At 39.1% G+C, this 144179-nt stretch overlaps 5 protein-coding genes and 1 long non-coding RNA gene across 6 annotated transcripts; 3 read left to right on the top strand and 3 right to left on the bottom strand.

The window, feature by feature from the left end:
* The first annotated feature begins 65621 nt into the window (after positions 1-65621).
* Positions 65622-67938, top strand: LOC122032596 (E3 ubiquitin-protein ligase RMA3-like). The gene is made up of 2 exons (XM_042591905.1): positions 65622-65857; positions 67150-67938. The coding sequence occupies exon 2, from the start codon at positions 67165-67167 to the stop codon at positions 67813-67815; it is 651 nt and encodes a 216-aa protein (XP_042447839.1). The 5' UTR covers positions 65622-65857; positions 67150-67164; the 3' UTR covers positions 67816-67938.
* A 14748-nt stretch (positions 67939-82686) lies between these two features.
* Positions 82687-83767, bottom strand: LOC122032711. Its single transcript, XR_006126201.1, has 2 exons — positions 83628-83767; positions 82687-83552 (listed from the first exon to the last, which is right to left on the bottom strand). It is a non-coding gene; the product is annotated as an uncharacterized LOC122032711 (long non-coding RNA).
* LOC122032710 (putative GEM-like protein 8) lies at positions 83550-85098 on the top strand. Its single transcript, XM_042592025.1, has 4 exons — positions 83550-83763; positions 83845-83922; positions 84431-84705; positions 84782-85098. The coding sequence occupies exons 1-4, from the start codon at positions 83613-83615 to the stop codon at positions 84971-84973; spliced, it is 696 nt and encodes a 231-aa protein (XP_042447959.1). The 5' UTR covers positions 83550-83612; the 3' UTR covers positions 84974-85098.
* An 853-nt stretch (positions 85099-85951) lies between these two features.
* On the bottom strand, positions 85952-122463 carry LOC122031266. Its single transcript, XM_042590401.1, has 4 exons — positions 122331-122463; positions 120616-120695; positions 113763-114596; positions 85952-86301 (listed from the first exon to the last, which is right to left on the bottom strand). Exons 1-3 carry the CDS (start codon positions 122461-122463, stop codon positions 113820-113822), a joined length of 990 nt encoding a protein of 329 aa, XP_042446335.1. The 3' UTR covers positions 85952-86301; positions 113763-113819.
* On the bottom strand, positions 86183-87434 carry LOC122032023. Its single transcript, XM_042591266.1, has 2 exons — positions 86490-87434; positions 86183-86319 (listed from the first exon to the last, which is right to left on the bottom strand). The coding sequence occupies exon 1, from the start codon at positions 87356-87358 to the stop codon at positions 86579-86581; it is 780 nt and encodes a 259-aa protein (XP_042447200.1). The 5' UTR covers positions 87359-87434; the 3' UTR covers positions 86183-86319; positions 86490-86578.
* On the top strand, positions 106417-107736 carry LOC122031267 (putative GEM-like protein 8). Its single transcript, XM_042590402.1, has 4 exons — positions 106417-106564; positions 106646-106723; positions 107010-107284; positions 107356-107736. The coding sequence occupies exons 1-4, from the start codon at positions 106417-106419 to the stop codon at positions 107545-107547; spliced, it is 693 nt and encodes a 230-aa protein (XP_042446336.1). The 3' UTR covers positions 107548-107736.
* Positions 122464-144179: the final 21716 nt, after the last annotated feature.

The raw sequence follows: 144179 nt of genomic DNA, 5'->3' as shown, positions 1-144179 counted from the left end.
CACTAATGCACGAAATGTTATCATCATGAGTTTTAAAATTCAAATTTTGATAAAATCTAACTAAATATCTCAGGTCGATATAGTAACTAGTATATAAGATATTATCACTTAACATTTGGGGTTCGAATTTTGATAAAGTCGAAGTAATATCTTCTTTATGTGTTAGTCATTATTTCAAACGCTAGTAGTTGTCCGTGATTTACCTCTTCTATGTTGATCCTAGGACGGATTGGCGGGAGAATTGAGGGTGAGCGTATTCTCCTTTTTGCCACCCGGAATAACAATCATTGATTTATTTCGTCATGGAGCCGACCGTATGGGGTCGCTGAGGTGGCGGATTCCACCTATGTTATCATGAATAGCAATCATCGACGCCCCCTCGAGATAGTCTAGTGGCTAGTGTATGAGGTGCTACCACCATAAAGTCTGGGATTCGAATCTCGGCATAGCCGAGGTAAATGTCTCTCTCATGCGTTAGTCACTATTCCAAAGGCTAGTAGTCGCCTGTGATTTACCTCTTCTGTGTTGGCCCTGGGACGAGTTAGTGGGGGCAATGGGGGCGAGCGAATCGCCTTTTTTGCCACATGAATAGCAATCATCGGTGCCCCCTCGGGGCGGTGCAGTGGTTAAGGCATGAAGTATTACCACATGAGATCTTGGGGTCAAAATTCAGCGTGTCCGAGCATGTCTCCCCCTATGCCTTGCCACCTGCACTAATGGCTAGTAGTCACCCATGATTTACCTCCTCCGTATTGACCTAGGGACGGGTTGGCAGGGGCGATGGGGGCGAACGAATCACCTTTTGCCACATAAATACCAATCATCGGTCCCCTCGAGACGGTCTAGTGGCTAACACATGAGGTGTTGCTACCATGAGGTCTAGGGTTTGAATCTCGACATAGCTGAGGTAAATGTCTCCCTCATGCGTTAGTCACTATTCCAAAGGCTAGTAGTCACCCGTGATTGACCTCCTCCGTGTTAGCATTGACACGTGTAGGCGGGGGCGCTGGGGGTGAGCGAATCACCTTTTGCCACCATGAATAGCAATCATCCTTTTCTATGTTGGCCTAGGGACCAGCTGGCGAGGGCGCTGGGAGAGAGTGAATCGTCTTTTGCCACGTGAATAGCAATCATCCAATTTTTTTTCCACATGAATACTTATCATCCAGTCCCCTCAGGGCAGTTTGGTGGTTAAGACATGAGGTATTGTCACATGAGGTCTTAAGGTCAAAACTCGGCATGCGCGAGCATGCCTCCTCCCCATGCCTTGCCACCTGCACTAATGATTAGTAGCCACCCGTGATTTACCTCCTCCATGTTGGCCTAGGGACGGGTTAGCGGGGGTGCTGGGGGTGAGTGAATCATCTTTTGCCACATGAATAGCAATCATCTGGTCCTCTGGAGGTGGTGCGGTAGTTAAGGCATGGGGTGTTGCTACATGAGGTCTTGGGGTCAAAACTCGGCGTATCCGAGCATGCCTGCCTCCCATGCCTTGCCACCTACACTAATGGCTAGTAGCCACCCGTGATTTACCTCCTCCATGTTGGCCTATGGACAGGTTGGCGGAGGTGCTAGGGGCGAGCGAATCACCTTGCAATATGAATAGCAATCATCCGGTCCTAGGATGGTGCAGTGGTTGAGACATGCGGTATTATCACATGAGATCTTGGAATTCAAACTTGATGCATCCAAGCATATCCTCCTTCATGCCTTGGCCACTTGCACTAATGGCTAGTAGTCATCCGTGATTTACCTCCTCCGTGTTGGCCTAGAGATAAGTTGGCGGGGGCGCTGGGGGCGAGCGAATCGCCTTTTACCACATAAATAGCAATCATTCATCCCCTCGGGGTGGTGCGGTGGTTGAGACATGGGGTGTTGTCATATGATGTCTTAGGGTCGAAACTCGGTGTGTTCGAGTATGCTCTCCCCCATGCTTGGCCACATGCAGTAATGGCTAGTAGCCACCCATGTTTACCTCCTCCGTGTTGGCTCAGGGATGAGTTAGCGGAGGAGTTGGGGGCGAGCAAATCGTCATTAGCCACATGAAGAGCAATCATCCTTGGTCCCCTTAGGGCAGCGCGGTGGTTAAGACATAGAGTGTTGACACAAGAGGTCTTGGGGTCAAAACTCAACAAGCCCGAGCATGTCCTCCCCCATGCCTTGGCCCCTTGTACTAATAGCTCGTAGCCGCCCATGATTTACCACCTCTGTGTTGGCCTAAGGACGAATTGGTGGGGGCACTAGGGGTGAGCAAATCACTTTTTTTCCACATGAATAGCAATCATCCTCGGGTTGTTGCAGTGATTGGGACATGGAGTGTTGTTATATGAGGTCTTGCGGTTGAAACTCGGCGCATCGGAGCATGTCCTCCCCCATGCCTTGGTCACTTGCGCTAATGACTAGTAGTCACCCGTGATTTATATCCTCTGTGTTGTCCTAAGGATGAGTTGGCAAGGGCGCTGGGGCGAGTGAATAGTCTTTTGTCATATGAATAATATATGAATGTTAGGGACGGGTTGATGAGAGTGCTGGGGGCAAGCGAATCACCTTTTGCTACATGAATAGTGTATGAACGTCTCCTCGGGATGGTCTAATGGCTAGCACATGAGGTGATACCAACTTGAGGTCTAGGATTCAAATATTGGCATAACCAAGGTAAATGCCTCCCTCATACACTAGTCACTATTTCAAAGGTTAATAGCTACCCGTAATTTACCTCCTCCGTGTTGGCCCTGGGACGAGTTGATAGTGTTGGTGCAATCGACCTCTGAGGTTTCGATGTTTGACAATATGACCAAGGGTTAACCCAAACATGACTTGCTGTTTGGGAGAGAGAAGTCTAGTCAGGATAAGTCCTAACCAAAGGTTAGGCAAAGTGGAAGTCCTGGTGAGTGAAGTTGGACCCTAGTGAGTGAAGCTAGGTGGAGGAAGTCCTGGTGAGTAAAGCTAGACAATGGAAATCCTAGTGAGTGAAGGTAAGCAACCCTTGGAGGTAACCTTAGGTTATACTTGATATCTGTTAATACTGTTCAAACTCAGTGTTGCAGGGAAGCTCAGCTAGGTCGACGGGCTGACCAGGTAGCTGACATGAAGTCCAGACGGGTCAAAGGGCTGACCGGACATCTGGCAAGTAAGTACAGGTAAGTCACTGGAGGAGAGTGATTGTGAGGACGCGTTCCCAGAAAAAGAACATTAGGCGTCGATCCGACTTAGATCCATTTCGGACACCTAAGTCGAGATCGTGACTAGATTCCAGTCTCAAGGAAATAGAATATAATTAATATTTTATTTATCATAAACTATGCTAACACTCTGTTTTACAGGATATATAATTGCCTCAGACTAACATTTTCGTGTAGGTAGAAAGCTATCGGAAAACATGGGTCCGGGCGCCCGGAAGGGATCCGGGCTCCCAGAGGCAAGATTTATCCACAAACGTCGCCTCGCCACATGGAAATCCCTGGTTGGCTCAGCTACGTCATATTCAGGGCGCCCGAAGGAATCCAGGCACCCCGAACCTCCTATATAAGGAGGGTAAAGGCTGAAGCACAACACAACAACGAAACTGTTGGCGCGGTTAGCACTAACGGTCTAACTCAAGTTTTGATTAATAACAAAATAAGTTAAGTTAGTCTTGTTATTATCTAACACTTTGATCGAGTGTGCATGAGAAGCCCAGACAGGTCGACAGGCTGACATGATGTCTGGCACGAAGTCCAGCTAGGTCGACGGGCCGATCGGATAGCTGGCACAAAGTCCAAACGGGTCAACAGACTGATCAGACATTTGGCACGAAATCCAGCTAGGTCGACGGGCTGACCGGATAGCTGGTACGAAGCCTAGATGGGTCGAAGGGTTGACCGGACGTCTGGAAGATAAGTGAAGGTAAGTCATTGGACGGGAGTGACTATGAGGGTGTGTTCCCAGAAAGGGAACTTAGGCGCCGATCCGACTTAGAACCTTTTCGGAACTCTAAGTCGAGATCTTGACTAGATTCCGGTCTCGGAAAGACGGAATCTAATTAATACTCTAATTGTTTAACTTAAATTGTGCTAACACCTTATTTTGCAAGATATATATTTGACTCCGGACTAACGTTTTCTTGCAGGAAGGAAGTTGCTAGAAAACTGGGGTCCGGTCGCTCGGGATGGATCCGAGCGCCCGGAGGTCCGGGCGCCCGGGAGGGATCCGAGCGCCCGAAGGTGAAAAATTATCCTCAACGTCATTTCGCCGCCTAGAGCTCCCTGGTTGGCTCGGCTACGTCATAATCAGGGTACCCTGAAGGTTCTAGGTGCCCCGAACCTCCTATATAAGGAGGGTCATGGCTGAAGCTCCAACAACTTACAATCAGCTCTTCTGTGCTCCTACGACGCTGCGAAGATATTCTGACAAAGCGCTAGTTCTTTAATTCTTTTTTTATCTATATTATTTCTTTATATTAGCATTCTTGTACTTCATTTGTAAACGACTATTTCGAATTGCTAGTAAATTGCCCATCGAAAGCACCATGCATGCGGGCATTGGAGTAGGAGTCGCAAAAGGTTCCGAACCAAGTAAATCCTTTTGTTCTCTTTGGCTTGTTTACTTTTCCGTTGTGCTTACTCTTTCAAAATTTTTAATCGATATTCACCCCCCCCCCTCTATCGAACACTTACGATCCAACAAGTGGTATCAGAGCAGGTACCGCTCTAATTTGGTGCAACCACCAATCAGACAGGGGGTGAAACTAATTATTTTTTCTTCTTTTTCCGATTTTCAGATTTTTGAAACTTTCCAAAGTGGTACTATTACCTTTTTGGAAACTTTTCTTACATCACAATCAATCTAAATCAGTGCAACACCAATTCAGTTATTAAATTATTTTTTCCCGTGCTACTAATCCAAGACCTAGTCTTGAGACCTTCGTTTGTCTATTTTTTCATGTGTGTAGGATGTCTCAAATCGAAGGCTTTATCACAGTACGACCTCCCTTGTTCAACGAGGATGATTTTCCGTACTGGAAGAAGTGGATGGAAGTGTATCTGAAGACGGACTTCGACCAATGGTTCAACGGCACCAGAGGCTACAAGGCGCCGGTCGACAACTCTAGAATTTAACTAGAGCCGGAACAGTGGACTCCAGATATGAAGAAGAAAGATTTAATAAATTTTAAGGCCCTCAACATGCTACAATGTGGGTTGATGAAGGAAGATCTGAACCGGGTAAGACCTCATCAAAATGCGAAAGAACTTTGGGACAAGTTGATCGAGCTACACGAAGGAACGAGCGATGCCAAGGTAACGAAACGCGACTTGCTTTTAAATAGATTATTTAACATTAAAATGCAGGAAGGAGAAACGGCAAGTCACGCAAGGATCAAAGGCATCCTCAACGGACTCCATGCAATAGGACATCAAATGGAGAACCGGAACTTAATAAGGTATACCTTGAACGCTTTTCCATGCAATAATTTGTGGGCATCTATCGTGGATTCCTACAAAATTTCTAAAAATTTATCCAAACTAAAATTAGACGAGTTTTTTTGTGAATTAGAATTGCATGAGAAAACTAACGCCGGGACTGAGAAAGGTGTAGCTTTAGTTGCAGGTTCCTCCAAGGAGAGATCCAGAAACAAGCCTGAACCCGAAGAAGAGTCTGATCAAGAGACTGAAGATGAAGAGTACCTGGTGAACTTGGTAAGGAAGATGTTCGCCAGGAGAAAGAACAGCTTCAACAAGAAGGACCTGTAGAAGATCAACTCTCCAAACGAACCAAGGAACGTGACATGCTTTAGATGCAACAAAAAGGGCCACTACAAGAACGAGTGTAACGTCCGCCCTCCCTGCTAACCCTAAGGGACGGGGCTACGATACTTCATGTACAAATTTTTCTTTTTAAAACAGCGGAAGACTTAAAATAATTTTCTTAGTTTAATAAAAACTTTTCTTTTTTTTTCTTTTCATCAAATCCGAACTACACTATCATGACATCAATAACATGATATCAAAATTAGTAGAAACATAACATCAAATCACACATACGGTACTACAATTCATGATACCAAAGCATAGTTCTTTAAAAGTTTTTAAAGCAGGTTCTTATTTGGTTGCCTAGCCATTGCCACACACATCTCCTTGCCTCTCCTGCTGCTCCTTTAGCTCATCCAGCTTTTTCCTTTATCTGTGGTACAAGGAAAGTAAGCTATGAGCACTCATGGCCCAGTAAGTTCCTTTCCTACTCACTAAAACCAAAAATCATCACATGATCAAAGAATGTCTCAACATAACATGATCTCAACTAGTCATGGCATAACATATCATACTCTTTAAGCATATCATGCAACATAACAAAATCATAACTAGTCATGGCATATCATCTCTTAAAGCATAGCATGAAACATAACATAATCATATCTAATCATGGCATATCATAGTATCATCATAAGGTGGCATGGCATATCAAGCTCTTAAAGCATAGCATGAAACATAACATAATCATATTTAATCATGACATATCATAAATCATAGCATCACCACAACATGATCATAAGGTATATGCAATATGATTTTGAAAACATGTATCCGAAAAACATGTGTATGTCTCATGATCTTTAAAACCATTTCTTCTTACATATATACTTGAACATAATATCAACATAATCAGGGCCCCGGCTTGTACCACACATAGATAAATCACGTAGATATGCGCGCTTCCTAAGTATATCCAAGGTAGCAAGTCTTGAATCATACTAGGAACTAGGTCAGGATCACACAGCCATAGACCTAGGGGCGTACTAAGGAGCCCATCCCTTTATTTTTACTAGCCTGGATCACACAGCCAAAGGCCTAGGGGCTTATTAGGAGCACACCCTTGGTACAAGCCTTACAAAGTAAAGTAGCATGTATAAAAATGCATCATTTAGTCACTTAGCATATCATAGAAGTATGCATCACTTAGGCATACATTATGTCATAAAAGTATGCATCACTTAGGCATACATTATGTCATAAAAAGTATGCATCACTTAGGCATACATCATGTCATAAAAAGTATGCATCACTTAGGCATACATCATGTCATAAAAGCATGCATCTTTTCACCACATAGCATATCATGATAGCATGAATATTTTAGGCACATAGCATATCATCAAAGCATGCATATTTCTATCCACATAGCATATCATGAAAGCATGAATATTTTAAGCACATAGCATATCATCAAAGCATGCATATTTTATATCCACATAGCATATCATGAAAGCATGCATATTTTAAGCACATAGCATATCATCAAAGCATGCATATTTCTAAGCACATATCATATCATGGAAAGTATAAATCACAAGCATACATGTTTAAGCATAAGGGTGTATCATGTGATTATACTATCATAAGAAACATGGTAACATAGTTAGCTTGGGTTCTAAGCTTCCTAATCCCTTGGGTTCTTATCATGGCCGAACCCCCCTTAGATCTCAATTTAGGTAAAAACAACCTCCAAGCATGTGGAACCTAGATTATCATCACATCAATTTCATAGGAAGCATTATAAGCATGATTAACTTGGTTTCTAAGTTCTCCAAGTCCCTAAACTTCATGTGGCCGAACCCTATCAGGTGTGAAACAAGGTCCCAAATGTCATGAAAGCATGAAAACCTTAAACCATATTTATAGCATTTTTTTTCCAAGTAACATAGTAAGCATATTTGAGCTAGTTCCTAAGTTCTTCAAGCCCTTAACATATGTAATGGCCGAAATTTAACAAGTATTCATTAGGGCTAAAAGCAAGCATACAAGCATGTGAACTTGAATTAACATCATGTATAAATTCATAATAAGGCATCATACAATGGGTATGGCCGAAACTTACCCTAGCCTTGTTTTAGGTCATTAAACAACATATAGCATGAGAACTTTGGCTTTCTACTTATCATATTTCATGTAGAGTGACATGAGCATATTTAATTTTTGTTCTAGGCTTTCTAGGGCATCTATCCCTTCATGGCCAAAATATACAATGGTCCATTTAGGTCATGGAAAAATTATACAAGCATGTGACACAATCAACATATTATCATATTTCCATAAGAAGCATTTTTAACACGATTGGTTTCAATTCTAAGGCCTCTAGGTCATTTAAACCCTACTTGGCCGAGACTCATCAGTGTTTAAATTTGCTTCAAATAGCCTAAAAGCATAGGAAGTCATACAAGTGTCATAGCATGTATAAAGACAAGCATAATAAACATACATGTGAATTGTGTCTTAGGCTTCCTAGGTTTCTTTCCTTTTTCTTTTATTTTTCCTCATGGCCGAAACCTACCAATCTCTAAACTAGGTTTTAAGTGGCCTAAAGCATGGAAAACCTAAGTAAGTTTCATGGCAAAAATTACTAAGAACATCATATACAAAATTGGGTTCATAAACAAGTTAGGACCCTTGTGATCTTATATGTCATATATCATGTAACTAAATTCTCTATACCCTAATTAAGCATGAGAGCATTAAACAACTTTCATATCTTAATATCACAGAGGTCTTGAGCATGTTAAAATTTTGTTTAAGCTTTTCTAAGCTATCCATCTTATCATGGCTGAAAATCTTAATGAAAAGTTCATGAATTTCTAGCAATATTCAACATGCAATTCTTTAAGAGAACTCTATATTCTATCATATAAACATGGTTACTTAAATTTAAAGGCCTTCCTAACCCTAAGCTCTTTTCTTGGCCGAAACATATGAGTGGATTTCTTTTGGTTCCAAGTAACTTTTAAGCAAGAAAAACCAACAAAAGACCCTTAGTAATTCATGGAGGGAATCTTGTACTAGTTTGGTTAAACAATGATTTCCCTAACCTCTTTAAAATATTTTTGGCCGAAATTCTAGGGTTAGGTACTCCTCTGACCAAGCATCATATAGGTATAAAAACATGAAGGAAAACCTTCCTACATAGCATAGAAAAATATCATGAAATGAGGACTCGTTTAAACCTTCCTAGATTTGAAAGCTCTTCTTTGGCCGAATTTTTCTTAAATTCTATTCTAGGTTTTCTAATCCTCATAAAATCCGAAAAGCACATAAAACGCCTTGTACCATAGGTGAGGGGAAGCTTACATCCTTTTCGCTTGTGGATCTAAGGTGTGGTGATGGAAGAAGTAGCCTCTTCTTCTAGTTCCCTTCCCTTGATTCCCTTTCTAAGTCCTCCTTGTATCTTAGGCTTTCTTAGGAGAAAACCTTGGCTTGGGGCCAAAGATGGAGGAGAGGGGACTGAGGGTTCAGTGATGGAGAGGGAGGATGAGAGAAAATGAGAGAAAAATAAAATCTCCTCTTTACATACTCTCTTTTATGTTAAGGGGGAAGAGGTAGCAAAATTGGTTTTTGCTTTCCTTCTCCCTTAGCCCTTTTTTTTTCTATTTTCTTTTATTTTATTTTCTAATTTATTCTCATCATTCATGATGAAACAAGGGGAATGAATCCCCTTAATTCTCCTCTTTAAGTCACGGCAAGAGAGGGAAAAGAGAGAGAAAGGGAGGAAGGCAAATTGCCTTTCTCTTGCTCTTTTCTTGCTTTCTCTTCTTAGATCTTTACTCCTATCTTTATCATGCATTCCCTTTCCTTGCTATCAATATCTTCTCTCTATCCCAATTGGTTTCTACTAATTAATTCTATAAATTATAATATAAGAGGTTCAAGGTTCAATCCTTGACCTCCTCTTCTTTTTATTTCATTTTATTTCTTTTTGCTTCAACTCACTTCTTATTATTTTTCTAAGGCAAAATTCATCATTCTCTTATTTATCTTAAAAGTTTAGTGGGTGTTACAGTACCCCGTACCTCATAAAAAGTTCATCCTCGAACTTTAAAATAACTCCGGGTACTTTTGTTTCATATCGTCCTCGCGTTCCCAGGTGGCTTCTTCAAATCGTTGATTCCGCCATAGAACCTTTACTAAGGGTATTTCTTTGTTCCTTAACCTCTTAACTTCTCGATCCAAGATCTGAATAGGTCTACTTTCGTAACTTAGGTCCTCTTGAACCTGTACCGACTGTGGCTCAATCACTTGATCTGTGCTGGGAGTACACTTCTTGAGCATCGATACATGGAACACATTGTGAATGGCTGCCATGTCTGGAGGTAGTTCTAGTCTGTATGCGACTTGGCCCACTCTTTCTACAATCTGGTACGGTCCTACGTATCGTGGGCTTAACTTGCTCCTCTTTCCGAACCTCATTATCCCTTTCATAGGGGATACCTTAAGGAATACCAAATCTCCGATGCTGAATTCTAGCGGCCTGCGCCGTTTATCGGCATAATTCTTCTGCCGACTCTGAGTCGTTTCTATTCGTTGGCGGATCTTCTGTATAGCTCGGGTGGTGTCATCAATAAGTTCCGTTCGGAACCCCATTTCCTTCTTTTCACCATTTTCATACCAGCATATAGGGGATCTACACTTCCTCCCATACAGAGCTTCGTAAGGTGCCATTTTAATAGTAGCTTGGTAGCTATTATTGTAGGCGAATTCTGTCAGGTATAAATATCTGCACCAGCTCCCCTTGAAGTCCAGGGCACAAGCTCTTAACATATCCTCCAATATTTGATTTACTCTTTCAGTCTGCCCATCAGTCTGTGCTAAACAACATCTTCGTGCCGAGGGCCTTCTGTACGCACTCCCAAAAGTGCGAGACAAAACGTCCGTCTCTATCAGAAATAATGGTCTTAGGGATACCATGTAATCTGACGATTTCCTTAACATATATCTGAGCTAGTTGTTCAGTTGAATAAGTCATCTTGATCGCCAAAAAGTGTGCAGACTTCGTCAATCTGTCCACGATCACCCATATAGCATCATATCCGTTTGTCGTCCTGGGTAGACTTGAAATGAAATCCATGGAGATTTCTTCCCATTTCCATTCTGGAATTTGGACAGGTTGTAGTAATCCGCCGGGTCTCTGGTGTTCAGCTTTTACCCTTTGGCAGGTCAGACAAGTACTGACGTACTGAGCCACTTCTCTTTTCATACCGGACCACCAAAATTTCTTTTTCAGGTCCTGGTACATCTTAGTGGAACCCGGGTGCATTGCATAAGGCGTTATATGGGCTTCTTCCAGTATCTTCTTTCGCAACTCTGGATCCTCTGGAATACATAATCTATCCCTGAGGTATAATATTCCATCGTCTGCGATACGGAACCCGTCATTCTTTCCTTCTGCGGTCTCTTGTTTAATTCTTTGAAGGCTCGGGTCCCTGGTTTGCTTCTCTAACATGTTCTCAAATAACGTTGGTGTTATGGTGACGGTAGAGAGTCGTCCGGACATGGTTTCCACTAACGGATACGAAACATGTCTCAGTTTCTCGATGGATTCCCTTATCAGTTCGCTTTTAGCATTGAATAAAGTTCTAGCATACTGACTGAAATTAGATAGCTGACCTGTGACGACAGTAGAGGCGTTCGCCACGTCTTCCTGGGTAAGGGAGTAGACTCTGGCATTTGTCACAAGGGGAGGGGCTTCCAATCTTCCTTGGCTGATTGAAGTCCCTTCTATGGCAGCTTGCATCTGGTGAAGCTGTGCGGGGGAACTCCTGTTCTGAAAGTTCTACGGAGGTGGTGCCTGAGGCTGAGTTGGGCAATTTCTCGCTAGATGACCTTCCTTTCCACAGCTATAGCACTTCCTGGTGCTTAGGAGGCATACTCCGGAATGCATTTTTCCACAAGTGGTACACTGAGGGTATTTAGTTTGCTTATTGGTCGGACCACCTTTGGTGTTGTTCCACTGTTTCCTCTTTCCACCTGAGTTTCCTTTCCAGTCAGTTCTGGTATTGTGCGATTTTTGCCCTCCGGTCAGTGCTTGGTTCTTGCCCTTGTTCATTGCTTTCTGGTAGTGCTCGGTAATCAGGGCACTGCTGACTAATTCTTCTGCAGTCTACGGTCTATTAACTCCGCCGGCTACGTTCAGAGCTATCTCAGGTCGGAGCATCTTTAGTATTAACCGGACCCTTTCTTTTTCGGTACGGATCAGTTCTGGGCACAGACGTGCTAGGCGGTTGAATTTCTTGACGGCTTCGTTAACTGACATATCACCTTGCCGGAACTCAGTGAACTCGTCATAGTGCTTGTTGGTCACTTGCATATGGAAGAATTCTTCTAAGAACTCTGTATCAAAATCTGTCCACTGCATCTGGTTTATTTGTCTTTTCGCCTTTACTCGGTCCCACCACATCCGGGCATCTCCGGTAAGGCAGAATGACGCGCATTTGACCTTCTCGTGTTCAGGCCAGTCCAGTAGTTCTATTATGCTCTCCACGGTCTTGAGCCAGGCTTGTGCATCCCATGGTTCGCAGTTTCCCGAGAATGCTTCCGGCTTAAGCCTTTGCCACTGAATCAGATAGGCCTCTTGTCGGACCATCGGAATAGGGGCTGCCGGGGGTACTGGCGCGGCTGTAGGTATAACCGGTAGTGTATTCTGATTTGCCGGTGGGGTAACCGGGTTGCCTTGCTGACCCATTAAGGTAGTGATCAGCTGCTGTTGTTCTGTGATCTGATGCTGGAGGTCTGCGACTACCTGTGTCAGGTCTGGTGGAGTCACTGTCCCCTCGGTTCGGGCATTGCGTGTCCTAACCATGTTGATCTAAATAATGACAAATAGACTAGTGTAAGTGGTTATCGTTTTTAGCCAATCTAACGTACTGTTTTGTTTCTATCTATTTGTTCTGGTATTATTCCTAACCTACCGATATGTAATCCTAATCTAAATTATAACTAAAAGCATAGAATAAAGCATCTAACATAAACATGCAAAACATGAAACTAAAGCATAAACAACATAAGGAAAAATAAGGAATAGAGTGACAAACAATATAACGTAAGGAAATAAAGCATAAGCAATATAGCAAAGCAAATAAAGCATAGGCAATATAACAAGGAAGAAAAATAAAGCATAAGTCATATAACAAGAAAATTAAGCATAAGCATATAACAATAAAATTAAGCATAAACATTCTTACTTGGAGCGGCAGGTCGGAGGCTTGATGTGTGTGTAGTGAGCTGGCAAAAACTTTGGCTCTGATACCAACCTGTAACGCCCGCCCTCCCTGCTAACCCTAAGGGACGGGGCTACGATACTCCATGTACAAATTTTTCTTTTTAAAACAGCGGAAGACTTAAAATAATTTTCTTAGTTTAATAAAAACTTTTCTTTTGTTTTTCTTTTCATCAAATCCGAACTACACTATCATGGCATCAATAACATGATATCAAAATTAGTAGAAACATAACATCAAGTCACACATACGGTACTACAATTCATGATACCAAAGCATAGTTCTTTAAAAGTTTTTAAAGCAGGTTCTTATTTGGTTGCCTAGCCACTGCCACACACATCTCCTTGCCTCTCCTGCTGCTCCTTTAGCTCATCCAGCTTTTTCCTTTATCTGTGGTACAAGGAAAGTAAGTTATGAGCACTCATGGCCCAGTAAGTTCCTTTCCTACTCACTAAAACCAAAAATCATCACATGATCAAAGAATGTCTCAACATAACATGATCTCAACTAGTCATGGCATAACATATCATACTCTTTAAGCATATCATGCAACATAACAAAATCATAACTAGTCATGGCATATCATCTCTTAAAGCATAGCATGAAACATAACATAATCATATCTAATCATAGCATATCATAGTATCATCATAAGGTGGCATGGCATATCAAGCTCTTAAAGCATAGCATGAAACATAACATAATCATATTTAATCATGGCATATCATAAATCATAGCATCACCACAACATGATCATAAGGTATATGCAATATGATTTTGAAAACATGTATCCGAAAAACATGTGTATGTCTCATGATCTTTAAAATCATTTCTTCTTACATATATACTTGAACATAATATCAACATAATCAGGGCCCCGGCTTGTACCACACATAGATAAATCACGTAGATATGCGCGCTTCCTAAGTATATCCAAGGTAGCAAGTCTTGAATCATACTAGGAACTAGGTCAGGATCACACAGCCATAGACCTAGGGGCGTACTAAGGAGCCCATCCCTTTATTTTTACTAGCCTGGATCACACAGCCAAAGGCCTAGGGGCTGATTAGGAGCCCACCCTTGGTACAAGCCTTACAAAGTAAAGTAGCATGTATAAAAATGCATCATTTAGTCACTTAGCATATCATAGAAGTATGCATCACTTAGGCATACATTATGTCATAAAAGTATGCATCACTTAGGCATACATCATATCATAAATAGTATGCATCACTTAGGCATACATCATGTCATAAAAAGTATGCATCACTTAGGCATACACTTAGGCATACATCATGTCATAAAAAGTATGCATCACTTAGGCATACATCATGTCATAAAAGCATGCATATTTTCACCACATAGCATATCATGAGAGCATGCAGATTTTAGGCACATAGAATATCATCAAAGCATGCATATTTCTATCCACATAGCATATCATGAAAGCATGCATATTTTAAGCACATAGCATATCATCAAAGCATGCATATTTTATATCCACATAGCATATCATGAAAGCATGCATATTTTAAGCACATAGCATATCATCAAAGCATGCATATTTCTAAGCACATATCATATCATGGAAAGTATAAATCACAAGCATACATGTTTAAGCATAAGGGTGTATCATGTGATTATACTATCATAAGAAACATGGTAACATAGTTAGCTTGGGTTCTAAGCTTCCTAATCCTTTGGGTTCTTATCATGGCCGAACCCCCCCTTAGATCTCAATTTAGGTAAAAATAACCTCCAAGCATGTGGAACCTAAATTATCATCACATCAATTTCATAGGAAGCATTATAAGCATGATTAACTTGGTTTCTAATTTCTCCAAGTCCCTAAACTTCATGTGGCCGAACCCTATCAGGTGTGAAACAAGGTTCCAAATGTCATGAAAGCATGGAAACCTTAAACCATATTTATAGCATTTTTTTCCAAGTAACATAGTAAGCATATTTGAGCTAGTTCCTAAGTTCTTCAAGCCCTTAACATATGTCATGGCCGAAATTTAACAAGTATTCATTAGGGCTAAAAGCAAGCATACAAGCATGTGAACTTGAATTAACATCATGTATAAATTCATAATAAGGCATCATACAATGGGTATGGCCGAAACTTACCCTAGCCTCATTTTAGGTCATTAAACAACATATAGCATGAGAACTTTGGCTTTCTACTTATCATATTTCATGTAGAGTGACATGAGCATATTTAATTTTTGCTCTAGGGTTTCTAGGGCATCTATCCCTTCATGGCCGAAACATACAATGGTCCATTTAGGTCATGGAAAAATTATACAAGCATGTGACACAATCAACATATTATCATATTTCCATAAGAAGCATTTTTAACACAATTGGTTTCAATTCTAAGGCCTCTAGGTCATTTAAACCCTACTTGGCCGAGACTCATCAGTGTTTAAATTTGCTTCAAATAGCCTAAAAGCATAGGAAGTCATACAAGTTTCATAGCATGTATAAAGACAAGCATAATAAACATACATGTGAATTGTGTCTTAGGCTTCCTAGGTTTCTTTCCTTTTTCTTTTATTTTTCCTCATGGCCGAAACCTACCAATCTCTAAACTAGGTTTTAAGTGGCCTAAAGCATGGAAAACCTAAGTAAGTTTCATGGCAAAAATTACTAAGAACATCATATACAAAATTGGGTTCATAAACAAGCTAGGACCCTTGTGATCTTACATGTCATATATCATGTAACTAAATTCTCTATACCCTAATTAAGCATGAGAGAATTAAACAACTTTCATATCTTAATATCACAGAGGTCTTGAGCATGTTAAAATTTTGTTTAAGCTTTTCTAAGCTACCCATCTTATCATGGCCGAAAATCTTAATGAAGAGTTCATGAATTTCTAGCAATATTCAACATGCAATTCTTTAAGAGAACTCTATATTCTATCATATAAACATGGTTACTTAAATTTAAAGGCCTTCCTAACCCTAAGCTCTTTTCTTGGCCGAAACATATGAGTGGATTTCTTTTGGTTCCAAGTAACTTTTAAGCAAGAAAAACCAACAAAAGACCCTTAGTAATTCATGGAGGGAATCTTGTACTAGTTTGGTTAAACAATGATTTCCCTAACCTCTTTAAAATATTTTTGGCCGAAATTATAGGGTTAGGTACTCCTCTGACCAAGCATCATATAGGTATAAAAACATGAAGGAAAACCTTCCTACATAGCATAGAAAAATATCATGAAATGAGGACTCGTTTAAACCTTCCTAGATTTGAAAGCTCTTCTTTGGCCGAATTTTTCTTAAATTCTATTCTAGGTTTTCTAATCCTCATAAAATCCGAAAAGCACATAAAACGCCTTGTACCATAGGTGAGGGGAAGCTTACATCCTTTTCGCTTGTGGATCTAAGGTGTGGTGATGGAAGAAGTATCCTCTTCTTCTAGTTCTCTTCCCTTGATTCCCTTGCTAAGTCCTCCTTGTATCTTAGGCTTTCTTAGGAGAAAACCTTGGCTTGGGGCCGAAGATGGAGGAAAGGGGACTGAGGGTTCGGTGATGGAGAGGGAGGATGAGAGAAAATGAGAGAAAAATAAAATCTCCTCTTTACATACTCTCTTTTATGTTAAGGGGGAAGAGGTAGCAAAATTGGTTTTTGCTTTCCTTCTCCCTTAGCCCTTTTTTTTCTATTTTCTTTTATTTTATTTTCTAATTTATTCTCATCATTCATGATGAAACATGGGGAATGAATCCCCTTAATTCTCCTCTTTAGGTCACGGCAAGAGAGGGAAAAGAGAGAGAAAGGGAGGAAGGCAAATTGCCTTTCTCTTGCTCTTTTCTTGCTTTCTCTTCTTAGATCTTTACTCCTATCTTTATCATGCATTCTCTTTCCTTGCTATCAATATCTTCTCTCTATCCCAATTGGTTTCTACTAATTAATTCTATAAATTATAATATAAGAGGTTTAAGGTTCAATCCTTGACCTCCTCTTCTTTTTATTTCATTTTATTTCTTTTTGCTTCAACTCACTTCTTATTATTTTTCTAAGGCAAAATTCATCATTCTCTTATTTATCTTAAAAGCTTAGTGGGTGTTACAACGAGTGCCCTAAACTGAAAAGCGATAAGACAAAGGCATCCAAGAAGAAGGCTCTCAAAGTGAATTGGGACCACTCCTCCTCAGACGAATCGGAGGCCGAAGACCGAAGCACCAGAGCCACCTCGCGTTGATGGCCCTCGAAAAAGAATCGGATGAAGAATCGGAAGACGGGTCCGAACCTGAATAGAGCCACGAGCCCGTGCTCGTTTCTGAAGGCCCCGACGATGTAAATTTTTATTTCATTTTATTTCTTTTTGCTTCAACTCACTTCTTATTATTTTTCTAAGGCAAAATTCATCATTCTCTTATTTATCTTAAAAGCTTAGTGGTTGTTACAACGAGTGCCCTAAACTGAAAAGCGATAAGACAAAGGCATCCAAGAAGAAGGCTCTCAAAGTGAATTGGGACCACTCCTCCTCAGACGAATCGGAGGCCGAAGACCGAAGCACCAGAGCCACCTCGCGTTGATGGCCCTCGAAAAAGAATCGGATGAAGAATCGGAAGACGGGTCCGAACCTGAATCGAGCCACGAGCCCGTGCTCGTTTCTGAAGGCCCCGACGATGTAAATTTTATTTTAAATAAAAAATTCTTTAAAATTATTGCATGTCTGAATAATAAATTAGTTAAATTGGAAATTAAAAATAAAACACTCCTTGAGGAAAATCAAAACCTCAAGGAACAAAGCACAAAATCAAATCCAACTCAAGATCTAACACTTGAGGAGGAGAATTTATCACTAAAAATAGAAATTAACAAATTAAAAAAAATGTTAGAAAAATTTACAACTAGATCTAAGAATTTAGATCTAATATTAAATAATCAAAAAGCAATTTACAACAAAACTGGACTTGGCTACAAGTCAGGTTCGAATAAAACATTTAAATCGTTAATAACCCAACACAAACAATCAAATAAAGCTTGGGTTCCGAAAGCGTGCTTAACCACGCAAGTAGGACTTAACCAATACTACATACCCAATGTCACGCCCCGGAGGAGTCCCTGTCCGAAGAAATTTCGGCAGCATCTCCCCTGTACGGCGGACAATCTGAAACTTTCTACATATCCATATACCTCAGGCACATGCGGTTGGAATAACAACGATAATAAAATACAACACACAGGCATTCCATGCAATTTAATAAGAAATAAACAAATCAGTAATATCATGACTCGAAAACAACCCTACTCCACTACACTCATAAAACTTAAATCCGATTTTTTCCTACTCCACTACACTCATAAAACACAAATCCGACGAACTCACCTCTTCTGCCGTCCAGGCAGGCATGTAGTAGAACAAAACCAAATCATACCAAAATCCATTTACGATAAGAATCCATACAAGATTCATAAGTAAAACCAATACAAGACTAAGACATAGTCTGATAGAGATAAAAAAAAATAATAACTCGAGATCAGCAGAGGACTAGCACTACGTGCAATGAGGACTAGCAACTGGAACTGCTCCGGACAGCCTCAACCTGAAAATATCAACGGAGGAGGGTGTGAGTCCAACACTCAGCAGGTACAACTGATATGCATAATAAAGTAAATAACAGACAACATTAATCATGCGTACAGTCTCCTGAATACGAGAAGAATAAATGCAACTGAAACAAAAACGGGAGAAAACTGTACTAACCAGGACCAAGGTATAAAGGTAACAGGGTCGTCAAACCGAGGGTGTCATAATCCTGTATGCATATCAATCATATGCATCCATATAAATGCAGCAAGTAAATGCAGCAAACACAAACAACAAATGCATCATGCATATGATGCCAATGACATGGTCACCCCTGACGCTAGTCAGCCACCTCACACACAATGGTGAGTCCGAGTGGGTAGGGCTGTGACAACCGTGCACTCTGACATCACTGCCCCTGATGAGTGACCGAGTGGGCGGGATGCTGTCGGAGTACACACATACTCCTACCCCGAAATAATAAATGGGGGAGCGCAATGCTCTCATCTCCCGGTACACGATGACAGGGAGGAATCTCTGTCGGCTACCACGCTGAGTCACACTACCCATGAGCGGACCAACGGAGCCAAACAAAGTCCAACTGCCTGCCGGCTATAACGCTGCTACACTAAACCAACGGAGCCAAACAGAGCGAAACTGTCTGCCGGCTACCACGCTGAGTCACCAGACCAACAGAGCCAAACAGCAGAACTGCCACACACCTGTCTGATATACCACTAACCCATGAGTGGTGGTGTGTACAGATACATGTAACTGGCGATGTGCTCAACAATAATGGAGCAGACAATCGCACAGCATGCAATCATGCAAGATGATGCATGACACTAAACATGGCAATATCACGAATAGCATAGCATGCTCCATACATAAATATAAAATGTGTACCACAAGACAATGAATCAAATGGAAGGTACACAAACAGATAGGGTATCAAATAAACCCTAGGTCCTGAACATAATGTCTCATATGATTGTGTCACTACCTAAAAGCATGAATGATCAGGTAAATAATAACATGCAGTGCATAATAAGTAAACAAACAAACAGGTAATAGATCATGTAGTGACCAACCAAACAAATGGAAGAAACACAATCATTGCTATATGTTAAACACATTATTATGCATATCAAAAGACATAAGTCAAAGTACCCGCCTCCAATCGAAATGGTCCAATCCGACAATCAAGATACTCGTCTCGAATCAAAGTCCTATAATAAACCGTATAGTTTAGCTAAATTTAATTATAAGCAAAATAGCTAAACCAAATTATTTTTCTCCAGAAACCCTAATTAAATAGTTAATCACAGTTAACTATCCCTAATCCAAAGCTTAGGGTTCCATTCCTAACTTAACCACAAGTCGACCTAACTACACATGAACCACCAACTATATAATGAATCAAACCTATCCAAACAAACTCAATTAAGTATCTTACCCAATTTAAATCTGCACAACTCTAAAGCTTCTGTCAACAGCACAACTGGAGATCGACTTGTTGCCGCTAGCAACAAAATAAATTGCTGGATCAAGGAAACCACAACAAATCCCATTAGAAATTCTTTCCCACTGTCCAATTAAGATGAGGACATCATAAAATCAGCAATACCTAATTTTCCTTACCCAACTCGTAGCTGTGCTTGTTGATCCACACCAGAACTATGGCTACCAGCACAAATTGATTGCTGCTGGAACAAAAATGAACAAACCAAAACAGCAAATAATCAAAATCCTTGAACCTATAGAATTTCCAACCAAACTAAACCTCACCGTGGATTTGATCAAGGCAGAGGGCACTAGGGCATCGGCGTCGGCACCGTGCAGAGGTGCGGCAACGAACAAGATGATTGGGAACCCAATCTAGGGCACGGGGTGGCTCGGGAAGAAGGTGAAGAAGATAACCGGCGCCGGTGCTCGGGTGCGGCTGATGGAGAGGCTAGGGCAGAGAAAGGTCTCTGCTCGACTGTGCTCGAGCGTCGCCGGCGCTTAGACAGGGAGGAAGAAGGGAGGCGCGTCGGTCGGCTGTGGCTCGTCGAACCAGAGGAGGGGGAAAGGAAATCAGGAGGCGGCGGCGTAGATGCTAGGGCACAAAGGAAGGAAAGCGAAAAAGAGATAGAAAAAGGAGGAAACTGCCGTAGCCGGCGGTTAGGGAAAAGAGGAGAAGAGGGAAGGGCGGCGTCGGGGATGGCTCGGGCGCGCGGGTTCAACGAGAGAGAAAGGAAGAAAATAAAGAAAAGAAAAATAGAAAAGGAATTAAGAAAATAACATTTATTCGCTTAAATGGGTAGCCTAAACAGGCTTTTCCGGGCCCCGTTTTTATCCCCGTTAACTCGTCCGTACGAGCTCCAAAAAATTCTCGAAAAATTCCTAAAAATTCCGGAAAATTCCCTTATTAATATTCTCCTATTTTCGGTATTTTACATTCTCCCCCACTAATAAAAATTTGGTCCCCAAAGTTCGTTATCTATCATCAGCAAGTACTAATAACAGGTAAAGAGTATAAATGTTGAACGTTAAACTAAATCACATACCTCAAGTAAAAAGATGGGGATATCGAGCTCGGATAGTATCCTCGAGCTCCCAAGTAGCCTCCTCGTCTGAATGATGCTGCCATCCGATTTTAACTAGCCGGATAGTTTTGTTCCGCAACTGACGCTCTTTTCGGTAGAGAATCCGTACCGGAACCTCTTCATATGTAATGTCAGGCTGAACTGGAACTGGAATATTTGTCAGCACATGCGTCGGGTCGGGCATGTATCTCCGCAGCATAGATACGTGGAATACATCGTGGACGCCTGCCAGGGATGGTGGTAGTGTTAGCCGATAAGCTACCGCTCCAATCCTCTCCAAGATCTCAAAAGGGCCAATATACCGCGGAGCCAACTTACCTCTGAGGCCAAATCTCTTCACCCCTTTCATGGGTGAAACTCACAGAAATACATGGTCGCCAACAGAGAACTCTAGTGGTATGCGTCTCCGATCAGCATAACTCTTCTGGCGGTCCTGCGCCTCTGACATCTCCCGTCTGATAGTACGGACCAACTCTGCATCCTGCTGAGCTCTATGAGATCCCAACATCTGGGCCTCTCCAATCTCATCCCAGAGGACGGGTGTCCGACAAGGTCTACCATACAACGCTTCAAACGGTGCCATCTGGATAGCCGAATGAAAGCTGTTGTTGTAAGCAAACTCTACCAACAGCAGATGGTCCTCCCAACTGCCTCCAAAATCCATAACACATGACCTCAGCAGGTCCTCTAAAGTTTGAATGGTCCGCTCTGACTATCCATCTATCTGTGGATGGAAAGATGTACTGAAATGGAGCTGTGTGCCCAAGGCCTGCTGCAGACTCTGCCAGAAACATGACGTAAACCGTGGATCTCTATCCGAAATGATACTCAACGGAACACCATGTAATCTGATGATCTCTCGGCAATACAGATCTGCCAATCGGTCCAGGGAATCAGTCCTCCGGATCGCTAAGAAGTGCGTGGATTTGGTTAATCGATCAACGATTACCTAAATCGCGTCATGACCTCGTCATGTCCTAGGCAAACCCACCACAAAGTCCATGGTAATGTGATCCCACTTCCACTCAGGAATAGGAATCCGCTGAAGTAACCCGACAGGTCTCTGATGCTCAGCCTTCACCTGCTGACAGACAAGACATCTAGCTACAAAATCCGCGATGTCTTTCTTCATACCGTTCCATCAATAGGAATGCCTCAAATCTCGATACATACCGGTCCCGCCTGGATGGATCGTAAATCGAGAGCGATGAGCCTCCTGAAGTAGCTCCTGTAAGACCGGATGAGACTGAGGTACGCATAATCTGCCTCGGAAGTACATAATACCCTCCTCGTCTCGTGTAAACTCGGTCTGCTGCCCGGAAGCTATCTGACTACTAATGAACTGCAAATGCTGATCACCAGCCTGTGCCTCTCGGATCCTCGTCCTGATCGATGACTGAGCAACCATGGTAACCAGAATACCCTGCTCTGTAGATCCCTGCTCCTCAAGGTCTAACTCGGAGAAACCCTGAACCAAGTCTGTAATTGAAACTTGGTGGCAAGCCAAAGTCCCTCTGGACTTCCTGCTGAGTGCATCGGCAACCACATTAGCTTTCCCCGGGTGGTAGCTAATGGTACAATCGCAATCCTTCAGGAACTCCATCCATCTCCTCTGTCGGAGATTAAACTCCTTCTGAGTGAAAATGTATTTGAGACTCTTATGATCAGTGAGAATCTCAAATGTATTTGACTTCAGATTTCCGACCGAAAACCCTAGGTCAACCCGACGCCTACTGTTCCCTCTGCGGGGAACGCGTCCTCACCGACTCCACTCAAGAGATTTACCTGTTGTTAGTACGATCCTCCAGATCGACTGGACTTTTGCTCGGCGCTCGATGCTTCCGGACTTTCTGCTGGACTCCCGCTTCCCGGTTCGTCCAATCTTCCACCTGGTTCGCGACACCAGGACTTTCCACCTAGAGTTACCACCCCTAGGACTTTTGCCTGAAGCCCTCGACCCGCCAAGACTTTCCGCATAGGGTTACCACCCCCTATGACCTAGGGTTACCACCCCTTAGGGTTTTCCACCTGCTAACCGCAGCTAGGACTTTTGCCTAAGTATCACTTAGGACTTTCCTGCAAGCTCCCTGAACCTTGTTAGATAACAACATAACCTTAACTTTGAATTCCTTTGTCATTATCAAAACAACGGTTCAATCGTCGAATGCTTCCCGCACCAACATAATTGTCTTTCTTCTTCTAGCTTCTCTCCTTTATTCTTCTGCTGCATACTTCGATTTAATTAGCTCTCAATTTTTGAAAAATACTATTCACCCCCCCTCTAGCATATTTACGGTCCTATAAGTGGTATTAGAGTAAGGCCCTTTAAATTGATGAAACCACCAATCGAGCAAGGAGTTCCTTTTTGAAAGAAAAATTATATATTATTTTTTATTTTACACCTTTCGTTTTGTCCCTCTAAATTTTTTTTTAAAAAAAATCTGCTTTCATTTTCTTACTATTAATTAGAATTGATGAAATAACACTTTTCACAAAATTTATCATAATGTTTTTTTTATTATTTTATTATTCTATTATTTTTTTTCTCGAAATTAGTGAAACACTCTTATTTTCTCCCACACTACTTACCCCAAGACCTAGTCTTGGAATATCTTATTAAAATTGTGTTGTGTAAGAGAATCAATGCACAAAGAGATGTTGGGATGAAACATTCACGAACCTCCACCGTACGACAGAATATGAAAGCGTCGGATGGAGAGCTTCGTTATGATGCATGACTTCGACTGTGGCATTACATTGAAGAAATCTACCTAAACTTCTGAGTCAAATAAAAAAGTAATCAAGTTAATTTTAAATTTATTACCTAACAATATTACATGCAGAATTGGAGAACATAGAGACGCCTACAAGTTCTAGGCCAATCTAACCAAGCTTCATGAGGAGCCTTTGAAGCTGGATGAACAAGACAAAAAATGAATCCAGACTTGAGTCCAATCCAACGGAGAAGTTGACAGAATTAGGGGTTGCGCTTGAGGTTAGTATAATTTAACAAAATACCCCTATTGGTAGAGAATTAAATAATGTGTATGATAATCTAGATAATTATGAAATTATCCCTAGTATGATGCATGACAATTTAGATTTTGATCAAGTTAATCAAGAATTCGATCAAATCGACATTAGTCTTGACTTGGTTAAATAGAACATTGACCAAATCATTAATTAATTCAAAAAAAATTAATATTAAAGAAAAATTTAGAAATAATTAATTCAAATATTAAAATAATTTAAATTTAAAAGTTAAAAAAAAAAGAGAGAAAACAGATTTAGATAAAATTAATAAATACCTTAATAAATTATTTCATAATTTAGATAGTATCAATCTAGAAAATTTTATACAAAACTAAAATAATTTAATTAATAAAAATTAAATCTTAAAGATAAGAATATAGATAAAACTAATCTAATAAATTCAACTAATAATATAAACTTAAAAGAAAGAAAATATAAGTATACAATCAAACACTTTGATAAAATCAAAATCAAATTTAATAAATTCAAAATTAAATATTAAAGATAACATCTTAAAAAAAAAAGATAATCTAGCAAATTCAAAATTAATAATTAAAAATTAACAATTAATAAAAAGGTAAACATTATAGATAAACCTTTAAAGAAACATAATTCAGATAATTTAACCAATTCAAAATTAAAAAATAATAAAAACTTAAGCATTAAAAATAATCTTTTAAAGAAAAATAATTCAATTAACTTAATAAAATTAAAATTGAAAGAAAATTTAAATATTAAGTATACCAAGATAATTTAATTAATTTAAAATTAAAAACTTAAATTGAACATAAATTATAAGTAATTAAACCTTGACTAATATTTAATTAAACTTAATTTAACATAACCCAAGTTTAATAATTCAGGAGGATACATCAAATTAGTTGGGATCTTCAAAATAATAGTTTACTTTGCTGAGCAATTAAGAACTAGTGTAATTAGGGATAAAAGTTTAATTTGACAAATAGCACTAGAGAATTTTTGGATAATAGTAGGTTAGGGAAGCTCTGTCTATGCATGTATAAGAAGATATGGTTACGACCGGCTGCATTTGACTTAGTGGAACTAACTGAAACTACTCCTTACCAATCATAGATGGTTAGACCAAAGTTTTGTTATTAAGTTCAGTGGATAAGATTATTTAGAAAATTTTGAAGGCGTGGTTACTCTAATGATGTCCAGGTGACTTACTATGCCTTAAAAATTTATCCAAAGCATATCTGTTTGTTGAACTCAAAGTTAAAACTTGAATCTAACACAAGTTAAATCAAATCATAAAATTTAACTTAACTCATCTCACAAAATCATTGGATCTCTTTGTCTTAAAACTTAGTCTAGGTGAGATGAATAAGGGCTCAATTAAAATTAAAATAAATTAAATTAAATTAAATACCAATATTAATTTAATTAAACCCTAAAATTAAAATTAAATTAAATATATGTTACTTAACGTATTACATGTAAATTATTTTGAAAATTCTTCTAAAAATTCATTTAAAAATTCTTTTAAGAATTATTTTAAAAATTATTTAAAATTCATTTAAAAATCCTTTTAAAATTTATTTAAAATATTCATTTAAAATTAGTTTTAAAATTCATTTAAAAATCCTTTCAAAAAGTCTTTTAAAAATTCTTTAAAAAATTCTTTTAAAAATTATTTTTAAAATCTTATAAAAATTCTCTTAAAAATACTTTTAAAAATTCTTCTAAAGATTCTTTTAAAAATCATTTCAAAAAATTCTCTTAAAAATCTTTTAAAAATTATTTTAAAAATTCTTCTAAAAATTCTTTCAAAAATCATTTTCAAAAGTTATTTTAAAATCTTTTTAAAAATTATATTAAAAATCTTTTAAAAATAATTTTAAAAATTATCTTAAAAACTTTTTAAAAAATTATTTTAAAAATCTTTAAAATTATTTTTAAAAATTTTAAAATTCTTTTATTGTTTTAAAAATCATTTAAAAGTTAATTAAAACCTAACCTTAATTTAACTTAATCAATTTTAATTTTATTATTAATCAAAATTGTAACTTTATTTTAGTTAAATTGTAATTTATCTTAATTAAAGATTAACTAAAATTGAACCCTAACTTTACTTAACTTTATTTAATAATTTTAAAAAATTTAACTTTAAATTAATACTGACTCTAAACTTAGTTAATCCTAATTTAACGTAATTTAAGTCAAATCTAAAAAAAAAAACTTAAAGATCAAGTAAATGGAAATTAAATTATAACAAATACTTTCAATACAAAAGTTAAGTTATTTTAATCAAATAAGTATTAAATTATTAAATTTAGTTAAGTAAAAGTTATCAATAAACTATTTATAATGATTAACTATTATTGAGTTAGTAATAAATTATTTCTTAACTTAATCCAAGGTTAATAATTGATTAAATGATTAATTTAAATAATTAATAGTTAATCAAACTTAATAGGGGATTAATATGCATTTTTTAATATTCCCAACACTATTTCCCCTAAGCACTTAAGTGAAACTTCTCATAGCTAACAAAGACAATCAAAATGTCCTAGATTAAGGAAGGACCTTGAACATATGTTGTACATTTTAATATACCCAAATCCTAGTATAAATTAAGGGGGAGTGTTAATTTAAGGGGGAGAGTATTTGAAAACTCCTTTCAAAAGAGTTCTATTTCATTTTTTTTACAAAGTGTTTATGAAAAATTCTTTTGAAACCTTACCTACTCTGTAAATAAAAACAATAATATCTATTTTGAATAATAAAATTAAAATATTTTACAAATTGCATCAAAAACTACTTTAAAAAATTTTGAAAGATATTTTTTTTAAAAAAAAACTTTAACAAGTTTTGAAAAGCTTTATCAAATTCTTGTAAAAATCTATCTTTGCAAAATGCTTTGTTTTTGTTTTATTTCAAACATTGGAAAATCATTTGCAAAATACTTTGTTTTTGAAAATTCCTTTGAAAATTTTGTTGATTATTTTGAAAATCACTTTGAAAGGTCTTGCAACGTCTTTATGTAAACTATTTTGAAAACTATTGTTTTAACAAACTTGCTTTTAAAAAAAGACACTTTTGAAAACTATTTTTTGAAAATTATGCGGAAATCCTTTGCAAAATGTTTTTACAAATTTTAGAATTTTTGAAAATCTTTTATAAATTTTGAAAAAAAAATCCTTCCAAAGTTACTTTGAAATTTTTTTTTTCATTTACTCCTCCCTAACATGAACCTAAGATTTTGCCTTTGTAAATTTTTTATTTGAAAACATTACTTGCAAATTTATTTTCAAAAGATAACACTTTCTATTTGAAGTAGTTGGTTTTTCAAAAACTTACTTGTAAAATTATTTGAAGTACTTGAAGTAATTATTTGAAAAACTAAATTTGCAAAGTCCTTTTTACTAAACTTTTGTTTAATTATTTTTGCTTCATGCATTTTTTTTTAATGTATGTCAACGGGGGAGAATATAGTGCGTTAGGTTAGAAAAAGTAAATCAAATTAACTCACTTTACTCAATTTAACTTAATGCTCGCTTAATTATATATTTTTGTAACTTTAACCCGTATTATCATTACATCAAAAAGTGAAAAATTGTTGGTACATGTTACACTAATAATCAGGTTTTGATGTATGAAAAATAGGTTAAAATTAGATGTGTTGTTTGTCTAACTTTTTTACTAAGTGTGCAAGAGTTGACTAATCTGAAGGACCTGACACCAGGTTGAAATCCAGCTAGGCCCGCGGGACTCGATAGCTAGTGTGAAGTCCATATAGGTTTGCGGGATCCAATATCTAGCAGAAAGTTCAGTTGGGTTGGCAGGAGCTGATAACTGGTGGAAAGACCTAGTGGATTAAAGGTAAGTCAAGTGACTGTAGTTGGTAAGTGGAGGTAAGCAACTAGAGGAGAGATCTAGTGAAGATTCATTCCCAGTTGAGAGAACTGTAGGTGTCGGTCCAACTTAGGTCTATTTGGGAAATCTAAGTTGAGACCTTGACTAGATCCTGATCTCAAGAAGATAGGATCTAATTACTACTCTTATTTTATTAATGTTGTGCTAACTCTGTTTTGCAGGATAAACATATTTTCTGTTTCCTGGACTAACCCTTTTTGCAAGGAATAAGCTGTTGAAAAAAGGGAGTCTGGGCACCCAGAAGGGATCTAGGCGGTCCCGACACCCAGAGTTAGTCCAGGCACCCGGACTAGAAAACTTATCCAGGAGCTGAGTTGGAGCGCGTCAACTGGTCGATCCATGTCAGCATTATCTAGGCGCCCGGAGGGGTTCTAGGCACCCGAAATGGGCCTATATAAGGGTCTGCGACCAACAGCTTCAGAACATCAACTGCTATGACTTTCACTCTTGTACAGTGCTCTAAAAAAGCTCCTATGATGATGTGAAGCTCCTCCGACAACCACCGATGAAGATCTTCTTATTTTCTCTGTTGTCGGTAACATTGTTTTTAGTTCTTGTACTTAACTTTTGTAATCATTTGAGCTATTAGTGGATTACTCAACGAAAGCACTCGATAAGTGCGGGCCTTGAAGTAAGAGTCGTCGAAAGCTCCGAACCAAGTAAAACTACTTGTATTAGCATGTGATTGTCTTTTTTATTCTAGCTCCTCTCTTTTATTCTTCCATTGTGTACTTCGATTTAATTTGCTCTTGATTTTTAAAAAATGCTATTCACCTCCTTTAGCGTATTTACGATCCTACAAGTTCAAGTGGGTCAAGAAAGACTAGACACTTGGTAAAAAAAAGTCTTGGCAAGTCAAGGTTGATCAGATGCTAGACAACAGGAAGTCCCAATAAGTCATGGGTGACTGAATGTTGGGTTACGAAATTCCTGATGGGTTGAGGTCAACTAAATATTAGTAAAACATGATTTCAATCTTGAAAAGGCTAAAATTTGGGTTATCAATAAATTAGTAGGATTTGCCAATTGATTGGCAAACCCTAAACCCAAAAGTTTGAGATTTGTTGCTCTAATTGATTGACTTAATCGATTGAGCAGAGCCAATTGATTAGCAAGGATAACCAATTGATTGGGAGAAGGTTTTTATGAAAACAAAGTTCGAAATCGATGGTCAATTGATTGGAGCAATCGATTGAAGGGTGTTTTCGCAGAACATGGTAAGGTTCATAATCAATTGGTAAATCGATTAAGCCTTGTGTTAATCGATTAGGTTAATCAGTTAAGAGTATTTTCGTGTGAGAATAGAAAGTCTTAGAATTGATTGAGGCTATATCAATCGTTTGGGGTAATCAATTAGACAGTGTTTTCGTGAGAACAAAAAGCTTTTGAATCGATTAGGACAATCGATTAGAAGCTACCGAATTGATTAGTATGACTTACTAGCTAATTGATTAGATTGGTAAACAAGAGCCATTCTGTAGATTTTGAACAGTCGAGTAGACATGGTAATAGATTGGGAATGAGGCCAATCGATTAGGAGGCATCAAAGGAACCCTAAAAAAGGGGTTTTCATGGATATTTGAAGATGTCACTTCTTGAGGGTTTAGAGGAGAAGTATTGCTGCATTCCAACAAACAAGAGGCAATCTAAAGTGACAAACAAGGATCAAAAGCAAATAATTCATTGTAAAGTGTTGTGCATTTATTTTCCATTCATTTTTATTGTTGCTTGTATTTTGTTCTTGTGAGAATAGTTTGTACGATGTTTCTTCACCTTTGGAAAATTTCCAAGAAGAAAGGATTTCATAATGGATAAGATTGTGAGAGTTAGGCCCTTGGATTAGTCATCTCAAGGAGGTAGAGACCAAATAAATCGAATGTGTTAGCATTGTGGTGTGCTCAACTTCAAATATCCATTGTAAAATTAAGAAAAATTGAAGCGAGCTATTCACTCTCTCCTCTAGCCCTTTACATGTCCTAACAAATAGAACGGTCAAGCCCCAAAGCATGATTGAGTTGGCTAGAATGTGGTAGTATTGTTGTAATGGGAATGGGTTGAATCTTAGTAAAAATCATGTATAACACCTTCCCACATGCTGGCCAACTATAATTTTCTGAATTACCTCTCTACATATGACTGTGGGGTCAACTGTGTGGGGTGTTCAAGGTTAGTGTATGACCTTTTACTGCAATGAATAGAGCCGTCAATTTGGGTTGCCCGTTCCGCCAAACAAGTTAAGTGGGTTGGGTTGAAGTTTTGTTAACTCATTTTAAGGTGGATCTAGATGGGTCAATTTGCTTAGGCCCATGACCCTCACAGGTCAATCCGCGGAGGACTTGGTTTATATCAATTTATTATATTACCATCTTAAAATAAAAGTAGTATTTTTTATCGAACATGAGTATTCATTTTGTTCATGTCCATTTATATTTAAAATATATATTTTATAATACATTTGATTAAAATATACTTACAGGGAAATTGATATTATCCTTCAGTAAACATGATTCAGTAAACTTGTGCAAGGACCTAATTTTATTAGGATCAAGAGCATATAGAAATCCCGGTGTCAACACTAATATTGGGAGCCAGGACCAAAGGGTGCAACTGGCTTATCTAGCTAGTTATCACATAAGTTTGATGATGACCTCATACATTAAATGCAAAAATTATAGTAGAATGCATTGCAGCTCATCTGACAATAAGAGGGGTGGCAGTTAGTGTTAGTATTTTACATGTAAACTTCAGAGGAATTTATTAAACGATCAACTGTACAAGTATCAATGCAAAATAAGCAAATTAAGCAACGGAAATGATCTTGTGTATCCTTTGTAAATTTGCTTTGTTATTTGAAAAGACCATAAAATGCATATTTTGACTGTGTGATGTCTACTTATGTTATGCTATTCATTATTATTATGGTTGTGAATATTTTCTACTGCATTCACCAGGTAGGATAGCTCCTGGTACATGAAAGATCACCCTCGTGAAATTTGTCCATGAACATATTGAGTCATTGACCCTACTTCAGCCTGCCATCATCTTAAGAGTTTGGCATAAATGGAATGTTGGAGACAATAGTATTGATTGAAAATTTCATTACCTCTTCCCTTCTTTCTCCTCCTCTAAGATTAAGATATGAAACCATTTTTTATTTTTTTTTTTAAATTTTTGATTGGCTCATAGGTTGATCCGCCTAACTCACAGCTCACCTTGTGTTAGATTGAGGATTTCCCAATCCGCCAAGATGATGGATTAACCTGTCTCGCGTAGCCAAATGGATGGCCTGCCACCATGGATCGGCCCATCTAACAATTCTATGCATGAACTCTAATATATATATCAACCCCACAAGTTGATATAGTTGGTACTTGTATGAGTATTTGCTTCAATAAGTTTGGGGTCAATTCCCAACGGTATAAAATGACTTGTTGGATGTCAACCCTCCTCATGCAAAGGGCTATTGCACTAGGGTAAAATGTCTGTGTGACTAGCAATATTAGACTGCTTGAGTTGAGAGATATCACTTTTTACTCCAATGAACTCCAATATATCATTGTGAGAGGTATCAAAGATTACCTCCAACTTAAGGCATGACGCGGTGATAAGAATTGTACGATGAGCTTCATACAAGGCATTTCATATGCTCACGTTGTTCAAATCGTGATTTTGAACGGTCCATCATAACCCATCTGTACTTTTTGAATTTAATATGATGATTAATGAGAAATTTTTATAGAATCTGATCAATCACATCTAAAATTAATCAATTTGAAGAGTTGAATATAATTTAAAAAAAAAAAACTCTAACCTAAAACTTTTTCTTACTCTTTGTGATAACAAGGGCTAAAGTTGAAATCGCTAGCAACTTAGTTCAACATGACAAACAAAGTCCATGAAAATTGATTGACACTCCCTTAAAAAACCGTTCAATAAAGAATCAATTATTGGAAATATTTTATTTTAATTACAAATATTTTTTTATTAAGTGACACATATTTGTTAAAAGTTTATTTATGTACAATTTTTTATCTTGATAAAGAGATCATATATTATAAGATTTAAATATATATAATTAATTGAAATCTTACCTTAATATGAATATCATATCTTTTAATATGATATATGATCTTGTCCGAAAATGAAAATATAGAAAGTTGGGGTTGTGGTTGTTGCGCTGATTGGCTGTAAACCATGTTCCGCTCTGCAAAAAAAATAATATCAGTGCCGAGCTAGGGAAGCGGTCCCCGACATTAGTCCTCCAACGCTCAAGTCAGTCATCGAAATTATAGAAGAAAGTGGAACAATAGTAACACTAGCACAAACAGTAAATAATGCATATCTCCGCCAGTGCTTAGACCCCCCCTTTATATAGAGCCTTGTTGGGTGGCGTGCATGCTTCTCGAGGTGAGGGCACGTTCTCCAATGTGTTATATGAAAGGACCTGTCAAGAAAGTGCCTCTAACACCATACCTTAACAGGGCATGCATATCCCTTACAAAACAGTAGAAGCTTCCGTCGTACGATCCGTTTGTTGACCATGGCTCGTGTCAGCAGCACTATCTCTCAAAAGGATATCGAGAGATATGACAATGGTCCCGCTGCTTGGCCGAGCGGGGTAGCTGCTCGGCCGGGACTCCTCGCTCTGTCAGTCTCAGTTGCTCTTCCTTGCGATGGTTGGGTGTAGTAGCAAGCCCCTCATGATCAGACAAGTTTTCAGTCTCTTTAGTGTTCTATCATTCAGCACTAAGCATCTGGCTATCTTACCGCATTATCCCGAACTGGACAAATGGTCAGTTCGAACAAGTCTCTTGCCGATCGGACACTAATTGTCCCGGTCGACCACCGTAATGGCCCTCCGCTCAGCCACCATAGGCGAGCCTTTTGACACTCTGGCTTTGAACACCTTGACTTTAACCTCCACTTCTGTAATTGACCTGTGTTGGGTGGACCCCCCTTTATCACTGCATCACAAGCCTCCCGTTCAAGTCTAGTTGAAGGAAGCTGCAAGTCCGATTGACTAGACAAGTAGCGTCTTCGGTGGCTCCCACGTCCTATCAGACCTTACATATGCTCCAAGGTTTTTGATCGGACCGAATGTCTGTGTCGTTAGGCTTCATTTCACCAGGATGAGTTTGTAACTATCGCTCAGATCATACATCCTGAGACAGATGGTGCATCGGTCGCTCAGCTATGTGATAATCCACTCACTGTACCGATCAGGACGATAGGCAACAACACTTTGTGTAATTTCTCCCTTCACTATGCTCCCTTGGATGAGCGTCCTTTCATAGTAGCTGACATCATCCAAATTTCTTGAAAATCGTGCAAATCTCTAATCATTATGACTGAACGCACGGCCATAACTTTTAGTTAAGCCTCATTAATGTCTTCCGATAGCTAAACACCACGTGTCTCACTTTCTGCCGCCACACATTTGATGCGACAGGCGAATATCCGCTGGTGATGTGATAGGCACCTTTTCAAATTCTACAGTCAGATCTTCTCCTAGTTTTTCACAACCCTAGATCAAATGGCTCAGGGCGATCGACCGCGAGGGTTATAAACCTCACTTCGCCTCGCCGTCATCTTCATTTTTTGTGCCTTTATCTTCGAGCCTTCTTTGCGATGATTCACCTTTTCTTCTTCTCCAGCGATCGTTTTCTGTAAGCTTCTTCACTTTTTCCTTATCTGAATTCATTCGTTGCTCCTTCTCGAATCTTTCATCTTCGATGACCAGTTCTTCGCACCCCCCCCCCCCCCCCCCCCGTCCCTGGGCTCTGGTATACTTCCACCAAGTCCAGGTTTGATGGGGACGACATAGAAAATCTGAAATCCACCTACCATTTCTCCTCTGATTACCAAGTTTCCATTCCATCTGCGTACGACCGGCCACACGAACTACCAGCGGGTTTTTTTTTGTGTTTCTTTAAGGATCAGTTTACCACCATCTTTCGGTTCCCCATTCATCCTTTTTTCCCCACTGTTTGTAAATATTTCCATATTTTCCTTATTCAGCTGGTGTCGAACTCCTTTAGACTGTTGTGTAGGGTCGTAGTTTTATTCCGCCTGCACGACATTTCCTTGACTCTTCAACTCTTTAATTATTTTTATTATCCTAAATTTTCTAAGCCAGAGACCTTATTCTAAGCCCGAGTGGGCTTGGTCTTTTTTTATAAAATGGCATCCTCTAATAAGCATTGGAGGGACAACTATTTCTTTCTTCATTTTCCTGAGCGGCCAGATTTCCCAACCGACTAGCAGATATAAGTGACAAATCCCCCATCGCTCGGGAAGTATAGAAGTCGATCGGACTTTCTCAAGGCAGCTTCCAATTTGATCGGTCAGAAATACCACATTGTTGTTGGAAGGTGTCCTTTACGTGTTCGGCTTGAGCCCGATCTGCATGTGGCTTCTGTCCAACTTAGGTATACTCTTTCTTCTCTTCATCTTTGAATCTAATTGATTTTGCTTTTTTTTTTTTACAACTCGCATCATGTTAAGGGTGTGTTTGGGCAGCAAGAGCAAATTCACGAATGCGGAAATTAATGCTGCGGCTGTGGCCGAACTGGAGAGCCGAGGCCTATAGCCGGTCGGCTCCCACGAGGATCCGCTCGGTGATGGCAAAGGAGTGGAAGCGCTAGCCAACGAGGGTGGAAGAAGTCAAACTGCTACTAGTGGAGTGGTCGGTACAGCGGACCTTCCTCCCAAACGACCCTCAATGATGTCGATCACGATGGCTTCTGAGTTGGCCACTTTCGGTGAACCTCTGGTACAACGCAAGAGGCACCGTGCAGAAGGGTCCTCCCGCTCTACTAATTTCACCCTACAAACCCTAGCCCAAGCCTTCTCATGACCATCCTCTAAGCGGGGTGAGACATCCATGTCTGGTCTTCCCGAGCAAGGAGCTAAAGTACTCCACACTTCCCTGTCATCCGATGGGACACCGTCGTTATCTGGGATGCCGCTGGGGATAATTTGTGCATCGCCGGTCGTCTTCATGTCACCTCAATCCTTGTCGGCGGCACAAGTGTCCCACATCCGACCAGTCCCAACACCCCAATCTATAGGCAGAGCTACCTCAGAACCCTCTGGTCTGAGCGACCAGAGACAAATAACGACAATTATCCATTTGTCGACCGATGAGTGGCGCAGTCCGAACGACGTTGCATCCCACACCCTCGAGCACTAGATATGGATCCAAGGGTCGATCGCACAAATATGGGTTGATACCCGGGCCCGTACAACGGTCATCTCTCCAGGGGAGCTCGTGATCAGTCATACCCAGATGTCCACTGGGGTATGTACGTTGCCTTTGTACTTACTTCTTTTTATCCACTTATCCCTTACAATTTCCCTGTTGCTGCAGTACTGGGTCGAGGGCCTAGGCATGTGCCAGAGGCTTGTATTTTTGGAACATGAAGCCCAACAACTACGTGCTTTGAGCGGCGAGTCAGCGGCTTCTGAGGTGCACTTGGGGCAGCTGACTACCGAGGCATCCCAACTAAAGGTCGATCTACAAAAGAGCTTTGAGTTGATGAAGACTGGGGTTTAAGGTCATCGCTTGACCGTTGGTGTAGACCAGGGTTTAAGGTCGCCACTCGACCATTGGTGTAGACCATTTAACATCGCCACTCGGTGGTTGGTGAAGACCAGGGTTTAACGTCGCCGCTCAATGGTTGGTGAAGACTAGGGTTTATAGTCGGTGCTCAACTTTTAAGTTGGCCAATGAGCACAAGATTCTAGAACACTTGGAATTTTTATTCATTCTCTTCCTGCATCCACAAGGCATACACTTACACAAGTACATATATATATGAATTTACTCACGCACCTTTCACTTAGCCCTATAAAGTTGGAGATGGTTCGCGCTCTAAGGACGCTTGAGTTGTCTTTCATCTTCATCTTGCAGGTAGTAGGTGTTGGACTTCGTGGTAGTTTTGATGTGATCAACCAAGTTTAGGTTAGGTCCTGTTTGTCTGATCCCTGTGTCTAAGTGTACAGGAACTTAGGAGCGCAGGAAGTCGAGCGGAAGACGCAGCTAGTGAGAAGGACGGCACGGGAAGGGAGCCGACGGGCTCGGTGCGTCCGAAGGATGAGAGAGCTACAGAAGAGTACACCGGTGGGCGTGAAGAATGTGCGCGGCATTCGAGGGACATAAAGCCGGGACGGAAGACTGCTCGAGAAGAAGGCCGGGAACTGAGTTCGGGTGAGCCCTATTCCGGTTGGCCGAAATCACCCAAAGAAGCCGAACCAGAGCAAGTCAACAGGAAGTTGACTTGTCAATGGTTCGGTTGACCGAACCCCATGATCGGTCGACCGAACCCCTTTTCATCAGAACCGTTGGTGACACATCAGAAGACATGTCAACAGCCAGCCGGACTGATCGGTCGACTGAACACTCTGATCAGTCGACCGAATCGAAGATAATCCACAGACTCAATCGAGCATTTTGTTCGGGCCAACTCAGCTGGAAGACCGTTGGCCGATCGGTCGATTGAACGCAAGGATCGATCGACCGAACCTAAGCTCGATCCAGCGAGACTGCACCTGGACGGGAAAATTGGGCAGGTTCAGCAGGTTCGGTCGACCGAACCTGGGGATCGGTCGACCGATCCCTCTCGAGTCAAAACCTGATCCCGAAGATCAAGTTAGCTGATAAGCTTTAGAACCCCTATATAAAGGGGGTCTCGGGTAGCTATTAAAGACAACGAAATCGAACTACAACTCCTGTACTTACATTCTAGCAATAGTTCTGTGCTTCTAAGTGTGTAAAATGCTTCTCCGCCTTCAGAGAAGGAGATCATTCATAGCGCTTTCTTACTACCTTGGATTAACAACCTCCTTGGTTGTAACCAAGTAAATAGCTGAGTCTTTCTTTTCTGTTCATAGTTTAGTTTTGTTTAAATTTATAAATATTGCATCTATTTGAGTTTAAATTGGTTGAGGAGGGTATAGTTTCTATTTGTAGGCAATTCACCCCCCTCTTGCCAGTCCCCGCTGCACCAAAAAGTGGTATCAGAGCCCAACAGCCTCAGAGGGACTAACCGCCATCTGAAGCACAAAGATCAGGACAATGGCCGGCGCGAACATTCATCCCCCGAAGTTCGACGGAGATTTCTCTACATGGAAGCGAAAAATGGAGGTATTCTTTAAAACGGATTTTGACATTCTTATTACAATGAAATATGGTTTTGCAGCTCCAAAAGACAAAGAAGAAAACCAATGGACGAAGAAGGAGCAGGCTGATTTCGTCGCTAATGGAAAGGCTGAGTTCCACTTGCTCAGCGTTCTTCCGCCCCAGGAGGTAAATCGGATCGAAAGCTACAACTCCGCAAAAGACCTCTGGGATAAATTCCTGGAGCTCCACGAGGGTACCTCAGAAGCAAAGCTAGCGAGGCGCGACATCCTTGGGACACAACTAACGAACCTCCGGATGAACAATGGCGAGAAGGTAGTGCAACTCCAAGCAAGGATTAAGGAGCTAATAACTCAACTAATCAATCTTGGAGAAGAAGTAACGAATCGGGATTCCATCCGATACGCGCTCAACGCCTTCCCTAAAACTCCAGACTAGGCGTCCTTAGTAGATGCATATTACATCTCTAACGACTTTGAGGTAAGTAGTTTAGAAAACTTATTTTCTACTTTCGAACTTCACGAGTCTTGACTTTCAGAGAAACCAGTAGAGAAGTCGAACCTCAACATTTCCCTACAAGCCGAAAAGGACGATCTCGACTCCGAAGCATCGATCGACGAAACCGAAGCAGCACTATTGGTAAGACGTTTCAATAAATTTCTTAAAACTAATAAATTTAAATCGCAGTCGAGGAAGCATCAATACAATAGAAGGACAGTCTGATACTATAATTGCAATGAGGAAGGGCACATCAAGGATGACTGTCCCAAACTGAAGAAAAAGAACAAGGAGAAGCCTCAAAAATCGACGTCCTCTACACGCAAGAACATGAAGGCTACATGGGACGATTCTTCATCCTCCAAGTCAGAAGCCGAAGCTTTCTCGGAACTAGCACTGGTGGCCAACCATCTCCTTGAAGATGACTCGGACTCAGAGATGAGCATAGATGAAGGGGGAGGATCATCAGAAGAAGAAAGCTACAATGAAGGGGGAGCCTCACCAAGTAAGGTAAGTGAGGTACGTGCACTAAAACCTAAATAGTCATTTCAATTTATTATAGCTCTCTCTAAAGACTTAGCTAAATTAGAAAAAGAAAATACTGAATTGAAATTAAACTTAGCAAAAGCATGCCTACTAGAAATGTATGATAGTTTAAAATTAGAAAATTAAAAATTAAAAGTTGAAATTGCGAAATTGATAAATCATGATGCATGCTTAAATAAATTTTCAAAATCAAAATTAAGAATTTATGGAAAATTAAACTGGTATATTAGAAAACATCAGGGACAACTTAGGAAAGTTCCCAGAAATTATGTTCCCTCTAAATTTTTGAGTAATCCAGTAGGAAGGAACCTATACTGGATTCCAAAATCTTTACTAAATTAAAACTATATAAGTTAGAGCTTAACAGCGAGTAAATTAAACAATGAATTTCTTTATGAAGCTTTGTCTAAGGAAGTGGTTGTTGCTCCAATAACCAAGAAGGCCTAGTGCCTCGCCACGACCTAGAAGCCGAAATATCGAAATAAAATGTTTAATTAACTTTCTGATAAAAGCATTAAAATTAGAATTAAATAATGCTTTGAAAAGTTTTTTAACATTTCCTTAGAAATTCTCCAAAAATTATTTTCTTTTACTTAGAAAAATTCTCAGTCTTTGCTAAGTTAAAATCTCTTTTTTTTCAAAAGATTTTGACAATATTTTTATACCCCGTTTTTGCTGTGATCAAAGGGGGAGGATAAGTGTAAGTTCAGTTAAGGGGGAGTTTAAAAAAAAAAATTCAAACAATTAACTAACTAAATTTTGATGTTGTAATTACTTTAAATTGCAAATTTATTTCTAAAATGTTAGTTTAGTAATTTCGTTAAATTACTATGTGTTTGTTTTTACCCTAACCTGAACTTGGGTTGATGCACATCAAAAAGGAGAAGATTGTTGGACCCCGTGGTAGTTTTGATGTGATCAACCAAGTTTAGGTTAAGTCCTGTTTGTCTGATCCCTGTGTCTAAGTGTGCAGGAACTTAGGAGCGCAGAAAGTCGAGTGGAAGACGCAACTAGTGAGAAGAACGGCATGGGAAGGGAGCTGACGGGCTCGGTGCGTCTGAAGGACGAGAGAGCTGCGGAAGAGTACATCAGTGGGCGTGAAGAACGTGCGCGGTGTTCGAGGGACATAAAGTTGGGACGGAAGACTGCTCGAGGAGAAGGCCGGGAATTGGGTTCGGGTGAGCCCTATTCCGGTTGGCCGAAATCACCCAAAGAAGCCGAACCAGAGCAAGTCAACAGGATGTTGACTTGTCAACGGTTCGGTCGACCGAACCCCATGATCGGTCGACCGAACACCTTTTCATCAGAACCATTAGTGACACATCAGAAGAAACGTCAGCAGCCAGCAGGACTGATCAGTCGACCGAATCGAAGATAATCCACAGACTCAGTCGAGCATTTTGTTCGGGCCAACTCAGCTGGAAGACCGTTGGCCGATCGGTCGATTGAACGCAAGGATCGATCGACCGAACCTAAGCTCGATCCAGCGAAACTGCACCTGGACGGGAAGACTGGGCAGGTTCAGTAGGTTCGGTCGATCAAACCTGGGGATCGGTCGACCAATCCCTCTCGAGTCAAAACTTGATCTCGAAGATCAGGTTAGCTGATAAGCTTTAGAACCCCTATATAAAGGGGGTCTCAGGTAGCTATTAAAGACAACGAAATCGAACTACAACTCCTGTACTTACATTCTAGCAATAGTTCTGTGCTTCCAAGTGTGTAAAAGGCTTCTCCGCCTTCAAAGAAGGAGATCGTTCATAACGCTTTCTTACTGTTTTGGATTAACAACCTCCTTGGTTGTAACCAAGTAAATAACTAAGTCTTTCTTTTCTGTTCATAGTTTAGTTTTGTTTAAATTTATAACTATTGCATCTATTTGAGTTTAAATTGGTTGAGGAGGGTATAGTTTCTATTTGCAGGCAATTCACCTGCCTCTTGTCGATCCCCACTGCACCAACAGTAGGCTCCTGAGCGGAGCTTCTGCACGATCCTATAAGGTCCCACCCATAGGGCTTCAAGTTTGGCGATGTCGCTGACTGACTTTATTCTTTTCCACACCAGATCGCCGGCCTGGAAGGACCTCGGGATCACCCTCCGATTGTAGTTCTACTTCATCCGTTGCTGCTACACCATCAGCCGAACGACAGCCTTATCCCGAGCATTGTCCACCAAATCGAGCTCGATAAGTCTTCTCTAGACGTTTCCCTCATCGTAGAGCTGCACTTGATCGGATTCTACTCCGACTTCCATCAGGACCAACGCTTCACCGTCATATACTAGATGAAATGGAGTTACATTGGTCACCTCTTTTGAAGTCGTGCAAAGGGATCATAGGACGCTGGGGAGCTCGCCGACCCAGCTACCTCCTGCGTGATCAAGCCGAGCTCATAGACCTCTAAGGATCTCCCGGTTGGTGACTTCTGCTTGGCCATTACTCTGGGGGTAAGCCACTGAGGTAAAGGCTTGCTAAACGTCATAGCCTTCACACCACTCCCTAAGCCTCCAACCTATGAACTTCCTCCCGTTGTCTGAGATGAGCCAGCGGGGGATACCGAACTGGCACAAGATGTTCTGCCAGACGAATTTGATAAATATCTGTTTAGTTATCTTTATTAATGGCTCGACTTCCACCCATTTTGAAATATAATCTACCGCAACGAGCAAGAATCTTCGTTGAGCAGTCGCCATTGGAAACGGTCCAACGATGTCCATGCCCCATTGGTCGAACGGGCAAGACACTATGGATGCCTTCATCCCCTCGGTTGGTCGGTGTGGGATATTGTGATATTTTTGGTAGGACAAGCAAGTGGCTACTGTCCGAGCAGCATCTTCTTATAGTGTGGGCCAAAAATATTCGGCCAGAAGGATCTTTCAGGCTAGTGATCGACCACCCAGATGACTTCCACAGGAGCCTTGATGTACTTCTTGGAGAATGTACTTTATGTCTTCTGATCCAACACACTTGAGAAACGACCTCGAGAAATCTCGATTATAAAACTGGTCCCCGATCAGTGTAAATCGTTCGACCCTCTTTTTCAATAGACGAGATACTTCCTGATCGGATGGGGTGTCGCTTGATTGGAGGAATTCAATCAATGGTGTCCTCCAGTTGCTTGGAAAGGAGACTCCCTCCATCCAATCGATGTGCGCCATCAGTAAGACTTGCTTGATCGGGTGGTTTATCACGATCTGGGATAATGAACTAGCTAACTTAGCCAGTTCGTCTGTTGCTTGGTTATTTACTCGGGGGATCTTCTGTATAATGACTTCTTAGAAATTTGCCTTCAACTTCTTGAAGGCTTCTTCATATAGCTTGAGTTAAGAGCTACTTATTTCGAACGTCCCTGATAGTTACTGAGTGGCTAACTAAGAGTTCGAATGGATGAGGATTTTTGTAGCTCCGACGTGCCGAGGTGCCTGTAAGCTGGCTATCAAGGCTTCATACTCGGCTTCATTATTGATAGTCAAATAATCCAAACGAATGGACAACTGCATCCAGTCCTCCCACGGTGAAATCAACAAAATGTCGATCCCATTGCGTTGCCAAGTGGACGAGCCATCGACGTATATTTTCCAAGTCGCATCTGGCTCGGTGTTTTGGACCTCTGTTACAAAATCATTTAAGGCATGGGCTTTAATCGCCGTTCGGGGCTAATATTGAATGTCGAATTCACTGAGCTCAGTCGTCCACTTGATCAGCCGTCCGGACGCCTTTGGGTTTAGAAGGACCCTTCCCAAGGTGTTGTTAGTCATCACGATGATCGGGTTCACTAGGAAGTACGAACGGAGTCTCCGAGCGACTAGCACCAATATGTATGCTAATTTTTCAAGACATGTGTAGCGGGATTCTGTATCTTTCAATATATGACTCAAAAAATATACGGGTTATTGTTCCTAGCTGTTCTGCTTTACCAATGTCGAGCCAACCACATAGTCGGTGGATGATAGGTAGATCCAGAGCGGCTCGCGAGTTCTCGGCTTGGCCAATACAGGCAAGGAGTTGAGGTACATCTATTCATGTTGTGGAAGTCGATGTCGACCTTCCACTTGTTGCCCGATTTGGAGACCAGCACGACATTAGCGAGCCAGCTAAGGAATTGGACTTCCCAGATGTAACTAGCCTCCAGCAATTTTTCTATCTCATCCCGGATAATCAGATTTTGCTTTGTGCTAAAGTCCATCTTCTTCTGCTTCACGGGTCGAGCGTTCGGTCGGGCATGAAGCTCGTGTTAAGCCATGCTCGTTGAAATCCCAGGGAGCTCGTGAGTCAACCAAGTGAACCCGACATGGTTCCGCCATATGTAGGCGACCAACTCTATCTTCTTCTCGGTCTCCAGGTAAGTGGTGACAAGTGTGGTTGCCTCCGACCAACTTGGGTGGATATGAACCTCCTCCTTTTCTTCATAGACCAGTGTAGGAGGTTTCTCTGTGATAGTGTTCACTTCCAAACGCGGGTTCTTCCGAGCGGCCCTTGCTTCGGATTTGACCATCTCGACATAACATCGTCGAGCAGCCAACTGGCCTCCTTTGACTTCGCCCATTTTGTCATCTACCGAAAACTTAATCTTCTGACGGAAGGTGGACACCACCGCTCGGAACTCATTGAGGGTCGGTCGACCCAATATGACATTGTAGGTCGATGCACGTCCACCACAATGAAATGTGTGGTCCTTGTCCTCTTCGGCGGCTCCTACCAAGTGAAATGGCCAGGTGGCCTTGGTCGATCAGCAACACTTCGTTGCATGTGAATCCATAGAGCGGGGTCGTCATGGGCAACAACTCGCTCCGATCAATTTGTAACTTATTGAAAGCTTTCTTGAATATGATATTCACCGGCTTCCTTGTATCAACAAAGGTTTGGTGAATAGTATAATTAGCTATTACTGTTCGAATGATCAGAGTGTCGTCGTGAGCAATCTTCATTCCCTCTAAGTCTCTCGGGTTGAAACATATCTTGAGTCCTTCGGCCCTCTCCATGTTGTAGCCAACGGCGTGGATCTCGAGTCATCGAGCGTACGACTTCCTCACTCAGTTGGAATCACCGTTGGTCAGCTCACTGGTGATCATTCCTATTTTTCCCCGAGCGGTGTTTCTCATGTTCTCCTCCTCTCAAGACGAAGGCTTACTCTGCTCGGCAGAGGCTCGGGCAGGACTTGGGTTATTCCTTCGCTGGAGTTGATGATGGAGTGGCTCGGCCGTCGTCCTTTCTTCCTCCCTTCGCTCGGCTGATCGACACATGTGTCACCAATCAGGATATGGTGATCGACGGCAATATCCCCTCAGGGTTGGCCTGCTCGACACATGTGTCACCGATCAGGTCGTAGCAGTCTTGGGAATTGTGTGTCACCGACTGGTGGAAGAAGCAGAACAATGGTGTCCACATTTTGCCTTTTGTAGCTGTTGGAATGTATACTAAAAGCCTAGTTTTTGTAAACATTTATTTTGAAATAAAAGAATCACATTGGTCAATATCTGCATTTATTTGTTAAATGTAATTGTTCAATTAATTTATATAGTAGATAACATGGAGTGTGGTGTCACTCTCAGAAGATCATGTTGTCGGTTCTTTATAAATTATAAACAGTTGTTCACGACTAAGATGGAAAGGAACAAACCATCGGAATAGTCGTAGTGTAATTAAGTATTAGTTTATCTTGATTAATAAATTACACTGATACACTCTAAGTGTATTGAGTAGGACCATTTTAGGTAAGTTCTTTTTGTACTGACTTAATAAAAGAACTAGACCTTAGTTATTATGGAAGTGTATGCTCTTAATCCTAATATAATAACAAGCACATATATTTAATATTTATTTCTTTGACTTATCAAAGGGTGAGATTTAGCTCGATAAATCAATATGCCCGATAAGTTGGGAAATTATATTACTTATAGTGTGTGTTGTTGATTAAAGAAGGAATCTGTGTCCTAGTTATCTAAGTTGAGAATGTCCCCAAGAGGAGCTCATAAGGATTGACATGTTAAACCCTACAGGTGGACTTAGTCCGACATGACAATAAAGTTGAGTGGTACTACTCTTGGAGCTAGATATTAATTAAGTGAGTTGTCAGTAACTTACTTAATTAGTGGACATTCGTAATCTTAAACACAGGGAGACTAACACACTCATGATAAGAAGGAGCTCATAATGTAATTTGGGATTGGTACGGTAGTGCGATAATAACTCTCTAGTGGAATGAGTTATTATCGATGAACTTGAGTTGTGTGTTCGGGGCGAACATGGGACACTCAAGCTCATCGGAAGGCCAAAACCAATTTCTCCTCTAGGTCCCTGTCGTAGCCTCATTAAAGCCTCAAGTCCATCTAAAGAAAGGCCCATCTTGGCGTCCAAGAAGGGGGTCGGACCATTGCTTGGTGACCAAGCAATGGCTGGCCACATCTCCTCTTAAAGGGCCGGCCCTATTGCTTGGTGACCAAGCATGTAGGGGCCGGCCACAATAATTCAAACAAGGAGGGGTGTTTTGAATTTTTAAAATCTTCTCTTTATAGAAAACTATAAGTTTTAAAAGAGAGATTTTAATTTCAAAAACTTTCCTTATTTGAATTAGGCCACATGTTTTAATAGAGAGTTTTAAAAGTTTTAAAACTTTCCTTTTTTAACCATCCTCATGGTTTAGAAAAAAAAGAAAGATAAGTTTTAAAATTAAAATTTTCTATCATCATGTTAAAAAAAGAAATTTTATAAGAGAAGTTTTAAATTTTAAAACATGGTTTTAATTTTTAGAACTTTCCTTTTTTAACTCCTACTTTAGGAAAGAGAGCTTGTGAAATTTTATAAGAGTTTTTCTTCTTATAAAATTTTATAAAAAAATTAAAATTCCTTTTCCTCTTATGGGGGTTGGCCACCCTTACTTGGTGCCCAAGTAAGGTGGCCTGCCATGTTTAAAATTATAAAATTATCAAATTTATTTTTGGTGATTGATTCAATCAAGAGGAAAGAAAAGAAAAATTAAAAGGGAAAAGGAAAAGCTAGAGGAAGATTTTAATTTTTGTAAAAAAAATTTCCTTATTTGCCTTGGGCAACTAATATAAAAGAAGAGGTGAGGAGGCTTCATGAGACACAATTCTTATTCTCTTGCTTGGAGAACCTCAAGTGGCCGGCCCTCCCTCTCCCTTCTCTTTTCCCTTTTGCTCTCTTCTCCTTGGTGGTGGTGGTGACCGGATTTTAGAAGAAGAGGAAGAAGCTTTTGGGTGGTGTTCATCTTGGAGGATCGTCGCCCACACGACGTCCAAGGCGAGGCGAGGAATACGACAGAAGATCTTGAGGTCATTAGCTTACAAAGAGAAGGTATAACTAGTAGTTTTCTTCCGCATTATACTAGTTATTTTCTTTGTAAGAATTCTAAATACAAGAGGCAATTAGATCTAGTTTATCGAATTTATTTTTCGAGTTTGTGTTTTTTTCTTTTTCGAATTTGTGATTCGATTGTTCTTTTTGGTTAACTTAGAGTTATTTAAGGAAATTAAATATTAGTTTTCCTTAAAAGGCTTTGTCTAGGCGGTGGTGGTTGCTCCCATATCCAAGAAGGCCATGTGCCTCGCCATGCAGTCCTGGAAGCCAATTTTGAAAATTAATATTTAATGGAATTAATAACATAGGTGGATTTGAATCAATAGTGTTAAGTTCCGCTTGCGATTCAAATCTAAACTATTAAGAACAGATAAGTTAAATTTGGAATCAATGATGTTAAGTTCCGTCTGCGATTCCTAATTTAATTTCTAAAGAACACAATAAGTTATTTAAGGAAAGGTTCGACACTTATACAAAAATTTTTGTACAGTGGAACCGGTACGTTTTCCTAAGACTAACCAACAGTAGCCTTTGGGTGATCGGCTACCACATGCTGCATGGCATGCATCCTGGACTCGTGGTGTGGCTGGCCTCCCCCCGATCGAGGTCCTTTGGGAGGTTAATGGCTGCTTAGCGAGCGCCGCTCGGGCGCTGCTACGGGTTCAGCTGAACCTCCCTTCTTCTGGCCGCATGAACTTCTTCAACGTTTATGTACTCTATGGCCTTCCTTTACAAGTGGTCGAAGTCCCTCAGCGGCTTCCGAATGAGCGATCAGAAGAACTCCCTTTTGGTGATCCCCTGGGTGAAGACATTCACCAATATATCTGAGGAGACCGCTGGGATATCCATGGCTACCTAATTGAAGCGTTGGATGTATGCCCTTAATGCTTCCCTGGGCCCTTGCTTTAGTAAGAACAAATTTACGCTAGTCTTCTGGTGACGACTGCTAGCAAAGTGGTGTAGGAACGCCGCTCAGAAGTCCTTAAAGCTGCGGATTGACCCATGCAGCAACCTCTTGAACCACCGTTGTGCTGACCTGGAAAGAGTAGTGAGAAAGACCCGACACTTCATCCCGTCGGTGTATTGATGAAGTGTGGCCGCGTTGTTGAACTTGGCCAAGTGGTCATCCGGATCGATAGTTCCATTGTATTCTCCAATTACCAATGGGGTGTAGTGCCTCGGCAGAGGGTCGTCCAAAATCCCCTACGAGAATTTTTTATTAATCAGCTCAAGCGAATCATCGTCCCTTGGAGCCTTCCCTTTCCTTGCGTCCCGAATGAGCGCATCATCTGAGGAAGACCCCCGATCCTTATCCGTTCGGCCCCGTTCCTCCGATGGGGTCCTGAATAGCGCCCAATGGAAGGGGATCGGCACATTAGGCACTTCCCCATACATGTCGGTCGGCTTCTTGTTCTTTCCTAGAGCGGATATTTGGTCTGGTCGGTCTCCGGGTTCAGCCTGACGACCCGCGGCTGATGCTGCTAGCTCCTACGCTTAACGCTCGGTCAGTGCCTGTTGTTGCTGTTGCTCCACTATTTTTGCCGCTCAGGCTTATATCAGTATGTCGAACTCCTCTTGCGTCAGGGTCACCGTGGTAATTCGTCCAGCATCCTCCATCTTCTTGTTCGAATGCAAGCTAAATTCCCACTGACCGACATCAAAATGATCTTGTCCGAAAGCGGGAAGGTAGAAAGCTGGGAATGTGGCAGCTTTACTGGCCGGCTATAGACTTCGCTCCGCTCTGCAAAACAAGTAACGTCAGTGCCAATCCTGGGAAGGGGTCCCCAGCGTTAGCCCTCCGACGCTCAAGTTAGTCACCGGAACATTGGAAGAAAGCGGAGCAACAGTTACTCTAACGCAAACAATGAATCTCGCGTACCTCCGCCAGTGACGGACCCCCCTTTATATAGAGCCCTGGTGGGTGACATGTGCACGCCTCGAGACGTGAGCATGTTCTCCAGTATATCCTATGCAGCTACCTGTCAGGAAAGTAACTCTGACACCATACTTTAACAGGGCATGCATATCCTTGACAGGACAGTAGAAGTTTCCGCCATACGATCCGCCTTTTGACCATGTCTTGTGTCAGTGACATTATCTCTCAGAAGGATATCGAGGGATACGACAATGGTCCAGCTGCTTGGCCAAGTGGGGTTGTCGCTCGGCCAAGACTCTGCTTTGTTGATGGTCAGGTTTTGTTGCTTGGCCGAGCGGGGTAGCCGCTCGGCCAAAACTCCGCTCCGTTGATGGTCAGGTCCCGTTGCTTGCCCGAGCGGGGTAGCCGCTCAGCCAGGACTCCGCTCCGTTGATGGTCAGGTCTTGTTGCTTGGTCGAGCGGGGTAGCCGCTCGGCTAGGACTCCCCTGCTCTATCGACCTTAGTTGCTCTTTCCTACGGTGACTATGTAGTAGCGTGATCCCCCGTTAAGACAAGCTCTCCAGTCTCCTTAACGTCTTGTTGCTCCACATTGAGCGTTAGATTATCTTATCATATTATCCCGAGCCGGACAGGTGGTCCGCTCGGACATGTCTTCTGTAGGTCAGGCACTGAATGTATGGACTGGTTGTTACCTTCGTCCTCCGTTCGGCCCTTTGACAACCTGGTATTTACCACCTTGACTTTGACCCTCACTTTGATAGTTGACTCCGTACCATATGGACCTCCTTATATCACCATATCAATATTCATGGTGGCTGAAAGGCGAATACGCTCGCCCCCAGCGCCCCCGCCAACCCGTAACAGGGCTAACACAGAAGAGGTAAATCACGGGCAGCTACTAGCCTTTGGAATAATGACTAGCACATAAGGGAGACATTACCTCGGCTTTGTCGAAATTCGAATCCTAAACTTCATGATGGCAATATCTCATGACCGTATTAATATTCATGATGGTAAAAGGCGAATACGCTCATCCAACTGTATTAATATTCATGCACTATCGTGAGGAGAAATGATGTTAATGGACTTAGTTTGAGTTGAAGGGTTCACGTATAATGTGGCAAACATAATTCCTAATAAAAACTTTATCTCTAATCCATCAATTGATTTCAATTCAACCCATAGATATAATCACAAATGAACTAATCTAATATTTTTAGGCAGAAATTAAAAGGAAATCCTTTATCATCGTTTTTATCAAAATAACATTTTTTAAAAGCATTAAAATAGCATTCCAACATATTTTCATTTCAAAATATCGCTGGAACAAAATTACTCCAATTTGATTATACTTATTATACACAGAATATTATCTAATTAAAATACTATTATCAAATAGGTCAAAATTATTTAAATTTGATCAAAATCATTTCATTTTAAATTAGTTAAAACCATTTTAAAACTATTAAAAAACAATTATCATTGTTACCATAAGTGTTGTAATAATTTTGAAGTGATTTTCATCAAATTAAAATAATTTGGATTAATTAATATTTGAATATAAAAATGTTATGTAAGTAATTTTGATTAAATTGAGACAATTTACCCAGTTATGATAGTAGTCACTCCACATTATATTAATTATATTATAGCTCTTATAAAAATGTGGAACCGTCACATCAGCCCCTAGAGCCGGTCCTATAGATATGGAGGGAGGTAAATGCAGGTACACAGGTGGAAAGTGTATGGCGGAGACGTTAACCCCAGACAGTGACATCCCAAGGATCGACCCCTGGATCTTTCAGCCACAGAACCATGCACTCCCCATCTGTGCTACGCCCTGGGGACATATTATAGCTCTTATAACAATACTAATGAGAGACCAGATTTTCTGGTCAATAAATAAAATAGATCACTTATAATTGTTGTGGAATCATGGTTATAATCCGGCTATAATTAATTATAATTTTTTTTTATATTCATCGTCCTTCATATTATAGTTTAGATCGAAACGGATGATCGGAAGTCACTTGAAATCCATCAATAATGGACAAGTGGTCAGATAACCTATCGCTGAGTAGGAGATGACCTCTAGGTGGTATATAGTTATCAATGCTGATTTAAATTATAATATAAAGAATGATTAATCTAAGAAAAAATTATAATTAATTATGATAAAATTACGGTTACGATTTGATTGTAATGATAAATGGTCCATTCTCTATTTGTTTTCTTTTTCAATCAGATGATCTGTCTTCCACTAAATAAGGGTGTCTTCAAAATTTAAAAAAAATACGTTGGGAGCAATATTTTAACTTTTTAAAAATACTTTTAATAAAATTAATAATAAAGACATTCTTTTGATTATTATTATTTTTTTTATTGATTGTTGATAAGCTAACACACAATAGCATGTCAAAATAAATATCTAAGAGTCAATATCAAATTATTTTAGATTCCTTTTTTAGAAAATAAATTCTCCTATTCATGTGGTCAACATGTCAACTTTTACGGAAAGTGAGTTGAAAGTCCCTTTTCAATTCAATATATTAATGTAAAAAATGAATATTTTTGCATGTTTAAAAAATTGCAATTTATGTCGTCACTAATGATCCCTGCAAGCAACAATATTTAATTTAAGTCATACACTAACCATGAAGCTTTGCTTTTCTAAACTTCCAACTCACATAAAAAAAATATTTATGTGAACTTTTAGTATTTTTTTAAAAAATAATATTTAGAGGAGATTTGGTGCACATCTCATTCATGTGACCTATTTTTTTAAAAGAAAAAATGGATTAGTTTAACAAATTGATTAATAATTTATTAGTCATGCAAACCTCATTGCAAGTCATGCATATTTTATGTTCATATAGTATTCTTGATTTATTTAGTTAATGAATATACAATTTAGAGTATTATGGCTTGAATTTTATTATATAGAATAGATCTTGTTCATTCCGTTTCCTTCGAGGTGTGGATGGAAGAAGGAAAATAATCCATGAGAAATGAATCTGCGTAGCCGCCGAGGAATAGAAAAACAAAGAGAGAGAGAGAGAGAAAATTCTATGGAAAGCCCACAGAAAAGAAGAAAAATGATGGAAAAAAATAAATAAAAATGACCCGAACGAAGTTGCTTGCGACTTGCGTTCGCACGAGGCGGTCTTGTGGGGCCGCACAAGGAAGCCGTGTAGGGCCGCTTGCAACTCACGGCCGCCTGAGGTGGGCAGTCGACCAGGGCCATCCTTGTGGTGTCACCCTAAGCCAGGCTTGACCGTATGGTCCTGTGCACTCGGTCGGTTGCACAAAAACATCCGCTCCTCGTGAGGAGACCTTATTGTACTATAATGTGTTCGATATATGTGGATAGAAAAATAGGTGAAGAGGGAAGAAGTTTCATTATAAATGGAATTTTGTTAGAAAAAAAATTATTGGAGAAGAAAATATGGAAAAAAATAATATGGAAGAGGAGAATCCCTATGTGGAAAAGAAGGAGAATAAAACAAAACTCAACTTGCTTCATTCATGAAAAAGAGTGCATATTTATAGGTTTATTGGATAAGCATCAAACTTAGATAATCATGACATTTTTATTTTTATTATTATTATTTTATCTTCACGAAATTCTTGTTCCTATCATGATTATCACCTCATCTATTCTATCTCCACAAAACTTTATCAAGAACTTTTATATCTGAAAAAATAAGTTTAATTTCCAACACCCCCTCTTAAACTTGATTTTCAGTTACCTCATAAATGTCTCGTAAGCTTCTAAAGCGTAGTACTCTCTCACTTAAATTTTCACTTGAAGTTGATGCAGATGAATTTCCTTGAGTACTTGGTGTTGATGTTAGTAGTGGAGTAGTAGGTTCCTCTCTTATTTGCTCCACCCTTAGTTGCTCCACATCTTCTTCTTCAAAGTACGGGAAGAAGTTGTAATCTTCATTTCGAGATTCCTAATTCCATTCTTCTTCTTCATTAAATATGACATCTCGGCTGATGATTGTCTTCCCGGTATCTGGATTATATAGCTTATACCCTTTTGAGTTAGTATCATAACCAATAAAAATAAACTTCTTACTTTTATCATCAAATTTGCTTCTTACTTTATCAGGCACATGAACGTGGGTATTTCCAAAAACTTTTAGATGAGAAACCCATGCTTCCTTCCGCTCCACGCTTCTTGTGGTGTCTTGCCCCACACACTCCTTGTTGGTGATCGGTTGGATAAGTATACTGTACATGCAACCGCTTCTGTCCAAAGTTCCTTTGGTAGCCTCTTGCTTTTGAGAATGCTCCTTGCCATGTCAAGGATGATTCGATTCTTTCTTTCTGCCACTCCATTTTGTTGAAGGGATCTTGGAACTATCAAGGATCGTCATATTCCGTTGGTTTCACAAAATTCTTGAAATTCCTTTGAGATAAATTCTCCTCCTCGATCAGAACGCATAGCTTTGACCTCGAGACCGCTCTCCTTTTCTATGGTAGCTTTAAATTTCTTGAATATGCCGAAGACCTCCAATTTTTGCTTCAAGAAGTATACCCAAGTTTTTCGAGAAAAGTCATCTATGAAAAGAATGAAATAATTATTCTTACCAAGTGAACTTGGCTTTATCGAACCGCAAACATCTGTATATAAAAGTTCAAGAGGCTTTTGAACTCTTGAACTTGACTTCTTTGGAAAACCTCTTCTAAATTGCTTGCCACGTAGATATGCTTCACATACTTAATCAGGATGTTTGATGCAAGGTAGTCCTCTCACCATCTCTTTCTTTGAAAGCAGTTCTAGTCCTCCCAAATTGAGATGTCCAAATCGAAGATGTCATAGCCAAGTGATGTCTTTGTAACAAGCTTTGAGACAGTTGACAACATCATTTTGAATATTAAGTAAGAACATTCTATTTTTGACATAGGCACCTTAGCAATTAAGCAACCAATATGATCTTTCAAGATGAGCATACCATCTTTTAGATGAATATCATATCCTTTTGCCAAAAGTTGTCCTAAGCTTAGGATGTTGCTCTTCATATTTAGCACAAAGAAAATATTTGAGATAAATTCATGTTTTCTATTCTTCAAAAGGATGAGAATGTTACCTTTGTCTTATACCTCAATCTTTGATTCATCTCCGAAGGATACATTACCACCAAGTGATTCATCAAGCTCTACAAACATGTTTCTTTTCCCACACATATGATTGCTTACACCAGTGTCGAGATACCAAATTGTATCTTCTTCTCTTTCATTATCTTTATACGCTAGCAGTAGGGTGTCATCTTCTTCTTTTCTTTCTTCCATATAATTTGTGTTGGACCCCGTGGTAATTTTGATGTGATCAACCAAGTTGGTTAGGTCCTGCTGTGTTTGATCCCTGTGTCTGAGTGTGCAGGAGCTTAGGAACACAGGAAGTCGAGCGGAAGACGCAGCTAGCGAGAAGGACGGCACGGGAAGGGAGCCGACGGGCTCGGTGCGTCCGAAAGACGAGAGAGCTGCGGAAGAGTATGTTAGGACCAAAAGTAGCTAGAGGGGGGGTGAATAGCTCGTCGCGTTCGCTCGGTGCTCGGCGTTGCTTGTTCCTTCAAAGATGTGCAGCGAAAAATACAGAAACAAACACACAACGCTAACACGGTTGGTTTTACTTGGTATCCACCTCACAAGAGGTGACTAATCCAAGGATCCACACCAACACACACACCCTCCACTAAATAAAACTCTCCTTTATGGTAACTACCAAGGGCGGAGAAGCCCTACAAGACTCAATACAAGAAGAGAGGGAAAGGATACAAGAAATACAAGCTTACAAGCTTACAATGAGTACAAAACCCTAACCCTAGCTTCTCTTCTTGGCTTTGATCCGCCTCTTGACTTGGAGAGCTTCCAAGATCCTTCAAGAACTGGCGATCTGAGCTTTGTGAGCGCTGTGGAGGAGTTGGCGAGAGCTCTGGAGTGAATCGGAGAAGTTCTGCTGAAGGAATCGCACGCCAACAGCTATAAACGACGCCAACGGTCGGATCCCGATCGATTCGAATGTTCCCAATCGATCGGGGAGGCTTTGGATCGATCCATGGATCGATCCAGAGCGCCTCTGTGCTCTGGAAACACGCCTGGATCGATCCACGGATCGATCCAGCGCTTATCGCGCGAAGCAGCCGCGTCCCAATCGATCCACTGATCGATTGGGACCTCTGGATCGATCCACGGATCGATCCAGAAGCTCTCTGTTCGCTGGGACAGGTCTGGATCGATCCACTGATCGATCCAGAGCCTGGATCGATCCACTGATCGATCCAGCACTTGGTTTTTGTCCAAAACCAAGTCCTAAACCTCCAAACCAACATCCGGTCAACCTTGACCTGTTGGTATGTCATGCCTAGCATCTAGTCACTCCCTTGACTTGCTAGGACTCCCTTACCAAGTGTCCGGTCAATCCCTTTGACCCACTTGGACTTTTCTCTGTGCCAAGTATCCGGTCAATCCCTTTGACCTACTTGGATTTCTTTCATGCCAAGTATCCAATCAATCCTTTGACCTACTTGGACTTCCCAACACCAGATGTCCGATCATCCTCGATCCATCCGGATTTTCCCTGGCTTCACTCACCGGGACTTTCACCTAGCTTCACTCACTAGGGTTTTCCATCCGCCTAGCTTCACTCACTAGGACTTTCACCGGCTTCACTCACCAGGATTTCCAGCCTAGCTTCACTCACTAGGACTTCCTTCTGCCTTCACTCACTAGGACTTTCACCTGGCTTCACTCACCAGGACTTTCATTTTGCCTAACATCCCAGTTAGGACTTCCCAGTCAAGTATCCAGTCAACTTTGACCTACTTGACTCTTCTTCAATCAATATCTTATTGTCAAACATCTAAACCCAAACCAAGACTCAGCTTGGTTACCCGGGTCAACCTTGACCTGAGGGATATTGCACCAACAATCTCCCCCTTTTTGATGTTTGACAATACCACAATAACACTTACAATCCCATATGTAAGTTAGGCTAATCCCATAGCCTCCTTCTTCATGCCACTAGGTAATGAAAGCATAAATTAAGCTCTTCATTCTCCCCCTAAGAGGGCAAACTCCCTCTAGGTAATGAAAGCCTAACTTACTCCCTTTCATGAGTCCTTTCATTCTCCCCCTATGACCTTCTCATAGGTAATGAAGGACTAAGCTTAACCATACATTCTCCCCCTATTGGCACACATCAACCATCGTTGGACACACATCAACCTATGCTCCAATTCTGGGCACACTTCAACAAATCCATTTGTTGAAGACTCTCCCCCTGAAGAGTTGCTCATCGTTGTTCACAACATCACTCGTTGTGATCAACACGATAATGAAGGTCTCATACCCTTCATTTATCCTTAACTTCTCCCTCAATGTAGACAACTACCCAACCTTGAGCATTATCTACCACTCGAGTGTCCACTTGAAATAATGAGGATATCCACTCCCCATTTTTCCCCATTTCAAGTTTAAATGCTCAACCTTGAGCAAGTCCACAATAGAAGGTTAACCACCTTCCAAGGTTCATGAAAAATAATTTTCATGTCTTTAAAGAGTCCCTCCCCCTAAAGACATGGTGGTAACTTCTGTCATTGCACCAACAATGACTTGGAATCCCTAAAACATTAGGAAACCCAAATTTAGAAGTTTTGAGGTTCAAATATTCAAAATTTGAAACAACCTCAACCTAAACTTCTACTTAGTCGTCGTTAACCAATCCATCCTTGTTTTCAACATGAAAACACCCTTTGTATGTATACAAATGTATTTAAGGGGTTTGGAATGGTTACCTAGACTAAAATAGATTCAAAGATGCTGAAATCAGGCCTTCCCAGCCAAAATCAGCAACTTGGATCGATTGGAGTTGGGTTCCAATCGATTGAACCTTTCTGAATCGATCCACTGATCGATTCAGACTCCCTGGATCGATCGGCTGATCGATCCAGCAAGCTTCTGCTCGCGGGAATTGCCGTTTGAATCGATCCATGGATCGATTCATGGAACTCCAATCGATCCATGGATCGATCGGAGCTCTGATAGTTGCTGAAATTCCATTTCAGTCAACTTCAGAAACCCCTAGAAAATTCTACAAAAATCTAAAAATTATGAAATTTCGTGTAGACATAATTTAGGGCATACTTAATCATGGAAAAATAGCTTTCTATGAAAATACATCATATTTTCAAAGATTGACACAAACTTGAAAACCTGTAAAAACTTTAGTGTTTTTCTTCAAGTTTGTGTCTAACTATTCAATGGTGATTACTATCAAAAGATAGCCTTCACCAAGGTTTTCCAAAAACATTTTAAAAACATTTTCAAAACCAATATCCCATCATGTTCCTTGGGCATAATGCACATGACTTGTACATTAGCTTTCCCAATGATGAGAAAACACATAACTATGTGTTTTGATGAATTTAAAACTCAAAGGAATGCACTAAGTCAACATCTTGAGCTTTGTTCATCATCCTAACATCTCACTTGTATATAATATGCACTAAAACACATACAAGTCACCTTAGAGGTCTTTGTGAGATGTAAATTTTGGTTTTTGCCCTAATCTAGGGATCATGCATATCTATCTAGGCATTTTAGAGATATTAGACATCCACCCAGGATGTCACTTGTTAATAAGTGTCGTTAAATGCCATTTGTCCTTAATTACAATGAATTAAACTTAATGCATGATTATGTTATGGCATACGTCAAAAGAAAATAATTTTCAAAAGAAAATATCCTATTGCTACATGATGTATGAATGTCATGACATGGTATGTTTTGGATTTTTCATAATAAAACATGAATGCAAAAATAGACATGATGTCATGGCATATGATGGGCAAACAATCATGGCAAGATTTAGCATAAATAAAATATACCTAGATTAACTATCTAAGTATCCTTAAAGTCTTAGCTAAACTTACACCTTAAACCTAGATTGCCCTAAAGTACTTCAAGAAAATGCCAAAGCCTAAGTTTGCATTTCTTATTCCCTTGATTAATTTATGCCAATTAAAATAAACATGTCCTCAAATGTTGGCATATTCCATTTTTCCTCAAGAGTAGCACTTTTAAATTTAAGGCCCGGATTGCCTTAAATTGCCTAAGAACATACCAAAAACCCAACTTGATAGTTCTTACGAATTTTCCAATATGTGTCATTTAAGATTAAAATCAATTCTTCCACCATTAGGCACATTTTACTCTTTCAAGGAGTAATCAATAATTCCATTTCATTTTCAAAGGTTAACAAAAACCTTGAAAATGCTCCTTGAGTGTCAATTTCCTCAAAGTTGGGTTAACTACCCTTCTAATCGGAGTTGACACTCTCTAACCCATCTATGGGGTAGAGAAGATGCTCCTAGGAACCCAACACCTATTGGTGCTCCTTGGATGCTCTAGGTACTCACTAGGGATAACTTCCCTAGATACCTTCCTAGTGACCTTGTTGGGCTTCTTAGAAGCCTTGGTCACATTTTCTAGGTCAACTCTAGGGATAACCTCCCTTGTGACCTTGTTTGTGACTTTCTTAGACTTCTTAGAAGTCTTAGTCACATTTATTGCAAAAATACTCTTAGGGAAGACTTCACTAGCATTTTTGGCTTGACCACTAGACCTAGGGTTTGTTCCATAACTATATGGAACTCTATGGTAAGAGGGCACATCCTTCTTAGCCTTTGGTTTGTATCCCAAACCTCTATGGCCATTAGATGACCTTTGTGCTCCTAGACCTAGGCTATGCTCATTTTGCCCTAATAGGATATTTTCCATCCTTTTTAGGGTCTTTTCCATTTTATCAAGTCTTGACCTCAAGACTTGATTTTCTATCACTAAGTCCTTAGTTTTAGATTTTTCATTTGATTCATGAGCATATTTATTTTTGGGCTTGTATCTAAAATCTTTAGAGTTATTGCCCAAGTGTCTATCTACCTTCCTAACCTTAGGTTGGGTAGTTTTGGCATGTAGGGCCACATGTTTTTCCTTAAGGCCCTCATGCTTCCTATTCTTATGGTAAATCGCATTAAAATGATAAAAATTTGACCTAGCATGCTGTTTACCATTTTGCAAGGGAATAGGCTCAATGAAAGTTACCTTCCTTTTTACCTTGGAGGCTCCCCCTTGACTAGTGCCTCCTTGAGCCTTGACCATCTTCTTCCCCTTGGGGCATTGACTTCGGTAATGCCCCTTTTGTTGACACAAGAAACACACAATGTGCTCCTTGCTCTTCTTTGTCCCGGGGGTGGTCACCTTGGGCTTCTCCTTGCCCTTTTGTGCCACTTGGCCCTTCTTCTTGGCCAAGTTGGGACACTTGCTCTTATAGTGCCCATGTTCCCTACACTCAAAACATATTATATGATTTTTATTATTAATTGAAATATTTATACCTTTGCTTGTAGGGGTGGCATCTTTTTCTTTGGATCCGGAGGTAGAAGCTTCCTCTTGATCGGACCTTGATTCTCCTCCATTTGATTTTTCTTGACTTGTGGAGGTAGAAGCTTCTTCCTCCTCTTCTTCTCTTGACCCGGATGTAGAAGCTTCTCCTTCTTCTTGATCCGGTGTCACCAAGGATTGCTCCCCCTCAATCCTAGAGGTGGAGGCTTCATCATCTTGAATATGAAACAAGGAGTATGCTCCCTCCTTGTTCCCTTCGTTGCATTCCCTTGAGGATGAAGCTTCTTGGATTTCCTCTTCTTCGGAGGTTGAGTATCTCTCAACCTCGGAGTCCTCCTCTTGGTCTTGCTCCAAAGAGTCACCCTCTCTGGATTCTTCATGATCTTGTACAGTGGAGGGGATCTCTTCATGAAGCTTAGCCAATTTGCTCCAAAGTTCATTTGCATCTTCAACTTCTCCAATTTTGCAAAGAATGGTGCTTGGCAATAAATTGACCAAAAGCTTGGTCACTTTGTCATTTGCCTCGCACCTTTGGACTTGTTCCGGGCTCCATTTGCTTTTCTTTAGAACTTTGCCCTTTGAATTTCTTGGAGCCTTGAAGCCTTCCATTAGAGCAAACCATTGCTCTATCTCCATCATAAGAAAATTTTCGATTCTTGATTTCCAAGAATCGAAACTCGTAGAAGTGTATGGTGGAGCCACCCTTGTGTCAAATCCAAGCCCATCTTGGAATTGCATCTTGAAGTTGAGCTTGATAAAATCTTGAACTTGAAGAATTTGCTCCAACTTCTTCACCCTCTAGCTTTTCTTGTTATGCTTGACCCTTCCGGCGATGATTCCGGTGAAGAGCGGCCTTGCTCTGATACCACTTGTTAGGACCAAAAGTAGCTAGAGGGGGGGTGAATAGCTCGTCGCGTTCGCTCGGTGCTCGGCGTTGCTTGTTCCTTCAAAGATGTGCAGCGGAAAATACAGAAACAAACACACAACGCTAACACGGTTGGTTTTACTTGGTATCCACCTCACAAGAGGTGACTAATCCAAGGATCCACACCAACACACACACCCTCCACTAAATAAAACTCTCCTTTATGGTAACTACCAAGGGCGGAGAAGCCCTACAAGACTCAATACAAGAAGAGAGGGAAAGGATACAAGAAATACAAGCTTACAAGCTTACAATGAGTACAAAACCCTAACCCTAGCTTCTCTTCTTGGCTTTGATCCGCCTCTTGACTTGGAGAGCTTCCAAGATCCTTCAAGAACTGGCGATCTGAGCTTTGTGAGCGCTGTGGAGGAGTTGGCGAGAGCTCTGGAGTGAATCGGAGAAGTTCTTCTGAAGGAATCGCACGCCAACAGCTATAAACGACGCCAACGGTCGGATCCCGATCGATTCGAATGTTCCCAATCGATCGGGGAGGCTTTGGATCGATCCATGGATCGATCCATAGCACCTCTCGCAGACCTGCCGATCGATCCACGGATCGATCCAGCGCTTATCGCAGGCGCGTCCCAATCGATCCACCGATCGATTGGGACCTCGATCGATCCACGGATCGATCCGAGCTCGCGGGGACAGGTCCGGATCGATCCACTGATCGATCCAGAGCCTGGATCGATCCACTGATCGATCCAGCACTTGGTTTTTGTCCAAAACCAAGTCCTAAACCTCCAAACCAACATCCGGTCAACCTTGACCTGTTGGTATGTCATGCCTAGCATCTAGTCACTCCCTTGACCTGCTAGGACTCCCTTACCAAGTGTCCGGTCAATCCCTTTGACCCACTTGGACTTTTCTCTGTGCCAAGTATCCGGTCAATCCCTTTGACCTACTTGGACTTTTCTTTCATGCCAAGTATCCAGTCAATCCTTTGACCTACTTGGACTTCCCAGCACCAGATGTCCGATCATCCTTGATCCATCTGGATTTTCCCTTGCCTGGCTTCACTCACCAGGACTTTCACCTAGCTTCACTCACTAGGGTTTTCCATCTGCCTAGCTTCACTCACTAGGACTTTCACCTGGCTTCACTCACCAGGATTTCCATCTGCCTAGCTTCACTCACTAGGACTTCCTTCTGCCTGGCTTCACTCACCAGGACTTTTCTTCTGCCTGGCTTCACTCACCAGGACTTTTATTTTGCCTAACATCCCAGTTAGGACTTCCCAGTCAAGTATCCAGTCAACCTTGACCTACTTGACTCTTCTTCAATCAATATCTTATTGTCAAACATCTAAACCCAAACCAAGACTCAGCTTGGTTACCCAGGTCAACCTTGACCTGAGGGATATTGCACCAACAGAGTACTCCGGTGGGCGTGAAGAGCGTGCACGGCGTTCGAGGGGCGTTAAGCCGGGACGGAAGGCTGCTCGAGGAAGGCCGGAAATTGGGTTCGGGTGAGCCCTATTTCGGTTGGCCGAAATTATCCAAACAAACGGAGCTTCGGAAAACAAAGTGAAGAAGAAAAGGAGTCAAAAGAGGCTGGAAGTTACTGTAGCAGAAATTACTGTAGCAGAAATTATTGTAGCAGGAACCTTGAAGGCGCCTTAAACACATTGAAGGCGCCTTAAACACACTGAAGGCGCCTTAAGCAGACCAGTTTGACTGTTTGCGCTGCGGATAAAGTTTTATCCGCAGATCGAGTTGGAGGCGCCTTGAACCCTGTTGGAGGCACCTTGGACTCTCGGGATAAGATTTCCAGGGCCTATATAAAGGCCCCTGGAGCTAGGAATTCAATAACAACTCAAGCAATCAACTGTATACTCATTCCTAGCAATAGTTCTACGCTTCCAAAGTGTAAAAGACTTCTCTGCTTTCAGCAAAGGAGATTTTTCTACTGAGCTTTTTCTTACTGCCCTGGATTAACAACCTCCTTGGTTGTAACCAGGTTAAATCCTGTCTTCTACTTAATTTCTATTTCCTTGCTTGGTTTAATTTTATTTCTGCCTTTACTTTATTTACTATTGCATTAATTGAGTTGAAATCCGAGGAGGGTAGTTTTATTTTTGTTTACAGCAATTCACCCCCCTCTTGCCAGCCTCCGCTGCACCTACACTTGGTATCAGAGCCGGACCGCCTCAGAAGGACTAACCGCCGACTGAAGCACGAAGATCTAGACGATGGCCGGAGCCAGTGACTACCCACCTGCATTCGAGGGGGAGTTTGCTTCATGGAAGCAAAAAATGGAGGTATACCTTAAGTCTGATTTTGGTATTTATTTAATAATGAAATCTGGTTATGAAGCACCAAAGAAAGTAAACGGAGAAGAGCTCGAGAAATATATCTGGAACGAGAAGCAACGTGATGAGTCGATGGCAAATGCGCGGGCTGAATTTCATCTTCTAACCACAATACCAAATGAAGATCTCGACAAAGTCGGAGAGTACAATAGCGCAAAAGAACTTTGGGAAAAGTTCTTAAAGATCTATGAAGAGTCCGAATCCAAGGTAAATGCCGCAACAGCCCTAACAGCCGAATTCCATCCTGAAGCCACAGAAAACTCATCCCAGATGAGCATCGATGAAGGGGAAGAGACTTCGGAAGAAAGCAACTCAACAGGGGGAGAATCAACAGCTGACAATGTAAGTCAGGTATGGTGTCCACCTTCTGAACAATTAATTACATTAATCGAGAAGGTACCTGAAAATTTTTGCGAATTAAAAATTAAATCTTCGAAAGAATTTTCTGGATTGGAAAAAATTTTGTCGAACGAATCTTTCCAATTAAAAACACCGTCGAAATATTTTTTACCAACTATTTTGTTGAAAGAATTTCTGAAACTAAAAATATTGCCAAAAGATTCTTGTGAGTTACAAAATAATTTGTCGAACGAATTATCAAAAGATCTTTTATCAATTATTTTGTCAAAACAATTTTTCGCATACTTAATATTGTTTTCCTTAAATCTAAAAAATTATGATAAACTAAAGTGGAAATTTAGATATCATAATAAGGTTAGAGAAATGGCAATAACTTGAGAATGAATTTTGTTTTAATAATAATAAAAAAAAATTTATTTTCGCCTAAGTTAAAAGCCTTTTCTATAATTCTAAAAAGTAATTTAACTTAGAATTTTTTTAAAATATTCTTCTGAAAAATTCAAAAATTCATTTTACTAACATTTTTTTGGAAAATTTTTTAACTTGAAAATTTTTTTGTGGAAACTTTTTGACTTGCAAAATTTTACCTAGAAAATTTTTCAAAATTTCATTCTTACTTGGAATATTTTTGAACCATTTATTTTACCTAACATATTGTTAGATAATTCTCTCTATTTTTATTAATCCCGTTTTTGCTGTGATCAAAGGGGGAGAGAAAAGTACAAGTTTAGGGGGAGTTAGAAAAATTTTAAAATTTAAATTTCTTTTTCTATTTTTTGTTGCAATTTTACTAATTGCAAAAATTATACTTAACTTGTTAGTTTAGTAATTTTTCTTTAAAATTACTTTTTATGTCTATTTTAACCCTAACTTGAACTTGGGTTGATGCACATCAAAAAGGGGGAGATTGTTGGACCCCGTGGTAGTTTTGATGTGATCAATCAAGTTGGTTAGGTCCTGCTGTGTTTGATCCCTGTGTCTGAGTGTGCAGGAGCTTAGGAACACAGGAAGTCGAGCGGAAGACTCAGCTAGCGAGAAGGACGGCACGGGAAGGGAGCCGACGGGCTCGGTGCGTCCGAAGGACGAGAGAGCTATGGAAGAGTACTCCGGTGGGCGTGAAGAGCGTGCACGACGTTCGAGGGATGTTAAGCCGGGACGGAAGGCTGCTCGAGGAAGGCCGGAAATTGGGTTCGGGTGAGTCCTATTTCGGTTGGCCGAAATTACCCAAACAAACGGAGCTTCGGAAGACAAAGTGAAGAAGAAAAGGAGTCAAAAGAAGCTGGAAGTTACTGTAGCAGAAATTACTGTAGCAGGAACCTTGAAGGCGCCTTAAACACATTGAAGGCGCCTTAAACACATTGAAGGCACCTTGAATGGATTGTTTAAGGCGCCTTGAGCATGCCAGTTTGACCGTTTGCGCTGCGGATAAAGTTTTATCCGCAGATCGAGTTGGAGGCGCCTTGAACCCTGTTGGAGGCACCTTGGACTCTCGGGATAAGATTTCCAGGGCCTATATAAAGGCCCCTGGAGCTAGGAATTCAATAACAACTCAAGCAATCAACTGTATACTCATTCCTAGCAATAGTTCTACGCTTCCAAAGTGTAAAAGGTTTCTCCGCCTTCAGCAAAGGAGATTTTTCTACTGAGCTTTTTCTTACTGCCCTGGATTAACAACCTCCTTGGTTGTAACCAGGTTAAATCCTGTCTTCTACTTAATTTCTATTTCCTTGCTTGGTTTAATTTTATTTCTGCCTTTACTTTATTTACTATTGCATTAATTGAGTTGAAATCCGAGGAGGGTAGTTTTATTTTTGTTTACAGCAATTCACCCCCGTCTTGCCGGCCTCCGCTGCACCTACAATTTGCTCTTTCATATACTTTATTCTTGGGAAATCTACATTCTTTTGCATAATGCCCAAATTTGTCACAATTGTAGCACCTAACTTGATATTTATCGTACCTCGAGTTTCTGTACCCTCTTCCACGTCCTCTTGTTGAATGTTCTCCTCTTTCATTGTTGTTGTTGGAAACTCATCCTTGCTGATTAGGACGGCCTCGTCCATATCCACAACCTCTTCCACGTTGACTTTTATTGTTACTGAAGCTTTCATCTTTCTTTGTCGGTTGAAGAGTTGTCTTTAGTAGTTGTTGAGTAATTTCTTCATTTATCTTCTTCTTTTCTTCATGGGCTTGTAATGAACCCAGGAGTTGCTCAATCGTCATGACTTGTAGATTCTTGGTCTCTTCGATGATGGTTGTAATGCTATCAAATTTAGAATCCAATGATCGAAGAATTTTCTCAATAATAGTTATTTCTTCTAGTTTCTCACCATTTCTCTTTAGTTGATTGGAAATGGTAGAGGCTCTAGAAAAGTAATCGGATACTAAGTCACCTTCTTTCATACGAAGAGCATCAAATTGACTTCTTAATGTCTGAAGTCGTACCTTGTTTACTTTTTCTTCTCCTTGATATGAGATTTGGAGCTTTTCTCATGCTTGCTTGGCCGAAGTTGCACTTGAGATTTTCTCAAAATCATCCTCATCTAAAGCTTGATAAGTGAGAAAAAGAGTCTTCTTGTATCTCTTTCTTAAATCTTTTAGACTGTCTTTTTCAGTCAGAGTTAGCGTCGAGTCGTCATGTGGCTCAACGTAGCATTTTTCTACAACCTCCCAAACATCATGAGCTCCAAGAAGCACCTTCATCTTGATACTCCAATTGTTATAATTACTCGCTTTGAGTATTGGAACTTGGAAGGGAACCATACCTCCATTAGTCATGGCTCTGATACCACTTTGTTAGAAAAGGAATTATTGGAGAAGAAAAATATGAGAGAAAATAATATGGAAGAGGAGGAGAATCTCTACATGGAAGAGAAGGAGAATAAAACAAAACTCAACTTGCTTCATTCATGAAAAAGAGTACATATTTATAGACTTATTGGATAAGCATCAAATTTAGATAATCATGACATTTTTATTTTTATTATTATTATTTTATCTTCACGAAATTCTTGTTCCTATCATGATTGCCACCTCATCTATTTTATCTTCACAAAACTTTATCAACAACTTTTATATCTAAAAAATAAGTTTAATTTCCAACCGCTTTAGTTTCATATTGAGAATTTCAAGGTATTTTGATTGATTTATATTAATTCACATGCTTTAATAAATGCATGGACTCACGTGTGGGTCTGCAGGGGAGTGTAAATCTAGGATCTGAATTGCACTGAACCAATTTGATTCGTGTATAAGCACGACCTGTGCGCACCGAATGCCGAACCGGTTCGAACAAAATTTGCTCAAGTGGAGCAATCAACATTTTGATACATAGAAAAACAATAGCAAAAGAAGCTCTCCATCTACGATCCCCTTCTTCTCTATCGCCCGTGATCTCCTCTGTCGTCCATGATAATAATCGAGTATCTCTCAGTTCATCGTGACCATTAATTAATTAACCTAAACGTTTAGATGTGAAACGCACAAAGCGATAGCGTGTTTGGTTGTGCAAGGCAACAAAAATAATTTTAAGAAAGAAAAAACGTATGTATATTCCTTTCGTGTAATTTCTTCTTCAATATTGAATCGAAAGAAAAATAAAGAAAGAAATATTCTACTTATCAAAGATTGATACTTTGTGTTTTTTGTTTTTCCAAAACTTGGTTTTTTATTTTTACAACAACAAACAAATAAAGATAAATTGAGAACAAGTAAATTATAAACTACATTAATTTAAAAACGTGTTCAAATATTTTATCTCCAAGACGCTGCTACATTATCCAATTTTATAGCAACTACAATTATATAGTTCTAAATTTAAAATTGGCCTGCAGAAATGACAAAATTGATGGAATATTTAAGAGTACTTATCTAATTTAATAAGGAGACTAATAGGATGAGGCCTTTTTTAGATTAAAAAATTATTAAAAAAGGGGCCTTCTAATTTTGTCCAATAAAATATTCTACTAAAATTTAATGAATGTTTCTAGAAAACTTAAAAAGGAAATTTTAAGATATCCTCGGTGGATACGGAGAGTAATTAAAAAAAAAATATTGATCGCCAATAGGAAATAAAATAATAAATCAAGGGGCGTCCGCTGGAATGCAGTAAATCCAGGGCGTCCTTCGTAAAATGTTGCCTTTACTCGACCCGTCCGATAGGAGCAAGTGCGGACTGGAGCTGCTATATCTATCGCGCTCCTCAGGACTTCGTCGCCCAACTCCGCCGCTGGCTCTCTTCCTCCTCTCGACGGCGCCGCCTCCCACCGGCTTCTACGCCCGCTTCGCTGGCGCACGGTGATCCTTTCTTGCAGTTGGCGATTTCGATTTAGTGCTGCGTTCGAGGCGTTATCGTCTGGAATCCGTAGATCTGTCCGCTTTGTTGCTTGTGTTGAAATAGGTATGCCGATTTCTCTTCCTTACTTCTCTAGTTCTTTGTTTCATGTTGTTTTTTTTAGGTTTTCGCTTTCCTTCTTTATTCGCTTCAACCTGTTTCATCGACCTCTATCGCCCCCTTTTTTTTTTATACTGATCATAATCGAAGGGGGAAAATGAGTTTTTGTTTTTGGTGCTTCTGATAGTGATCAGGGCGATTAGCATGTACCATCATGATCTCTTCCCCTGAAAAGCTCACTCTGGCAAAAATTTTTTGTCCTGGATCCATATTAGTTATGTGCTATAGATTTTCTTCTTCGGAAAGAGATTATCCTGAAATATTGATACCCATATCAGATTTCCTTTCCTTTCTGAGGCATCACCTCCATGAAAATATTAGATTTTTTTTTTCCTTTTGATTTGGTTGATATGTTTTAGAAATTCCATCTTTCTTTGTCCAATTTTTATCATAATTTTATCTTTTTGATAAATAGTTTGTCTGGTTCTACCATTTGACCCATCAAAAATTAAAACAAAAACTTTGTCAGTTCATTCTCTGATGTGATCCTGTGTCAAAATTTCATTTCGAATGTCTTCTTCCCAGTATATTAACTCCAGAAAAATAGTTTAGAAATTCAACCAATCACATCCACTGATTGTTTAATTCCTGTATTGATTTACTACATTAGAATTTTGTATTAAAAAAGAGGGAAGTGAAAGCAACCTTGCACAGGGTTGGTATTTATTTTCTACAATATGAATTTTTAGCTCATACGGTTCACAAAAAAATGAAGTGAAAGCAACCTTGCATTTCATTCAATGATTATCTCTAGGGTTTAGTACTTGGATGCTGATGCTTCAGCCAATTGCATGTGCAAATCCGTCATAGAGCACAAAAATATTCTGTATTTTGACATTGATGAGTACTCATTGAGCTAATAAATAATATGGATGCTCTGGATAAGCTTCAGACCTACCTTTGTCACTATTGTTTGTTTATGAACCTACTCACCAGAATTTGTTTGCCATTGAATTGATCATCCATATTCATTGGTTAATGTCTTTTTAAAGCAATAAGACATGGATGGAACTTGGATTTAGTTTGTTGTGACTCATCTGTGGTCCACCATATTCGACCTTAAGCGATTGCGATTGCTTTTGCTACTCGCCGACAACTTAGCCGCTGTGCCTTCCACAAAAAAGACAAATGCTTTCTTCTTATCTCATCACTGTCCCCCACTTCTATTCGAATTGGCTGTGTGTGCCTTGTAGGAAACTAGCTTATTGATTTATGATTGTTGCCTTTATGTTTTTCAGGATTCCTAAGTGTGAATGGAAGCTGAATATGTTCCCGAGCCCTTTAGTACTGATGCTTGCATGGTCAGCAGCACGATGGACAAGCCTCGGGATGGAGATCCACCGGCTTGCAACACGCAAGACGACACTGCCCCGGTGACGATGATGAGTGGCTGCTTCGACTGCAGCATCTGTCTAGACTTGGTGGTGGATCCGGTGGTCACCCTCTGCGGCCATCTCTTTTGCTGGCCTTGCATATACAAGTGGATGCAAGCGAAGAGCATGTCCAACCAGCAGTGCCCTGTGTGCAAGGCCTTCCTCTCTCAGGACACCATCGTGCCACTCTTTGGCCGAGGCAGAGATAGCGGTGCCAAGGTGGCTTCGGGCGTCCCGCTCCGCCCTGCCATGAACTTCAACCGCAATAACTCAGCTAGAAATTTGGCACCAGAATCTCAGTTTCGTCACCACGTCAACGATAGCATTGCCGACAATTCTTCACCGCTGATGACCGATATTGGTGGTTTAGCGATTGCGGTACTCCCCTGGTTTCACAGTCGTCAGTATGCTCTAACACTCAGTGGCAACAATCCGAGGCTTCAAAGGCAGCAGTTACAGGTGGTGAACTCGCTGCATCAGATTTGGGTCTTCCTCTTCTGTTGTGCAGTGGTGTGTTTGCTGCTGTTCTAAACCCTTAAAAAAGCTTGTAAATAGGTTCGATTCCATGATGCTTAAACATTGGATAAAAGTTAGCATAAACTAGCTAATGACCTCTGTAATGAATTCAGAAGAGGAAATATATATATTTTGAAAGTGGAGTTTTAAGATTATATAAATTATATTTTAAATTTATTTAATATTTATCTCCGTAATTAGGAATCTACACCGCACTAGGAGTGATGACGCGGCTGAAAAATCCACCTCATCTTAGGGAGCAATAATTGTCGAATCTTTCTGCTATTGATGTCCCCCGGTGGACGCGGACATCTCATCTGCGAAAAAAATAATAATAACGTGACAAATGACTTACGCTCATCTCTGAAAAATCTCAAAAGTGAAATTTTTTCTATTTTTAAGGTTTGTCATTATCATAGCAAAATTAAAAAAAAAATGTCACTTTTTTTTCATTATGCAAAAACTTTTCTATAATTTTTTATGATTCCAAGCTAAACAATTCACACCTCTTTAAAAAATTCTTTAATTATTTATTAATGGATCACTCTTATATCATTTAATTTATTAAAAAATAATATTATAAATTTATAAACAAGAAATATAATATTAAATAATAAATTATTATAAATAATTTATAAAAATAATATTTTATTGATCGTACTCGTAGCATGTCCAAATATGTTTAATCAAATCGGCACAAAGTTAATGGCGTACTTGATTATTATGTAACTCGTAATTTTTTCGAAGGTATTCTTGAAACTCTTGGGTAGAGTCTTGAAATATTTATCTCGGAGGATTTTCTTCATCATTCTACCAATTACTTATTACATCCTTTCATCCTCAATAATCATATTGTACAAAATAATATACGTATATATATGATATCTTTCAAATTATTTTTATACTAAAATCGTCTTAAACCTTTGATCATTGTTCAACAAAATTAGAGTACTCTAAATATCTAAAACCTCCATTATAATTTGGATCATTTGTAACCAAGGTTGAAATGGATTAAAAAAAATAATAATGGAAAGATTTTTGGGGGTCGGATGAATAAGGAAAATTTAGAAGAGAGAATTGATGTATATAATCTAAAACCAATCCAACCGTTAGAAAAAAAAATGATTAAAAAAACTGATAGAAAAAAAACGTTAAAAAACGGCAAAATCAACGGTTAGAAAACAACGGTAAAAAAAAACCACAGATGCATCGGTTAGAATAAAATTGATAAAAAATGTAAAAAAAAAAAATAAACGTTGACTAAAGTGATAAAAAACAAGACTTTGAAAAAAGTAAATATTAATAAAATCATATTTAAAAATTATTAACTTTTTATACTTGGCCCACCATTCCTTAAAAATCTGGGTACCCAGGCAAAAGTTTTAAAAAAGAAAAACCTGACCATGATGGTGGAGAAGATATCCTAAAGATTAGGTGCTCTGGTTCAAAATTTTTTAATTAAAAGAGACCGTATTTATTCATTGGATAGATGAATTAAATCTCATTTATTAAACAAGTGAGATTTAATTTATCCAATAAATGAATGAACAAAAATCAGGACTCCAAAATTCTAAGGCATCTCGCAAATGGTGAAGTAGGCTTTTTTATGTGGCCCCACGAAAATGTGAAGACAGAGATTAGAAGTTGGGTTGGCGCTGATTTTTTTTGAACTTTTTTTATTTTTCTCTTTCCTACGGGTCATTAGAAATTAAAGAGTTGGATTTGATTTTCTCTCTTCAATTTTAGTGGAGGCCGCATAAAAAGCTAAAATCTTTTCTCACCATTGAAGATGTCCTTACTATTGGTGACACATAGAAAAAAGAAAAATACTGAAAAAAATCCACTGTTGTAGATGTCCTTATTGGGAGTCACCTATCAAGTTCCTGACTCTAAATTATCATAGTCCTAAAAGTAATATAATAGAAATAAATAAGATGATAAAGAAGGGAGTAAAGCATATCTGATAGTAGAGACTCCCCTCCTTTAACTTATAGAGAAATCCAAAGAATGAAGAGTACATCTCACTAAAGGTCTTATCGTTTTCCCTCGTTCCCTCCATGTTAAGGTAATTGTTAAAGGTATAAATGAATTAAATTATTCGTGAGTTATTCGAAACTTGATTCGATAAAAATTTATTTAAGTTCATTTAATAAGACTCGTTAAGATAAATAAATCAACTTTAAATTTCATAATACTCGATTCTTTAGCTCGTGAACATGTTCGATTTTTAAATAAAAAATAATAATTTTGATATTAAATTTATAAATTTTACACTTTACTTATTAAAAAAAATATAAAACTATATTAAATTTATTTATTAGAATAAAATTTAAATTTTAATAAGAAAATTAATTTTCTCTCATTATATAATTTAATTTTTAATGAATATTTAAATTTATAATTTATATTTATTAAACTCGTGGTTCAATAAAAATTTGAATAAGTTCGTGAGTCATGAATATATTCGTTAAATAAAATTCAAATTTGACTTAATTATAAATGAATCAACCTTAAATATTCTAGAGTTCGGCCCTACTGGACTCAATTCGATTATACCTCTAATAATTATCGTGTCGCTTTATGTTACAGTTGTCATGCTCATTCATATGCCAGATGGTTGGACAGCAGTAAGTCAGCATGTCGGCTTGACAATTTGGTAGATAGCCAAGTCGGACCATCTCGGCAGATTGGATACTGATGATATCTGCGTTGATCTAATCATAAACTCATCACAATCACATGGTCACTGCATATCTACATTGATCGAGTCTTTGATTTGACCACGTAGCCCTGCCGTCCCCACCACATCAGTCACCTTTAAAGTCTGGTGCAATCTGGCGGTCAACAGCTTGACCATCAGCGCCGACATCAGCATCCGATCCAACACATGCGTATTTACGCTCAACCTTTAATTTCGTGAGCTACTATTTTAATATCCTGATCATTATAAATAATTACATTAACAGACATATTTCGAAATTTTTTATTCTTCAACTCAGTGTAACAACAGTGTCCCTTATTTCAGTGGACAAGTTATATGATGACCAGTGCCTAAGATATATAAAGAAAGATAAATTATAAAGTCGATTGTCAAGTAGTTAAAAGGTGGCATCAAGATTTAATCCCTCCATCCATCCGGTGGATGTATTTTGTAGGATTTGTATTTGATTTTTGATGGATTGTTTGTTTATATTGGAATGGAGTTTGAGATCCTTATTGTATTCCATTCATTCTTTGCTTGTTTGTTTCTCTGGTTGTTTTCTATTTGAACAATTCATCTAACTAAAAATAATAAGTTTGTTAATTTTCAAAAATAAAGATTATAAATAATATTTGTAGACAAAATTGATAAATTATGTTTATCAATAAAATTCATATAAACTTATAGATAGATAAAGAAACTCTCATAATGAACAAACTCACTAGCTGTCAAAATAATTTTAAAAATGTTAAATTTTTAAAGAATCAAATTCGAGTCGAGAACTTAGGCTAAGTTTTAACCCGCTTAAGTTCATTAAAAAAATAAAGTTAAACTTAAATCAAGCTCAACCTCACACTAAAAAAAATCATGATTTTAGACAAATTTTGTTACCGATTTTTTTTAAAAAAAATCACCTTAAAAAATATTTGTAACGACTATATTTTCATGGCAAATAGCTTGTTGTAGATTTTGCAACAAAAAACTTAAATTCATTGCAAAAGTTTGCAACAAATCATTCGTCGTAAAATTCATCCTCGATTAGGGACAAAACTATTTTCATCCCTGATTAACGATGAATTTTTTTCATTCATGATTGGAGATAAAAAATCTCTTCGTCCCTAATCAGGGACGAATTCCCTGATCAAGGACATCTCTGTTTTTTTTTATTATCTTTTTTGCAAGCTTGACTCCGTTCTTGTTTTTTTTTTAGCATTTCCTTTCATTGGTAGAGTTAATTATTTTTTTTAATTAAATAATTCTAAGAACAAATAAAGAAATCTAAAGAGATAAATAATAGATCTAATCAGATATGTTTGTGTCGTAAATATGATATCACATAAGAAAACATAATAGAAAAAAAAACTTGATTGAAGAGTATGTTTTTGTTGTTAGCGTCGTCGATTTGATTCATGTGGAAAAGGATGCAGCAAAAAAGGAATGTCTTTCAAACGGATTAGAAGATGACGACGTTAAAAAACTCTAGGTAAATAAAGAACCAAAAGTTCTATTAAAATTATCCTAAATCCTTGAGAATCTCTCTTTTATATAAGAATCAAATTCATTATCAACTCATAGATAATAATAAATTGAGTTAAAGATTTTACACATTGAACCCACATGCAAAAATCTGAAACCGAATAATCTTAACTCAACTGCTTGTTTGTTTCCTATCTACATAATTCCCATTTGCTCCTAATTTGTTGCAGCAGAAACCAAATCTGTGTGTGGTCATTCCCAGGATGCGCTAGTTTTTCTCTTTAGAACATCATTCTTCCTTCTAAACTACGGTTAGATTTATATGAATAGAGAAGAGATGGAAGAGTGAAGAAACTTTATTTTGAATGAAATTTTAATCATATATTAAGAGTTTCAAAACATATTGATTGGAAGGATGCAGTTTCAAATATGTTTTAAGGAAACTGTATCCTTCGCAGACCTCGGTCCTCTTCACCAGTCCAGTCGCTCTGTCCACTTGGCCACTCTACTCGCTCAGGCTGCTCTATCTTTAGACCGCCCTGCCTTTACTTGCTCGACCACTATACTCGGTCGGCTAATTTGCCCAACCGACCACTTGGCTTGAGCTACTGCTCGATCGGACTATCCGATCGGTAGATCTATCCAGTCGGTCACTCTATCTGATCCGTGAATCTATCGTCTGTCCACTTGGCTACTCTGCCACTTAGCCACTCGACCTGATCAACCACTTTGCTACGCAGCCATTCGATCTGATCAAATGTTCTGCTGCTCTGCCGGTTGTATATTTAAATTCGGTTAATTTTCTATAATGTTCGACAGATTGTCCAACAGCTGCTGTCTGTGCCTCTTCGCCTTCTCTACGACATTTGCGCTTGCAACTCCTGCAGTTCTAGAAAAAGGCCCCATTGGAAACAATAGAAGTTATAGAACTTTGGTTGAATCAGTTGAGAAGTATGCTCTGAGGATACAAATTCACTAGGGGGTTCATTGTAGCTACAAAAGATGCATGGCAATTAAGGCAGAGAAGAGTGTGATTAAGCACACTCCGAGATGCTGTATTCCGTACCTGTCACAGGCGTCCAAATTGCTGCACTTGCAGATGGCTCTTTGCTCGTCTTGGAGTTCATGCCAAGAATGTCGGGTCTTCGTTTCTCGCTATCGACTTTGCTTTGTGACGCAATACAAACGTCGAGGGTCGCAGTTAACTAAACTAAGCCGTTGAGAGTCGCGAAGAGAGTTTGGTCTCCAAGGCAAATTTCTTGGCGCCGATGAGACTGTTTCTAGCCAACTTCTTCTCAATGATCTCTTTTGCTCTGAGGGCAAATTTCTTGGCGCCGAGTAGGAGAGGGGAAGGACGGCAAAGAAAAAGAGGGAAAGGAGATTACTAAAGGATATCGGCATGCTTCGTGAGTTGGAGAGAACCGGCAATGATGGAGGCTTTTTTGTGCGAGCAGGATGGGAGAGATTGAAAATTTAGAGCTAGGAAAGATATTTAAATCCCCGATTTCAACTACAAATCTAGGATTCATTCTTGATACAGTGATGAATCCAAGATTTGTCCTTGATTTAGCGACGAGTATATATTTATTGCTGAATTTACTAAATCAGCGTTCTTCCACAATTTATGTGTACAACGAATTCATAGTTTGTTGCAAAATTCATATTCAATGCAAAACAATGACGAATTTTGTGACAAACTTTGTCATTGCTAATTTTGTGATGAAAAATTATTTTTGTTGCTGTTTTGCGACGTCACTATTTTCGTTGATGATTTGTGATGAGTTATTTTCATTGCTAAAATTCATCCCGATTTTTTTGTAATGCCATAAAAAAAATCAAGTCAAATTTGAATTACCGTTTCAATAACTTTGTCTATTTTAGGCTTGACTGGATTAAGCTAAGCTTGAACAACATAAAATTTGACTTAGTTTAGCTCATTTGCAATCCCAAATAGTTGTAGCTCATCATGGACCAGAGAGCAAGAGTAGGCATTTGTGAATGCTTTAGCAACCTACCCAATCTGATTGCAGTGAGTGGTGTTGAAGTCGTCACTAATGTGCTTGAGAAAATTATTGAAGATGTGGAGGATGTCAATGCCATCAAGTACGGTAGAGCCCCTCTATCTTTTTTTTCTTAAGATGTCCGGAGTTCGTTAGACGGTTCTTCTTTTGATTCATCTACTAGATAATTCTGGAGTACAACTTATGCTAATTAATATCATCTCTACTAGATTCGAACTCTGCTTCACCACCCCATGCACCACACTACCTTGCTACCCGTCTTCTTCATATGGCAGTGATCATAGCAGCAAAGGCAGCAGCAGTGAGAATGGTGGGCATGCACATGAAGATCTTGGTCACTGTGGAAATATCATGGACGGAGAGAAGACAGTCCAAATTTTTAGTGCATCAAGGTCGTTTGATATTGTTTGTTAATAACTTATGAGGTTGTTTCTTTTCATTGTCGGTGACCGTGGATCGATCGAACTGAAACTGGGTACATTTGAAATACTACAAACTGTTTGCATATTGGCTTATGGAGATGATTTCCACTGATCATTATGAATACAACTGGATAATTGTTGGGTGTCTTTACCCATTTCCTGGATCACTATTGTGCAGAAATCAAATGGTTGTCTATGGTCGGTAGCAAGCAGCAGTTCTCGACTAAGAAAGATCAGAGAACGACCGGCATCCATGACATCTTAGGTGTTAGATTTGTATCAGGAACAAGGTTTGAATCCTCTGGGATTCATTCCCTTGGGAAAAAAATTCTCCCACTTAGGAGGTTGCTCAGTATTAACTCTTCTACAAGACCTTGGGGAGGACAATGGAGGGCGCATCTGGAGTTAGCATTATTACTTTTGCATCACGCAAGTGCGGGGCGGTGAAGATGGATCAAAGCCTCAAGGGCTGATCACTGATCAGGATATTGCAAGTACCAAGAGGCCTATCAAGCAATTTTCTTAACCATCCAATGAACCTTAAGATTAGACTTCCCCATCGGCTGGGTTGAAACTGAACCAGGCTTGAAATTTGAATCAGTTCAATAGGCTAGTTACCCATTGCTGATTTAGAAATAAATTGGTGGTTCAATCATCAATTCATTATAATGTATTTTAAAAATCTTAATTTTTTAAATTTTATTTTAGTTTTTTCAATCGTATAGGAAGCACTAGATAATTGAACCTGATTTTAATATCGATAAATTGTTCAAAGTTAAACTGTGTTATAATCTAATCAAGTTGACTAAGTGTGGAGGTAGCTCAACTAGAAAGTCCTAGTAGATTAAGTTGACTGGATGTTAGGTAAGACAAAAGTCCTCGTTAATACTAGGCAAAGATAAAATTCCTAGTAAATCAAGCTAACTGGATCCTACGTAATAGAAAGCTCTAGAAGGTCAATTGGATTAGACATTAGGCAGAAGACTTGACTGATCAAGTACACTAGGTGGGAAGTATAGACAGATTTGGAGGATCTGATATCTAGTAGGTCGATGGGTCTGGAGGACCAGACATTGAGAGAAAGTCCTAGGAGTCGGAGGATCGGATGCCAAGCAGTAAGTCCAAATAGATCTGGATGATCAGATGTTTGGCAAGTCAAGTAAACTCTCCTGAGAGGAGTAGTTGAGGACGCATTCACTTGAAGGGAACAGTAGACATCAGTCTGATATAGAATTTCATTGAAAATCCAAAATTCAGGATTAGACGGTCTCGAGACTATCAAATTAGTTTATGTTTGCTTTGATATTATGTTTGTGTGCTAACTCTGTAATGTAGGCAGCCGAAGCAAATAACCTGTACGAAGTTTCGGACACCTGGAGGAGTTTCCAAGTGCTAGAAGGTTCCAGGCGCCCTGGAACAAACTCAGGGGCCTGGAATTTAGGCACCTTGGAACATCCAAGGCGCCTTGGTTCCCAGAGCCCTGGAACATCTAGGGTGCCTTGGAACATCCAGGGCAACTTGGTTCTAAGAGTCCTGAAACATCTAGGGAGCCTTGGATTAGAAAATTGTAAGTACCCCATAATAGTTTTGATGTAATCAAGTCAAGTCAAGTTAGGTCCTGTTATATTTTAGTGTCATGTGTCTAAGTGTGTAGAAACTTAGGAGCACAAAAAGTCGAGCAAAGGATGCAGCTAGCGAGAAGGACCACACGGGAGAGAGTCGACAGGCCTGGTGAATCCGAGGGACGAGGTGCTGCAGAAGAGTATGCTGGCAGACGAAAAGGAGGTGCACAGCATTTCCGAGGGACGAGAAGTCAGAGCAGAAGGTTGGAAAATGGATTCGGGTGAGCCCTATTCCGGATGGTCAAAGTCACCCGAGCGAACAGAGTGCACTAGTGGACGAGAAGGAAGCGCGCGACAGTTCTGAGGAACGAGAAGCCGGTGCAAAAGGTTGCTCGAGAAGGTCGAAAAATGGGTTAGGGTGAGCCAGCCCTATTTCGGATAGCTGAAATCACCCAAGCAAGCAGAACTGGAGTAAGAGCTCGGACCAAAAAGTCAACAGGAGGTTGACTCATGGTTCGGGCGTCTAGACCAAGTCCAGGCACCTGGACGGTCGAAGCGCCCGGATCTGGTCCGGGTGCCCGGATCACTTGGGCACTCCTGGGGCGCCTCACCCAGTGGGGGCCGAATCGAACCCGTCTGACTGCCCGAACCAAAAATATTATCAAAACGCGATGTGGTGTGATCCGTTGTGAAGTGGATAAAATTCTATCCACGTCCAGGCGCCTGGAACACTTCCAAACGTCCCAATCAGGGTTATAAATACAACCTTGATTCCAGAAGCTAAACAACACTGAAAAATACATAGAAGAACAATTATAAACGTTTTACCTTGAGTTTAGCTTTGTAATTGTGAGCTTTGACTGTTGTAAAAGGCTTCTCCGCATGAAGAAGATTTTAGTGGGTTTTCAACGTCTTGGATTAGCAATCTTCTGATTGCAAATCAGATAAAATCTCTATGCCTCTTTTTCTTTAATTAGTTTATTAATTTCTTCTATGCAAGTATTTGTTTTAATAAAGCTGTAAAAGTTCAAGAAAGGTATTTCTATTTTTAGATTTCAGGCAATTCACCTCCTCTTGTCGGCAACCAAGGGACCAACAATTAGTATCAAAGTAAGGACGCTTCAAGAGTACTAATCGTCGATCGCAGCACAAGAAATGATCGGAGCTAACATCTACCCACTAGTATTTGAAGGGGAGTTCGCATTTTAGAAACGTCGAATTGAGGTATATTTTAAAACCGATTTCAATATTTTACTAATGATTAAGTATGGTTTTGATATGCCCAAAAGCAAAGAAGGAAAAGAATTTGAGGAGCATCGATGGATAGAAAAGCAGCGCAATGATTTTATGGCAAATGGTATGGTTGAGTTTCACTTTCTGAGTGTTCTGCCTACTTAGGATCTTGACAGAATTGACAAATACAAGAGTACAAAAGAACTTTAGGAAAAGTTTTTGAAGCTCTATGAAGAACCAAAAGAAATCAAATCCAACTCCTTAATGGACACCGAGTCGTCGTCTGAAGAATCCGAGACTGATAAAATTGTCAGGACAACTCTTATAGCCGAATACCTACTTGAAGACATAGAAAGCTCATCCCAAATGAGCATCGATGAAGGGAAGAGTCTTCGGAAAAAACAATGTTAAAGGGGAGGAACATCAGAAAAAGACAGCTCTGCAGGGGGAGCATCAGATTCTAAGATCGACAAGGTAAGTCAGGTACGATCTCTACTTCTGGATAAATTATTTAAATTTATAAACATGTTATCAAAAAATTCTTGTAAATTAGAAATAGAAAATAAAAAATTATTAAAAGAAAATAATGAGTTAAAAGAAACTCTAGCAACTTGTCGATTAGAGGATTTCGACAAACTAAAAATAGAAAATAAAAATTTAAAGGAACAAATATAAAATTTTAAAAATTCTGTATGTTTTACTTTTATTTCTTCAAATTTTAGAAATAATTCAAGACTTAAGTGGTATCCTAGATATCACAAGGGTCAAATTAGAAAGTGTTCATCAAAATATATGCATAAGAAATTTTTGATTAATTCTATTGAATTGAATTTATACTGGGTATCAAAATCATGTCTAAATTAAAATTTTTTTGTATGATCTAATTTTTAGTTGAATTAAAGTTTTTTTTGTCTAATGTTTTCAAATAAATATCTTTGTATGATTTCTATTAGAATTTAATTTTTCTAAGAAAGAGAATTTCATCTAGAGAAAAATTGTCAAATTTTTTTATCATTGCATTATTTTCTATGATTTCTTATTAAAAAATCGTAGTTTTTTAAAAAAAATATTTCGTAGAGTTATTGAAAAATTTATTTTTTAAAACTTATCATATTCTCTATCCATGGAATTTTTTTAAAAAAAATTTTATTATTGTTATTGAATTTTATCTAAATTATTTATCTAAATACTAACTTTTTCAAAATTATCAAGAGATAGGTATTGAAAATTCTTTTTTTTTTTGCTCTATTACACTATTAGAAAATTGCTCATGATTTTTTCTTAAAAAATATTTTTAAACAATTTTTAAAATCAATTCTTTATTTAGAAAATAATTTATTTCCTCTTTAAATCAGTTTCATAACTTTGTGAAAATTTTATCACAACTTTTGGATATTTCTCTGTTATAAAAATTCTTAGGATTTTTAACAATTAAAATTCTCAAAAAAAAATTCTTTCAATAATGTTTTATAAATTATAAATCAAGATTTTCCAAACTTAAACTTCTTGTTTTTTTTATAATAGTCATCATATTTTATCCCTTAGACTTTGTTTAAATTCATTTCAAATTACTTCCATAAGTATACCCTCATTTTTAATGTGATCAAAGAAGGAGAACTAGAGGTTAAGCATAGGGAGAGGGTATATTTTTTAATTTTTGTACAATTTTTCTTATATGCAACATATGTACTTGCCATTTTTATTACTATCTATATTTTTTGTTTACCCTAACTTAACTTAGGGTTGCTCACATCAAAAATGGAGATTGTAAGTACTCTATAATAGTTTTGATATGATCAAACCAAGTCAAGTTAGGTCGTGTTATGTTTTAATGCCCTGTATCTAAGTGTGTAGAAACTTAGGAGCATAAGAAGTCGAGCGAAAGACGCAGCTAGCGAGAAGGATGACACGGGAGAAAGCCGACATGCTCGGTGTTAGAATTGAGGGATGTCCTAAGGCAATCCCTTTACAATTTTTTCTATTTATTTGATAAGTATAGATTCATTATTTGAGTACATATTATATGTTTGATTGTCTTAAACTCATTAACTAAATGACCGTAATATAATTCATAGCATGAGAGAATTTGTGATTGGATCATAATTAATAATTATCTCTAAATGTACAATTATAAATATATTGAAATTTTCCTAGTTGTTGAATTGATGCATTTGTACATCATCAATTCTGTAAGACTAGCACGGGTTATACTCCTTGGTTCGGCCAAGTAGTTGTTTTCTCACTGGCCGGAAACATTGGAATGTCGAGAGTTAAACGTGGATGCTGGTTATGGTGAGTAACTCGTTGTAAGACTACATATGGTTCTCTACATATATATATAGATATGTCTATGAAGTTCTTACTGTAGCATGAGTGCAAGTTTCCTCCGACTTGAGGTATGCAAGTCATCTTGGTCATGGAGACTTATACTTTGACATCTTAAGTAAGCATCTCATTGAGGTGTGGACACGGGATGATTGGGTATAAGTTGAAGTGCCCGAAGGTGTTTGGATAGCCAATAGAGGATTCACCATTCCTTGCGAGGAGACGTTACCCTATGGCCACTCGTTAGGATTATTACTCAAAGTCTTTGGCCAAAGCATCACATGTTAAGAGTGCGAGATTCTTGTACCCATGTATGAGTAATTCGAATTCGCGGAACGAGGAAGCATTCCTTGGACTAGGTGTGACGTAGTCAGTCTAGTGAGGACAAGACACATAGACTATGTCCTGAACCAAGTGGGTATAAGATGAGTGAAAGGAATGAGGCACGACTCACTGTAGCGGCTGAAGGGTTTAGAATTAATTCTAAGATCAATTATAATTTTCCAACTAATTGGGGATCATGATGTACTACTAGGTGTCACTCATGATCGTTCTATAATTAAGTAGTTAATTATTGATAACCAATATAAACCGGGAACCTATTTGGTCACACGTACTAATGAGTCTCTAAAAGACGTAAAACAAGTTAAAGAATAGGATTTTTAGATTAAGAGATAAATATTTGGTTGGACCATACATAAGACAAATATGGAAATATTTGTCGCAATGGAAGCGTGGATGGACCACATCTCTTATGGGAGAGTTGGACCATATTTGATTTAATCATGAATTAGTCATGAATTAACTTGGTTTAGTTGTGAATTAAACCAAGGGGTTAATGAGCTAATTTTTGGTTAAGGGATAATGGGTTGGATTGGGCTTTCTAATCCAATTCATTAATGAGAGTTATATACTGATATGGTTGAGAGAAAATTATACACATGATTCATTAATTGGCTTGTAAGGATTTTGGAAAACATTAACCAAATTTCTCTTCTCCTCTCCCTCTCCCTCTCCCTCTCCCCTCTCTCTTTACCATCGCTAACAAGGGGAAGCCCTTCCCCTTGTTGTCATGACCACCACAAGGAAGAAATATCTTCCTTGTGTGCTTCTGTTCCTCTTCCTCTTGATCCCTCTTCTTCGCTCGTGGCTAGTAACTTCCGAAGAACAGGCTTGTACTCAAGGAGTTGTCTTGAGGAGCTTGGCATGGATATGAATAGAGGCGAGGTTCGATAATGTCGCTACGGTTGATGCCCTTCTCGTTACAGGTCATCCGTAAGGTACACCTAGCATAAATTTACTTTCCGTAAAAATTTAATTATGCGATCATTTTTTACATGTTATATATCCTTGCATATGTGTGGTGAGTGTAATGTAATAATTTATGAATTATTATTGTTTTATTTTTCGCTGTGCATGTTTACGAAATGTGTTTTAGCACACACTGCATCGAGCATATCCCAACACTTAGTGCATCCGAGGGACAAGGTGTGGAGGAAGAGTACGCTGGCAGATGAGAAGGAGGCGCGCGGTATTTCCGAGGGACGAGAAGTCGGAGCAGAAGGTTGCTCGAGAAGACTGGAAAATGATTTCGAGTGAGCCCTATTCCGGATGACCGAAATCACCCAAGCGAGCAGAGTACGTTGGCAGACGAGAAGGAAGCGCGATGCAGTTCCGAGGGACTAGAATTCGGAGCAAAAGGTTGCTCGAGAAGGCCGGAAAATAAGTTCGAGTGAGCCCTATTCCGGATGGTCAAAATTACCCAAACGAGTAGAACCTGAGCAAGAACCCGGACCAAAAAGTCAATAGGAGGTTGACTCATTGTCTGGGTGCCTGGACCTGGTCCAATCACCCAGATCACTTGGGCGCCGCCAGGGCACCTCTCCCACTGGGTGCCAGATCGAACCCATCCGGGCACCCAGAACCCTTCTGGGCGCTTGGACCAGAAATATTATCAAAAACGTGACGTGGCGCGATTCATTGAGAAGTAGATAAAATTTTAAATGGGTCCAGGTGTCTGGAACCCTTCCAAGTGCCTCAATCAGGGCTATAAATATAGTCGTGATCCCAGAAGCTAAACAACATTGAAAAATATAGAGAAGAACACTTATAAACGTTCTACCTTGAGTTTAGCTTTGTAATTGTGAGTTTTGACTGCTGTAAGAGGCTTCTCCGTCTTAAGGAGGTTTTAGTGGGCTTTCAACGTCTTGGATTAGCAATCTTCTGATTGCAAACCAGATAAAATCTTTGTGCCTATTTTTTTAATTAGTTTCTTAATTTCTTCTATACAAGTATTTGTTTTAATAAAGATGTAAAAGTTAGAGAAAGGTATTTCTGTTTTTAGATTTTAGGCAATTCACCCCCTCTTACCAGCAGCCAAGGGACCATCAAAAACTTATCAAATGGATAACATGTGACTGCATCAGATCGGATGACACTCATTCGAGGCACTCTAAGTCATTTGAGGTGCCCTGGATGCACTATAAATACAATCTTCGACTAGCAGCTTCATATCATTAATTGCTACTCTTCTTCTAAGTGCTACATGCTTTAGAAATACTGTTATGATGCCAAAACGTTGCTCCAACACTGTCACTTTTTTCGGTGTTGATATAGTTTGTTTTCTGTATTTCATCTTACTTGTACTTTGTTTTATAATGACGATAAATGTGCTACCACTCTTAACCTTTTGTAAATGATAAATTGATAGTGGATTACTTATTAAAAGTGATAAAAATTTATGAGTCTTGAACTACCCGTCGTTGGGCTATGAACTAAGTAAAAAGAAATCGTGTTAATATTGTATTTGATTTATCTAATATAGAATTATTCTATCTTTAAAATGTAACAGGTGAACTAGGTGGTTTTAATTTTTTTATACCCTAATTGAATAGATAGACAATTTAAATAAGTTCACATCTGTTTTAATTTTTAATTTTTTCACATTTATAACTTTATAAATATTTTTTTAGAAAAAAAATATATAAATAATAATCTCAAACCGTCGTCATGAACCATGAACCATGAACCGAACTGTCACTAACGGTTTCGAACCCTAAACCGAAATCACTTTTAAAGGTTAAAGTTAAGAGTTAGAGATGTTTTTGAACCGTCGAACCAATTATTCCGAAATATCAAACCATCAGTTCCGAGCAGTGGTCCGGTTTACTTCAGATTTCAAAAATGTATCAAACAACCATTGTGCAGCCTGCTGGTGGTCCTCTCATTTCAGCATTAGGTACTCCAGTCAATCTCACTTTTCCTGGTTTGCCACATTTTGCATACATCATGAGCTCCAGTTTCTCCCAGTGAGCATTCCTCCGGCACAGCCTTGCCTCCGACATCAGTTAACAGAAAGTAGCAGTTCATCCTGTCGAAAGGAAGTAGCTGCAAGGGATCTATTCTGATTATGATAGTTGTCTTAGGTGCACAACACTTTCTTCTGAGGCATTATAGATCTTGAAAAGCTTGCATTATGGATCCAATTCAGTAGTTGTTTTGGCAGTTTCTGATAAAGTAAATTCCCTAATTTTCGATACTCTCTCCTTTTGCACAGACATGAATGTTGAATGCGGCCCCCCAGCAGATCTCTTAGCTAGACAGCACATTCCCTATCTGAAAAAAGATGACAAGCCACAAAGCTGAAAGGCTATCAAGATAGAAAAGCGTGGTAGAAGTTGGAATCACAGATAGGATCCTAAGGCAATTGGGAGGGAGTTATGTGGTGCACCATCGCGTCTGTCTTTTTCGTGCTTCCTTCGATGTGATCTCGTGCACTTTCCTTCCATCAGAAGGCTTCGTCGATGAATATTCTTCTCCCAATTCCTTGTGAATTGTTGGTTCTAGTACAGCAATATTTGTCTTTCCAGCTAAGCAAGAATGTGCTGTGCTCTTCGCAAGTTCCTAAGCTGGGGAACCTCATTTAAGTTTTCCGCCGTAAATGTCCATAGCTGGTGATGACCCGGTCGATCCATTCACTTTTCTTTTTCTTTGCCGCTTGCTTTAAAGGAATCTTGTTATATAAAGGAATCTTCCCATTAGTCTTGGAGCCAGGAATCCCTCAAACTTCAGAATGAAGCACACAAACCTTGATCAAGTTGCAGGGCTTCCTCTTCGATTAGTCAGATATGGAGCTGAAGCTGCTGCAAAATTTGTTGCTGTTTCAGAGCTTAATCGAATCTGTCTTCATTCTGATTCTTGCGATGGCTCCCGATACAAACAAAGTAAACTCATCTTTCTACTTGAAGCTATTCTTAGAACTTCCATTCTGTTGGAGAAGCTAAATCTATAATTTCAAAGTGCAGAATTGGATTCGCCATTTGCCTGGATGAGCAAGCTCACTAAAAAGGCAGACAGCTATTTGAAAGGCATCAGAGATCATGGTATGTAATTTATTTCATAGTTTGAAATCTCGTACTGTAATAGGCAAAACATATCATTCTAATAAATCACCGAAACTTGTTACCACTCAGCACCAAAGTTCAAAATCTCGAGTTATGTTATAGTTTCGGTCTTTGACTAAAAAGATATCCATGGTGCCAATAATCGATTGGAGGTTAAAGGAGGAAGGAGATGAAGCAAGGGAAGGAGACATTGTTTGTGTAGAGTTTTAACGTTTGACTGGAAAGATATGCATGAATTGGAATGCTATGTTTTAGTAATTTAAAACCATGTTCAGCATAGATAATATCTCATTATTATATTTCATCTCCTTCCTTCTTTAACTTCAATCCATTACCGGCATCATGCTTCGACATTCCATTCAAAAATTAAAACTTGGCACTGCTAGAGATTTTGAACCTTAATTTATTTATTTGTTTATTTAAAAAATGGAATGCAAGAACCAAATCAAATTGAACTAGAACTTCGATTTTTTTTTGGAAATTTCAGTGAGTTTAGGGTCCAAGATTTCAGAGACTGTTAAGGGAAAATTGAGCTTGGGAGCAAAAATTCTTCAAGCTGGTGGAGTCCAGAGAGTTTTCAGACAAAGTTTCACAGTTGAAAAAGGAGAGAAGCTTCTCCATGCATTCCAGTGCTACCTATCAACAACAGCCGGTCCTATTGCGGGCCTGCTCTTCGTTTCGATAAATAAGATTGCTTTCTGCAGTGATCAATCGATCAGAATCACATCTCCGGAAGGAAGTTTGGTACGAGTTCCCTACAAGGTACTTGCTTGATCAATCCTACCTTGCTAGGGTCTTAGGACCTTGTGAAACTTAACTGATGAATTGATTTCCCCAGGTTTTGATTCCACTGGGAAAGGTGAAAAGAAACAATCTATGCGAGAACTCATACAAGTCTAATAAAAAATACATCCAAATAGTGACCGTTGACGAATTCGAGTTTTGGTTTATGGGCTTTCTCTGTTACCAGAGATCATTGAAGCATTTGAGAAGAGCAATTTCAGCATCACAACTAGAAGATTTGCATTGAATTCATGAAAGAGAGTTGGAAGCTAACTGCATCCTACTTTGTACATTTGGATGAAGGAAATGTGCTTGGTAAAATTTTAACTGAACCGATCTATGTTCAGAGCAATATTCACTCTTGTTCTTAAAGTAGAGTTGGTCTTTAGGTTATTAACTTTGATAGAAAGATATAAGGAAAAGAAACATAACATATAAGGACAGAAGGACCAAACATGATATTGTTAGATCTACTCTTCCAAGTAAAAGTACAATGCCATTTACTCAATTGAGGGGATTATGGTTTCTTTAACTCAAGTCGGTTCAACATGTCAAACAATTTTGAAGGTGACAGACACTAATTGTCTACTTAATGGAATTTAGGTAAAACCTAAGAAGAAATGGTCAAACAGATCGACATCAGTGTTCATCCATTGATTAGTCAATAGTCAGCAGTCAATGCCAAAGAATCAACAAGTCTGTTCACTAGGGGTGTCAATTCGGGTGGGTCGGGTCGGGTTGGGTCGGGTTGAGTTTTTTTTTTTTTTTTTTTAACCCAACCCGAACCCGACCCGAACCCGAGTTCAACCCAAAACACCTCAACCCGAACCCGAACCCGACCAACCCGATCAACCCGAACCCGACCCATATAACCCGAAAATCCGATTCAAAACGACTTTTTTGGGCTATTTTCCCTATAATTCTTCACTTTTATCTCAATATTCCATCATTATCATACAAACATGATATTAATATACATAAAAACATCTAAATTTTTAAAATAAAATTTGATTTAACTCTAAAAAAACCCACAAAACCCTATATTTAAGCCAACCCGGGTCAACCCGGGTCAACCCGAACCCAACCCGACCCAACCCGAAATTTTTTTACTCTCCAACCCTCCAACCCGAACCCGACCCGAACCCGAAAATGCCCAACCCGAACCCGATTTTTTTCGGGTCGACTCGGGTTGGGTCGTCGGGTCGGGTTCATTTTTGACACCCCTACTGTTCACGAAGACTACTCTTTTGGCTTTGCAACAAAGGGCATCACAAAACCATGAACATTAGGTCAATGGAACAAATATTTAGGTAATAAAATGGAATACAAGTTTGTTGGTCCTCCAACTTAATTTAAATCACAAACTAAACGAGCTAAATATCGACAAACACAGTATTCCACATGAACTCTGAACAATGGCAGGAAATAATCTTGTAACATTAGTAAACAAAACTATTAAGAGAATAGTACCCGAGCAAAAGATTGAAAGATGATTCTCAATGCTATCAAACACCTCGTCGATCACCTCGAGTCACTAGCCAATCTTATCAGCAACACCAGTTCAGAGAGGCAGCCCTGCATTTGAAGTAAAACCTGAAAAACCCAAGAAGCAAAAGTATCAAATACAAAGGAGGCTTGTGAATTAAATTTAGAAATTTGAATGGCCATGTTTCAGATAAAAGCAGAAAGAAAACAGAAGCAACAATCAATTTTCTGGAATCATTCTGTAACCAAGTTTGAAGGATGAATCACACAGTAAATACCCTAAAAGCTTGATTTTTAGCAGCAAAGCAGCATCCTTCCAGTAGAAAGATTTTACTGAGTCGAAGAAGAGAAGACGATCACTCTTCAACTACCGGCGTCGGCTAGTGTGGAATCGGATCTGCTGGTGGTTTTTTTTTATGAACTCGTCGAATCGCTGGGTCAACTCGTCGTGACCTACCGGTGGTGGAGGCGGGTCTAGTGGCCTATAGTCCCGCCGCGACGGGGCAGGCGACGCCGCCGCTGTCCGAGACGGCTTGTCCATTATCGCCCTCCAAGTCGCCTCCATCGAGTCGTTTTCTACGCCGGCGATTGCCAGCGCCGCGGCCAAGTCTTCCTCTTCCTCCACCGTAGCTCCTCTATCCGACTCCGGTTCAGCGCTCTTCTTGATTGAAGACACGGAAGAGGCGGTGGACCTCTCGACGGAGTCCACGGTGAGGCAGGACGCGTCGGACTGGGACGACTCAGCGAGATCAGGCGACGGAGATTGCGAAATCTCATCGCTCCAGATGTCGGTGGAGGGCTTACGATTGATGTTTGAAGAACGCGAATTGTCGAAAGATTTGACCATTTCGGGATCCCCAAACTCCTCCGCGGACCATTGCTCTCGCTGCTGCTTCTGATCAGAGAGCTTCCAAATGACGAGGATGATGAAGTGGATAGCGATGAAGAGGAACGGCGGCCGGATCCAGGAGAGGAAGGCCGCCCGGGGTCCAGGTAGGGAAGAGGCCAAAGCGCCTGCGGCCGCAGGGACGGCTGCCCTGGCGGCGGCGCCGACGAAAAGCACGCCGAGGAAGAAAAAAGCGATCTTGAAGGCCCAAATCGCTGTCGCATATCCACCTGCTCGCAATCTCCATCGCGGATTCGCCATCACTCACTTTCTTCGATTCAAATCTGAAGAAGAAGAGAGAAACTGGAGAGTGATTTGCTGCTACGCGATTTATATCATCGAGACGCACGATAAGGAAAAATTTTAAAATTAAGCAATTCGTCAAAATTTTATTTTATTTTCACTAAAATTAAGTGCGAAATTAAAATAGCACTTTACCATTCTTTTCTATTATAAAGGGCAAAAATATAATATTATTTTTTTTATCAATAAAAGGGATCATCCCACCAGCTTAGTCGGGGACCGGATCCTCTAATTTCCTTATCCTAATTTATTTTTGGACCAAGATAAAAAAATTGGTGGAGGACAATGGACCCCCACCTGTTAACAAATGGGAGTCATTATCTCACATCAATGTAAAAATTAGATCATGAATTGATCCAACTTTTATGGATCAGAGGATCCGTCAAACAGATGGAGGTCAGTCCCTCACAGGCATTAAATACAATGCCAAACAGATTTAATATGTTTAACAATATTTACTTTATAACAAGTAGCATTTGATAATATTTATAATTTTAAAGTTGAGGATTTAATCATATTCATGATGATACATTGTAGTAAGTATATAATTGTAATTGTTAAACCTCACCTAATATTTATATTGTAATAATTATAAAATCGTAATTGATAATTCTAATTCATGATTTAATGCATATGACAAGAGCTTGAGGGCATTTGTGTCATTTACCTTTCTTTTGATTATTCTACTAAAAGGGAGCTATTTTGATTTTTGACTTATTATAAAGATACATTTATAAATTATTTTTAAACTCAATTTGATAAAAGTTATATACATATAGCATTATTTATCAAGAAACAATTTAAATAATTTTAACATAGTTAGTAAGAGATTTTTTTTATATAAAATGTTATATATAATATTTTTGATTAATTAAACTGATTTATTTCACCATGTTATATCAGCTACCCCATAATTATTACAATATCACTGAAATAAAATTATTTCAGTGATATTGTAAGTGGCAATACAAATATCCTTGAATTATTCGACTAAGTTAGGTGCACCAGCAGCTGTTTGGAGCTTGCGGATACAATCATGAGCCAAGCAAACTCCTCCTCCAATTACTAGCAAATAATGAAGGTCGAAGAAACATGATGAGGCATAAGAATTCATTAGTCGCTCTCATACAGTGTGCCAAGCATTGCACCAGCCTTATATCATTGCGATATAGTTTAATTAGTACTCCCATATGCTCAAATAGGAAAATATTTAAAAATAAATAAATAAATGAGAAAGTCGGAATTTAAATTTGGATATGAATTAGAGAGAAGGTTTAAAATTATCTTTTTTTCTTTTAAATAAAAAATAGTTAAGTAATGGAAAGAGCTTGCTAAATTCTATGTGACATCCCATCATGATGAACTGACAAGTAAAGAAACAGGAAAATTTGGTAATCAAATCTTGCCTAACTAATAAAATAGATATTTATTATTAATTATTGATTTAAATAAAAAAATATTTATTTTATTATTTGATTGTCTTATTTGATAAAAAACTGAATACCCATATAAAATATGTTGTAATTATGATTTTAGTATATAAAATTATTATATATATATATATAACAACAATAATCAAGCATTTTCCTATTAGGTGGAATCGGTTATATCAATCTTTTTATACCACTGAGCTCTATCTCCTATTATTGTTGAATCAAATGAGTGCGATAGAGGAGGGTGAATATCGCGCTATCTAAAACGTTTCTTTTAGAAACTAAAGTTGTGCAGCGGAAAGTAAAATGAAAGACTAGTTCGTTTATTTCGTTCGGAGTCTAGGTCGACTCCTACTCGAAGGCCCGCGATCCTTGACCGCACCGATGGACAATCCACTATAACCCTTCTTTCCAAAATCCTCGAAAAGAAGCAGATCATACAGATACAAAGATATAAGATAGTAACAATCCTACTATCTTATATAAATTTAAATGCAATATAAAAATATATCGATGATAGTAAGTAAAGGTTGAAGCTCGGTCGGTACTTCCGGATGGAGTAGCTTGAAGAGTTGTAGAAGACTTGTAGCACGGTCCGCTTGCAGAGATGAGCTTTGAGATGATCAGAAAACAGTGTGCAGCCTCAGACCTCAAGCCCCCTTTTTAAAAGTGTCTTTGAGGTTCGGTCGACCGATCCCTCTGTTCGGTCGACCGAACCAGCTCCCTTCCTTCCTAGCTAGAGTCTGACGCTGGCTCGATCTTTTGCATTAACTGTCATTAACGGTTCAGTCGACCGATCCCATTTTTCGGTCGACCGAACAGGCTCCTTCCCTGTTCGTCGAGATTTGCATTTACTGTGCCTTTAATGTTGATCGTTCGGTCGACCGATCCATGGGTTCGGTCGACCGATCCATGGATTCGGTCGACCGATCAGCTTAATTTCCTTTTGCTTTTAATCGTTGCTGACAGAACTGATCTGTGTTGAGTCAACTTGGTTTGGTCGACCGATCCTTACGTTCGGTCGACCAATCCAGCCGAACCTGCAACACAGAGTTAAACAAAGTTTCCCTGCAACACAAAGGTTAGCACAGTAATATATATAATGCATGAGTAATATAAGACAATAGACTGTCTTGATCTCAACTTGGAAACCTTCCCGGTTTCTTCAGTTGGATCAACGACCTTAGGTTGTTCCTTTTAGGAACACAACCTCATTGTCGCTCCTCCAGTTGCATACCTCAACTTACCTGCCAAACATTGGTCCTCCAGACCTGTTTGGACTTTGCGTGCTCAGTATCTGATCGCCTGATCCACTAAGACCTTTCCTGCAATACTATATTATCCAATAGCAATAATAATGCAAAATACAATGGTAAACCTAAACCTAAATTTATCGAGATCCGCTGGTCTGGTCGACCGCGCGCGGTTGACTGAAAACCATCCGATCAACTTTGCTTGGAGTTCACTCCTCTAAGACTTCTCGTTACCTAAGGTTATCTCCCCCTAGATTTTTCATCACTTAGCTTCACTCACCAAGACTCAGTATTCGGTTACCCAGGGATCAAGTCCTCTAAACATATCCACCTGGCTTCCACGATATACCAAGATTTTCGTTGTCTCAGTATTCGGCTATCCAGGGACCAGGTCCTCCAGACCTATCCACCTGGCTTCCATGATCTACCGAGATTTCCCTTGCCTAGCCTGCAACTAGGACTTCCCTAGATCAAGCTCCATATTTAACATACTTAAACATATTTATCTGACATTAAAACCTTAGAGGTCGATTGCTCCAACAATTATATCATCATCTATATTTAAATAAATTTTATCTTATTTTATTGTTGCTAACTAAGTCATTTTTGGTCTTCCTCTTCCTCGTTTGATATGCATGTTTATCATAGTTTCACATCACCTAACTGGAGCATTTATTGGTCGTCTAAGTACATGTTTATACCATCTTAAACGTGTCTCTCGGAGTTTTTCCTCAATAGATGCAACTCCGACTTTCTCTCCAATGCTCTCATTTCTTATTTTGTCTATCCTCGTATATATGTCCACACATCCACCTTAAAATCCTCATCTCTGCAACTCTGATCTTCTGCTCATGTGCTCGAGTCATAACCCAACATTCAGCTCCATATAACATAGCAGGTCTAACTACAATTTTATAGAATTTACCTTTAAGTTTAAGAGATACTTTATGGTCACATAAAACACTCGACGCTCCCCTCCATTTCACCAATCCTACTTGTATTCTATGTAAGACATCTCTCTCAATCCTTCCATCGTTTTACAAAAATGATCCTAAATATTTAAATCTCTTGGTTCCGGCAACTCATCCTCTCCTATCTTAACAATTGTTTCATTACTTCTAACATTGCTAAACTTAAATTCCATATATTCTGTCTTTAATCTACTAAGCTTAAAACTTTTTCCTTCTAGTGTTTTCCTCCAAGATTCTAGTTTAGCATTTACTCCTTCACGTGTTTCATCTACCAAAATAATATTATCTGTAAACAACACGCACCACGGTACTGTGTCTTGAATGTGCACAGTGAGTTTGTCCATAATTAGTGTAAAAAGATAGAGACTTAGAGCTGCTCCTTGATGTAACCCTATTTTTATTGAAAATTCTTCAGTTACTCCGCTTGAAGTCTTTACTTTGGTCGTTACATCCTCATATATATCCTTAATTAGTTCAATATATATTACGCTAACACCTCTCTTTTCTAAAATTCTCCATATAATCTCTCTTGGGACTCTATCATAAGCTTTTTCTAAGTCAATGAATACCATGTATAGATCTTATTTTTACTCACGATATTTTTCAATTAATTGTCTAAGAAGATGTATAGCTTCTATTATCGACCTTCCAGGCACGAACCCAAATTGATTTTCTGTCACTGTGGTCTCCTTCCTTAATCTTTTTTCTATTATTTTTTCTCAAAGTTTCATAGTATGACTCATTAGTTTAATACCCCTATAGTTTGCACAATTTTGTACATCTCCCTTGTTCTTATATAAGGGAACTAGAGTATTTATCCTCCATTGATCATGTATTTTTTTCGTTTTCAATATCATGTTAAATAATTTTGTAAGTCATTCAATACCTTGTTTCCCTAAGCACTTCCATACCTAATATCATCTGGTCCAACAATTTTTCATTGTGAATCTCATTTAAAGTTTATTTTACTTCTGAAGTTTGAATTCTACGATAAAAATTAAAATTTCTATGCTCATTTGACCTACTTAAATTACCTAAGTTAAGTTGGTCACCTAAACCTTATGAAAATACCTCTTCCACCGCTCTTTTATTTCTCCATCGTTTACTAATATCCTATTACATTAATCTTTAATACATTTTATTTGGCTAAGATATCTTATTTTCCTTTCTCACTTTAGCTATTCTATAAATGTCTTTTTCCCCTTCTTTTATATCCAATTTTTGATATAATCATTCAAAAGTTTTATTTTTTGCTTCACTCACTACTTTCTTGGCTATTGTATTTTTTTTAAAGGTTTTCCTCGTTCTTACAAATATATAATTCCTTATAAGCTATTCATTTTTTCTTCACTTTCTCTTGTACTTTCTCATTCCACCACCAAGATTCTTTACTTAGTGGTGCATGTACCTTTGACTCACCGAGTACACTATTAGCTACTATTTTCAACTTTGATACCATCTTATCACATGTTGTATTAGAGTTATCGTATATTTCACCTAATGCTTGTACTTCTACCTTCTCCTTAAATATATTTTGATTCTCATCCTTTAACTTCCACCACTTAATTCTAGGAATCATATATATTTCCTTTCTATTAATACTATGTTTGAGGCGTATATCCAACACTACTAACCTATATTGGGTAGTTAAGCTTTTTCCAAGAATGACTTTGTAATCTTTACAAATCTTTCTATCCTTCTTCCTAACCATAAGAAAGTCAATTTGCGATTTATTATTTCTACTTTTGAATGTGACTAAGTGTTCTTCTCTTTTCTTAAAAAATGTATTAGCTAATATAAGGTCATATGCTATCGCAAAATCTAATATAGTTTTTCCTTCCTTCCAAACCCATAACTCTCATGTACTCTCTCACATTCCTCATTTTTCCCTTCGATATGCCCATTTAGATAACCTCCTATTAAAATCATTTCATTTGGTGGAATATTTTGTAATATTTCATCTAAGTCCTTACAAAACCTTGATTTGGTAGCTTCATCTAATCCTACCTATGGTGCATATACACTAATTATGTTCATAGTTTCTTTCGTCACTATTATCTTAAGGGCTATAATTCTATCCTCTTTTCTAACTACTCCTACAACTTCATCCTTTAACAAATTATCTACAATAATACTCACTCCATTTCTTGCTTTACTCTTTCTAGTGTATCATAACTTAAAACCCGAGTTCTCTATCATCTTTGCCTTCTCGACTGTCCATTTTGTCTCTTGTACACACAAAATACTAATTCTTCTCCTAATCATCATATCTACTACCTCCATTGATTTACCAGTGAGAGTTCCTATGTTTCAGGTTCCAAATCTTAGATTATTAGTTTTCCTATCATATTTGTTCTTATCCAACCTATGGTGTGAGAACTCTTGCCTATTTAACACTACACCCAAGTTCTCATGGAGATATAGCGGTCCTTGCTGAGACATTACAGTCGGACCCTGTAACACAAATTCTTACATATTTAGCACTACACTCGAGTTCTGGAGATGTAGCGGTCCTTGCCGAGACGTTACACCCTGTAATGCATTTCTTCCGAGGAACAACCTAACATTAGCACAATAGTTTAATGGATCCATTCATTGAATATTTGTCATAGTTTTAACGCTGGCTGACAATCTAATGCAACCCTCCTCCTTTATCTGGGCTTGGGACCTAGGGTTTACTACACCATGCGCCTATGACCTTTGTACCTGCATGTACCTTCCTCCATATCCTTGGGACCGACACTAGGGGGTCGCTAAAGTAGCGGATCTACCTTTAATTGTTAATCATTAATGTAGTTTGCTGACATTATAAATATGACAGTCTTATCCAAACAGTTAGTATACTAACACTAAATAGAGACATTTTATATAATATGCTGCAAAAGGTTGGAAACCGCCAACCCAGCGGCCCCCTCAACCCGGCCCCACAAGTATGAGAGGGAGTAAATCACGGTGAATACGGGCCCAGCTATGACATGGCGGTCTCAGGTGTTTAGCACGGACAGATATTGATGTTATCGCATTTGCTGCCGCAGACCCTCGACCTCTTGACTCATGCTGCAAGAATTCATGTCATAACCGGCTGATCCCGCCCGTGGGGGCGACATTTTATATAATATGATTATATAGGATGTGATTTTAGAATCTTTGTTTAAAGTATGGTTACAAAGACTCAAATCAACATTGTTAAGATGATCATATGTAGATCAATCTCAATCTTGAGTAATTATAGACTCCTTGTTTGTATTAACATATCCCTTGATTTGTTTGTTAAAATTTGTTTTAATAATAAGCGTACTACTTACATTTTGGAGACTCGATTATACATTCAGCTGAGAATATGATTTATAGATACGGAATCCATAATTTTCAAAATGATGTTAACATGATTCTCTTGAGTGTTGATTCTAGCACTAAATAGTTTGAATGCTCTAATTCATAATTAAATTATGAATTAGTTGTTCACTAGTGAATCAATGACACTTAAGGTTTTAGATATAAATAGAGAGGTAAACTAGTAATTTCACCCAACTCTATTTGTGGTAGCAAAAGGTGGAATTTATCACCTCAACGGTCTCACACAGTCGACCCCACCACCATATGTGAGGAGGTAAATAGGAAAGTTGTAGATGACTAGTGTGGGGGAAGACCTTTTCCTCGGCTTTGCCAATTTTGAATCCTTGCACTATTGTAGTAACTTTGTCTCACACTAGCCAACTCAAACCCGCCCCGGGAGCCACCCAACTCTATTTGTATGATAAAAAGGTATAAAAAAAGAACTCCCCAGCTCTATTTGTGGTGGCAAAAGACGACTACGCTCACCCCCAGCACCCCCACTAACCCGTCCTAGGACCAATACTAAGGAGGTAAATCACGGGTGACTACTAGCTTTTGGAATAATGACTGACGCATAAGGAAGTCATTTACCTCGGCTATGCCAAGATTCGAACCCTAGACCTCATGTTGGCAATATTTCATGCACTAGCCACTAGACCATCCTGAGGGGACTCCCCCAGCTCTATTTGTTGTGGTAAAAGACGAATATGCTCGCCCCCAGCACCCCCGCCAACCCGTCCCAGGGCTAACACGGAGGAGGTAAATCACGGGCGACTACTAGCATTTGGAATAGTGACTAGCACATAAAGGAGGTATTTACCTCGGCTTTGCCGAGATTCGAACCCCAGATCTCATTGTGGTAATACCTCATGCGCTAGCCACTAGACCCATACGAGGGGGCCATAAACGAAGAGTTGATCAATATGTAATGTTGTATTAATGGACTGTTTAAACATTCAATTATTCTCAAGAATATAATTCCAGGTTTTAGTGGAATAAACTTGGAGTTAATAAATTAGATAATTAATTAAAAAGATTTAATTAATTTTATCTAAGTTTATTGGAGCTTGAAATTATGGATAAACTATCTTCGTGTAATCATAATGGACACTTTTAAATAATTAATTTAGATTTATTCTCACAAAATTTATTAAATAATAAAATTACTTATTATTTAAAAGGATGAAATATCCTATTTGTAATTTAATTACAAATAAAATAATTTTAGAAATCAAATATTTGACAATTGATATTATTTGGAAGGGAATACATGTAGAGATTTTGGAAGAAAATCTCTCGCCGACTTTATATGAGGCGTCCTTCTCTCTCATTATAAGAAATTTTTTGTGAAAAATTCGAGGATAAATTTGTTAGAAAAGTTTTTTAAGATATACATTGCTTTAATTTTCTCTCTACTATCCTCATTTTTTATCCTATCCATTCTCTTTTATCTATATATATCTATTTTAATATTTTCATCTCTCTTACTCTTATCTTTTGATGTATTTGCTTTGTATTTACACTACACTAAATTTGACATTCCGTTATCCGTAGCATGCATTGAACGTTGTACGATTGCAAGTTATTGAAAGTCATAGAGCATCGACAACGCACATACGATTAAGAACATTCATGGCATGGACTGCGCGCTTTAATTAAGAATATTCATAGTACTCTCTGTGCGTTGTAGTACGATGTTAACCATATACATCAGTATTATATAATTATCACTAATATTTATTAAAATATATAATCTAAATTTAAAATTTAGAGATCATCACTTAAAATAAAAATATTTTTTAAAAAAAATAATCAAAATACAAATATATAATTTTTTTCACCTAATAAATTTTTAAGTCAATTTTACAAATGAAACACTAATAATAAGTTGTTTACATCCAAAGCTAATAATATAACATTAGAAATAATTGAAAAGAAATCTACTCTCACAATTAACTTGAAAAGGTTTAATGGTGCACATGATTTTCTACCCTCCCTCTCTTAGAGTCATTACACGTCGAGGAAAGTATTATTCCGATATTATGTCCTATGAATACATAAATAGCGTACTTCTTCCATGTTAGGAATGCATCAAGAGGAACCTACAGCAAGCAACACAATATAACTATTACTAGAAACAATTGTAGATTTATACAATCCAAAAGTAACAAAATCATTTGGTAAGACCAAATTAAAAACACTATAAAAAGTTGTGCACTTAGAGAAATGATGTAATATAATGCGTAGAAAAGATAATAGTTTTGCCGTTAAAAGCACAAAGAAAGTGAAATGAACAAGAAGATTAATTAAAAGGATTCGAGGAAGTTTTACATAAAGATGAATCTATAAAAAAAACTAGTCTTTCTATTTCGCATGCATACATTCTCAGTTGGAAGATCAATTATTCTGGATGGAAGGAAATCCAGTGATATTATTCTCAGGACTAAGACCAAGCTATAGAATTGCTTGATTTCTGAATTTGTGATGGCAAAGTGCATTAGGAATCGGAGTTCTATTCAAATCAGAATCAGAATCAGTAGTTTTTTTCTGGCAAACTGCTGTAGACGGCTCAGAAGGAGCATGCACTTCAATTTTTTTATCTTCTAATGGCTTCACCTAGCAAGAAGAGGTATTCTTACTTTCATTAGCCAGGGTTTCTTGTAAAAGATTTTTATCCACTTTCAAACATGTTAAATCAGATACAATGCATAAATTCCAAAGTGGAAAAAAAAGGGCAACTCAATGCACGATGCTCCCGCCATGCGGGGTAAATTTCAAAGTGGAAAATGTAAATAGCATTTTGGATAATCCGGCAGTTGTAAGTTTAAACAAAAAAAAAAAATCAAGCAAAGATCACAAAGATATAAACAAAGCATTCATGCATAAAGATACAAACTATATAACCTTGTAATGTTTGGTACCATTTTTACAAAAGGAAAAGCAACCTAGTAAATGTCGACATGTTCTAAAAACTAGTTCATACCTGATCTCAATTTCCTTGGAACAAGTGCAGGATTAACAGAATCACTCTCCTCAGCAACCTTTTGAAGCAAAGGGCCAGGTAAACAAACACAAGTTAAATAGAAAAACAAAAAAAGATCAAACCTTTCTTTGCAGCAGCAGTTCTTTCTTTTTACTAGGAAGATTAGTGGCACATGTTGCACTAAGCATTGATCGGAAAGAACCAAAATCCGCTACTTCAGAGCTTTTGAAGAGGACGACAGTGCGGAAGATGTAACATAGGTGATATGGCGGATATAGGTGACCTCCATGTAGAATCAGAGAGTCAATCCCCTTGTTGGCGTAAGGTCAAAGTATAATATGAATTAGCCGGAGCAAATTGCCGATCGAGCGATTTTGCATGGTAAGTGAGGTAAGTCGTTGTAGGAGAGTGATATAGTGAAGACGAGTCCCAGTTAGGGACTTAGGCGTTGGTCCAACTTAGATCTATTTTGGAAGTCTAAGCTGAGACCAAGATTAGATCCTAGTCTAAAAGACGAGATCTAATTAATAATGCTTATAAATTGTGTTAACTCTATTTTGCAGGTTCTATTACTTTTTTCTGTGCACTAATATGTCTCTACTAGAGTTAGAAACAAAAAAAACCTCGGAACAGCAGGTCGAAGCCTTTGCGTTGGAGGCGCGGAGGCACCTTAGTGATAAGGAGGCGCCTCAGTGCAGAAGGTGCGGAGTCGCCTCAAGTGAAAGGAGGCGCCTCCCCGCACGGATAAGGATTGCGGCAACGAAGGATAAAACCTCGGTGAACCGATGTGCCTCCAGTGGAAAGGAGGCGCCTTCACACGGATAAAAGTCGTCGTCTTCGGTGAAGATCAGATTAACCGGAGGCGCCTCCAAGGGAAGGAGGCGCCTCGGATCAACTATAAAAGACAGTACCGAGCTCCAACCAAAAAATCAACTTCTTCCCGAGCTACTACGACTCTTCTACTGCTCCGAACGCACCGTACTGCTGTTGCGCTACTGCTCCATGACATCCGATAGTTGCCGGCAGACCGACACATGAGCACGTTCAGACTCTATACTCCTAAATGTTGGTAATGATTTTTTTTTTACATCTTTCATACTTGCAAGTTGCAAAAGGAAAGTATAGACGATTACACTTTCCCATTTTTCATACTTGTACTCGATTCTCTTTTCCGGCAGCTCTAAAGAAGCTTATAGTGAATTGCCCATCGATACAGTCTGAGAGATCGTGGGTCTTAGAGTAGGAGTTGTCGAATGCTCCAAACCAAGTAACTGACCGAGTTACGTGTTCTGCTTCTCATGTTTTTGTTTCTTTCTTTTCGTTGCACTTTGTTTTAAATTATTAAAAGACTCTGTTTTTTTAACACACACGTTATTCACCCCCTCTTATATGCGCACTGATCATGCAAATGATATCAGAGCGAGGTTGCTCAGAATTGGTGCAACCACCAATCAAGCAGGGCGTTCATTTTTATTTGGTTTCTTTCACTTCACTTTTTATTTCGGGTTTAAGTTTTTCGAATCAATCTGAATTGATACAATTACCTCTTCAGATAAGTTTCTCATTTTGATTTTTTTTCGAATCACTCTAAATTAGTGCAACACCTTTTGTGCCTTCTTTTCATTATTTTTTCTGTTCTCCCACACTGCTAATCCAAGACCTAATCTTGGAATATCGTCTTGTTTCTTACTTTTGCGTGCGAGAAGCAAATGGCCCAAAGTGAAGGCTACAACACCACACGCCCTCCACTCTTCATTGGAGATGACTTCCCGTACTAAAAGAAGAGAATGGAAGTCTACCTCAAAACGGAGATCAACCTTTAGTTCTCCATCTGACTAGGATACAAGGTGCCCATAGATGAAGTGACAATAATATCACTTAAACCAGAAGATTGGAATCCAAACTAGAATAAGAAAGCACAAGTTGACTCGAAGGCACTAAACACCATGCAATGTGGACTGACAGAGGAATAACTCAACCGGGTCGGACCTTTTGAGAATGCAAAGGGCCTTTGGGACAATCTGGTCGAGCTGCACAAAGGCACCTGTGATGCTAAGGTAACTAAAGATTTACTTTTGAATAATTTGTTTAACATGAAAATGTAGGAAGGAGAAACGACAAGTCAGCTTCATGCAAGGATTAAAAACATCCTTAATGGACTTCATCTGATTGCCCCCGAAGTGGAAAAAAGTGATATTATCAGGTATGCTTTAAATTCATTCCCTCGAACTACACTGTGGGCATCTATAGTTAAAAAAAGGGCAGCCCGATGCACGAAGCTCCAACCATGCGGGGTCTCGTGAACGATCCATTGTACGCAGCCTTATCTTACTTTTTGCAAGAGGTTATTTCCAGGATTCGAACGCATGACCTTTTGGTCACATGGCAACAACTTTACCGTTGCGCCAAGGCTCCCCTTCAAAAGGGCAACCCGGTACACGAAGCTCCCGCCATGCGGGATCCCAGGAAAGGATCCATTGTACGCAACCTTACCTTACTTTTTGCAAGAGGCTGTTTCTAGGATTCGAACCCGTGACCTTTTGGACACATGGCAACAACTTTACTGTGGGCATCTATAGTTGATACTTATAAAGTTTCGAAGAATTTATCTAAACTAAAATTAGATAAGTTATTTTGTGAATTAGAACTCCATGAGCAAACTAATGTCAAACAGGTTGAGAAGGGTATAGTTTTTTTCACAAGTTCTTCAAAAGAGGGAAAGACCAAGTCCAAACCTGAGCCTGAATTTGACCTTGACTGAGATAAAGAAGAGCAGCTTGTGAACATGGTGCGGAAGATGTTCACCGGAAAAGACTTCAGCAAGAAAGACCTTCAAAAGATTACCAAGACAAACTCCAACAAATAAAGTATCGCTTGCTACGGGTGCAACAAAAAGGGGCACTACAAGCACGACAAGTCCGAACACGAGTCAAGCCACGAGTTTGTATTCGTTTCCGAAGGTTCCGATGAGATATATCCAAATCTGTCTGCTAAAATTTTCAAAATTGTTGTGCATGAATAGGAAATTGTCTAGATATGAAAAAATAAAATGAAACACTCCTTAAGAAAAATCAACACCGTAAGGAACAAGTTAATTCCCAAATAGAAAACACTAACTCACACAAGCCTAATAAAAAATACATCCAAATAGTGACCATTGACAAATTCAAGTTTTGGTTTATGGGCTTTCTATATTACGAGAGATCATTGAAGTATTTGAGAAGAGCAATTTCAGAATCACAACTAAAAGATTTGCGTTGAATTCATGAATGAGAGTGTTATGGATTGTGCGCGATCCCATGCAACAAAAAAGAAGTCCATCAAATATAAGAGATACACTCAGATAGATATAGAAAGAATGATGCATATCAAGAGAATTGATTCAGCTATAGTAATTGATTTTTATTTAAGTCAAGTATCTTTTATTTTTAATAGGATTGAGTCTAGTATCTTTTATTTTTAATAAGAATAAAACTTTTCTTATTTAGTATTTGTTTCCTTCCTTGGTCAGGAAGGAACGCCAGTAGTTATATTTAAATGGTTGGAATAATACACAACAATAACAACAACCAAGTCTTATCCCACTAGGTGGGATCGACTATATAGATCCTTTTACATCATTGAGTTTTATCTCCAACTATATCATCATCTATTTTAAATAAAGATTCCTGAATATTTGCTATAGTTTTAACGCTAGCTAGCAATCTAACGCAACCCTCATCCTTTATCCAGGTTTGGTACCGGCTATGACTAGGTTGTCATGGGTGGAGTTAAATGGTTGGAATAATACAATAAATATTATGCCTGAGTTTATAAAAAAAAATTGAGCCCCCTAGATCGAGAGATGCTCTAATCCCAATAAGCCTCAAATTATCCCTACCACCATAGGTCGTCAAGATTGTAAAACAAAGAAGACAAAGATTGATTCCACCGATCAGTCGGTAAACCATCCTATTATGCGATCCATATCCAAGAGTCATAACAAATTGTTATCAAAGCTCGCCGTAATAGGTGACTCACAAGTACTTCAACAATGCTTTGATCCTTTTCTCAAAATTTACCAGGAGGACAAAGTCGCCAATGAAAAACAACAGTAGCTCATCCACACTCAACTAGACGAATTGTCCAAAGGCTTCTCTAAGCTACACTCGCACAAGAACCATCCAGGTGAAGAGAGCAACAACCATCCTGACCCACAAGGGCACCAATCGAAAGGGTACCATGGCCATGAGGAGGGATCCTCCTCATATATACCACGGTATTCGAAACAGGATTCCCCACGTTATGATAGTCAGTTTGATCTTTTGGGATGACTCAATCGATGTGACCATTTTTTAGCCATCAATGCACTCCGTAGGAAGAAAAAGTTGGCCTAGCCTCGTTCCATCTTGAGAGAGATGGTCAATTATGGTTCATCAAACTAGAACGTGATATACCTCATAGTTAATGTGAGGAATTTAAAGATCAGTGTAATCTGAGGTTTGGGCCACTTATTCGCAACCACAAATTGGGCGAGCTTGTCAAACTTCAACAATCATGATCCGTGGAAACTACCAACGAAAGTTCGAACAATTGGCGGCCCGAACGAGTTCCTTAATATCATAACAAGAAGTTCAAATATTCATTAGTGACCTCCAAGTTCACATCACTGTAGAAGTTGAACTTCACCACCCAAAAGATCTCACATCAGCTATGAGTTTTGCTCGTCTTTATGAACACCACTCTAAACGATTTGAATCTACTATCAGACTGTGATGCACACCATCCAGCCACCGAAGCAACAATTTATCAATGATTAAATCGGGAGGAAATGGAAGAATGACGTACCAAGGGCCTTTGTTTTAATTGCGATGAAACTATACACTCACGATCACCGTTGCAAATGTCTTTTCCGGCTTAAGGGATTAGAAGATTCTGATGAACAAGACCACATCGAGGATGTTGAAATTTCCCTCAATGCGATCACAGACACTCACACTCCTCAAACCATGCGTCTTCATGGGAAGACACAGTAGCTATCATGGAACATTACCCATCATTTGTACTTGTGGACAAACCCGTTTTTCAGTGAGGGAGTAATGTTATGGACCGTGGACAAGCCCATGCAACAAAAGAGAAGTCCATCAAATATAAGAGATATACACACTATAGATTTAGAAAGAAGGGTGCATATCAAGATAATTAATTTAGCTATAATAATTGATTTTTATTTAAGTATAGTATCTTTAATTTTCAAATTGATTGAGTCGAGTATCTTTTATTTTTAGTAAGATTGAGTCTAGCATCTTTTATTTTTAGTAAGAATAAAACTATTCTTATTCAGTGTTTGTTTTTTTCCTTTGTTAGGAAGGAACATTGGCTAGAATAATGCAATAAAGATTATGATTGAGTTTATATAAAAAAAAACTCATAGATCGAGAGGTTCTCTAATCCCAACGAGCCTCAAATTCTTCCTACCACAATAGGTCGTCAAGGTCGTAAAACCAAAAAGACAAAGTCTAATTCCACCGATACTGTCTCATTATGTGCTCCATATCCAAGGGCATAACAAATAGTTGGAAGTTAACTTTATCCTACTTTGTACATTTGGATGGAGGAAATGTGCTTGGTATATTTTTAACTTCTACCAATCTCGATTCAGAGCAATATTCACTTTTGTTCTTAAAAGAGTTCGTCATCTTCCATACATCAGTAAATAGTGGTTTAGGTATTAACTTTAATAGAAAGATATAAGGAAAGGAAACATAACATATAAGAAAAGAAGGACCAAACATGATATTGTTAGATCTACTCTTCCGAGTAGAAGTGCAATGCCATTTACACAATTGAGGGGATTATGGTTTCTTTAACTCGAGTCGGTTTAACATGTCAAACAATTTTGAAGGTGATAGACACTAATTATCTACTTAATGGAATTTAAGTAAAATCGAAGAAGAAATAGTGTCATCCATTGATTAGTCAACAGTCAAGTGGGTCGCCCGGAGTCCAGGGAGGGAGGCAAAGCGCCTGCGGCCGCGTGGACGGCGACCCTGGTGGCTGCGCCGACGAATAGCACGCCAAGGAAGAAAAACGCGATTTTGAAGGCCCAAATCGCTATCGCATAACAACCAATTTTGATTTGCACTAAAGCGTTAGCCGAAGAAAACAAGGGGTGTAAGATAGATTTTTGTTAATTTGAATATAATGATATTTGTAAATTTTTTTTATAAAATTCATGGATTTTATAATTTAATAATTATCTAATATTTCCATCAAATATGTTACCCAAAAAAAGGAAAAAATTATTTTCATATTTTTTAAAAAATTTAAAAATTATACAAAAAATATTTGAAAAAAAATAAAAGTAGGATTCTTTCATGATCATTTTTATCCTTTTCTTTTTTATTTCATACATTTTAATCAAACGAAGTCATTGCTAATTTTTAGTCAAAAAGACGCTCATCCTATCGGCTCCTCGTATAAAATGATAAAGTTGCCCTCAGTATCTTTGTCACAAATATTAAAAACAATGTCAGACGGATTTGACATGTTCAACTGCATTCACGTTACAGTAGCATAGCTTTCTTAGCTACTACAACACATAGCTGATCAAAAATATTCAAGTTTTAGCAGCTACGATTTCATTAATGTTGGTGTAATCATCATTGGGTTAATTTGACCAATTTGACTAACCTCTAGTTGATTCAAGCTTAAGTTTCGATATTTGATAATATATGAGAGAGAAATCAAATAGGTCAAGAGAGTACTGGATACTTATCTGGGAAAGTTCTAACTACAAGTTAGGCAACAAAAATTTCTAACTGAAGATTAGACAATGGAAAATCCTAACTACAGGTTAGGCAGCGGGAAGTCCTAACTGAAGATTAGGCAATGGAAGTCCCAACGAGGCTAGGCGGTGAACAGATAGTGAGTAAAGTTAGGTAGTGAAAATCCTAGCGAGGCTAGGCGGTGAATACATAGTGAGTAAATCTATGTAGCAGAAGTCTTAGCGAAGGTACACAGTGAAGACCTATTGAGTAAATCTAAGCAGTGGAAGTTCTAGTGGGGTTATGCAGTAAAGACATAGTTGGGAATTAGACAATGAAAGTCCTAGAGTGGCATAGCAGTGAAAACCTAGTTAAAATCTAGGCAGTGGAAGTCCTAGCAAGACTAGGCAAGGAAAAGTCTATATTGGTCAAAGGTTGATTGAACATTTAATGATTTGAATCCCAACAGGAGTTGACACGAGATGAAAAGTCCAATGGATCAAAGGTAGACCAGACACTCGGTGAAGAAACTCTGGCGGGTCAAGGGTGATAGAATGCTATGTAACGATAAATACTAATAAATTATAGATGACTTTAGGGTTGGGCAAAGGAACCCTATACTCGATATCAAAGTTTAGAATTGGGCAAATGATTAGCTTAATCAATTAGCCCAAGGCTAAACGATTAGCTTAATCGATTAGCCTTGGGCTAATCGATTAGGCAGATTGCCTCATCGATTGGAACTCGTTCCTATTGATTATGCTGATTCACTAATCGATTGGGAGGTTTTCACGAAGCACAGTAAGGTTCTAAATCGATTGACTAATCGATTAGACCTTATGTTAATTGATTAGGACAGTTGATTAAGGGAGTTTCATGTGAGAATAGAAGGGCTTGAAATCGACTGGGGCAATCAATTTAGGCTCCACAAATCAATTAGGGTAATCGATTAAAGGTTGTTCACGAGAGCACAGTAGATGTTGGAATCAATTAGGAAATCGATTGAGAGATTCTAGCGAAAACAAAAAGCTTCTGAATCGATTGGGTCAATCAATAGAAGTTACCAAAACAATTGGTATGACTCACTAATCAATTAAATGAGTGAAAAAGAGTTGTTATGTAGGGCAATCCTAATCAATTAGGAGGTGTCAAAGTAATTCTAGAAAAGGTGTTTCATAAAGATTTGAAGCAAGAGTTGTTCACACCAATTCTTAGGAAGTTGAGGAAGAAGTACTACTATATTTTCAACTAAACAAGAGATCAATCAAGCAAGATTTTTATTGTATTGTGTGTTTACTTCTTTGTTCTTGTTATATTCTTATTTCGAGCTTATACGAGACTTCTCCGTCTTTGGAAAATTTTCAAAGAGGAATTTTATAGTGGATGAGATCGTGAGAGTCAAACCCCTGTATAAATTTCGTTGCTAATTTAGCAACGAATTCAAAATTCATTGCAAAAATTTATAATAAAATTTAGGGATTGGATATCTAAATTTGCAACAAATTTAAATTCATTGAAAAATTAGCAACGAATTTTGAATTCATTACAAAATTTACGATGAATTCTTAATTCGTTACAAAATTTGCAACGAAAATAAAATTCGTCACTAATTTGTGAAAAATTTGGCGATGAAAATTAAATTCATCACTAATTTAGTACTGAATTCAAAATTCATCATAAAAATTTGTTATAAATCTTAGGATGAGAATCTCTAAATTTGCAACAAATTAAATTCATTGAAAAATTAATGACGACTATTGAATTCGTGGTAAAATTTGCTATGAATTTTTAATTCGTTGTAAATTTACAATGAAAATAAAATTCATCGCTAATTTGAACAAATTTTATGATGACAATTAAATTCATCACTAATTAGCGATAAAAATATTTGTTATTAATTTTGCGATGAAATGTTTTTTTTTCGTTGCTAATATTGTTGTAGATTAGCGACGATTCCAGTTTTACTAATGTTGTTACAGATTTGCAATGTCTTTTTTTTCGCTAAAATTTTCGCTAAATCCATGTTTTTTTTTTTTTTGTAGTGATTTAAGTTTTCCTCCAAAACTGTCCATAGCTGACGATGAACAGGTCCACTTTTCTTTTTCTTTGTTGCTAGCTTTAGAATGAAGCAACCTTTTGCTTTTGTCTAGAGTACAAAAATTTTCTGACGTTCCATTCTGAATCTTACAATGCCGCAACTTTTCTCTTTTGTCTAAAGTACAAAAATTTTCTTCTGGTTATATAAAAGAATCTTCCCCATTAGTTTTGGAGCCAATAATCCCTCAAACTTCAAAATGGACACAAACCTTGATCAAGTCGCAGGGCGTCCTCTTCGATTAGTCAGATTTGGAGCTGAAGTGGCTGCAAAACCAGTTGCTGTTTCGAAGCTTAATCGAATCTGCCTTCATTCCGATTCTTACGATGCCTCCCGATGCAAACAAAGTAAACTCATCTTTCTACTTGAAGCTATTCTTTGAACTTTCATTCTGTTCGAGAAGCTGAATCTATAATTTCAAAGTGCAGAATTGGATTCACCTATGGCATGGATCCGCAAGATCACTAAAAAAGCAGACAGCTATTTGAAAGGAATCAGAGATCATGGTATGCAATTTATTTCATGGTTTGAAATCTCATACCGTAATAGGCGAAGCATATCGTTTCAGTACTGGTAATAGGTACTGGTATCTCCTTCATTCTTTAACTTCAATCTATTACTAGCACCATACTTCGAAACATCAACATATACTAAAACAATATCATTGCGTTCAAAAATCAAAACTTCCGTACAATTTGAGATTTCGAATCTTGACTTATTTATTTAAAAAAAATGGAATGTGAGAACCAAATCAAATTGAACTAAAACTTTGAAATTTTTTGGAAATTTCAGTGAGTTTAGGTTCCAAGATCTCAGAGACTGCCAAGGGAAAATTGAGCTTGGGAGCAAAAATTCTTCAAGCGGGTGGAGTCCAGAGAATTTTCAGACAAAGTTTCACAGTTGAAAAAGGAGAGAAGCTTCTCCATGCATTCCAATGCTACCTATCAACAACAGCCGGTCCTATTGCAGGCCTGCTCTTCGTTTCGATAAATAAGATTGCTTTCTGCAGTGATCAATCTATCAGAATCACATCTCCGGAAGGAAGTTTGGTACGAGTTCCCTACAAGGTACTTGCTAATCCTACCTTGCTAGGGTCTTAGGACCTTGTGAAACTTAACTAATGAATTGATTTCCACAGGTTTTGATTCCACTGGGAAAGGTGAAAGGAATCAGCCTGCACGAGAACTCACACAAGACTAATCAAAAATACATCCAAATAGTGACCGTTGACGAATTTGAGTTTTGGTTTATGGGCTTTCTCTGTTACCAGAGATCATTGAAGTATTTGAGAAGAGCAATTTCAGCATCACAACTAGAAGATTTGCATTGAATTCATGAATGGAAGTGTTACGGCCCATGCAGCAAAAGAGAAGCTCATTGAATACAAGAGATACACAAACAAATTTAGAAAGAATGATGTATATCAAGAGAATTGATTCAGCCATAGTAATCGATTTTTATTTAAGTCGAGTATCTTTTATTTTCACTAGAATTGAGTCGAGTATCTTTTATTTTCAGTAGAATTGAGTCTAGTATCTTTTATTTTTAATAAGAATAAAACTTATCTTATTTACTGTTTGTTTTCTTCCTTTATTTGGAAGGAACGTCAATAGTTGTATTTAAATGACTGAAATAATACAATAAAGATTACGACTGAGTTTACAAAAAGAAATCAAACCCCCTAGATCGAGAGGTTCTCTAATCCCAACGAGCCTCAAATTATCTCTACCACCATAAGTCGTCAAGATCGTAAAACCAAGAAGACAAAGATTGATTCCACTGATCAGTCGGTAAACTGCCCTATTATGCGATCCATATCCAAGGGTCATAACAAATTGGTATAAAAGCTTGTCGTAATAGGTGACTCACAAGCACTTTAACAACACTTTGATTCTTTTCTCAAAATTTATCAAGAGGACAAAGCTGCCAATGAAAAACAACATCAACTAATCCACACTCAACTAGAGGAATTGTCCAAAGGCTTCTCTAAGCTACACTCGCACAACATCCATGCAAGTGAAGAGTGTAAAATACAGCAAATTAAATAATAATGTTATTTGATAAATAATCTTAAGAGAGTTTTTAGGAATATTTAGAAATTTTTTGGGATTTAATCGGAACTCGTATGACGTATTTGGAGGGAATGCATTTATAGGCTTGGGAAAAGCCTGTTTGGAATACCCAAAAGCGGGAGTTGATTGAGGAGTGTACTTAGTGTTTGATTAAGCAAAACCCTAAGTTCATTTTTCCTATTTATCCTCACCGTCCGATTCCCCCTCTTTTCCCTTCCCCTCCTGATCCTCACACGCCGATTCCCCCTTCCTCTCCTTCTCCCCTCTCGCGACGCCAACCCTTTTCGGCTTCCCCAATCGGCGCCGCCCTCCCGACACCTCGCGCTTCCTCTTCCCCCACGCATACAAAGCCTTTGGCCAAGGGATGCCGAGCCCTCTCCCTTGCGTCGTCGCCTTCCTTCCTTTTCTCTGATCTTGCGCCGCCGCACGGAGCACCGCCTCCCTTCTTCCCCGATTAGCCGGCCACACGGGTAGAACCTTGGCCAAGAGAGGAAAGGCCGAGCCCTAGTATCGATCTTTCCTCACCGTCGTGCGCACAGATTGCCCTCCTCTGCTGCGATTTGGCAGCACAACAGCCACCCCCGAGCCCTAGCTTCGATTCATTGTTGCCCCTTTCTTCTTGGTCTGATTCTGCTCGTCGCCGTCTCCCTCTGCTCTAAGCCGACGCCACCATCTTGACCTAGCGCCAGTAGCCACAACCACAAGATCTTCTGATCCGGCCATTCCCTTATCTATGGAGTTATGCTAGACTTCTTTCTTGGATCCAACAGGAGGCATCAGCAGTGAATTTCCGGCAGAAACAAGGTAACGATTGGAGGAGTTTGGTTTGGGAATTTTTGTTTTGACTGTAATTGACATGGATTAGTTTGGAATGTGTGTGGTTGTTCGATCAACCCTTGTAGCTCCATTCTTAGTTCCAGCAGCAGCGCCACCAGGTTCACCCTTTCCAGCAGCAAGGTTCACCGGCAGTGAATCAACGGGAGCACCTAAGATTCGGGTGAGTGTTGGCTATAGTCTATATTTTAGCTTAACTTCTTGTGATTTGGGGAGGGTTAGGGTTAATTAATCCACTTTGGTTGTGAAATTATTAGAGATAATTGACCCAATTGGATTAATAGAATTATCAAAGTGGGTTATTGTGGTTTGATTCATCATGTGGTAGATTGATAAATAAGGGGTTAAACTAATCTAAGGAAGATGATGGTTTTATTAGGGTTAAACCAGTTTAACTCTAGCTTAGGGGGTTAATCAATAATCGTATTCGATTATAATTATCCTAAATAGGTTTGAGGATTTGATTTAGCTATTTAACTCATAAGTAATTAGCTAAATTTATATATCATGAATTACAGGACTTTGATTCGAGACGGCGTCTCGATGTGGGATCTATTTCGGATACGATCTCCATTTTTTAGGCGAGTACCTTTGACTTATCTTTTTGATATTGTCATTATGATATGCTTAGTAGGTTATAACTAGTAGTAATAGTTATGTTTATATCTGCTTGGTATGTCACTACTTGATACCGTAATTTACCATATTGTTATCTGTTATGCATTTATGATTATGTCCTTCTGTTTCTTGCATTGTGTACTTATGTAGTGACATACAGTGCATTTCCGGATTAAGGTCTAGCTAGTAGTTTATACTTGGCATGTGCAACTTTTTTATACTTAGCATGTGCACCTTGTTTATTACTTGACATGTGTACCTAGGTTTACTACTTAGCATGTGTACCTAGGTTTACTATCTGACATGTGTACCTAGATCATTGTTATCGACTTGGTTTTCCTTTTGGTACACATTATGAGGAGGTTGGTATTTTCAGAATTACATGCTTAGTGTCATGCACCATTTTGCATGATTGCATGCTATGCGATTGTCGGCTCCATTGTTGTTGAGCACATCGCCAGTTACATGATCTGCACACACACAACCACTCATTGGTTAATGGTATTTCAGGCAGGGTGTGTGTGACAGTTTGCTCTGTCAGGACTCAGCTGGTCCGCTCATGGGTAGTGTTGACTGCAGCGTGGTAGCGGGCAGAGATCCCTCCTCTTGACTATGACACAAGGAGATGAGAGCATTGAGCTCCCCCACTATGTTTGGGGTAGGAGGAAAGGTGTATTCCGATAGCATCCTGTCCACTCGGTCACTCAGGAGTAGTGATGGCAGAGTGCACAGTTGTCCTAGCCCTACCCACTCGGTCTCACCATCGTGTGTGAGATGGCTGATTGACGTCAGGGGTGACCAGGACATTTGCATCATATGCATGGATTGCATTTATTGTTTGTGATTGTTGCATTTTGGATGTTGCATTTTTGTGGATGCATATGTTTGACATGCATACAGGAGGCATGAGGTATTCGGTCTGATGACCCTTATGTCAGGATAGGAGGCCAGGTGAGTACAGTTCTTCTTTTGTTGCTCAGTTTTGCATTTCCTGTTATTGATCAGAAGATTGTACTCCATGATTATTATTTATAGATATATCTTACTATGCATGTCAGCTTGATACCTGCTGAGTTGTTGAACTCACCCCGTTGCTTTATTTCTATTTCAGGTTGAGGCTGTCAGGAGGTTCCAGTCGCTAGTCCCCCACCTCATGTAGATATAGTTTTCTACTTTCAGACTGTTTCCTTGTTTTGTGATCTACATGCGTGTGATGTGTAGATCTTGTACTCGTGGATGTTATGTCGAGTTTTGGTCTACTACCCGTGTTTTCCGCTGCGTTGGTTTTCCGTTGTGGGTTGTGTTTTTCTCGAGTAGTGGAGTAGGTATTATTATAAATTGCGTGGTTGTGTGGTCAGCCGGAGGCTGATTTATTATAAACTGCGTGGAATGTTTGTTTATATTATTGTATATGTTCCGGCCGTGTTGACCGAGGATTGAGAGGCCCTGAGGGCTATGTAGTCAAGTATCAGATTATCACCCGTACAGGAGAGATGCTGCCGGAATTTTCTCTGGCAGGGACTCCCCCAGGGCGTGACAAAGAGAGCAACAACCATCATGACCCACAAGGGCACCGATCGAAAGGGTACCGTGGCCATAAAGAGGGATCCTCATATATACCACGGTATTCGAAACTTAATTTCCCACGTTATGATGTCAATTTGATCCTTTGGGATGACTTAATCAATGTGACCAATTTTTCGTCATCAATACACTCCAGAGGAAGAAAAGGTTGGCCTAGCCTCGTTCCATCTTGAAGGAAATGGCCAATTATGGTTCATCAAACTAGAACGTGATCGACCTCATATTCAATGCGAGGAATTTAAAGATCAGTGTAATATGAGATTTGGGTCACCTATTCGCAAAAACAAATTGGACGAGCTTGCCAACCTCTAACAATCAGGATTCATGGAAGACTACCAACGAAAGTTCGAACAATTGGCAGCACGTGCGAGTTCCTTAACATTAGAATAAGAAGTTCAAATATTCATTAGTGGCCTCCACCACCCAAAAGATCTCACATTGGCTATGAGTTTTGCCCGTGTTTATGAATGCCTCTCTAAATGATCTGAATCTACCATCACACCACGATGCGCCCCATCCAACCACCGAAGCAAGCATTTATCAAACGATTAAATCGAGAGGAAATGGAAGAACGACGTGCCAAGGGCCTTTGTTTTAATAGCGATGAACTTTACACTCGTCTCGTTGCAAACGTCTTTACACTCCGGGTCATTGTTGCAAACGTCTTTTCTGGCTTGAGGGATTAGAAGATTCTGATGAACAAGACCACATTGAGGATGTTGAAATTTCCCTCAATGCGATCATAGGCTCCTACGCTCCTCAAACCTTGCGGCTTTGAGGGAAGACGCAGTAGCTATCATGGAATGTTACCCATCATTCATGTCTACGGACAAACCCGTTTTTCAAGGAGGGAGTAATGTTATGGACCGTGGGCAAGCTCATGCAACAAAAGAGAAGCCGTTCAAAAACAAGAGATACACGCATGATAGATTTAGAAAGAAGGGTGCATAACAAGAGAATTGATTCAACCATAGTAATTGATTTTTATTTAAGTCAAGTATCTTTTATTTTCAATAGGATTAAGTCGAGTATCTTTTATTTTTAGTAGGATTAAGTCTAGCATATTTTATTTTTAGTAAGAATAGTCATGGCCGGTCCCAAGCTTGGATAAACGAGGAGGGTTGCATTAGGTTCCCAGCCAATGTTAAAACTATGACAAATATTCAATGAATGGATCCAAAAATAAAACTTTTCTTATTCAGTGTTTGTTTTCTTCCTTTGTCGGGAAGGAACGTTAGTAGTTGTATTTAAATGGCCGGAATAATGCAATAAAGATTACGATTGAGTTTATAAAAAAAAAATCAAACTCCTAGATCGAGAGGTTTTTTAATCCCAACGAGCCTCAAATTATCCCTACCACTATAGGCAGTCAAGGTCGTAAAACCAAAAAGACAAAGATTGATTCCACTGATCAGCTGGTAAACCATCTCATTACGCGCTCCATATCCAAGGGTCATAACAGAGAGTTGGAAGTTGACTTCATCCTACTTTGTACATTTGGATGGTGGAAATGTGCTTGGTATATTTTTAACTGCAGAACAATATTCACTCTTGTTCTTAAAGTAGAGTTCGTCACCTTCCATAGATCAATAAATAGTAGTTTAGGCTATTAACTTTGATAGAAAACAGAAGGACCAGATCTACTCTTCCAAGTAAAAGTGCAATGCCATTTACACAATTAAGGGGATTATGGTTTCTTTAACTCGAGTCGGTTCAACATGTCAAAACAATTTTGAAGGTGAGACACTAATTATCTACTTAATGGAATTTAGGTAAAACCTAAGAAGAAATGGTCAAACAGATCGATATCACTGTTCATCCATTGATTGGTCAACAGTCAGCGGTCAATGCTAAAGAATCAACAAGTGTGTTCATGAAGGCTACTCTTTTGGCTTTGAAACAAAGGGCATCACGAAACCATGAGCATGAGGTCAATGGAACAAATATTTAGGTAATAAAATGGAATACAAGTCTTGTTGGTCTTCTTATTGCATAATTTAAATCACAAACTAAACGAGCTTAATATCGACAAACACAGTAATCCACATGAACTATGAACAATGGCAGAAAATAATCTTGTGGCATTAGTGAACAAAACTATAGCAGACAGTAAGAGAATAGTACCGAGCAAAAGATTGAAAGATGATTCTCAATGCTATCAAACACCTCGTCGAGTCACTAGCCAATCTTATCAGCAACACCAGTTCAGAGAGGCAGCCCTGCATTTGAAGTAAAAGCTGAAAACCCCAAGAAGCAAAAGTATCAAATACAAAGGAGGCTTGTGAATTAAATTTCGAAATTTGAATGGCCATGTTTCAGATAAAAGCAGAAAGAAAACATAAGCAACAATCAATTTTCTGGAATCATTCTGTAACCAAGTTTGAAGGATGAATCACAGTAAATATCCTAAAAGCATGATTTTTAGCAGCAAAGCAACCTCCTTCCAGTAGAAAGCTTTTACTGAGTCGAAGGAGAGAAGATGATCACTCTTCAACTACCGGCGTCGGCTAGTGTGGAACTGGATCTTCTGGTGGTTTTTCTTGATGAACTCGTCGAATCGCTGGGTCAACTCAGCATGACCTACCGGTGGTGGAAGCGGATCTACTCGCCTATAGTCCCGGCGCGATGGGGAAGGCGACGCCACCTCTGAAGGCGGGGCAGCTGTCCGAGACGGCTTGTCAATTATCGCCTTCCAAGTCACCTCCATCGAGTCGTTTTCTACGCCGGCGATTGCAGTGGCCAAGTCTTCCTCTTCCTCAACTGTAGTTCCTCTATCGGACTCCGGTTCGGCACTCTTCTTGATTGAAGACACAGAAGAGGCACTGGATCTCTCGACGGAGTCAATGGTGAGGCAGGACGCGTAGGACTGGGACGACTCAGCGAGATCAGGCGACGCAGATTGTGAAATCTCGTCGCTCCAGATGTCCGGGGAGGGCTTACGATTGATGTTTGAAGAACGCGAATTGTCGAAAGATTTGACCATTTCGGGATCCCCAAACTCCTCCGCGGACCATTGCTCACGTTGTTGCTTCTGATCAGAGAGCTTCCAATTGACGAGGATGATGAAGTGGACAGTGATGAAGAGGTGCGGCGGCCGGATCCAGGAGAGGTGGGCCGCCCGGAGTCCCCGGGGGGAAAGGGGGGGGAGGCCAAAGCACCTGCGGCTGCGCCGACGAATAGCACGCCGAGGAAGAAAAACGCGACCTTGAAGGCCCCAATCGCTGTCGCATATCCACCAAGCGGAGATTGATTTGCTATAAGCATTAGCTGACTACGCTATTTATCATCGATACACATGATAAGGGGAAAACAAAACAAAGGCTTATTCATTTGTGTTAAAATTTAGAAATTCGTCAAATTTTTATTTTATTATTATCAAAATTAATAATAATAACACTTCACCATTTGTTTTTATTATTAGGGCATCCTATTTTTTTTTTTTTTAATCACCAAAGGAAGTTCATTTCCTTTGACTAAGTTCGAGTTGGCTCGACCTTGAATTTTGATATTTAATAATATGTAAGAGAGAAATCAAATAGGTCAAGGGAATACCGAATATTTATTTGGAAAAGTCCTAACTGCAGGTTAAACAACGAGAAGTTCTAACTAAACGTTAGGGAACGGAAAATCCTAATTGTTAGTGCGGGAGGCACCAGACGATCGAACCTGTGTTTTAATAATGACAAAGGGTTCAAAGTTAAGTTATTTGGTTATCTAACAAATGTGATTGATCTTACAAGAAAGTCCTAAGTGTTCTTAGGCAAAAGTTCTAGTGAATACTAGGCAGGTGGAAAATCCTAGGGGGAGGTACACCTAGGTCCTAGGGGTGGTGACCCTAGGTTATGGAAAACCCTATGGGAAGGTAACTCTAAGTCTTAGGGGGTGGTAACCCTAGATTATGGAAACCCTTAGGGGGAGGTAACCCTAGGTCCTAGGAGGTGGTAACCCTAGATGGAAAGTCTTGGCGGGTTGAGCACTTTGGGCGAAATCCTAGAGTTGGGGACTCTAGATGAAAATTTTGGTGGTCGCGGACCAAGTGAAAGTTTGGACAGGTGGTGAAGCAGAGTCCAGCATGAAGACCCGAAGTCTCGGACGCTGAGCAAAAATCCAAATGGTCTGGAAGACCGGTCTGGCAAAAGGTCAACTCTCCTAAGAAGAGTAGGTAAGGACATATTCCCCGAAGAGGGAACAATAAACGTCGGTTCAACCTAGGGTTTCTGGTCAAATCTGAAAGTCATAACCGGACAATCCAGAGGCTGTCGAAAGTTATTCTTTTATATTTCTTGATTCGCTATTTGTCTAACTCTGTTTTGCAGGAGACTAACACTTTTTGCAGGGTTAGATTCGGCCTTAATCGGCCGACTGAACGTCCAGTTTGGTCGACCAAACACTCAAACAGAAGGATCAGATTTCCAACGAGCTAATTGGGCTCCACCTAAGGATCGATCGACCAAACCTGGGGTTCAGTCGACCGAACAGTGGATAAGCATCAGCGTGGTCAAGCTGAGTTGATCGGACTAGATAAGCTGGGGATCGATCGACCGAACAGCGAGATCAATCGACCAAACGAAGACTTTATCTGAGCAGCATAACCTGGACGAGAAGTCGAGCCTATTTGAGCATGATCGATTGACCGATCCAAGAGATCAATCGACCAATCAGAGTCGGGTTAAACCCGATCCCGAGATCAGTGGATCTAGATCAGGTCTGAGGTGGCTATAAAAAGATGTCTCGGTCAACACTTCAAAACAACAATTTTCAGAACAACTTACGCTCCTGTGTGCTGCTCCGGAACACTTACAACACATTCAGAACGATCAATTGAGAACAAGTTGAGCCCTTGCGCACACCCCTGACAACGACCAAGCCAAAAGATTGATTTCACCAAGTCGTCAGTAACAAGTTGTATTTCAATATTTGTAAAGCTTCTTACTTGTACTTGTTTTGTGTAAAGACTTTTTGGATTTATAGTGATTGTCCAACGAAAGTAATCAACGATTGCGGGCCTTGGAGTAGGAGTCACCACAGTCTCCGAACCAAGTAACCAAAAGTGTTAGCGATTGTTCTCTTATTTCTTTCTATCTTCCGCTGTATTATTCTGTGTTTTCTGAAACGAATGAAAAAGCCACGAGTGCTATTTACCCCCTCTCATAGCACGTCATCGATCCTACAATTGGTATCAGAACTAGACCGATCTGAATTGATGAAACCACCAATCGAGCAGGGGGATCTTTTTGAAAGTAAAATATATATCGTTTTTGTGTAAAAAAATATTCTTACGCCTTTCGTTTTCCCTCCAAATTTCTTTTTCAAAAAAAGTCATTTTCATTTTTTCACGTTAGTGTTGATGAAATATCACATTTAATAAAATTTGTAATAATAATTTTTTATTATTTTTTCTCAAAATTAGTGAAATACTTTTTTATTTCTCTCCCACACTACTAAGTCAAGACCTAGTCTTAGAACCAGTTTTATTTTGTTGTACAAGAGCTCTTTTAAATGGCTTACCAAGAAGACTATAGCACTGCACACCCACCACTCTTGTCCAGCCAGAATTTTGAATACTAGAAAGACCAAATGGAGCACCAACTAAAGACCCAAGTGTATATATGGACCATGATCCAGACCGGATTCATACTCCCCACCGAAGGAGGTGTGTCCATCGCCTATGACAAGTGGGATACACAAACAAGGAGAAAAATCGAAGCTAATGCAAAAACAACATGTACTCTCCTATGCGGACTGACAAATAAAGAGCTTGATCGAGTTGGAAAGTTCAACAACGCTAAGGAGCTTTGGGAAAAATTAATCGAGTTTCATGAGATTCCATCAGAGCCAGAAGACCAAGTAGAACCTGAGTTCAAACCGAGTATGAACCCCCAGAGTCAACCTATGAACCAGACTCAGAAGAATCAAATTAGACCAATTTCATAGCACTGATGGTCAAGGAAGAGATAGTTGAATCTGAGTTCGAATTCAAAATGGCAATAGTTAAGGCGAAAATCCTATTATGGGTCTAAAAGGTAAAATTATAAATAAAAATTTCAAATTTTACATAGCTTGTTTTAAGTGTAGGGAGAGAGGGCACCACGGAAACCAATGCCCTACTCGTAAGATTCGGACGACTCAACCAGAGGAGTCATCAAAAGAGTCGGACGAAGAACACGAGCAAGCAAGCTTTGTTGCTCTACCAACACAAGCGTACATTGCCGAAACCGAGTCTGAGTCCAAAACTGGAGCGGAATCAGAAATCGAGTCTGAAAGAAGCCACAGATCTGTATTCGTTTCCGAAGGGCCAAACGACATTATAAGTTCTCTATTCGCTGGTACTCAAGTAGATGAATTACAAAACACAATTGAATATTTGTTAAGAAAATTGGCCAAATCCAATCTTCGGGTCAAGTCACTCCAAAAGGAGTTAACAACCCTTAAGGAAGTGATCAACTCGAGTTCTTTGACAGAAAGTTCAAGAAGGAACCTCAACTCAAGTCCAACAACTTGAAAAAGAGAATGTCAATTTAAAAACTCAAGTGAAAGAACTCAAGGATTCATTGGAATAGTTCACCTTGGGTTCCAAGAATCTTGATTTGATTCTTAAAAAATAAAAAGTCGTATACAATCGATTTGGACTTGGATATAAGGCTAAACATAAATTTAAGTCTTATCTATCGCTTGTTAATCGAACACATAGAAGAACAGTTCAAGAATGGATTCCCAAGTCTAATCTGGCTAATTCAATATTGACTATCCCCAAGAATCAAATCCATTACATTGATAGACCCTATCGAGGCTATGATCCAGGGGGAGCTAATAGAAAAACCATATTCATTAGATAAATTTATTTGATGTATGTTCTACTACTATCTATTATTCATGTTTAAATTAGGGTAGATAAGGACTTAGGCTTGGTTCACACCTGACTAGTTAGACTAAGATTTTCAGAAAAGAAATTAAATATTTAATTTCTTTAAAAAGCTTTGTCTATAAGTGGTTGATGATCCAATATCCAAGAAGACTTAGTGTCTTGCCACAACCTAGAAGCCAATTATTGAAATGAATATTTAATTAACTAACTGTTAAACCTTAGCCTAACTCAAATGTAGATTAATCCTTAGATCTTAATCTGAAGTGAAGATTAAATTAACCATCTCATAAAACTATTAAGGTTCCCTAATTGAAAATCTAGAAAAGGATGAGATGAACCCAGATTTAAAATAAAAAGTAGTTAACCAAATTCAAATTAATTAAGTTCAATTCAATTAAAATTAATTTAAATTAATTAATCTAAGTCACTTTAATATTAATTAATTTCAAAATCCTTATTAATTTTAAATCTTAATTAATTTCAAAACTATAAATCTTAATTAATTTCAAAATTATAATTATTTTCAAATCATAATTAATTTTAAAATTATTTTTAAATCATAATTAATTTTAAAATTATTTTCAAATCATAAATTTTTAAAATCTTAATTATTTTCAAATGTTAATTAATCTTCAAAAATTTAATTATCCTCAAATGTTCAAATCTAATTAATCTTCAAATTCTAATTAATTTTTAAATTCAAGCTAAAAATTCAAAAATTGATATTTTTGAAATCCAAATTTAAACTCAAATTTAAATATTCTACAATATCATAAATATTTTTTAAAGTGATAGATAAACTTAACTTCAAAATTAACTTAACTCCATTTCCTATAAACTCATAAGATGAATATGTTTGATAATATAGAATGGGTGAGATAGAAAATTAGAAAACTAAATAATTACTTTTACTTTAAACTTGTCTTTTAACTTTGAACTCTCGTGCTTGGACTTTAGGACCCTAAAATTTAAAGCATTTATTTTTTTTTTTTCATTAATTAAGGGGGAGTGAAAGGAAGTTTAAGATTTCTTAACTATTTTTCTTAAAGGGGGAGTGACATTAATTTTTCTTAAACTAGTACGTAGGAAAACCACAAGAAATGCTTAAAGTCCAACAAAATTCAGCAGATATTAATAACTTTGCAAAAAGATACTAATGAGTTAGTTTTCAAATCAAATACGCAAAATAAAAGATATTGTATTATTATCATTAATGGAAGTGAATCCTCGTGGCCAACTCTAAAATTTTCAATTATATCTTTCATATATCACATGATATAAAACCACATTGCTCCGCATCCGGTTGTTAAGGAGCCTATGTTAGAAATAAATATTTAAATAGCTCCTTCGAGGACAGTGAAACAGTTGCTAATCACAAGGACATACCTTGACAACTTCCCATGTTGGTTGTTTTTCCCTTTTCCTTCCCACTTCCGCATTATGCATTTTCAAGGCCCTCCATGCATATGAGAGTCTATTGTATTGCCACATCAAAATAAATCCATGTTTCAACAAAGGTAAGAAAAGAAACAAAAAAAAAAACTTACATGTTGACACATTTCTTGACAAGCCGCAATGATTCATGTTCTCATGATCTATCATCAATGTTCAAGCTTGCCACGATACAAATATGTTGAATCAAATTAGGGTAGGAAGGCATTCTGACTTCACATAATTCAGAATTGATCTACTCCCAACTCAAAATCTGAATTTTTTTTGCATCAGAGTATTAATCTACCATGCTCATCCCCAGTGTTATACTCTTTTCATGTAGAACAAAAGGAATCCAATCCAAATGTTCTGCTCCAAATGTCTGTAAATGAACTCTCCCATTCTATGGGCTAACCGACTGAGATCCAGTTAGAACAAACGCCAGTAGATATGACATTTCCAAAAGTAGTTTTCTCGACATTGATTTAGCAAGTGCATAATGAATAAATTGTAGAAATGACTACTAGGAATCCTTTTCTCTAATTCTATATGCTACAAAAATAATGTAGTGGACGTTGCATTGCCAACAAAAATTTAATATAATAATTTAGGTATCATGGTATTTGGTATTATATTTGTGACTCCTGAAACCCATAATCAGATTGACAAACCCTAATCCTGAAATTTGGGGAATTCCTTCATTCTGTAATAAAAAAATTAAAATTAAAATGGTTTCAATTCATGCCTGACAACCAATTTAATATATTTAGAACATTGGAAGAGCATCTAGGAAAGTTATTATCTTCATATCAAGAGCCTCCAACTTGACCCACAAGAGAAAGGTTGTCTGAGCTTTCTCTACTGTTTTTAGCCTACTGGTGAGACATTTTGAAACAATGGAATCACAAACTTCCTTCGCGTACCTAAATTAAAACAACAAATTCGTTAACTATTAGTAGGTTAAGTGTCAACATAGAGAGAAAAAAGCATTCACCTTCCCGCAGAAGGTGAAATCAAGCGCCTTCTCCTGCACTGCCACATTGGAGTCGGCCATTGTCTTTCTTAAGAAAGGACCTAATCACCAGAATTTCAAAAACAAATTAAAACCTAATAGTTTCTCTCAGATTAAAAAATATTCAACTAACAAAGTCACCACTCGGAGCAGCAAAAAAAAAAACCATGGATCAATTGGAAGCGCACACAGAAAAAAGGAAAAGGGAACGACTCGGATCGAGGAAGGATCAGGGTTTACCGAACTCTCTGAGGAGCGGATCCTTCGGATCGGTAATGGAGTCACAAACGGTGGCCAGATTGATGTTGGCTTCGTTTCGCACTTTCCAGTTCTTATGAAGGAGCCGATCCTCCCATGGAAGTTTTTTCACCTCCTTTATTCTCTTCCTCTGTCGACATCTCTCTGTCGCCGCCACCGCTATCTACCCCCTTCCCCTTCTTCTTTCTACCCTACCTCACCTTCCAGCAAATGCTGGAGGACCATAAGGAATAGCGTCGGATCGGAACACGGGGTTTGCCTCTCCACCCCTTTTGATCTCTTCGCCGGCGAGCGAGTGCGAAGAAAGGGCAAGAAAACAAAAGAATAAGCGAGAGAAATGGGTTGCAGACAAGAGGGAGAGGTGAGATGGTATATGATGGTGGCATAGCAGACGACGGAGTGAGTCTGGTGGACGGGGCGGTATATGTTTAGGTTTGGGGGATTTTTGTTAAGTCTTAAGTGTTAAAAAAAAAAAAAAAAAAATCTTAAGTATAGCCAAAGGTGGGAAAATTTAATTATTTTTTATTAATTAACATCATTTTTTACCGTGTTTTTTATTATACGATTTCATAGATAGAATAAGGAAACGCTCATACACATCAGATTTTAAAAAATGGTGTTAAAATCGATATCTATTACCCAAAAGGGTGTTCGTATCATCGGCTAAAAAAATTGATGTATATGAGCAAAAATATATATTTATAGATATTATTTTTTGAAAAAAAAAATATTGATTTAAAATATTTAAAAATATTAAAAATTACTTAAAATAGTTGTTGTTTCATCGATGTTTATGAGTGTTTTTCTTGTATTGAATGTTGTGACTACTTTCTAGTTAGGGGAAAGCAAAGGCTGACTGTGCTCATAGTGCACTCGCAAGGCCAGTGTACTTCGTGACTGACTGGGAGAGGTGTACAAGAGGAGGCTAGGGGAGGGTCATGCCTGACATGCTTCACTAGTTCCGTTGTGCGGTGCGAGTGGGAGAGTTAGAAAATTTAAGGATAGGAGGGATTTAGATCCCTAAATTCAACCACGAATATTGTGACAACTTATCTTGTTATTAATTTTGAGACGAAAACTTTGTTTGGGTGTTAATTTCAATGTTATTTTGCGGCGTCTTTTTTTTTTTGTCATTATATTTGTAGCTAAAATTCATCCTTAAATCAAAATTTTTTTTAGTCATCTATTTTAATATTTTTATCTTCGTGACTCTAATCTTTATTAGTGTACTTACTTTATATATTATTTAACGTTTAAAATTAACTTCATATAATATAGTACAGCTAATCGTTAATTTATAAAACTTTTTTTTTTCAATTTAACTGCGCAAAAGAGACAAGTAGATAACAAACAAGTCATTCAAGCAAGGAAACAACACAAAAGCTCAGATCGACTCTAAACAAGCTCAGTTAGTTTAATTGGTAGCAATTCAGGTCAACCCTCCCTCTCGATAGATTCGGCATCCTCTTCCTCGATTGTTTCCAGCACCTTTGGCACCTTCAGCTTCTCGACCGGGATGATCGTCGGTGGCGCGACCTCTGTGGCAAACTGGAACCAGCAACCTCCTGCCATGCTCGGTCTGAACGAAGGCTGTTGTAAGCTCACTTGATTTGGGAAATTTATAGAAATAATTGGGAACGATCCAAGTCGAATTTTTCTGTGAGGGTCAATTTCTAGGAAACTGAAGGGAGTATTTGACCGTCGATGGGTAGGCCATGTGTGCGCTGTTAAATGCATAAACTTAATCGGTGAAGGAAAGGCCACGTGGGGATTGATTTTTGCGTGAGGGTCAATTTCTAGGAAAGTGAGTGATATTTTCAAAATGATTAAATGCATAAACTGAATCGGTGAAAGAAAGGCCACGTGGGGATTGATTTTTGCGTGAGGAAGAAAGGCCACGTGGGGATTGATTTTTCCGTGAGGGTCAATTTCTAGGAAAGCGAGTGATATTTTCAAAATGATCAAATGCATTATTTTCTTAACGGAATCGGTGGAAGAAGGGCCACGTGGCGGTCGTGGTGATGAGGTGCATGTACTGTTGGAGCAGTGAAGGAATGGATGGACATGTAGCCATGTAGGGTTAGTTGGTTGGATACAATGGACCTCGATTTGATCACCCAAAACGGTGTATTGGTGTTGTGGAATGTTGTTGTAATTCGTACGTTTGTATTTTAAATTGAGTCATTATTTATTACAAGGAGCATCTTAATTTTAATATTATTAAAAAATTATTAAAAATTAGTATTATTCTTTTCATATTTCTTTAGTTAACTTCCTAGATCTCCTCGCTTCAGACATTGTTTCTCAATACATCTCTTAATGAGCTTGATATAGAAAAAATAAATATCAGATTCATATTAGATCTTATGTGTAAAAATATTAGGTTTGTTTTTGTCGAGAATCTGAGAAGACGGATCTGTCAATGTAACGGACTTGAAATATTGACTATATTTTCATGACCCGAATGATTAGTTGTTTTGTGTGTTGATCAAGTCATCAGAGGACCTCCGGTTAACGTTACCTGTAACCAGCAACCGAGTTGCCCCGATCCCTGGTACCCTGATACTTGAGACGAGTTCCACGAATATATAAGCAGCTGAATAGTAGGACGATGAAATGAATAAAAGAATGAAAACGATGACGTACCCTGGCCCGGGGGGCGCTCTCGGATGGATCGATGAGCTGATCGAGTCGTCGCGGCCCTGACGAGTAGATGGATGTGAGTCAGCTGAGGAGTTGGATCTAAGGGCGGCGACACAGAATTCGATGCAGCCATGATCTAAAAAGACGGCGCGTAGACCGGATATGATAACGACACGCAGGCCAACACACGGCACGCGGGCTGGATATGATAGCGGCTCGCAGGCCGGATGATACAAGTAACTCACAAGCATAATAACCATACGAATAGTGAAACACATCGGCTCGATGGTCGGAATCACATCGGCTCACAAGTCGAACATCATCTCGGCTCAAAGGCCAGAGTAAATAAACTTGAGCACTCAAATGACGGCTGCCCGGAGGGGTGACGACGACCGCTAGAGGAGTCAACGGCTGTCGCTGGAAGCGACACCTGCCGGAGGCGGTGTCGGCGGCAGTGGCGGGACGTGTCGGCGGCCGCTGGAAGCGGTGGTGGTGCTATTAGAGGTGGAAGCGGCGCTGTTGGAGGCGGAGGTGGCGCTGTTCGACGGCGTCGGCGTCAGAGAAAGGAAGTAGCGGAGAGGGGAGCAGCCGGCGGCCGGCATCGTCGTCGGCGAGGAGCATGAGAGGGAGGAAGTCGGGCAAGTTGCTTGGCGGCGACGAAAGCACGAAGCCTCCTGTGCTCGGCGGTGGCAGAGAACCTAAGCATGCACTGTGCTCGGCGGCGGCAAAGAACCCAAGCATGCACTGTGCTCGGCGGCGGCAAAGAACCCAAGCATGACCTGTGCTCGGCGGCGGTGGGGAACCCAAGCACGAAACCTCCCTCTGGCTGTGGCGGTGGCCTTCTGCAGAAAATGAACCCCTCCCCCATTCCCCTCGTGCTGAGCGGCGGCGGAAAAACCCAGCCTGGTGAACAGTGCACTTATAAACTCAAAACCCCTTAAGATGTCAAATGTCCAGAATGCCCTTCCCTCTTATCTCTTCACCGTATCACAAACCTCCCTTTCAAGTCTAGTCGTAGGAGGCGCGAGTTCGACTGACTAAACAGTCTATCGCAAAGGCTGAACCACTCTCAATATCGAAGTCAAATCGTTGAACCCCTCATATAATGTCTTACAAGCGGTCGCTATAATAATGGTGTCACATGAGATGGTAATGGTGCTGAGCGAACCAAGTCGATAGCCGGATACATGTTGGGCGAGCGGCAAAACTATCACGCCCCGGAGGAGTCTCTCTCCAAAGAAATTTCGGCAGCATCTCCCCTGTACGGCGGACAATCTGAAACTTTTCTACAAGCAATATACACCTCAGCCACATGCGGCTGGAATAATAACACAAATTAAAACAAACACCACGCAGTTTATAAAGATATTCAGCCTCTGGCTGTCACAACCACGCAGTTAATAATAGTAATCAATAACAATAGGACTCTGACTCGAAATCCACCCTATTCCACTACACTCGTAAAGCTCAAATCCAACAAACTCACCTCTTCTGCCATCCAGGCAGGCACGTAGTAGAATGAAATCCAATATCATATCAAAAATCCATCAAAAGGTATCACTCCATACAATATCCATAGGAAAAATCCAAAGACAATACTAAAACAAAGTCTGATATAGAAAAAGGCCAAATAAAAACAAATAACGAACTAGTAGAGAACTGGCTCTACGTGTAGATGGGGGGCCAGCGACTGGAACTGCTCCGGACAGCTTCAACCTGAAAATATCAACAATGGAGGCGGGATGAGTCCAACACTCAGCAGGTACAACTGATATGCATAATAAAACAAATAACAGACAACACTAATCATGCGTACAGTCTCCTGAATACGAGAGGGATAAATGCAACTGAAACGAAATCAGGAGATAATTGTACTAACCGGGATCAAAGTACAAGGTAACAGGGTCGTCAGACCGGGGAAGTCATAATCCTGTATGCATGTCAATCATATGCATCCACATAAATGTAGCAAGTAAATGCAGCAATCACAAACAATAAATGCAATAAATGCATATGGTGGTCGTGCACTCTGACATCACTGCTCCTGCAGAGCGACCGAGTGGACGGGATGCTGTCGGAGTACTCCTGTCCTCTGTCCCCAAATCATAAATGGGGGAGCTCAATGCTCTCGTCTCCCGGTACACAATGACGGGGAGGATATCTCTGCCGGCTACCACGCTGAGTCTCCTGACCAACGGAGCTAAACAGAGTCCACCATCTGCCGGCTACCACGCTGCTACACTAAATGCCAACGGAGCCAAACAGAGCGGAACTGACTGCCGACTACCACGCTGAGTCCTCAGACCAACAGAGCCAAACAGTAGAACCGCCACACACCTGCCTGATACCACTAATCTATGGGTGGTGGTGGTGTGTGCAGTACATGTAACTGGCGATGGACTCAACCATAGTGGAGCCGACAATCGCACAGCATGCAAACATGATGCATGATACCAAGCATGGCAATCTCATGAATAGCATAGCAAGATCCATACACAAATAAAAGGTGTACCACAAGTCAATGTATCGGATGGAAGGTACACAAACAGATAGGGTATCATATAAACCCTAGGTCCTGAACATGATGTATCATATGGTTGGGTCACTACCGAAAACATGTATGGTCAGATAAATAATAACATGCAGTGCATAATAAATAAACAAACAACATGTAACAGATCATGTAGTGACCAACCGAATCAAATGGAAAACACAATTCTTGCTATATGTTAGACACTTTATCATGCATATCAAAAGACATAAGTCAAAGTACCCGCCTCCAATAAAGTGGTCCAATCCGGTAATCAAAATACTCGTCGAGATACCGTCCCGAATCAAAGTCCTGTGTCGAACATATAGATATATTTTATTTAGCTACAATTCAAATGAATTTAAATAGCTTAATAAAATCCACGAAACTAATATCAGGGAAAGCCCTAATTAACATCACCAATTGCCTACCCAAAATTAATTCTAACCATTGACTAAGGTTAATGGTCTTAACCCTAATCGTTCCATTAGATTCATTTAAAACCAACTCAATCCACAATAAGGATCCGCCATCAATGTATCATCCTATAACCAAATCATGTATGTATCATTTCATACCTAAAACAACATGTAACAAAAACGTGCCAACTCAATCCATAAACTAAACCCTTACCTTACTACTGCTGGACCAAGATGCTGCTGGAAAACAAAACTTTACTGCTAGCAAAGATAAATTGCTGCTGTAAATCAAAGGGTTGCTGCCCAAACAAACACATGTACCCAATTTAACAATTCTTGCTAACACTTCTCATATACAACAAAGATCAATTCCTACACTATACCTCAACCACAGTCGTTGTGGCTAAATAGCAAGGATCGTTGCTGCTGAAGTTTTTACAGCTTTGCTGCTAAAATCCACCGCACAGATTCTGTCCAGAACAGGATCAAGAACAAAACAACTCTTAGTTAGGAACGATTTACCCTGTTCGGATAAAGAACAGAAGATGAAAAATTCAACATTCCAAACTTACCTCAACCGAAACCTAGGACACAGAGGAAAGCTCGGCCAAATTTAAACTAAGCTCGGCACAATAAAGGAAGAAGTGGTGCTCTGCCGTGGGGAGGAAGGGAGGCTCGGTCGCCGGCACAGAGAATCGGAGAGGGGCGATGGCGCTAGGTCGAACCTAGTGGCCGGCGAGATCTCGGGAAGAAGAACGAAGGGAGTCGCGGTGGCCGGCGCTGCTTCGGTCCAGAGAGGGCAGCGGTGACGCTGTGCAAAGGCTAGGCAGAAGAGGAGAGGAATTCGACTCGGGGAAAAAGGAAGAAAATGAGAAGAGGGAAGGAAATTGGCCTCGGAGAAGAGGAGGAGGCGGCTAGGGTCGGCGCAGAGGAAATTAGGGCAAGGAGAGGCGTGGCGGTTTCGTGGAGAAGAAATGGAGGAAAACGGCGAAAAATAAAGAAAAATAATAAGAAAAAGAAAAGGGAAAAGGAAAAGAAAATAAATATTTTCCTCATTAAAACAGGGTAACCTAAACAGGCTTTTCCAGACCCCGTTTTTATTCCCGTCAACTCGTCCGTACGAGCTCCGAAAAATTCCCGAAAAATCTCTAAAAATTCCGGAAAATTCCCTTATTAATATTCGCCTATTTTCCGGTATTTTTTAAAAACACCAAGTGAGCAACAAGTAAAATGATGGTAGATCGAGCGGACGAGCGATGTTGAGCGTGCGACCGTGAAGATACCGACCAGACAATCGGAATAATGTTGATCGGGTGGATAGATGTCGGGCAGACGATGCTGAGCGCGCGACTGAGAAAGTGTCGGCCAGTCAACCGTAAGATGCTAACTAGATCATCGCGAGAATATCGAGCGTTCGACCAAGTAATTTAAGTGTGGCCGAACGGACGACTGAGCGATACCGATCGGACGACTATGAGAGTACTAAACGAGCGACCCAGAGAATGTCGACCAGGTGATCATAAAATACCGATCGGATTGCCCTAAAATGCGACCGGGCGACCTGGAAATGTCAACTAGGTGACCATAAAATGTCGACTTGATGACCACCAAGATGTCGAGCAAAATAAGTGCGTGGCTAAGTGGACGATCGGGCGTAGGATCAGGCGACTACCAAAGTGTCGACCGAGCGACGAAAAATAGTGCCGACAGCTGCCAGGCAAGCTATCGGCTAAACGACAAGTGAGTGCCCGGGCGAATACCGAACGAGCGATGAAGCAATGTCGGGCGGAAGTGGAGCTCGAAAACGGAGCGGGAGCATAGCCTGTAGAATCACATGCGCACGGAAACGAGAGTCGTGAGCCGAGCGACCGCATCACTTGTGAACTGAATGAGAGTATAGCCCATGAATCAGAAGCGCACGCAAGAAAAAGTCATTATCCGAGCGAGTGCATCAATTGTGAGCTAAACGGAGGTGTAGCCCGGGAATCGAAGCTGCACGGAAGCAAAAGTCGTGAGCTGAGCGGGGCGCGGAGCCTTTGAGATATTCTGGCCCAAAACCAGTGTAGATACTCTTGTTCGCGACCATTGGAGATAGCTCGACCCCGAACGGGGGAGATAAACTGCTCTGATATGCTCCATGCCCAATGAAGACCTCTCGACCCCGAATGAGAGAGATATGAGATCTGATGAGTTGGTCTGAGACCAGTGAAGATCACTCGAACCCGAATGGGGGAGATAAAGAAATATGATATGTTGGTTTGAGACCAGTGATGCCCGCTCGACCCCGAATGGGGGAGATAAAATATCTGAAGCTAGTCCGAGTTTAGTGACGACCGATCGACCTCGAGCGGGGGAGATAGAATATCTGATAAGACTGGTCCGTGAAGGCTGCTTGACCTCAAACGGGAGAGATACATGCTCCAATGAGCTGGTCTGAGACCAGTGAAGACCACTCGACCCCGAGCGAAGGAGATAGATGCTCTGATAAGCTGGTCCGAGACCAGTGAAGATCACTCGACCCCGAACGGGGGAGATAAGGAAATATGATATGCTGGTCCAAGACTAGTGAAGACCACTCGACCCCCGAGCGGGGGAGATAGATGCTCTGATAAGCTGGTTGGTGAAAACACGGGTTTAAGGTCGTCGCTCGATCGTCGGTGGAGACCTGGGTTTAACGTCGCCGCTAGATGGTCTTCTAAGGCAGGGTTTAAGGTCGTCGCTCGACCGTCGGTGGAGACATGGGTTTAATGTCTCCGCTCGATAATTTGGTGAAGACCGGGGTTTAAGGTCGCCCCTCGACCGTTGGTGGAGACATGAGTTTAACGTCGCCGCTTGACGATTTGGTGAAGACCGGGGTTTAAGGTCGCCGCTCGACCGTCGGTGGAGACCTGGGTTTAACGTCGTCGCTCGACGATCTTCACATGGGTTTATAGTCGCCGCTTGACTCTGTGGTTTATAGTCGCTGCTCAACTTCTAGAACCCGTGGCTCTAATATAACTCAAACCCGGCTAATCGACACTGGAGTCTTTGACAACGAGCTCACGACTCTAATAAAATATAATCCCGGTCGATCGGCACGGGAGTCTTCGATAGTGAGTCTGTGGCTCTAATATGATATAAACCCGGCCGATCGGCACAGGGTCTTCTACAATGAGCCTGTGACTTTAATATGATATAAACCTGGTCGATCGGCACGGGGTCTTTGACAGTGAGCCTGTGGCACTATTATGATATAATTCCGCCCGATCGACATGGGAGTCTTCATAAATATAATCCCGGTCGATCGGCATGGGAGTCTTCGAGATCGAGCCTATGACTCTAATATAGGACAAGCTTTGCCGATCGGCATGGGAGTATTCGACCGGAGAACTATGGCAGATCCTATGATCGAAAGAGAAAATACAACGGAAAAATTAACCTACCATCCAGTAGAAGATTTGACTCAATTCCTTGACTCCCGAATACCCGTGGAGTGAGGAGAGCAGAATATGCTCGTCGAAACCCACCAAGGTCATGAGTATAACAGAATTTTTCGGTGTCGTCCATCTTCATGTTCCAGATCAGGCGAAGTTTCCACAAACGACACCAATTATGTTCCTGTCAGGAATCTGAGAAGACGGACCTGCCGGTGTGACGTGCCTGGAATGTTGACTGCATCTCCATGACCCGAATGATGAGTTGTCTTCTGTTTTGACCAAGTCATCGGAGGACCTCCAATCAACGTTACCTGTAGCCAGCAACCGGGTTGCCCCGATCCCTGGTACCCCGATGCTCGAGGCGAGTCCCATGAATATATAAGTAGCCGAATAGTAGGACGATGAAATGAATAAAAGAATGAAAACGGTGATGTACCCTGGCCCCCGGGGGGACGCTCTCGGATAGATCGGTGAGCTGATCGCGGTGCTGATCGAGTCGTCGCGGCCCTAATGAGTAGATGGATGTGAGTCAGCTGAGGAGCCATATCTAAGGGCGGCGACATGGAATCCGGTGCAGTAATGATCCAAAAAGACGGCGCGTAGGCCAGATATGATAACGACACGCAGGCCGGCACACGACGCGCAGACCGGATATGATAGCGGCTCGCAGGCCGGATGATACAAGTAATTCACAAGCATAATAACAATACGAATAGCGAAACACATCGGCTCGATGGCTAGAATCACATCGGCTTGCAGGTCGAACATCATCTCGGCACGAAGGCCGGAGCAGACAAACCTGAGCACTCAAATGACGGCTGCTCGGAGGGTGATGACAACCGCTAGAGGGGGCAGCGACTGTCGCTGGAAGTGACGCCTGCCGGAGGCGGTGGCGGCATCTACTGGAGGCGTTGGCGGCAGCGACAGGAAGTGTTGGCGGGAAGTGTTGGCGGCCGCTGGAAGCGGCAGTGGCGCTGTTAATGGCGGAAGCGGCGCTGTTGGAGGTGGAGGCGACGCTGTTGGAAGCGGAGGCGGCGCTCTTCGACGACGTCGACGTCGGAGAAAGGAGGTAGCGGAGAGAGGAGCAACCGGCGACCGACGTTGTCATCGACGAGGAGCATGAGTGGGAGGAAGGCGACCAAATTGCTTGGCGGCGGCGAAAGCACGAAGCCTCATGTGCTCGGCGACGGCGGGGAACCCAAGCATGAAGCCTCCCTTTGGCTGTGGCGGCTGCCTTCTGCAGAAAACGAACCCTTCCCCCATTCCCCTCGTGCTCAGCGGTGGCGGAAAAACCCAATACGAAGCCCCCCTCTTTGTTGGTGAACAATGCACTTATAAACTCAAAAACCCTTAAGATGTCAAATGTCCTGAATGCCCTTCCCTCTTATCTCTTCGCCGTATCAAGGTTTATATTGAGTCTGATATTAGATCATATCAAGTCTATATTGGGTTTGATATGAAAAAATATCATATCCATGCTAGATCTGATATGAAAAATATTAGACCCAAAAGTTCAGAGTAAACTTAATATGGAAAAATATCAGGTCCACTGTGGACCTGATATGAGATCATATCAGTTTTTTTTAAATTCTGGAGAGAAGAGATGCATTGGAAAATGATGAGAAACGATTTCGGAAGTTGATGAAAAAAAGTAAGAAGGAAATAATATTATTTTTAATGTACTGTTTATAGTTTTAAAATTAAGGTTTTTTTTAGATAAATTAAAAAAAGGACCATTCTTTATGGTAAAAAGTTGCAAAGTCGCAAAAGAAAAAGGCACAAATAGAAAAAGAAAAGAATAAATAAATAAATTCATGGATTTTCAATTGCAAGCGAGGCTGTCTTTGGAGGGAGGAGCCGGCCCAAATGATCCACCAGCTAATCTCGTACCTCAGGTTATCTTTGGTTTTTTTTCTTTCCTTCTTTTCAATAGTTTTCTGGCAGTCGCTGTTGGATCGAAAGCGCTAGAGGGGGGGTGAATAGTGCTCATGGCTTTCACTGTTTCGAATTCGTAAAACTATCGAGTTATAAAGCAGCGGAAATAAAAATGCACAAACACACACAAGACACGAGAGGTTACTTCGTTCGGAGCTTATCTCGACTCCTACTCGAAGGCCCGCAGTCGTTGACCGCTTTCAGTGGGCAACAACTATAAGTTCGAAAATACTACAGATTAAGTACAATAATCAGAAGTTAAAGTATACCGACAACACTTAAAAATAGCGAATTTGGAGTTCCGGGTCGTCGGGATGTTGCTACAGCACTTTGGGGTCGTTGAGTTTGCAGCTTGTCGTAAGAGAATCGCTTAGGAGCAGTTGTTATGAGCTGCTGGTCGAGTGCTGCTTATAAAGGGTGTTCAAGGCGCCTCCAGGATGGTCGAGTCGCCCGCGTGGATCAAGCCTGAACTGGTCGTGACTTATCCCTTCAAGGCACCTTCTGTGCTCTTCAAGGCGGCTTCTGTGCTCTTCAAGGCGCCTTCAAAGCCCGGTCCAGGGCGCCTCCGGTCTAGACCAAGGCGCCTCCACTGAGCTGCGCTAGCAGAAGCTAGCTCGCACCCGAGGCGCCTCCAAGCCCCATGGAGGCGCCTCGGACACTGTACATCCGAGCTTAGCTTATGTTTTTTGGTACCTGCAAAATGCGTTAGTCCAGAGTACCTGCAACACAGAGTTAGTGCACAATAATAATGAATTAAAGTTTGAGAGTCTCCCGACTGTCCGAGTCTGACTTCAGATTTTTGACCGGAAACCCTAGGTCGACCCGACGCCTACTGTTCTCTCTACGGGGAATGCGTCCTCACCTACTCCACTCAGGAGATTTGCCTGTTGCCAGTGCGATCCTCCAGATCGACTGGACTTTTGCTCGGTGCTCGATGTTTCCGGACTTTCTGCTGGACTTCCGCTTCCCGGTTGGTCCAGTCTTTCACCTGGTTCGCGACAACAGGACTTTCCACCTAGGGTTACCCCCCCTAGGACTTTTGCCTGAAGCACTCGACCTACCAAGACTTTCCGCATAGGGTTACCACCCCCTATGACCTAGGGTTACCACCCCCTAAGGTTTTCACTTGCCTAACCACAGCTAGAACTTTTCCTGAAACACTTAAACAGACTTGTTAGATCACAGCATAACCTCAACTTTGAATCCTTTGCCATTATCAAAACTTAGGTTCGATCGTCGGATGCTTCCCGCACCAACAATCTCCCCCTTTTTGATTATGGCAACCCAAATTCAAAGTTAAGTAAAACAAATGCATAAATATATTTAAAAGGTTTAAGTGAGCAAGTTTAAGTATATAAATTCAAATACAAGCATAACTTAAGCTAACACTTAAACTTTGTGAAGCTCCCCCTTAATACAAGGCTTTCTGTTTGAATCAGACTTTCTTTTACTTTTGAATTTTCCTACTTTCCCCCTTTGCTATTTATCAAAAAATAAGCCAGTTTAAAACAAGTTTTAACAGATTAGGCTTTGAAAGAAGGGAAAAAATGCTTGTGTAACACTTAGCTTATAATTAAATTTTACTGAAAAAACGGTTAGCTAAGGGAGAAAGAGGACTTAAAAGGAATATTTTTCACTTACGTTTAAAAGGCTAATATATGGTTGACTTCTTTTGAAACTTAGTTGTTTTTTGAAAGATACTTAGCTAAATTTTGAAAATCTGTTAGAAAAAAAACTTAGCTAGATTTTAAAGAATTTTTTGGAGCCAAAAAAATTTGAAGTCTCTTTTTACTTAGCAGAAATATTTTGAAAGCAATGAGTTAAATTTTGCAAGTATATGCTTTTAATACTTTTAGCTAAGTAATGAATGAATCTGAGAGGTAACTTAGAAAAATATTTTAGTAAAAAGTTATAAAGTTAGATTTCAAGGTTGGCTAAGTTTGAGAAAGTTAGAAAATTGCTATATGAATCACTTAGCTAAGCCTTTTGCAAACATTGAATTTTGAAAATGTAACTTCAGTTTAAAAAAGGTACTTAGCTTAATTTTTTTAAAAAAACTTAATTTCGAAAAAATAGGAGTAAGAACTTATTAAATTTTAGGACGAAGAGGGAGTAACCATTTAATTTAGGTTATTTATTTAAATTTAGTTGGTCCTTAAGTCCAAGCATGAGTCAGGTTAAATAGATGTTAAGTTATCCAAATTGTTTTGATCTGGTATCAGAGCCCTAAAGCATGCTCAATCTTACAATCTCTATTTCTTTCACCAATTGTCTAACCTTTAGCTACTTGCTTATTGCTTAGAGGGCAATAGTTTTCACTTGGTTAGTCAAGTTAAGTCATTTGGTCCAGTTAGATTTGACTAGGGTTGGATGACTTAAACTGATTACTGTTAATAAGGTATTTAACGCCCTCAATAATCTCACGTACGGTTCTGGAACGGAGATTCTTTGAATAGAATGAACGACCATAACGAATGTTGGCTCAATCCGAAGGAAATTATGCGGAAGCTTTACAAAATTATTATGAAGCTACGCGACCATAAATTGATCCCTATGATCGAAGTTATATACTCTATAACATAGGACTTATACAAACAAGCAACGGAGAGCATACAAGGGCTTTGGAATATTATTTCCGGGCACTGGAACGAACCCCATTCTTACCACAAGCTTTTAATAATATGGCCGTGATCTGTCATTACGTGCGACTATCTCTACTATAGAAAGAAGAAAAAAAATCCAATTAACTAGTAAATACTAGAATGAAATAGGTTTTCTACATTTGCGTCGTCTAAAGCAACGGTTTTTATCAGCTGTAGCAAGTAAAGAGACTTCACGAGAACCAAAATTAATAAGAAATGGATAAAGGATTGAATTGATAGAGAAAGCACCGTAAAGATCAATTAGCAAGCTATTTGGTTGATAGAGTTAAGAACTACTTTGCTTACTTATCCCGTGATACAGGATAAAAGTTAGGAAGCTTAACAGAAAGAAATTAGTATTGCTTGGAAATCCTATTCTATCTATAATTCCCGAAGTGATGGGTTCCTATTTGTAGTGATAAATGACCTACTTAACTCAGTGGTTAGAGTATTGCTTTCATACGGCGGTAGTCATTGGTTCAAATCCAATAGTAGGTAGAACTTATTAGATACTGGAGTCGATGAAATAATATCTAATAAGTTTTTCTACCCATCTTCGATATAAGCATTCTTGAGTCCAGGCTGTACCCTATGCATCTCACGTCATTCTATATTTTTCAAACACAAGCAAGGTAAGCCTAGGTATTTGTGAGATGCTCTGGCTGAATTCTAGGGAAGCATGATTTCTAAAGTAGAGCCTAGGCTAATTCCATATTTTGAAAATCTAGTAAAGTTGGAATTTTAAAACCAATATTTTCCTAGAATTTAAAAGATAGAATTTTTTTTTCTTTTTACTCTTTTTCTTACTTCTTCTTTTATTTATTATTTTCTTCATTTTATTTCTGTAGGACTTCACAGTAGTAAAAACAGAATTCAAACATCCATGCAGTAAAAGCATTTTGCTGTTTCCCTATAATTGAATGGATGAAAAACAAACAAACCAATTCACATCAAGTAAAGCACTTGATCATGCTCCAGAAATTTCAAAAAAATCATACAAATAAAGGAATCTTGTCACTTCCATTTCATGCTCGAAAATCAAAGATTAATCCTCATGAAGCTATCTAGAACCTTCAACATCCTCAAACATATGCCAACCCTCATGAAGATGCTTAAATCTTACACTATTGTTGTTCAGCTGTAGGACTTTTCTGATTAAAACTAACTACTATAAATCTAGTTTCTGAAATAACACAGATTTAGATTCAAAAATTGAAATTCAATAGAATCTTGCCTTGAACCATGAAGAGTCAAGCTTAAGAAAAGATCTCATCTAGCACTGAAATATTTAGAACTCAAAACAATGCAAACCCGAAATTCAGCAGCTTCCTGGGCAACACACTACTTAGTTTCAGAATCTGAAATTTAAGAATATCTCGGTCAAAATCAAGTAGAGTTAAGCTTGGAAGTTAACATCATTTAGCACTGAAATGTTTGGAACTTGAATTCAAAATGAACCAAATCAGAAACAGAATCAGCAGTTGGCACAAGAAATGCATTCTATTCCAGCAACAATAGTTCAGATTTTCCTAGAATTGGTCAAGGCAGAATATCACTTCGAATTCCAATAACTCAGCTTATTGAGTTGATGAGCTGAAACTAATTGAGTTATGCAGTCTAATAGCTCTTTGATTTCAGTTTCCCTTTATCAAGATGATCAGTGCATCAACAGCAGCTTCTGAATTCTGGATCATTTAGATTTCAAGTTGCAACTAGACAAATAGCTTGGTCTCATTTCAGATTTCTAAACTCTATAACAGAATTCTCTTTTACTGCTTCTAGCATTGAAATCAAGCTTATACTTTCAGAATTTCATCCATTGGCACTGCATGCTTAAATTACAAAGAATGTACTCTAAATCTTCAGTTCATAGAACCACACAAAGCATTAAATAAATCAAGAATCAAACTGCATTCTGTAGTAATCCAGCTGATTCTTGCACACCTTCCTAGCTTTGTATCAATTAGCCACCATTAGGCCTTCAAAAATTTCAATTTCTTTCCATCAAAACTCTTAAGATCTTTACCAATTCATCCTTCAAAACTTAACAAGTTTCAGCAACTCTAGTTTGTTACAATTTGTTTTTCAATTGGCACAATTCTGCACACAATTCTTCACAATTCTGCAACTCCAAAATTTTGCACTTTCAGATTCATACTTTTCAGTAATGGAAATGAATCTTGGTAGAAGCTATTAATGCCAACTTCCCATTTGTTTCTTCACTTTACAACACTTCTTATAAGCTTCTTCCTTCCTTGATATTATTTCTAAATTTTTGATACTCCATTCATCAACACTGCACAGCTGAAACTCCATTCTGTAGAATTCTGCATTTCAGATTTGCAGCATCAATATCACACTGATGTTACTGCAAATCCAGTTCAAGCTTCAACAATTGTTCCCATAAAATTAAAAAAAACTTTACAATCATTTAATCAAACAATAGCTTGATTCCCATCTTGTCTCGGCTAATAACATCAATTAAAAAGTTACTGCAAATTTAGAATTCCAGAAAACTTGACACTTCTAAATCCTGTCCAGCAGAATTAGAAAATTGCTCACTGGTGAAAGTGCCAACTGCTGCCCTTTAGTTTAAAACATCAAACTTCTGAACCAACAGCACTAAAGAACATAATCTTCAATTCCCGGCCTCAATTACTGCACATTGTACACATCAAGCACCAATAGCAAGGGCATGAAATCATCCAAAATCATCAAGATCTCCAAACTCATACAAGCCCCTCACTTAATCCCTTGTCCATCTTGGTGATTTAACTCATCAAGAATATTATCCACAACTCTCAATAAAAGAAGAGTGGCAAGCAAAAATGATCAAAGATTAAAATGCTAGCTAAGGATGTTTAAAGAAAATTGTGGAGAAAGAAATTAGAATTTATGATGAAACAAGAATGACATATATCCTTCATCTCCATGCACACCTATGCTATTGTGACTTTGAAAAGAAACTAAGCAAGTTCTAGAGTTTAATTTGCTATGAGTGCATGCCACACAAGAGAAAATAATAGAGTTTAGGCTTGTGGTGGTCCTCACTAGGTAATTTTCATGCAATCAAGTTCAATTGATCAAATTGGAATTCACCACCATTTTAACCAATATTATGTAAGTAGGGTATCCAATAATGTACAATGACCTAAAATTGATGATCAAATTTAAGAAACTTTTACCATCTTAAAAGTATTACTCGAAAATTCCATTGAGAATTTTATTCAAATGGCATGCTATGTATACCAACTAAATGCAAAGTATGGAAGTAAAATGCAAAATGCAAAGTATGAAACTAAAGAAACGTATAAAAAATTTATTAAACACAAAGCATGAATTAAAATGCAAGAACACGCAAAATTGGAAACACTCCCCTTTCATTTCCCGGTGGTTGAAGAAGATTCAAAAGAAGAAGCCACCCCGGTAATGGAGTAATCGTGGTTCTACTCAAATTCTTCTTATTACTCATTTTTCCTTTCAAAATTCTCTCTGGAGGTCTAAGTCGGTTCAGTGTAAGCATCCACTCCGGACGCTTATGTTCTCCTACAACATCAATCAAAGAAAACACCTCCCACACACATGTGGGGTAAAAAGAAAATAGGAGAAAATTAGTGTGGGTAAAAGATATTTCAAGAAATGATTCACATCTAATAAAATCAATAAATGGTACCTCTATGAAATTTTCTGATGTATCACAAACAATACTTACCTTATCGTGTTGAAAGGTACCTGGAGTGATGATTATTACCTCCTTTTCATCAAGAAATGACTCAAGCTCTTGTTCTGGTGAACGTACAACTTCATGTAGTGATTCTTGGGTGCTTGGCTCCATAGCACAAGTCCCTACACTTACATCCTCTATCCTTGGTGATTCTTGAGGTAATGCTTCCAGTAAGCATTCCCCTACACTTAAATCATCTTCAAAAACAATACCTGCATCATTCATAACATCTAGAGCAACATCATTATTAGTAGAATCAAAAATAGGTTCAACTACATCATCACAACAATAAAAAGTAGATAAAGAATCTAGTGAAAAAGTAGATGCAGTGTTAGGCCTGACAAGATCTCCACAATCCATCTCCTCACTGGCTCTTTATTTTTGTAACTAGTTGATGGATGATGCAATTTGATCTAACTGACTCTGTATGTTTTGTATCCTTGAAAATTGTTGCTCTTGATGTTCTCTCATTCGTTGCATAACTTCATTGAATTTCCACATTGATTCTTCAATTTGTTCTTGTGCATCCTCATACCTATTCCGTTGCTCCATAGGTAGGTAGGACTGAGATTCAAGCTGATAAAACTGAGTCTGAGGCTGATAATTATAATTCTCTATCCCATCTCCAAAATACGGATAATATGGATCCATGGTCAAAAAAAAAAAAATTCCTGTTCTTACACTGAAAACACTAGCAAATAAAATTAGAAGACTCAGGAACAAATAAAATCAAACACATGGATATATAAACATGAAAGCAATCAAAACAATCCTAAAATTACCAAACATTGCATATTTTAAAGTGCTCCCCGGCAACGGCGCCAAAATTTGATAAGCGAAAGTTTGTTACACTCGTAAATCAAATTAACAATGTATTTTTCACTGAACCCCTTAATTTTGCAATAATGTCGTAGTAAGGAGCCCAGGATTGATCTCTCGAGGAACAAACGGTAGGATGTAATCTAGGATTATATTTTATTTCTATTTTTGGGGTTTTTATATGTAAGTGGGGGTTTAATGCTTTGAATCTAAATCTAACAAATGAAAGCACAACAAATAATGAGATTACTCTAATGCATAAATGAAATCTACTTGTGTGACAATAATCAAACTCAAACGCATTGTCACTCTACGTTGTGATTAAATTATTAACACACACTTAAACTAAGATTGAAATAGCAAACATTAAATTAAATCTGATCTAAAGCAAAATGTAAACCCTAACTTAAAACTCAAACACTAAACAATTAACCAAGCATCAAATAAAACTTAAACTAAGCTTTAACAAGGTAATGAAATACTAAATTACTTGCTAAAATCATAACAAACATCAAATGAATCTGTTCTAAGCTGTAAAAACAATAACAAAACGAAATAAACCCTAACCGATCCAACTCACAACCAATCTCACCAAACTTCATACTCTTGCCACACACAAGAGTACCAAAATCGAAACCAGCCAATTTCGGACCTCAGTGGAGATTCTAAGCTGCAAATCAATTCGAGGAATGCTCACAAGTGCCAACGGACCACCCCCGACACGCTGGAACAACCCGAACCCAAGAAAATGCTGAAAATGCTGGAAATCTGCTACCGGAGCTCTCTGAATCTGGATGGAAGTCATGGATTGCAGATGGGCATCGGATGAAGCTCAATAACGCCGGCGGACCACCTCCAAGCGTCACTGATAGGAATCAGACCTCAGATTTGGAGGACCACCTCCAAATCTGAGGTGAAACAGAGATTTTCTGCGAGCAGATTTTCCGCCGGAGAGAACACTCGCCGGTGCTCCAGATGATCGGGATGAGCTGCTAAGAAGTCTTCCACCAAGGTAGAAGCTCGGGAGGATGATCGGAGAAGGAATGGTGGTCGGAATCCACTGGAAATCTCGTGGGACGCGGCGCTGTGCGCGGAGGAGTCGACGAAGAAGTTGGGTACTGTAGCTTCTCATTTAAATCAGATCTGGATCTGGAATGGACAGTTGAGATGATTCCAGGCTAAATCAACGGTGAAAAGTCATCCAAAATCTGATCCAAAGGTACTGATGTTGATCTAGGGTCTGGATCTACCCTCCCGTAGGTCGGATCGATCAGATCATCACTGGATGGCCCAGATCTTCCAATCTTAAATGAACGGCCCAGATTAATTCGGCTTGATCAATGGCTAGATGAACTCAGATCTGGATCAAAACTTCTGAATCTTCATCAATGGCTCAGATCTGCTCCCCATTAAGTTGGATGGGCCAGATCTTCAACGGATGGTCCAGATCTCTCCTATTCTTGATGAACGACCCATAATGCTTCAAAGCTTGATCTTCTCGTTTGAACTCTGATTTGAGCCCAATTTCGGTCCAAATAGATCCAAATTCAAGATCCTTTGATGCCTACAAAATAAGAATCAAATATTAGCATCAAATAACACAAAAATATAATAATTTGCAATTAGGTCCAAAATAGATACAATGCACAAAATGTGATGTAACCATGATTTAAACCTATAAATCAACATCAAACCATGCATATGTGAATCAAAATAATACAGTAAAATCATGGTTATCACTGTACCCTATGCATCTCACGTCGTTCTATGTTTTTCAAACACAAGCAAGGTAAGCCTAGGTGTTTGTGAGATGCTCTGACTGAATTCTAGGGAAGCATGATTTCTAAAGTAGAGCCTCGGCTAATTCCATATTTTGAAAATCTAGTAAAGTTGGAATTTTAAAACCAATATTTTCCTAGAATTTAAAAGATAGAAATTTTTTTTTAGGAAACTGATTAAAAATAACTATTCTACCCAACACATTCCTATTTGTCTTCTTAGTGTACTGAACTCAAGTTCAAGTAAGGGTTTTGTAAAAATATCAGCTAGGTTTGATTTTGACTTAACATGGCTGAGTGCAATTTCACCTTTAGCTACGTGATCCCTTACAAAGTGGTGTTTTACCTCTATAAGTTTAGTCCTAGAGTGGTTAATTGGATTTTTTGTTAGATTAATTGAGCTTATATTATCAATTAAGATTTTTGTATTTTTGTATTCTAATTGATAGTCTTTTAAGGTATGCATCATCCACAAAAGTTGAGAGGCACACTCTCCTAGGGCTATGTATTCAGCTTCAGTGGTGGACAGAGCAACACAATGTTGCTTTCTGCTTGACCAACTTACTAGGTACTGACCTAGGATTTGTCAGCTACCACTTGTACCTTTTCTGTCTAATTTGCACCCGACATAGTCTGAGTCAGAATAGCCACAAAGGTCAAAGGTACTAGTTCTAAGGTACCAAAGTCCTATATTGAGGGTGCCCTTAATATACCTCAGTATTCTTTTAACATATGTTAGATGTGATTCTTTTGCACAAGATTGGTATCTTGCGCATATACCAACTGCAAATATTATATCTGGTCGACTTGCAGTTAGGTAGAGTAGGCTTCCTATTATACTTCTATAGTACTTTGGGTCTACTGGTTTTCCTTCTGGGTCAGAGTCAATGTTGATGTTAGTGGCCATTGGGGTATTTATGATTTTTGAATTTTCCATGCCAAATTTTTTAATTAGTTCTTTAGCATATTTAGTTTGGTAAATATAGATTCCATCTTTCGTTTGTTTAATTTGTAAACCTAAGAAAAAATTTAGTTCCCTAACCATACTCATTTCAAATTCATTTTCCATTAATTTAACGAATTCTTTTAGAAGTTTAGAGTTAGTTGAGCCAAAAATTATATCATCAACATAGATTTGGGCTATGAAGATGTCTTTTTTTATAGTTTTTACAAATAGGGTCGGATCTATGTGACCTTGATTAAAGCCTTTGGATGTTAAGTAATTGGATAACCGTTCATACCATGCTCTAGGAGCTTGTTTAAGTCCATATAAGGCCTTTTTCAATTTAAATACATGATTAGGGTAGTCTAAGTCCTCAAATCTTGGGGGTTGGTTTATATAGACCTCTTCCTTAATGAACCCATTTAGGAACGCGGATTTTACATCCATTTGGTATAACCTAAACCCTTTATGTGCTGCATAGGCTAACAACATCCTAATGGATTCGAGTCTAGCTACTGGTGCATAGTTTCGTCATAGTCTAAACCCTCAACTTGACTAAATCCTTTGGCTACTAGTCTAGCCTTATTTCTAATTATTTCACCCTGATCATCCAACTTGTTTCTAAATACCCATTTGGTATCTATTATTGATTTATTTAAGGGTTTAGGTACAAGTTGCTAGACTTGGCTTCTATCAAACTGGGCTAACTCTTCCTGCATAGCAATGATCCAGTCTGGGTCAGGTAGGGCTTCTTCTATAGTCTTAGATTCAATTTTAGAAATAAGGGCAATCTGACTAAGGTTTCTATAAGAGGATCTAGTTCTGACTCCTAGGTTTGGATCATCCAAAATTTGGTCAGGTGTGTGAGAAGTACTTACTCTAGTTGGTCTTATGTTTGGGGTCAGAAATTGGTTCCTCTGGTTTATTAGTATTAAGTTGAATTTCATCGTCTTTAATAATTCTTGGATTAATGTCAACATTTTCATTTAAGTTAGGTAGATTATTTTCTTCATCAAATATTATATTAGTTGTTTCTTCAACTTTTAGGGTATTTTGGTTATAGACTCTATAGGCCCTACTGGTTGTGGAGTACCTTAAAAAGATTCCTTGGTTTAATTTGGGTGTAAATTTTCCTAAGTAATTTTTAGTATTTAAAATATGAACTTTACATCCAAAAACTTTTAAATAGTTTAGGTTGAGAATTTTATTATAATACATTTCATAAGGAGTTTTATTATGAAGTTTGTTAATTAGAATTCTATTTTGAATATAATTTGCTGTATTTATGGCTTCGGCCCAAAATTGATAATTTAAGTTATATTCATTTAGCATGGTTCTAGCGGCTTCTTGTAGGGTTCTATTTTTACGTTCCACTAGACCGTTTTGTTGGGGGGGGGGGTTCTAGGACATGATTTTTCATGTTGGTATCCATTGATTTTACAGAATTAGGTAAACCTATGATTTTCAAATCCCCCCCCTCCATGATCACTTCTTATTCTTTTAATTTTAGTATCTTTTTCATTTTCTGTTAACTTGCAAAAATTACTAAATTCTTCAAAAGTTTCATCTTTTGTTTTTATAAATTTTACCCAGGTGAACCTAGAGTGGTCATCAATTATAACTAAGCAATACTGGTTCTTGCTTAGTGACTGGCTCCATGTGAATCAAATAGGTCAAGGTGAAGGAGCTCAAGTAAAGAGTTAGTTCTTTCTAGATTAGTTGATTTGTGGGTTGACTTGGTTTGTTTTCCTTGTTGACAAGCATTACAGATTGAGTTTTCAATAAATTTTAATTTGGGCAAACCTTTAACTAGACCATTTTGACTCATTTTTGAAATGAGTCTAGTGTGAGTGTGACCCAATCTTCTGTGCCACAACTCAGTTTCCTCTTATTGTGTTAGAAAACACTTTATTGAGGAAGTGGGTACATCAATTGAGTACATATTATTTTTCCTAAGCCCCTTAAGTGTGATTTCAGGGTTTTCAATATTTTTAACTAAACAACTAGATTTGTCAAAGGTAACTAAGTATCCACTATCACACAATTGACTTATACTTAGAAGATTAAAATTGAAGTTTTCAACTAATAGAACTTTTCGAATAATAAAATCGAAACTAAGTTCGATGTTACCTTTTCCGATTACCTTAAGTTTGTCATCGTTGACGAATGCAACAGACCCTAAATTCTTTAGTTTGAGCTTTGTGAACTTTAATTTATCTCTAGTCATGTGTCTGGAACATCCACTATCTAACATCCATTGATCAAATTCTTTATGTTCCTACATATAAATTGTTTGAATTGGACTCTATTTGATGAAAAGAAATTGAAGTGATTAAGTTTGATTAATTTTGGAAATAATTAAGTTTGATTAATTTTGAAAATAATTAAGTTTGATTAATTTTTAAAAATAAATAAGTTTGATTAATTTTAATTACTTAG

The sequence above is a fragment of the Zingiber officinale genome, chromosome 11A (genome assembly GCF_018446385.1).
Source record: "Zingiber officinale cultivar Zhangliang chromosome 11A, Zo_v1.1, whole genome shotgun sequence".
NCBI classification, from domain to species: Eukaryota; Viridiplantae; Streptophyta; class Magnoliopsida; order Zingiberales; family Zingiberaceae; genus Zingiber; species Zingiber officinale.
This window is presented reverse-complemented; position numbering and strand designations above follow the sequence as displayed.

Excerpts from the sequence above, each read along its gene's own strand:
- LOC122032596 (XM_042591905.1), top strand. The coding sequence starts at position 67,165 with ATGGAAGCTGAATATGTTCCCGAGCCCTTTAGTACTGATGCTTGCATG.
- LOC122032710 (XM_042592025.1), top strand. The coding sequence starts at position 83,613 with ATGAAGCACACAAACCTTGATCAAGTTGCAGGGCTTCCTCTTCGATTA. Across the intron at positions 83,764-83,844 it reads TGGCTCCCGATACAAACAAA|AATTGGATTCGCCATTTGCC; the intron begins GTAAACTCATCT and ends TTCAAAGTGCAG. Across the intron at positions 84,706-84,781 it reads TGGTACGAGTTCCCTACAAG|GTTTTGATTCCACTGGGAAA; the intron begins GTACTTGCTTGA and ends TGATTTCCCCAG.
- LOC122032023 (XM_042591266.1), bottom strand. The coding sequence starts at position 87,358 with ATGGCGAATCCGCGATGGAGATTGCGAGCAGGTGGATATGCGACAGCG.
- LOC122031267 (XM_042590402.1), top strand. The coding sequence starts at position 106,417 with ATGGACACAAACCTTGATCAAGTCGCAGGGCGTCCTCTTCGATTAGTC. Across the intron at positions 106,724-107,009 it reads GAAAGGAATCAGAGATCATG|TGAGTTTAGGTTCCAAGATC; the intron begins GTATGCAATTTA and ends TGGAAATTTCAG. Across the intron at positions 107,285-107,355 it reads TGGTACGAGTTCCCTACAAG|GTTTTGATTCCACTGGGAAA; the intron begins GTACTTGCTAAT and ends TGATTTCCACAG.
- LOC122031266 (XM_042590401.1), bottom strand. The coding sequence starts at position 122,463 with ATGGCAGGAGGTTGCTGGTTCCAGTTTGCCACAGAGGTCGCGCCACCG. Across the intron at positions 120,696-122,330 it reads CGAATCTATCGAGAGGGAGG|GTCCTTTCTTAAGAAAGACA; the intron begins GTTGACCTGAAT and ends TCTGGTGATTAG. Across the intron at positions 114,597-120,615 it reads ATTTCACCTTCTGCGGGAAG|TCAGCTAATGCTTATAGCAA; the intron begins GTGAATGCTTTT and ends TAAATAGCGTAG.